Genomic DNA, 105,015 nt, shown 5'->3' with positions numbered 1-105,015 from the left:
CCGCTCACTCGCCCTCACCACACTGCAAGCCACAACACCACACCCGCTCACTCGCCCTCACCACACTTCAGGCCACAACACCACACCCGCTCACTCGCCCTCACCACACTGCAAGCCACAACACCACACCCGCTCACTCGCCCTCACCACACTTCAGGCCACAACACCACACCCGCTCACTCGCCCTCACCACACTTCAGGCCACAACACCACACCCGCTCACTCGCCCTCACCACACTGCAGGCCACAACACCACACCCGCTCACTCGCCCTCACCACACTTCAGGCCACAACACCACACCCGCTCACTCGCCCTCACCACACTGCAGGCCACAACACCACACCCGCTCACTCGCCCTCACCACACTGCAGGCCACAACACCACACCCGCTCACTCGCCCTCACCACACTTCAGGCCACAACACCACACCCGCTCACTCGCCCTCACCACACTGCAGGCCACAACACCACACCCGCTCACTCGCACCCACCACACTGCAAGCCACAACACCCGCTCACTCGCCCTCACCACACTGCAGGCCACAACACCACACTGCAGGTCACAACACCACATCCGCTCACTCGCACCCACCACACTTCAAGCCACAACACCACACCCGCTCATTCACCCTCACCACACTGGAGGTCACAACTTTTGTTTCTGCGTCCCTCGCACTGTTCCGCTTTGGGATCCCATCCCATTGTCTTTTTTCTCCAAGCTCATAACAAAAAACCTTGCTCAATTCAAGAAAGGTGTTGCACACGCGTATCTATTACAAGTGTTTATTTGGTGCTGTTTGTTGCTGGCTACTTGACACGTTGGGCCTGTGTTAACAAAGAGGGCAAGTCCAGTCGGGCGAGGTGGGGGTCCCAATGCGCTCTAGAATGGGGGTCCGATTGATCCCCGGCGGGCGTTGGAGCGGACACGTGCGAGGGCTGCTCAACACGGCGGCCGCGTAATGAGGCAGGAGACGCGTTTCCCTCGGGCAGCACAGCGGAGTCCCTTCACAGCCCCCCGCCCCCACGGGCACACGCAGCGAAGAGCTGTGGAGGTAGCGCCGTGCAGCTGGAGCCGGCCCCTGCAGGAGGATGTGGAATGTTCCTCGTAATTACGCCGCGGTCCTCGGAGCAGCAGCCGGCTTCCTGTGCTGGCAGGGGCCGCAGGCGGCGTCTGCGGGGCCCGCGGGCCTCTCCACGCCGTGGAGCCATCGCTGGCTTCGCATGGAGGGGGCCGCACTTTCCCCTCGGGCCGGTGGCCCAACCTGCCCGTTGCACAACTTTAGATATTTAGCACACCACCATTATAATTGCATTCACATCATTTTAGATTGTAATCAACGCAGCTAGCTCGTGACTAAATCTGCTGATTGCTGACATTGGTAACGGCATCATGCAATGCATACCAATTTACATTTATTAAATGTTATTGGTACATGCTGGTCCGCTGAGCTTGTAGGTTTTGCTCGTGGCCCACGGGTCCAGAAAGATTGTGAACGACAGCTCTGGGTGCGGGTGAAGCGCCCCGTGCCGGAGCTATTGCTGATGGACGCACCAGCCGAATATCCGCTTCGCCAGTCGTGGCCTGCTCCGCTCATTCAGCCGGTAGAACTGGCTCCGTGGGAGAGGGAGGGGGTCGTTGTCAGGGCACAGTGGCTGCCAGTGTGTGGAGAGGAGATGTTGGGTGGGGGGGGATCCACGCGGGGTGTTTGTTTTCCAAGGCCTGAGCGGCCTGCGCACGGGGCCGCGATGGGGGGAGGGGAGGCCGCCCCTTCACTCGTGTTTGTTTATCCACCATTCGCTGCAGCACTGTGCAAAGGCGAACGCAACTGCGCATTACGCATGAAAAGCCAAACATTGTATGGCTGACGGTGCGGTCATCTCTCTGCAGGGCAGGGCTGCCCAGAGGGGGGAGGCAGGGTAAAAAGGGGGGGGGGGGGTAGTTTCCGCTGGGCTTCAGAAAATAGGGCCCCACAGCGGCCTGTGCTTTTGTGAATGAGGGGGGCCCACGTGGCCTTTTTCCGAGTGCCTCCCGGAACCCCTGAGCGCCTCCGTCTCGAGTGGCGTTCGCAAGAAGGGGGGCGGTGGCGTCGCCTCAACCCCCGCGCCTCTGAATCCACGGGCTTGAGTTGGACCTCAAAGGCCGCGCCAACACCGCGTGCGAAAGCAGTTCCACATACATATGTAGAGAGCGACTTCCGACACACGTCTAGTAGAAGGCTTCTTGTTTTTTAATGCACACAGGGCGATAGACTTCGTCACGCGGCTCCCCATCTCCATCCTGCGTCGCTACGCTGGCTGGCTGACGAGCGTAGCGGTGGCGGCGACGGAGCTGGTCTCGGGCACGAGCAGGAGGAGGCGAAGAAATGCCGACGGCAGCGACACAACGAACAGCCCCGAAGCTCTGGCTCGGTGCTCCTTATATCTGCCGGGCGTGGCCAAGCTCCACCTCTAGCCACGCCCCCATTCTAGAACCTTCGAGACCCTTCGGGATTGTCCCCGGAGCTTCTCGACTGGCTCCGCCTTCGACCTTTACCTCCTTGTAATCAGCCATTATTCCATTATTCCATGCAGCTATAACCGTAATTACCGTGACCGGCCGGCAGGTGTCACCCTGTCATTACACATACAAGGAGGCCTCAGTTGTAATGACGGTGAGAGCACAACGAGGTTCCTTATCTCCTCCTGCAAGTGAAGCTGTTGTTTGGCTGTTGAGTTGAGGTCTGTCGGCTGTTTGGGATGCTTTATATGTTAAAATAGTTGCTAGGCACAGGCCCAAGACGTCAAGCGGCCAGCAATAAACAGAACTATCATCGTAATAGATAATGGTGTCACTCGTATGTTGAATGGAGAAATGTTTTACAAGCTTGGGAAAAGAGGTGGGAGGGAATTACAAAGTGCAGCAGTGTCACAGAAGGAGAAAGAGAAGTGTGGTGAGTGAGTGTGTTGTGAGCTGCAAGTGTGGTGGTTGAGTGAGTGTGTTGTGAGCTGTAAGTGTGGTGGGTGGGTGAGTGTGTTGTGAGCTGTAAGTGTGGTGGGTGGGTGAGTGTGTTGTGAGCTGTAAGTGTGGTGGGTGAGTGAGTGTGTTGTGAGCTGCAGTGTGGTGGGTGAGTGAGTGTGTTGTGAGCTGTAAGTGTGGTGGGTGAGTGAGTGTGTTGTGAGCTGCAAGTGTGGTGGGTGGGTGAGTGAGTGTGTTGTGAGCTGTAAGTGTGGTGGGTGGGTGAGGGAGTGTGTTGTGAGCTGCAAGTGTGGTGGGTGGGTGAGTGAGTGTGTTGTGAGCTGTAAGTGTGGTGGGTGGGTGAGGGAGTGTGTTGTGAGCTGCAAGTGTGGTGGGTGGGTGAGTGAGTGTGTTGTGAGCTGTAAGTGTGGTGGGTGGGTGAGGGAGTGTGTTGTGAGCTGCAAGTGTGGTGGGTGGGTGAGTGAGTGTGTTGTGAGCTGTAAGTGTGGTGGGTGGGTGAGTGAGTGTGTTGTGAGCTGCAAGTGTGGTGGGTGGGTGAGTGAGTGTGTTGTGAGCTGCAAGTGTGGTGGGTGGGTGAGTGAGTGTGTTGTGAGCTGTAAGTGTGGTGGGTGGGTGAGTGAGTGTGTTGTGAGCTGTAAGTGTGGTGGGTGGGTGAGTGAGTGTGTTGTGAGCTGTAAGTGTGGTGGGTGGGTGAGTGAGTGTGTTGTGAGCTGCAAGTGTGGTGGGTGGGTGAGTGAGTGTGTTGTGAGCTGCAAGTGTGGTGGGTGGGTGAGTGAGTGTGTTGTGAGCTGCAAGTGTGGTGGGTGGGTGAGTGAGTGTGTTGTGAGCTGTAAGTGTGGTGGGTGGGTGAGTGAGTGTGTTGTGAGCTGCAAGTGTGGTGGGTGGGTGAGTGAGTGTGTTGTGAGCTGCAAGTGTGGTGGGTGGGTGAGTGAGTGTGTTGTGAGCTGCAAGTGTGGTGGGTGGGTGAGTGAGTGTGTTGTGAGCTGTAAGTGTGGTGGGTGAGTGAGTGTGTTGTGAGCTGCAAGTGTGGTGGGTGGGTGAGTGAGTGTGTTGTGAGCTGTAAGTGTGGTGGGTGGGTGAGTGAGTGTGTTGTGAGCTGCAAGTGTGGTGGGTGGGTGAGTGAGTGTGTTGTGAGCTGTAAGTGTGGTGGGTGGGTGAGTGAGTGTGTTGTGAGCTGCAAGTGTGGTGGGTGGGTGAGTGAGTGTGTTGTGAGCTGTAAGTGTGGTGGGTGGGTGAGTGAGTGTGTTGTGAGCTGTAAGTGTGGTGGGTGGGTGAGTGTGTTGTGAGCTGTAAGTGTGGTGGGTGAGTGAGTGTGTTGTGAGCTGCAGTGTGGTGGGTGAGTGAGTGTGTTGTGAGCTGTAAGTGTGGTGGGTGAGTGAGTGTGTTGTGAGCTGCAAGTGTGGTGGGTGGGTGAGTGAGTGTGTTGTGAGCTGCAAGTGTGGTGGGTGGGTGAGTGAGTGTGTTGTGAGCTGCAAGTGTGGTGGGTGGGTGAGTGAGTGTGTTGTGAGCTGCAAGTGTGGTGGGTGGGTGAGTGAGTGTGTTGTGAGCTGTAAGTGTGGTGGGTGGGTGAGTGAGTGTGTTGTGAGCTGCAAGTGTGGTGGGTGGGTGAGTGAGTGTGTTGTGAGCTGCAAGTGTGGTGGGTGGGTGAGTGAGTGTGTTGTGAGCTGTAAGTGTGGTGGGTGGGTGAGTGAGTGTGTTGTGAGCTGTAAGTGTGGTGGGTGGGTGAGTGAGTGTGTTGTGAGCTGTAAGTGTGGTGGGTGGGTGAGTGAGTGTGTTGTGAGCTGCAAGTGTGGTGGGTGGGTGAGTGAGTGTGTTGTGAGCTGCAAGTGTGGTGGGTGGGTGAGTGAGTGTGTTGTGAGCTGCAAGTGTGGTGGGTGGGTGAGTGAGTGTGTTGTGAGCTGCAAGTGTGATGGGTGGGTGAGTGAGTGTGTTGTGAGCTGTAAGTGTGGTGGGTGAGTGAGTGTGTTGTGAGCTGCAAGTGTGGCGGGTGGATGAGTGAGTGTGTTGTGAGCTGTAAGTGTGGTGGGTGGGTGAGTGACTGTGTTGTGAGCTGCAAGTGTGGTGGGTGGGTGAGTGAGTGTGTTGTGAGCTGCAAGTGTGGTGGGTGGGTGAGTGAGTGTGTTGTGAGCTGCAGTGTGGTGGGTGAGTTGAGTGTGTTGTGAGCTCAGTGTGGTGGGTGGGTGAGTGAGTGTGTTGTGAGCTGTAAGTGTGGTGGGTGGGTGAGTGTGTTGTGAGCTGCAAGTGTGGTGGGTGGGTGAGTGAGTGTGTTGTGAGCTGCAGTGTGGTGGGTGAGTTGAGTGTGTTGTGAGCTCAGTGTGGTGGGTGGGTGAGTGAGTGTGTTGTGAGCTGTAAGTGTGGTGGGTGGGTGAGTGAGTGTGTTGTGAGCTGCAGTGTGGTGGGTGGGTGAGTGAGTAAGTGTGTTGTGAGCTCAGTGTGGTGGGTGAGGACAGTATGGATGAGACGAAACAGAGTCCGATCGACTGAGGCTCAACAAGGGTGGAGGAATCACTAAGGAAGCAAGCGACTGGAGTAAATTAGTGAGTTCTGGATCATCAATCAGTCTGACCACTTACGTTGAATTCTCTCCGAGTGAAGCGAGGTAACAGGATATGGTGCTGGGTGCGTGACGCTTATAATCGAGTGGAAGTCCACGGAGTCTGTGCAGGGCGCTGCGAGGTTCAGGTACCGTTCCCCTTGGTGTGGGGGGTAGGGCTGTGGCCAGACGAGGGGGGGAGCGCGGGGGGACACGGGGTCTGCTTCTATCATCATCCAGCCGGAGCGTCACACGCAGCCTGGCGCTGTGGGTAATTACAGCGGCTGCTTGGAGGATGGGGAGGGGTGGGTAGTGAGTATGAGGGTGTATCAGCGAGGGGGTGTGTGAGAGCGTGTGCGTGTGTCGATGTCGGCGCGGGTGCGAACGGGAGAGGTGTTTTAGTGGTCGGCGCACTGCGCTCGGAAGCCAGGAAACCGATTCCTAAAACCTCAGCGCTGGGGATACAAATACAGGCGGGCGCTTTGCCGGTCTTAATAGGTGTTCGTTAACAGCACTTGCCTCAACAACCTGTTACACGGGAGATCAGAGTTGTGTTTGTAAGGAAGCGTGAGTGTGGGTGCGTGTGTCTCCCCACCAGGAGTGGTTTCCTGTCCTCGTCGCGAGCCGCCGCAGTTCGCGCCCTGCCCGGGCTCGCCGCGACCCGCGCGCTCCGCCAAATGAAGTCCTGATTATCTCGAGCACGTGAGCATGGACGATTAAGGAGACGCGGGGGAGTGGGGAAGCGAGGGGTCGGTGGAACGCGGTCCGGGAGGTGCGGCGTTGTGTATGGAGCCGGGCAGCGCGCACGGGGCGCGGACTCGCTCGGGTCCGCAACTCCGAGTGGCCGAGCGGCGCGTCCCCTGCGCTGCGGGGCGGCGGGGACGCGTGGAGGCGCGGGGCTCCGGGTGCCGTGGGGCGACGCCGCGCGGAGCCTCGCGGAGACTCGCCGAGTCCGGCTCGGAGCAGCCTCGCGTCGCGCAGATGGGACCCGGACTCCTCCACGCGGCCGTCGCCGCGCTGCTTGCGTGCGCGGCGCTGCTGGGCGCACACACGGCCGCTTCCACCGCCACCACCACCGCCGCCACCGCCGCCACGGCGGGGGGCCTCAACCCCGCGCCCCCCTTTCCCGGGACGCCGTACCCCGGGGAGGTGTCGGCCTTCTCCGCCGCGCGCACTCGCAGCCAGATCGGTGGCCCGCGCCTCGCGGTGACCTTCGACCGCGTGTTCGTGAACCTGGGCCAGGACTTCAGCGCCGAGTCCGGCGCGTTCACGTGCCGCGTGCCGGGCGCCTACTTCTTCGCCTTCACCGTGGGCAAGTACCCGCGGAAGCTGCTCTCCGTGATGCTCGTCAAGAACCGCGACGAGGTGCAGGTCATGGTGTACGACGACCACCGGCGCGGCGAGCGCAAGACGCAGAGCCAGAGCGTGATGCTGCTGCTGCGGCGCGGCGAGCGCGTGTGGCTCCGCCTGCACGGGGAGCCGAGCTACGCGCTCTACAGCAGCGCGGGGCCCTACACCACCTTCACCGGCTACCTGGTCTACGCGGCTCCGTCGGGCGACTCGGAGCCCGTGGCCGGCACCACCGCTCTCCCTGCTCCCGCCGCCCCCCGCGCGCCTCGCGCCGCTCCGCTCGTGGTTCCCTCTTCTCCCGCGCCGTCTCCCCCTCCTGTCCCCCCTCTTCTCCGGGAGCCGCGCTCCCCCACCGTCAGGTCGGCCTTCTCCGCGGCTCGCACCTCGAGTCTCGCGGCAGCGGCGAGGGCGAGCGCGGCGGCCCGCGCCCTGAGCTTCGACGCGCAGCTCGTGGACATTGGCGGCGACTTCGACGCGGGGTCGGGCGTGTTCACGTGCCGCGTGCCGGGCCTCTACTTCTTCGCCTTCACCGTGGCCAAGGCGCCGGGGCTGGGCGTCTCCGTGGCGCTCATGCGCAACCGAGACGCCATGGAGGCGGTCATCGGAGACAGCAGCCGATCGGCGCGCCGCGAGATGCAGAGCCAGAGCGCGCTGCTGCGGCTGGACGCGCGCGACCGCGTGTGGCTCCACGCGCCCGCGCACCCGCGCCTCGGCCTCTACAGCAACGCGGGCCGCTGCGTCACCTTCTCTGGGATGCTGCTGCTGCCGCTCGCCGGCCACTGACCCCCCACCCTCGACCCACCAGCACCTCGAGCTGCCGGGAAAACTGGGACGGAGTGGGGGGGGGGGAACGTCGGTGGGGGGGGGAGAGGTGATTCTCCGGACTGAGAGATCGGGGTGAAGTGAGCAGAGCCCCCCTACCCACGTGGAGCTGCTCGCCCGGCGGTCTTCATTAGCAGCAGCACGGAGAGGACAGACAGTGAGCAGAGTGGACACAGCATAGAGAGTACAGCAGCAGTGGACACAGCATAGGGAGTACAGCAGCAGTGGGCACAGAGTACAGCAGCAGAGTGGGCAGAGCACAGAGAGTACAGCAGCAGTGGGCACAGCACAGGGAGTACAGCAGCAGAGTGGACACAGCACAGAGAGTACAGCAGCAGTGGGCACAGCACAGAGAGTACAGCAGCAGAGTGGGAACAGCACAGAGAGTACAGCAGCAGTGGGCACAGCACAGAGAGTACAGCACTGGACACGGTGCGCAGGGACGCGCGGCCACGTGGGCCCGGCACCTCGCCGCAGACGGCGCGGCCTCCTCCTGCTCGTGCCCGATCCCCTGCACTATCGGGCTGAGACACGCGCGCTCCTTTGCACCGTGTGTGCCTCATGCACGATAACTATCCAGGCACAACCCTGCTTTTTGATGTCTTAAATAGTCCAGTAGTTTTAAAACAAATGTTATTTTTCTTCATTGTATATGTTATTTATTTTTTATTACATTGTGCGATATTAAATACTGTATACGTGTAATTGATTGCTGTTGGAGCGATAAGTCGAGCAATATATCGAAGCCCGTGCTCTCCGGCTGTCTGTGTGACGAGTGGTGGGGCTGTGGCCGTGTCTAATCCTGCCGTAGCCCGGGTCACAAACTCGGCACACAAGAAGATCTTGCGAGCTCAGGCGCATTGCTGGTGATTTTGTCGTAAGCGACATTAATGATACAACGTAAATAAATACACGGAATCGACACAATGTGCAGTTCACTTTTCCACAAAGAGAAAACGTGCGAGTTCAGCATCCTTGCGCGGCCATTCCGGATTAATGACATCCAACAGCGTCTATTGAAGCAGAAAATAAAATGAGCCACTGTCGACCTTCTGCGTCTTATCAGCAGGGTCAGGCTTGTGAAAGCAATGCTGCTCTTTCTCGATGTTGTCGCCACGAGTAGCACTCCACGTGCATGATGCGGCCCTGTTCAGCACACATTGATTCACTGGTTCATGATTTCCAATCCGCGTGTAACTTGAACATCAAACAGAGCGCATGGTTGAGCAATTATTTACAGCACATCAAAACAAGCGAGTTCCTTTTTCCAAATTAAACGTTGCATCTACAGGGCGCGACCTCAAACATTCTTTCTTGTTAAGAGAATCAAACAGCTCTGCGACCACCGCCTCGCTGCCATCTACGAGTTTTAGAGAAACAGCCACTGAGCGAATGGCTATTTGTATTCTTGGTTCTTTCGGTAAAGTCACGTAGATAGAAAATAAAAATGAAGTAAAAAATTATAAAATAGATTTTTTTTATACATTGAAAATAATAAAAGCAAAAAACCCATGAAGTTTCGATCGCAACACAAGCGGTCTATCTACGTGACTTTACCGAAAGAAACACAAAAGTTTTAAGTAAAAATTTAGTGGCTATTTGGTGAAGGCAAAGAGTGGGGACTGCACGCCATTCGTTATCATCCGTCCATATAACGCGGCGAAGGGACACAAACTACGAGCGCGGGCATTGCATCGGTAGCATGACTGAATAATCATTATCATGGGTTTGCTCGTTAGAGGCCCCACGTGTGTGTGTGGAGCTGTGTGATCGGAGCGGCGGGCTGTTTCCTGGATGAATGGGAGCTCGCACGATGCCACCTGTTCTGCGGAATGTGAGAGCGAGGGAGGAAGGAAGGAAGGGGCCTCTGGTGTGGAAACGCAGCCCAGCAATCGATCAATTGCGACGCCTCCATCGCAGCTGATGGATGTGACCCCTACGAGCACTCGCTCCCCGTCTCCCCTCTGGTTACACACAGGCCGGCACCATCTCCCTCACGCCTCTCCCCGTTTCCCCCCTGTCTCTATCTCACTGTCACTCACTATCTCCCCCGTCTCCCCCTGTATCTCCATGTATCTCCCCTGTCCCCCTGTATCTCCATGTATCTCCCTGACCCCCTGTATCTCCATGTATCTCCCCTGACCCCCTGTAGCTTCATGTATCTCCCTGATCCCCTGTATCTCCATGTATATCCCCTGACCCCCTGTATCTCCATGTATTTCATGACCCCCTGTATCTCCATGTATCTCCCCTGACCCCCTGTTTCTCCATGTATCTCCCCTGACCCCCTGTATCTCCATGTATCTCCTGTCCCCCTGTATCTCCATGTATCTCCCCTGACCCCCCTGTATCTCCATGTATCTCCTGACCCCCTGTCTCTCCATGTATCTCCCCTTACCCCCCTGTATCTCCATGTATCTCCTGACCCCCTGTATCTCCATGTATCTCCCTGATCCCCTGTCTCTCCATGTATCTCCCCTGTCCCCCTGTATCTCCATGTATCTCCCCTTACCCCCCTGTATCTCCATGTATCTCCTGACCCCCTGTCTCTCCATGTATCTCCCCTGACCCCCCTGTATCTCCATGTATCTCCTGACCCCCTGTCTCTCCATGTATCTCCCCTGTCCCCCTGTTTCTCCATGTATCTCCCCTGACCCCCTGTATCTCCATGTATCTCCCCTATCCCCCTGTATCTCTATGTATCTCCCTGACCCCCTGTATCTCCATGTATCTCCCCTGTCCCCCTGTATCTCCATGTATCTCCCTGACCCCCTGTATCTCCATGTATCTCCCCTGTCCCCCTGTATCTCCATGTATCTCCCTGACCCCCTGTATATCCATGTATCTCCCCTGTCCCCCTGTATCTCCATGTATCTCCCTGACCCCCTGTATCTCCATGTATCTCCCCTGTCCCCCTGTATCTCCATGTATCTCCCCTGACCCCCTGTCTCTCCATGTATCTCCCCTGACCCCCTGTCTCTCCATGTATCTCCCCTGACCCCCTGTCTCTCCATGTATCTCCTGTCCCCCTGTCTCTCCATGTATCTCCCCTGACCCCCTGTCTCTCCATGTATCTCCCCTGACCCCCTGTCTCTCCATGTATCTCCCCTGACCCCCTGTCTCTCCATGTATCTCCTGTCCCCCTGTCTCTCCATGTATCTCCCCTGACCCCCTGTCTCTCCATGTATCTCCCCTGACCCCCTGTATCTCCATGTATCTCCCCTGACCCCCTGTATCTCCATGTATCTCCCCTGACCCCCTGTATATCCATGTATCTCCCCTGTCCCCCTGTATCTCCATGTATCTCCCCTGTCCCCCTGTATCTCCATGTATCTCCCTGACCCCCTGTATCTCCATGTATCTCCCCTGTCCCCCTGTATCTCCATGTATCTCCCCTGTCCCCCTCTATCTCCATGTATCTCCCTGTCCCCCTGTCTCTCAATGTATCTCCCCTGACCCCCTGTCTCTCCATGTATCTCCTGTCCCCCTGTCTCTCCGTGAATCTCCTGTCCCCCTGTCTCTCCATGTATCTCCCCTGACCTCCCTGTCTCTCCATGTATCTCCTTTGATCCCCTGTCTCTCCATGTATCTCCCCTGACCTCCCTGTATCTCCATGTATCTCTCCTGACCCCCTGTCTCTCCATGTATCTCCCCTGACCTCCCTGTCTCTCCATGTATCTCCTCTGTCCCCTGTCTCTCCATGTATCTCCTCTGACCCCCTGTCTCTCCATGTATCTCCCCTGACCCCCTGTCTCTCCATGTATCTCCCCTGACCCCCTGTCTCTCCATGTATCTCCCCTGACCCCCTGTATCTCCATGTATCTCCCCTGACCTCCCTGTCTCTCCATGTATCTCCTCTGACCCCCCGTATCTCCATGTATCTCCCCTGTCCCCCTGTCTCCCCATGTATCTCCCCTGACCCCCTGTCTCTCCATGTATCTCCCCTGACCCCCTGTCTCTCCATGTATCTCCCCTGACCCCCTGTCTTTCCATGTATCTCCCCTGTCCCCCTGTCTCTCCGTGTATCTCCCCTGACCCCCTGTCTCTCCATGTATCTCCTCTGACCCCCTGTATCTCCATGTATCTCCCCTGACCTCCATGTCTCTCCATGTATCTCCTCTGACCCCCTGTCTCTCCATGTATCTCCCCTGTCCCCTTGTCTCTCCGTGTATCTCCCCTGACCCCCTGTCTCTCCGTGTATCTCCCCTGACCTCCCTGTCTCTCCATGTATCTCCCCTGACCCCCTGTCTCTCCGTGTATCTCCTGACCCCCTGTTTCTCCATGTATCTCCCCTGACCCCCTGTCTCTCCATGTATCTCCCCTGACCCCCTGTATCTCCATGTATCTCCCCTGACCCCCTGTCTCTCCGTGTATCTCCTGTCCCCCTGTCTCTCCATGTATCTCCTCTGACCCCCTGTCTCTCCATGTATCTCCCCTGACCCCCTGTCTCTCCGTGTATCTCCTGTCCCCCTGTCTCTCCATGTATCTCCCCTGACCCCCTGTCTCTCCATGTATCTCCCCTGACCCCCTGTCTCTCCATCTATCTCCCCTGACCCCCTGTCTCTCCATGTATCTCCCCTGACCCCCTGTCTCTCCGTGTATCTCCTGTCCCCCTGTCTCTCCATGTATCTCCCCTGACCCCCTGTCTCTCCATGTATCTCCCCTGACCCCCTGTATCTCCATGTATCTCCCTGACCCCCTGTATCTCCATGTATCTCCCTTGACCCCCTGTATCTCCATGTATCTCCCCTGTCCCCCTGTCTCTCCATGTATCTCCCCTGACCCCCTGTCTCTCCATGTATCTCCTGTCCCCCTGTATCTCCATGTATCTCCCCTGACCCCCTGTATCTCCATGTATCTCCCCTGACCCCCTGTATCTCCATGTATCTCCCCTTACCCCCTGTCTCTCCATGTATCTCCCCTGACCCCCTGTATCTCCATGTATCTCCCCTGACCTCCTGTATCTCCATGTATCTCCCCTGACCCCCTGTCTCTCCATGTATCTCCCCTGACCCCCTGTATCTCCATGTATCTCCCCTGACCCCCTGTATCTCCATGTATCTCCCCTGACCCCCTGTCTCTCCATGTATCTCCCCTGACCCCCTGTCTCTCCATGTATCTCCCCTGTCCCCCTGTCTCTCAATGTTACTCCCCTGACCCCCTGTATCTCCATGTATCTCCCCTGACCCCCTGTATCTCCATGTATCTCCCCTGACCCCCTGTATCTCCATGTATCTCCCTGACCCCCTGTATCTCCATGTATCTCCCTGACCCCCTGTATCTCCATGTATCTCCCCTGTCCCCCTGTCTCTCCATGTATCTCCCCTGACCCCCTGTCTCTCCATGTATCTCCCCTGACCCCCTGTATCTCCATGTATCTCCCTGACCCCCTGTATCTCCATGTATCTCCCTGACCCCCTGTATCTCCATGTATCTCCCCTGTCCCCCTGTCTCTCCATGTATCTCCCCTGACCCCCTGTCTCTCCATGTATCTCCCTGACCCCCTGTATCTCCATGTATCTCCCCTGTCCCCCTGTCTCTCCATGTATCTCCCCTGTCCCCCTGTATCTCCATGTATCTCCCCTGTCCCCCCTGTCTCTCCATCCCTCCGCGTCTCCCTCCCCCCAGATGTTGTTTGTGCCGCGCCACGCGCTTTGAAACCGATCCCAATCCCAGCGCTCGTGCGCTCGGGGCCCGCCGCTTATCTCTTATCGCTGCGCGTTGTTGCCTCTGCTTATCGGAGCTGATGCCCCTTTCGCAACGGTCGCCTCCTCCGCGAGAGTCGCTAATGTTTAACGAGGCGCCGCGTCGAGACGAGGAGCAAGGGGAGGAGAGGACTCGGGGATAGCTCATTGCGAGCCCGGAGCGAGCGAGGAGCAGATGATGATGCTGCTGCCCGCTGCGAGGAGGATGATCGTGGCGGTGGTTATGGCGACGGTGGCCATGGCGATGATCCACGCGACTCAGGGGGCGCAAGGTGAGACTCATGGATTAGCCCCCCATGCACCCCCCCCCCCACCAGGTACCTCCCATTTAAATCCCTGACTCGCAAGATGATGCAGAGCTCTCGGTTCTTTATGGAACTTCACTGGCGGTTTTATTTGGCACGCACGTCATCCTTGTCTGCGCACACACTCCATAAATAATCACCATGATCCATTGTTATGTTTCTGTAATTGAATGATGGTGTCACGATGATCAGAATCATCAGAATGTATTTATACCGATGGGTGGTGAATTCGCGCTGACGGGCATCGGCGTCGCGGTGACGAGTGATGGTGTCGCGGTGATGTGTGCTGATGTGTGCAGTGTTCCTGGACCGGCCCGTGGCGTCGCGTGTGCTGCAGCCGCGTACTCGCAGGGCCAACTCGTTCCTGGAGGAGCGGCTCCAGGGGAACCTGGAGCGCGAGTGCCTCGAGGAGAGCTGCAGCCACGAGGAGGCGCGCGAGGTCTACGAGAACGACGCCGGCACGGTGCGCCCCCCCCCCACACTCACTCGCCGCGTGGCCCGGGCAGAGACTGTGAAGGCCGGCGCTGTGGCACACGAGAGAGTGGATGGCCAACACAACTCCCGGCCGCCATTGTCTCCCCAGTGGCGATGTTTACACACCGCACCAGATACTCATTTTTGGCTGAGTCGCCATAAGGGAGGCCCAGGACCAGTTCCGATAATCGTCACTAGTCTTGGCCGTGAGCGGGAATGAAACTCGGTTGGTGTTACAATGGGTGGCGATACAGGGAGCCGCGAGGCTGCTGCTTGGGAGTCGTTGGTGGCCAATAAGTTCTTCTCACTCACTTTTAGGAGTCGTTTTCACGAGGGCTGCGCTCCACTTGAGCGACCATTGCTCTACGGTGTAATGTTACAAAGGTGGCAGATCTAGAGCATGACGCCGGCACACAGTGGCCGACTCTTCCTCGGATGACGCCACGGGATCTCTGAGCCGACGGCGCGTCGTGTCTTTATGGCTAAATACTCACCGCGGTATTAACCGGGGGGGGGGGGGGGGCGGCGGGGTGGCACGATGGATTCGAACCGCGATCATTCGCAGCAAGCGGCGAGCCGCCTCCCGGCGGGCCACGTGACCGCCTGCGTGCGTGAGTCGCCAGACGCAGCAGTGCCGAGTTTACTCTCTGGGTGTCATGTTTGCCAGTGAGTGACACGAGGTCACGCGTGACGGGGGGCATCTGTTCACGCGCGTCCCCCGCGAACTAACGGCGATGTCCCCCAACAGGAGGCGTTCTGGAACCAGTACAAAGGTAGGCGGCTCTCTCGCCACGCACACATGTCGCAGCGGTGACACTCACGTCTCAAAGCGAGGGTTCGATTCCTGACAAGGGCACCTTTCTTTGTGGGGGTTGCCTGTTCTCCCCCTACTCAACATCGGTTTCCTTTGGCTTCTCCAATTTCCTCCCAGAGCTAAAACAAATCCTACAATGTAACCGATATTGGCCACACATCCCAATGCCGAGTATTGCGCAATGCAAATGACTTGACTGGGGATTACGCCCAGCCAGATTCCCCCACCTGTGTGAGCTTGGCAGAAGCCTGCTGGAAGAGAGTCTTGAGACTCCGCTCGGCGCTTTCCTGGGGAAACAAGGACAAGCATCATCATAACAACAACATGCAAAGCACACACGTGTACGCACGGTCCGAGCGTTCGCTGTGTGCGTGCAGGATGCAACGTGGACAATGTTCGGAGCCACATGGAGCTGTTCCGCCGCTGCCTGAAGGGTGAGAGACGCCGCCACGACATTCAGCTGTCGCGGCGACACGTGGCACACAGCGGCACGCACCTGCACACAGCTGCACACGCGGACAACGTGTCTGTGCAGAAACCACGATGTGCAGTCTTCTCTCTCTGTGCAGCCATCCCTCACCACGTAAAGCTACCTCTGTCTGCGTGGCGTGCGCGTGCAGGGCTGTGCATCACCGGCAATGGAGAGCAGTACATCGGCAACGTTTCCATCACCAAGTCGGGCCGACAGTGTCAGCTGTGGACCAGCAACTTCCCGCACCAAGTGCGGTAAGGGCCGCACCCCCCCAGGCCTCTGTCTGGTCGCACTGGGGTCGTTCAAGTTCATGCTCTTAGGTTTTTTCGGTAAAGTCACGTAGGTAAAACATTAAAATTATAATAATAATAATAGAAATAAAATAATAATAAATCAATTAAATCACGACGTTTCGGAGGCGACACAAGTCTCCGTCTTCAGGTGGGACCGTCACAGCCAGATTTACTGTATCAAGATACAGTAGACGGAGACTTGTGTTGCCTTCGAAACGTCGCGATTTAAATGATTTATTATTATTCTATTTCTATTATTAATTTTATTTTTTACCTACGTTACTTTACCGAAACAACCTAAGAGTATGAATCCTTGCAGTCACGAAAGCTTCAAATCTAGAGTCATTCAAGTTGATTACTGCTGCACTGTCAGTAGCCGCATGCACTTCGGTGACCTTTTCTGGAAGTGATCGCCGGTTCTCTTGAACGACACAACCGCCACCTGCAGCACGGCCACCGCCACCGTGTTCAGCGCCGTCTCCCGTGCGCCGTCTCCCGTGCGCCGCCTGCGTGGTTGGGAGCGGTGACGCAGCGTGCTGCTCTGAGAACCCGGCAACCCGGCTTCTATTCCCACTCGTGGTCAACAATCAGTGACGAATATTAGAATCGGTTCTGGGCCTCCCCTAGGTTAACTCGGCCTTAAATGAATACCTGCTGCGGTGTGTAAACGACAGATTTGGGGGACAAAGGTGGTCGAGCGTGGTGCTGGTCATCCACCCCCTCGCGTGCCGTGGCCGGCCTTCGTACGTGCTACTTGATAACGACACTTGCCCCTATGTGGGCTACACGAGGGACCTTTGCCTTTGTTGTGCCGCCACGGACAGATTCAAGCCCGTCGATCACCCTGAGAAGCAGCTGGTGGAGAATTTCTGCCGTAACCCGGACGCGTCCCAGGACGGGCCGTGGTGCTACACACGCGACCCGCTGGTGCCACGTGAGCCCTGCTCCGTGCCCAGCTGCGGTGAGTGCCCTTTGCTGCCCGCGTGGGATTGCATCGTGACCCCCATGTACTAGGAACCTGAACCAGGGGGTCAAAATACTCCACCTTGTGGTCAACCACCACACTGCAGCTCGCAACACCCACTCACTCATTCATCCACTGACCCCCACTCACTCATCCACCCACTCACTCGTCACACTGCAGCTCGCAACACCCACTCACTCATTCATCCACTGACCCCCACTCACTCATCCACCCACTCACTCGTCACACTGCAGCTCGCAACACCCACTCATTCATCCATCCACTCACCCACTCACTCATCCATCCACTCACCCACTCACCCATCCATCCACTCACCCACTCACTCATCCACCCACGCACCCACTCACTCGTCCCACTGCAGCTCACAACACCCACTCATCCATCCACTCACCCACTCACTCATCACACTGCAGGTCATAACACCCACTCACTCATCCATCCACTCACCCACTCACTCATCCACCCACTCACTCACTCATCACACTGCAGGTCATAACACCCACTCACTCATCCATCCACTCACCCACTCACTCATCACACTGCAGGTCATCACACCCATTCACTCATCCATCCACTCACCCACCCACTCACTCATCCACCCACTCACCCACTCATCACACTGCAGGTCATAACACCCACTCACTCATCCATCCACTCACCCACTCACTCGTCACACTGCAGGTCATCACACTTTTCTCTCCGCTTCTTCCCTTGCACCGCTCCACTGTGGAATTACGTCTCATCTTTCCCCCCAAGCCGTTATAACCTCGCTCGATTAAATAAACGTGTTAACTCTTATTTCGAACTTATTTTATAGTGCTGTTTGTGTCTGGCAGCTTGGCGCTTCAGGCCTTTTGGCCTGTGCTCAGAAAAACCCAAACAAGTATCTCTCACATATGTACCACTCGTGCCTCATGGCTAGAAGGGCCTGGGTTTGATTCCCGATTCGGGTGCCTTTCTGCATCAGCTTCCTCCGGGTTCTCTGATGTCCTCCCACAGCGATAGAACATACAATCGAACTGCTGTTGGCAAATGATCCAAATATTGAAACATAGCAGTGCCGGCCCGAGCCTCTTGGGGGCCCTAAGCAGAATTTGATTTGGGGGCCCCCCTCCCACCACGCAGACTCATCTGTGCTAGAAGGTGGCCAGGGGGCCCCAAGCAGCCGCTTAGTTCGCTTATGCCTCGGGCCGGCCCTGAAACATAGCCTGCATATTACCCAATTGAGATGACACCAGGCAACATCAGCCCCTACGTATACAACTCGTCAGGACGCTCCCGTGACGCGAGTCCGGAGAGTCGGCGAGGCTTTCGTGGGCGAGCGAGCGTCACGACGGTAACAATCTCCCCACCGCCGCTGCGCAGACGAGGACCCGAGCCGGCACGTGCCGGAGTCACCCCGCGTCCCGCCCGCCGTGCCCACCCCGCGGCCCCAGGGCCCCTGCGTCCCCGGAGCGGGCGAGGATTACCGCGGGCCCGTCAACGTCACGCGCTTGGGCCGGCACTGCCAGGCCTGGTCGGCCCGGACCCCCCACGTCTCGCGCTTCTCGCCGTCGACGCACAGCGCCGCGGGCCTGGAGGGCGCCGCGTGCCGCAACCCGGACGGCGACGAGGAGGGCGCCTGGTGCTACACCACGGACCCCGGCCTGGCCGTCGACTACTGCCCCCTGTACTACTGCGACGGCGAGTGTGGCCCCTGCCCGGGCGTGACAATGGATGCCGGATGATGGCTACCGCGTTTCCTCGATTGACCGGGGGGGGGGGGGGGGGAATTCAAAAGTGGAGCAGTGCGAGGGAAGAAGCAGAAAGGGAAGTGAGGTGACCTGCAGTGCGGGTGTGTTGGGTGAGTGTGGGGGTGAGTGGATGGGTGAGTGGGTGGGTGAGTGGGTGGGTGTTTAGAGGAATCAAGGAGTGCGGTTCACAGAAATCGTAACCATGGTAGTAGCGATAGAAGAGTGACAAGGAGGTGATCACCTGCCAGTGAGCGAGTGACTGGAGCGATTCGGTGGCAGAACATGATCAGTGGGCCCCCTGTCACGATTGCCCAGGGCCTGGGGGCCTCCTGGGCCCTGGGCAGTTACACCGCCCGCGCAGGGGATAGTGTCGTTGTCCGTGTCGCGCAGGTGAGGATGACATCTTCCTGGCGGCGCCCAAGGAGGAAGGGGAAGGGGGCCGAGGCCGCACCACGGCCACAGGCACCGACCCCAAGATGACGCTCATCAACCCACGCTCGTTTGGAAGCGGGCAGCTCGGTAATGAGGGCAACGAGGGTGCCGCGGCTCAGTGATGAGGGTGATATGGCTCAAGGACCGGGTAACACGGCTCTGGTGTTGAGATGACGCACGTGACCCGTCTTGGTCTTCGTGACGCGAGTGACGCGGCTGCCAGGGTTGCTCTACCGGCGCAGCAGGTTGCTGATAGGGCGGCTGTATTGTGAGCGTTGTCCATGGTCGTTTCCCCACGTGGGTGGTGCACGTGCACGTGTGTGTCTAAAGGAGCGGTTGGGCAGTGGTTCGCGCGCTGCGCTACGAACCCGGCGACCGGAGTTAAATTTCCGCTCACGGCCAACACCAGCAACGAATATCTGAACCGGTCCTGGGCCGAATCTACCTTAACTTGTATGCCTGGTGTGATGTGCTGAACACCAACAGTGGGGAAACAAAAGTGGCCCACCATGCCATGTGCCAGCCTTCATAGGTGCTCGCTAACAGCACTTGCCCCAATAATTTTTTTAAGGCTACACCAGGGATATTTGTCCGTGTGTACAGAGTGTGGGAAGCGACCCATGTTTGAGCTGATGGGGAAAGAGGACGTGGGAGAGGAGGAGCTGCAGGAGTCTCAGCGCCAGCGCGTGGTGCATGGGGACAACGCAGAGGAGGGGAGCGCACCCTGGTGCGACGCCTCGAACACGCGGCGCCACCGGCACCTCGCCACACCCCACAACACGCGGCGCCACCGGCACCTTGCCCCTCGCCAGCACCCCACAACACGCGGCGCCACCGGCACCTCGCCACACCCCACAACACGCGGCGCCACCGGCACCTTGCCCCTCGCCAGCACCCCACAACACGCGGCGCCACCGGCAGCGCCACCTCCATTTCCACCCGCGGAGCCACTCGCCGTGCCAGCTGCACCTGAGCGCGCATTTGTGTGTGCAGGCAGGTGATGCTCTACCGCAAGAGTCCCATGGACATGCTTTGCGGCGCCAGCCTCATCAGCGACCAGTGGGTGCTCACGGCGGCGCACTGCGTCTTCTACCCACCCTGGGACAAAGACTTCACGGCCAAGGAGCTGGCGGTGCGCATCGGCAAGCACAACAAGGCTGGGTGAGCGCCGATCGAACCAAATCCCAAAGTCGAACTGTAATACTGGCTCTCACCTTAACCCTGACAAAAGCCCAAGCTCTAACCATCGCCTTATTTCTAACCTGTAACATTTGAGTCCCATGACCTCCTGCCAGCGAGCCTTCGACACTTCACGTGACAGCCTCAAAGTGCTCCTAGCCTCGCACAGGAACTGTGGTTAATGGCAGCTGCTGCTGCTACCGTTTTTGATGTTGGTGTGGTCGGCAGGTACGAGAAGGACCGGGAAAAGATCTCCAACGTTGACAAGATCATCATCCACTCCAAGTACAACTGGAAGGAGAACATGGAACGCGACATCGCCCTCCTGCACCTGGAGAAACCCATCACCTTCACCAAGTACATCGTACCCATCTGTCTCCCCACGCGCGACGTCGCAGTCAGGTATGCGGGCGCCCACTCTGCGCATCTGCACGCACCGGCTCGCACGCGTAGCCAGGGACGCGTACACAGGGTTCGCACGCGTAGCCAGGGACGCGTACACAGGGCTCACACGCGCAGCCAGGGACGCGTACACAGGGCTCGCACGCGTAGCCAGGGACGCGTACACAGGGCTCACATGCGCAGCCAGGGACGCGTACACAGGGCTCGCACGCGTAGCCAGGGACGCGTACACAGGGCTCGCACGCGTAGCCACGGACGCGTACACAGGGCTCACACGCGCAGCCAGGGACGCGTACACAGGGCTCGCACGCGTAGCCAGGGATGCGTGCACAGGCCTCACACGCGTAGCCAGGGACGCGTACACAGGGCTCACACGCGCAGCCAGGGACGCGTACACAGGGCTCACACGCGCAGCCAGGGACGCGTACACAGGGCTCACACGCGTAGCCAGGGACGCGTACACAGGGCTCACACGCGCAGCCAGGGACGCGTACACAGGGCTCACACGCGCAGCCAGGGACGCGTACACAGGGCTCGCACGCGTAGCCAGGGATGCGTACACAGGGCTCGCACGCGTAGCCAGGGATGCGTACACAGGGCTCACACGCGTAGCCAGGGACGCGTACACAGGGCTCGCACGCGTAGCCAGGGACGCGTGCACAGGGCTCGCACGCGTAGCCAGGGACGCGTGCACAGGCCTCACACGCGTAGCCAGGGACGCGTACACAGGGCTCGCACGCGTAGCCAGGGACGCGTGCACAGGGCTCGCACGCGTAGCCAGGGACGCGTACACAGGGCTCGCACGCGTAGCCAGGGACGCGTACACAGGGCTCGCACGCGTAGCCAGGGACGCGTACACAAGGCTCACACGCGCAGCCAGGGACGCGTACACAGGGCTCGCACGCGTAGCCAGGGATGCGTACACAGGGCTCACACGCGTAGCCAGGGACGCGTACACAGGGCTCGCACGCGTAGCCAGGGACGCGTACACAGGGCTCGCACGCGTAGCCAGGGACGCGTACACAGGGCTCACACGCGCAGCCAGGGACGCGTACACAGGGCTCGCACGCGCAGCCAGGGACGCGTACACAGGCCTCACACGCGTAGCCAGGGACGCGTACACAGGGCTCGCACGCGTAGCCAGGGACGCGTACACAGGGCTCGCACGCGTAGCCAGGGACGCGTACACAGGGCTCACACGCGCAGCCAGGGACGCGTACACAGGGCTCGCACGCGTAGCCAGGGATGCGTACACAGGCCTCACACGCGTAGCCAGGGACGCGTACACAGGGCTCGCACGCGTAGCCAGGGACGCGTACACAGGGCTCACACGCGCAGCCAGGGACGCGTACACAGGGCTCACACGCGCAGCCAGGGACGCGTACACAGGGCTCACACGCGTAGCCAGGGATGCGTACACAGGGCTCACACGCGTAGCCAGGGACGCGTACACAGGGCTCGCACGCGTAGCCAGGGACGCGTACACAGGGCTCGCACGGGTAGCCAGGGACGCGTGCACAGGGCTCACACGCGTAGCCAGGGACGCGTACACAGGGCTCGCACGCGTAGCCAGGGACGCGTACACAGGGCTCACACGCGCAGCCAGGGACGCGTACACAGGGCTCGCACGCGTAGCCAGGGATGCGTACACAGGCCTCACACGCGTAGCCAGGGACGCGTACACAGGGCTCGCACGCGTAGCCAGGGACGCGTACACAGGGCTTGCACGCGTAGCCAGGGACGCGTACACAGGGCTCGCACGCGTAGCCAGGGACGCGTACACAGGGCTCACACGCGCAGCCAGGGACGCGTACACAGGGCTCGCACGCGTAGCCAGGGATGCGTACACAGGGCTCGCACGCGTAGCCAGGGACGCGTACACAGGGCTCGCACGCGTAGCCAGGGACGCGTACACAGGGCTCGCACGCGTAGCCAGGGACGCGTACACAGGGCTCGCACGCGTAGCCAGGGACGCGTACACAGGGCTCGCACGCGTAGCCAGGGACGCGTACACAGGGCTCACACGCGCAGCCAGGGACGCGTACACAGGGCTCGCACGCGTAGCCAGGGATGCGTACACAGGGCTCGCACGCGTAGCCAGGGACGCGTACACAGGGCTCGCACGCGTAGCCAGGGACGCGTACACAGGGCTCACACGCGTAGCCAGGGACGCGTACACAGGGCTCGCACGCGTAGCCAGGGACGCGTACACAGGGCTCGCACGCGTAGCCAGGGACGCGTACACAGGGCTCGCACGCGTAGCCAGGGATGCGTACACAGGGCTCGCACGCGTAGCCAGGGATGCGTACACAGGGCTCGCACGCGTAGCCAGGGATGCGTACACAGGGCTCGCACGCGTAGCCAGGGACGCGTACACAGGGCTCACACGCGCAGCCAGGGACGCGTACACAGGGCTCGCACGCGTAGCCAGGGATGCGTACACAGGGCTCGCACGCGTAGCCAGGGATGCGTACACAGGGCTCACACGCGTAGCCAGGGACGCGTACACAGGGCTCGCACGCGTAGCCAGGGACGCGTACACAGGGCTCACACGCGTAGCCAGGGACGCGTGCACAGGGCTCACACCAGAAACATGCCCACATTACACCCCCATGTCCCACTCGTGCCTATATCACACTCGTACCCACGTAACTCTCGTTTCTAACAGCCCTTGCCCCAACAGTCTGTTAAGGCTACGGGGGGATATTTGTCTCTGTTTCTACTCAGCCTGCTGAAGTCAGGCTTCAAGGGCCGAGTGACTGGGTGGGGAAACCTCTTCCAGACGTGGACCAACAACCCCCGAGCACAGCCCAAGGTCCTGCAGATGATCAACCTCCCCATCGTGGACCCCAGACGTTGCCAGGAATCCACCACCCACCGGATCACGGCCAACATGCTTTGTGCAGGTGGGCACCACATCTGCTGCTATTTCCCTTGTTTATCTGGGAAAGCCTCACTGAGTCTCAACATCCTGTTCGAAAAGGGCTCTGATAAGTTTTTGCAGTAAAAGTAGATGTTGATGCTGTGTAATAATCTCATTGAGTAACTTGCAGTATCATATTTCAACATTGGGATGTTTGGCCAATACCAATTACATTCTAGGGGTTTCTTTACCTTTGGGAGGTAACTGGAAAATCTGGAGGCTACCCATGCAGGACATCGAGGGAACATACACACTCCACATGGAAAGGCGCCTGTGTCTGAAATCGGACGCAGGCCTCTTCTTGCTGTGAGCCATGAGTGTTACCACCGCGCTGCCACCCTGTCGCCATTGTCCCGGTAGAGTCTGGGGCAATTATGCGGTCAAAGTGGTGGCGCATTTCCTGCTTGTTGCCGAGGTTTGCAGTTTGCGTCTGGTAGGCCGCCCTGGTTGAAACTCAAAGTTAAAAGTCAAAGTGATTTCCTACTCAGATGAGCATTAAGGTAGTGCTCGTCTTCTGTTGACAGCCCTGCAGAGCCAGTGGTGGAAATTCCACATTCCTATTAAGGGGATGAGACTAACTACTTATATTATTATGGGCTGAGTCAACCAGCAGGATTTGAACTTGCAACCTGATACCGAGCTCCCAGTGGCTACCAGTGACCTGGAAATATTCATGAAGATATTAAGCCCTGGCGACAGCCACACATGGCTGAGGAGAGCGTGGCGGAAACTGCAGCACATGTGCTTGGGAGAGAGGTGTGGCCCCTGCCACCTGCCCAGGTGCTGTGCCTGTGTGAGGGTGCCGAGTTGTCGGGTGCCACGTGTCTGTGTTGGTGCCCAGGATATGAACCGGAAGACGTGAAGCGTGGTGATGCGTGTGAAGGAGACAGTGGTGGGCCCTTCATTATGAAGGTATGGACACGAAGGACGCGAGTGTGTGCCCACACGTGAACATGCATGCACCCATGTACAGAGACAAAGATCCCCCGTGTAAGCTTGAACAGACTGTTGAGGCAAGTGCTGTTAGCGAGCAGCACCTATGAAGGCCGGCATGGCACACGAGGGGGTGGGTGGCCAGCACTACGCCCAGCTGCCTTTGTCTCCCGTGTGGTGATGTTTACACGTCGCACCAGGGACTCATTCGAGGCTCAGTCGATCTAGGGGAGGCCCAGGATCGGTTCATATATAATTTTTAGTGATGTTAGCTGTGAGTGGGTATGAAACTCGGCTCTCCGGGTTCATAGTGCTGTGCGCTAACCGCTGCGTTATCCACTCCCCACGCATGCGTATGCGTGCGCACACACACACACAGGACCATGCTACTCATACCCCAGGGTTTGTAATCGCCTATTGCAGCTGCAGGAGAGAGAATGGCTAGGGTGTCGTTCCACTGTATTTCACCCGTGCATGACTGTTTCATGAACAAATCCGAGAAATGTGTTCAAACAATTGTTGCCAATTCTTTAATGTCCACGGTTCCACCATCTGGTCCCGGAAGATGAAGATGGGGCCGTGACATGACCGAGCAGCAGCGTGTTGGCCGTTTGTTGCAGAGGTTTGCAGTTCGAATTCGGCAGGCCCTCCTGGATAACTACTGAGGGTGTATTAGCCTATAAACTCTACGCGCCATCTGCTTCACAGTGGACGTTGCATATCTTGTGATGGTATTCTAAAAGAGTAGGCCATTTAGAGTCGGGGTCATGGTGCAAATCTAACAAACTTCATAAATTACTTTCAAGTTACTTAATTGGGTAAAACTACATCACATTTGGTGCCCCTATCACAACAGTTAAGACTTAGGCTTTTTTGGGTGAGTGTTTAGGAGGTAACAACAAATCCGCAGACAAGTCACCTTCTTAACACTTCCCATTGGCCACCCAGTCTTCTGGGAGTGATTTGTTGAGCCGCATTGGTTAAATACAAGGAAACGCAGGACTGCTTTCGACATTTGAAGTCTCATCAGCAGAGTCGGATCTGTATTAAACCAATACCTGTAAGCTGCCAGATGTTTAAAGGCAAGGATGCTCTTTGTTAGATGTGGGTTCTAGTTGGACGCAACCCCCAAAGTGAAATGAGTAGCAGATTTGCTCCGCATCCAACGCCGACGCAGCACCCCCAGCAAACCTGCAGGCTGCGCCGTGTGCCCCGCTGCGTAGGACTTCGAGAACAAGCGCTGGTACCAGATGGGCATCGTGTCGTGGGGCGAGGGGTGTGACCGCGACGGCAAGTACGGCATCTACACGCATGTCTACCGGCTGCGCAAGTGGATTAACAAAGTGATCGGGGAGCCAGACACATGAGGGCTCGCCCACCCCGACACCTCCCACCTCCTGACCCCTTTGCCCACCCCGTGAACCCGTGACTGGACACATTATCCTTTAACACCTGGCCTGACAAATTAACCCTTGACCTGACACTTTAACCTCTAACCTGGCACCTTAACCTGACGATGTATCCCTTGTTAACAAAATCTGGAATTCAAGAGGCCCTCTCTGATCTTGATCTCACTCCCCAAGGCTTTCTCAACTGTGACTTGGCCTCCCTCCCTCTCCCCTCCCCTGCCCTCACCTCCTCCCTCCTGCCGCACGTGTGCCCAGAGAGGCTGGAGCGGTTGGAGCGAGCGCCCCACACACTCGCCCACACTCACCCTCACGCAGTCTCTATCTCAATAAAGCAAATACAGACCAATCCTCCTGTCTCCGTGTCCGATGCTGTGTTCATTCTTCCTCGTGTCCGTGGGGGTATTCGTTTTATACTGGTAGGAGCCTCCTGGTTACACCAGCCCACAGGGGATTATTGTGTCCGTCGTGCAGGGAGGGGCTAGGTGGGGAGGGGAGGGTGGGGAGGGGCTGGGTGGGGAGGGTGGGGCTGGGTGGGGAGGGGAGGGGAGGGCTGGGTGGGGAGGGTGGGGATACGTTGGTCACCCCGTGGTGCCCTTATAAAACTCAACGTTTAACCTACTCACGCCGGCTTGTGCCCGCCCTCACAGTCGGGCATATTTGCGGAATACACCACGCCGCCGTTGACCCTGGCCATTGACCGAGCAACCCAACGTTCCTGCCAGGAGGAATGTGTTTATTAAACAGCTGCTGAGCACAGGCCTGAATGCCCGAGACGTCAAGCAGCTCGAAATAGACAGCACGGTCATCAACGTTCTCAGAGATGTGAGATATAAGTTAAGACATTTCTTGACCTGAGTGAAGCTCACGGGAACAGCGACAATGGGTGGTTGTGATGGAAGAGTGACAAGGAGGCGACTGACCGCCAGTGAGCGAGAAACTGGAGCGCCGTGCGGTGGGCGCTGCATCGGCGGCCCCCGCGCGGCGCTGCGTGGACTCCTGCCTCGCAGCCGGCGCCTCTCAAACCTGCTCTGTGTTTGAGTTTGGCGACCTCGTGATTTAATGCCAAAATTCGTGTCGTTATCCCTCCACCACCCGACAGACTCTGGAACTCTCTCCCACAGGATACATCAGGGTCTCTCTGAGTCTGTGAACCGATATTTACACTTCCGCTTTTGCAACTGAACTCTTTCAGCGAATAGCTTTAAGCGTTTGTGTTACACTTTACATTTCGTGATTAGTTTGAAGAGCGATCGTCACGCTGAGTGCAGCTGCTGCGTCTTGTGCAACGTTTTCTACATCGAATGATTGTCAGCATTACGAAATTGTCACGCTGACACCGACGTGAATTACACGTGCCGATATATTGCTTACATTCTGATCAATACAGCTCCTCTGCATCGGCAACTTAAGCCTTTTCCAGACGAAATTTAACATCGTTAACAAAAGCCTAAAGCCATCTGCGAGCTTAATTGGAAATCGACTGATTGATTTGTTAGCACCGTATACATAATATCTGTGTGAACGTAACAGTTTTGTCGGGTGGTGGAGGGGTTCCTCACATGATTTGTTTGCGATAAACCTTCCACCACGTGACCTAACCCAAAAACAAATCGTTGCGTTGGCTCCGGAGAAGACCTGCGATTCAAGTCGCCTCCTCAACGCGACCACTTGCATGATGGCACAGTTACGCGGTGGCCCAGTGCTGGAACACTCTGCTTGATGCAGAGGTTCGCGGTTCGATTCCGCAGGCCACCCTGGTTACCACTGCGGGCGTATTACACGTCTCTTTACTTGAGCCAAGGTTATTAGAGGAGCTTGGGAAACGAGACCACGGGATGACGTTCCAACGCCGAGTCGCAAAAACACGGTGCGTCAAATTATGTTTTGCACTTATATGGGACTAATCTTGATTTGAAGCTTTCGTGACTGCAGGAATCCATACTCTTTGGTTCTTTCGGTAAAGTCACGTAGGTACAAAATCAAATAAATCACGACGTTTCGGTTGCAACACAAGAAATCATCATCAGGTTGGCAAACCACAGCAATACATTTTTTTTGCTGAAGTGGAAGAGAGATGCCGTGGTAAGAGGTTATATCGGTAAGAAAGGGAGGGAGGAGAGAGGGCGGCTGCGTGGACGCGAGGAGAGGGACGTGCAGCTGTATGGGACTACCACTTTTCATGGCAAAAGAACAGCTAAGACACTGTAACATGATAACAAATGGATGTTAATAGCTTCAAAATTGAGTCTCCACTTGTCCGCCATCATTGTCAACACGCGCCTGGAATCTCTCCAGGTGGTCTCCCGAGCCTGGAGCACATTCCTCGTGGTGTTGTTGCAAATTCTCGGAAGTGTTCACAATATTTTGAAGCACCCTGTATATTACTTGAATTTCGGCGGGCTGAGTCATTAGTAGCTACTGACTCTAATGTATGTAGGGTGTGTAGGTATGTATACAATAGTCAGTAGATACTACTGACTCTATTGTGTGTAGCGTGTGTAGGTATAAATACAATAGAGTCAGTAGATACTACTGAGTAGATACTCTCTACTACTGACTCTATTGTATGTAGGGTGTCTTTCGTCTGGGGGGGTCCAATTTCTATAACTTTTTGGTTCAAGCCTTCGGAAAGGTTCTGATCATTGAGTTGACGGTCAAACGGGACGTCAGGCTTTCTTAAGAGCTCCAAATTGACACAGGCCTCATGTTTATAGATAAAATGTCGAAAAAAATCAGAGATATTGATTCATAATGCTCAACCGACTGTGCCTGACGACCTCCCTGGGGGACAATTTCATCACGACGTGACCGGCAACCCCCGACGAGAGACACGAGGCAGCGATGGCGCGTGGCGCCTCTGGTGGCCGCGTGATAAATCCGCGTGTGCGCCCTAAGGTTAAGAATCGATTTCCGTAGGTGATCGATGGCCACCGATATAAATCAGTTATCTAAAGAGGGAAGCTTTTGTGACGTGGGTCAAACACATGGGCACTCGCGGAGAAGACGGAGGAAAAAAACAGTGGGAAGTGGCAAAGACTCGCGGAGAGATTCACGCTTGGCATGAGCGGAGCGCTGTTCTGGAGCGCGAGCAGGTTGAGCGGGGATGACGGCCGATAGACGAACTTCTAGTCAACGTGGAAGAGTAGGCCAAATATGGCCGAGAGCTCCTGTGTGGGAGTGGGGGGGCTTCCGCCAGCAGCAGCTGCGGGGCTGCGCTTTACCTCCCCGCACGTCACCACAAACGTCTCCGAGCGGTGCAGTAACCGAACGCGCCCCCACACCCCGAGCGCATTGCCGGAGTGGAGCAACCGAACGCGACCCCCGCATGCCGTGGTCGATGATGTCATCACCGGGCGAGCCAATGAGCGCGCGAAGCGGGGTGGTGAAGACGCGGACATGGCGGCCCCCGTGCGTGCCACAGGCTCCTCGCTATTTGTTCGCGGGTTGCCTCGCGACGCGAACGCCGCCGGGCTCGAGGAGGCGCTCGGGGAGTTCGGCCCCATCAGGCAGTGCTTCGTGGTCACGGAGAAGGGTACGACTCTGGCTTCCGAGCACTCACGGGCTCGCCTGAAGGCGAACCGTGTCTGTGCCACGTGTTGATACAGCCGGTACTTTGTGTGGTGGTACAGGGTAGTACCACAGTGGGCTGTGTGGTAGTGCAGAGAGGTACACAGTGGGCTGTGTGGTAGTGCAGGGTGGTACACAGTGGGCTGTGTGTGGTAGTGCAGGGTGGTACACAGTGGGCTGTGTGTGGTAGTGTAGAGTGGTACACAGTGGGCTGTGTGGTGGTGCAGGGTGGTACACAGTGGGCTGTGTGTGGTAGTGCAGAGTGGTACACAGTGGGCTGTGTGGTGGTGCAGGGTGGTACACAGTGGGCTGTGTGTGGTAGTGCAGGGTGGTACGCAGTGGGCTGTGTGGTAGTGCATGGTGGTACACAGTGGGCTGTGTGTGGTAGTGCAGAGTGGTACACAGTGGGCTGTGTGGTGGTGCAGGGTGGTACACAGTAGGCTGTGTGTGGTAGTGCAGGGTGGTACGCAGTGGGCTGTGTGGTAGTGCAGGGTGGTACACAGTGGGCTGTGTGTGGTAGTGCAGAGTGGTACACAGTGGGCTGTGTGGTAGTGCAGAGTGGTACACAGTGGGCTGTGTGGTAGTGCAGGGTGGTACACAGTGGGCTGTGTGGTAGTGCAGGGTGGTACACTGGGCTGTGTGTGGTAGTGCAGGGTGATACACTGGGCTGTGTGTGGTAGTGCAGGGTGGTACACAGTGGGCTGTGTGTGGTAGTGCAGGGTGGTACACAGTGGGATGTGTGGTAGTGCAGGGTGGTACACAGTGGGCTGTGTGGTAGTGCAGGGTAGTACAGAGTGGGCTGTGTGTGGTGGTGCAGGGTGGTACAGTGGGTTGTGTGGTAGTGTAGCCAGCTCTGACCCACGCTATAGTAGGGCAGGTGGTATGGAGTGCTGTGTATGGTAGTGCAGGGTGAAATACAGTACTGTGTGGTAGTGCAGGGTGATCGTGCTGTGTGGTAGTGCAGGGTGGTACAGAGCGGAGTTGTGTGTGATGTAACTGAAGGAGATGATTACTGCTGTAGGGTTTAAACTTAACATGTAGGCTTTCGCAGCGAATATCATAAATAATATTGCGTTAGGCCACAACCTTCCACCACCTCGAGACAGCCAAACAAATAGTTTATACTGTCAAAATATCCGAGTGCAGATTCACTCCACATCGTAGCACCGTGTTCACAGTCTCAGACCGCTGTAGTCTAACTTTTCCCTTCCAGCCTCGTCGAGTCTCAAGACCGAGGGGATTGACTGAGTCGTGTCTCTGCTGTGCGCGTACCCCTTGTCGACGCCAGGCTCCCCTCACTGCAAGGGCTTTGGCTACGTGACGTTTGCGCTGCCCGCTGACGCCGCGCAGGCGCTAAAGGGGAAGGTCGAGTACCATGGACACAAGCTCGTCACCACCGTCGCCAAGAAGAAGCCCCCGGTCAAGAAGACCAAGCCCTCTAAGACCGAAGCAGGTGCGCCCAGAAGAAACCTTGCTCGCCCGCCCATCCACAAAGTTTTCCGTTTAGAGCAGGGCGGGGAACCTCTCACTTGCTCGGGACTGAATAGGACTTCCAGATTCCATTATCATTCTGCTTGTTTACCCAGCAAAACCTCACTAAGTCTCAAGACTCATTTTCAGGAAGGTGCTACTGAGTTTTCATAGTAAGGCTGGGCTGGAGGGGTATTTCAATACGTTACTGTTTTGACTGATTAGCGAGTATTTTTTTAATTGTGTAATTTTGACCATGACTGGCACACGATGGCCGACTCTTCTTCAAATGACGTCATGGGATATTTAACATCCACTGTGAAGCAGGCTGTGCAGAGTGTGTTACGGTTAATACGCCCACGGTGTGTGAGGTGCGCTACTGCATGTGAAGCGTGTGACGCGTCATTGTGACGCATCATTGTGACACATCTGTGTGCGTTCACCAGAGGAGGCCCCGACGACGGAGGAGCCGGCGTGGGAGAAGCAGCCGAGGCAGCGGCCCACCCTGGAGCTCACCGGGCTGCCCCCAGCGCTGGAACCCGAGATGCTGGAGTCGCTGTGCAGGTGCCACCGAGACGCAGAAACGTGACATCGCATCGTGAAAAATACCATCGCGGCAATGCGAATAACCTCGCGTGGTGGTACGGCAGATGGTTTGCGTTTGGCGACGATGCGTCTGGCGGCGTCGGCATGTGACCTCGCGGTGTGGCCCCGTGCGTGAGCAGGCAGCGTGCCGGGGTGCTGGACGTGGCCCGTGTGCCCGACCACCCGACCAAGGCCCACGTCAGCTTCTCCACCGTGCGGGAGGCCACCACCGCGATGACTTTCTGGCAGCAGAACCTAATCCAAGGTCCCCACTGCGCACCAGAGGAGCCTACAACCTCCGACTCGCACCGGCTCACTCGCTCACCGGCTCACTCGCACATGTTCAATGGAGTTACGGTCATTCGTGTCTGAAATATTGCACGTGTTATAGATTTCATTATCATTATTAATACTAACTTAACCATGATAACAAGACTCATTTTCATGATAACAAACAAAATGTTTGGTGAAGCCCGTTTGGTAACGCCGTGGGTGCTTGTGTGTGTGCAGGCAAACGCGTCTCGGTAGGGTTGCTGTACCGGCCGGGCATCATGAAGAAGTCTCGCCTTCGTGCCCGTCTCATCGTGCGCAACCTCAGCTTCAAGGTTTGTGCTGAGCACAGGGCCCAATCGCCCAAAACGTCAAGCAGTCAGCCACAAACGGCACACTATAATAGACAAGAGTGTAACACGTTTCTGGAAGTGAGCAAGATTATTATTGTAAGAGCCGAGGGAAAAGAGATGATGGGAGTAGGGAATTCCAGAGTGGAGCAGTGCGAGGGGGAAGCGAGAAGTGCGGCGTCCTGCAGCGTGGCGAGCGAGGGAGGAGCTGATTTTGCGTGTTGTAACCTGCATGTGGTGGTTTAATACAGTGTGGATGAGACGAAACATTCATTTTCTGTAAGAGTCCTCAACATGGGTGGAGGAATCGACGAGTGAATTTTACAAGAACAGTCACCATCATAGGAGCGATAGAAGATTGATAACGAGGCGACTGACTGCCGGTGAGCGAGCGAGCGGTGTGAATCGGTAAGCGCTGGATCATTGGACAAAGTACGTGGTAGTGCGTGTCATGGAGAGCGACATTGTGATAAGTGGCGGTCGCATATCATTGGTGGGTAGCGCTCATTGCAACGGGGAATTTGAGATGATGGACGAACATCTTTCACTCTCGGCAATGCTCGTTTGTGTTTGCAGTGTTCACAGGGCGACCTGAAACGAGCGTTCTCTCCTTTTGGAATCGTGCTGGAGGCGAACATCCCAAAAAAACCAGGTAAGACGGCGGGGTGCACCCTGTGCCTCCTCGGGGTTTGTTGTTGTTATGACTATCATTCCACTTCTTTGTCAAGCAATGCCTCGTCGGGTCTCAACTCTTTTTCAGAAGGGTCCTGCCACGTTTTCGGAGCTGCTGTGTGTAATCCTAGCTGAATCAGTCGCATTTTTCAGCATTGGGATGTTGTAGCCAACAAGAGTTACATTGTGTGCTTACAGGAGGAAACTGGAAACCCTGTTCATAACAGGGGGAGAACATAGAAACTGCACGCAGAAATACACCCATGTCAGGTTATGGAACTAGGCCCTTTTTGCCGTGAGGCGCTTGGAGGACGTGGCCGTTACGTTGCAGGCTGTGCGTGCAAGGGAAACGGCGGCACGAGCAGGGAAAATACCGCACTAAGCTCCCGGATGCTGCGTGCCGTTTGCTGCTCCTAGTGGAATGAGCCATTGCCGTGTGCTTCATATTGTTATTATATTGGTATTGTAATTAATATTATTTTTTATTTCAGATGGGAAGATGAAGGGGTTTGGCTTCGTTCAGTTCACCAGCATGCCAGACGCCACCAAGGCTCTGAAGGAGATGAACAGCAAGGAGATTAAAGGTGTGGATGCTCAACTTCTGGTGATGTTACACACGTCTGCTCTGTGTGGTGTGTGTGCATGTGTTCACCTGGCGAGGCTGCATAGGATGGGTCATGTAGTTTGCATGCCCAGCCAGCGCATGCTCATGCAGCTTCTGCTTTGGCCAAATTGAGGGGACTAAACAGGCACTGTATAGGCTAGAGAAGGGATGGGTTGATGTAGTTCAGGAAGATGTGGAGCTAAGTGGACTTACTGGTACCGGTGGTGTCAAGAATTGTCTCTGAGTAGGAGGCTCGTAAAGAATGCCACTGGGTAGTTTGAGGCAGTCGCCCTCCAGCAACAGAGGAGCGACGTTCAGAGCAACGAGCGGGGTGGTGGGCGTCTAAAATGCAGCATAGTGGCACAGTATTGAGCGCAGATGTGGTGCCTCTCCCAGTCGTCTCAGTCAATCAACCCATGGCACCTGGGTCTGTCCTGTGAACTCATGCCAGCAGCGAGCCAAGTGATGGCCTCATAGTCCATCTAGCCTGGCATTGTCTCTGTGGGGACATCACCGCATGAGTCGTGGGTGCCGTTGTCGTTGATTGCTTGTTCTGGTCTGACACGGTCTTTGTCTGGCAGGACGGGCCGTGTCCGTGGACTGGGCCCTGGCCAAGGACAAGTACGAGTTGGCCAATGCATCCAAGGCACCTGGTACCAAGCACACACCTATACAAACATGCACCTGTACGCACCTTTACAACCACACACCTGTACAAAGACGCATGGCTATAGCCTCAAACCTGTACACACACCTGTATAGACCCAACTGTGCTGTGTGGCTGCAGGAAAGAAGGCAGAGGGCAAGCAAGGTGCAATAAATGAAGGGAGCAAGGGGCCCGCTGGAGATGAGGAGGATGATGAGGATGATGAGGATGACGAGGATGACGAGGATGAGAAGGAGGAGGGCGCAGAGCGTGTGGCCCAGGCGGCGCCTCCCGGGCGGGGGCTGCAGAGCGGAGACGGCGACTCGCAGAGTGAATCCGGCTTGGACGAGGGCAGCACTGCAGCCTCCGACGACGACGATGATGACGCGGAGGGGCACGACGGCTCGGATGATGAGTCGGACGATGAAGACGGCTCGGACGATGAGGACGACGACGAGGAGAGTGACGGTATGTCCGCGTCGCCGTGGCCGATCCCTTTGGCTCCACGCACGGCACACGCGCCGCGTCGTGTGCGCCGATTGTTATTTTCCGTGCGAATTTGTGCTGTCGGTGACTTCCACCCGTCGGGTCGGCAGCTGCAGAGACGAGGCGTGGAACGATGCGTTGGCCTGGCGGGTAAAATAACGTCCGTCACCTCGTTATAACAAACGGCGCTTAGAACGACGATCCTCGTCTGCAATGAGGGCATGGCGGCCGTGTAATGTCACGCACCCCGCGTGTAACAATCGCGTATGCACGGTCAAAATCTCCAATCCTCGTGTTTCTGCGGCCATGTCTTTGCCTTAACACGACGTGTCTGTTTGTCTCTGCTACCACTGCAGGTGAAAAGAAGCGTGCGGTGAATCGCAACCTCCCCAGTGACGTGGGCGAGGGCAAGACGGTCTTCATCAGGTTTGTTGTCGCTCATCTTCCCGCTTCTCCCATGTCTCCCCGTGTCTCCCCGCGCCTCACAACTCAATCCACGCCTTTCCTAATGTTATCCCCATTGCGTTATCCGACCGCGTGGCTCAGCGGCAGAGTGAGCTGTTCGCAGTTGCAAGTTTGATATCCTGGTTTGGGGTTGACTCAGCCCATCATAACTTCGCGGTCGATAAAATCAGCACCGCTTGGCATTGTATCAAGGGCTTATTGATATCAGTTTTATTACGCACAGGGTTTCGGGAATCTGGATTCAAACCCAGGGTCTCAACAGTGCCGGCTTGGCGCTTGTGACCTCCGAGCCACGCGGCCTCCTCGTTTCTGAATGCGGGTGAATCATCCTGGTCGTCGTCATCACCATCATCGTCGTTATTCTCTTTGTGTTTAGGAATCTCTCCTTTGACTCTGAGGAGGGCCCCCTGGGCGAGGTGCTCACCAAGTTTGGGAAGCTGCACTACGTTCGCGTGGTCCTGCACCCTGACACGGAGCACTCGAAGGGTGAGCTCACTGCACCCACCCAGCTCTGGATCCGGCCGCACTTCTTTCCCATGACTGTCCACGGCACACCGGTCGTTGTGCCCCGTCGTGCCGTGTTTTGCCACGTCGTGCCGTGTTGTGCCGCGTCGTGAAGTGACCATGCCGTGCGTGCGTGTCCGCCCCGCAGGTTGCGCGTTCGCTCAGTTCCACGCGGCGGAGGCGGCGCAGGCGTGCATCGCCGCGGCCCAGGGCCCCGAGGAGGTGAGTGCGACGGCGGCGGCCCCTGAGCCATTGGACCCCAAACGTTGATTCTTGGTACTGCCCAGGGTGGCAATTGCTAATGGTTTTTTTTAATGAGAAAAGGGTCATTAAAGAAGGATAAATCTTGACTTAAAGCTTTCGTGATTGCAGGAATTCATATTCTTTTGGTCTTTTTGTAATGACGACCGCTTGTGTTGCGATCGAAACGTCGTAGCTTTTTGTTATTTTCTTTGAACCTATCTACGTGACTTTACAGAAAGACCCAAAGAATGTGAAGAAGGATAGGTTGATAGAATTACATTTTTAAAATCAAAAGTAACTTGAAGCATCGACGGCGTACGACAACGGTAAGGGTGGCATCTCTACAACAGGCTGTATTCATGCGATGCTCGCTGCCCTTGGTGAGCACACCGTAGCGGTGCTCGTGGTGCTCGCTGCTCTGTATGGTTGTGTGGGCGAGTGTGAGCGTGCGTGTGTGAGCGTGGTTGCGTGGGTGAGCATGCTTGAGCATTCGCCGTTTCCACCCTCCAGGCTGGTGGCCTGGCTCTAGACGGGCGCCGTCTGGTCGTGTGTTTGGCCGTGAGCCGCGACGAGGCCCGCACGCTGGCCGACAAGAAGGACGCAAAGCCGACCGACCGGCGCAACCTTTACCTGGCGCGCGAGGGCCGTGAGTGATGCCCGCCCGCGTCAGTCACACCGTACACGGTCATTCGCACCCTTCATTTGGAAATTAAAGGCACGTCACAGGAGTGCGATTGTGGCCATGCAACTCAAACTATGGACCCCGTGTAGTAAACTACTGCGGTCTGCGCTCCTTCAACGGAAGAGTAACACAGCAAGACGACACTAACTATGGGCCAGTTTTGACATACAGTGTATCTTCTTGGTTCTTTCGGTAAAGTCACGTAGAAGGGAAGTAATAAAATAATAAAAATAAAACATAATAAAACAATTCTCACGACGTTTCGGCCACAACGCAAGCAGCCGTCCTCAGGTGAAAACCAGGTCTGAACGCTGTCGCCTCGACAGACCTGGTTTTCACCTGAGGACGGCTGCTTGCGTTGTGGCCGAAACGTCGTGAGAATTGTTTTATTATGTTTTATTTTTATTATTTTATTACTTCCCTTCTACGTGACTTTACCGAAAGAACCAAGAAGATGAATCCCTGCAGTCACGAAAGCTTTATATCGAAAAAATTAACCCGTAAAAACAAAGTTTTTCATTATAAATCCTCTATATGCGTGAGATGGCTGCCACCTATGGGTCAGATGATTGCCTGCCACCATTAAGCAATTGGTAATTAAATATAAAAAAAAAATTCCTAAAATGTTGAAAATTTTGGAAAAAAAATTTCACGAAAATAAGCACAACGAGTGTGTGCAAAATGTCAGCTCGATTGGATCACGGGAAGTGGGTTAAAAAACGACTGAAAGATTTGCACGGTCGTAAGCAAGCAAGCAAGTGAACTTAATATAAAGGATTTAAAAATGCAGTGTCTCGTCAGCAGAGTTGGGCCTTTCTGAATCGATGCTGGTGAACTTCCAGATGTTATAGGCAAGGTCCCTCTCTGTAAGATATGGGTCCAAGCTTAATACGGGTCCTAGTTTATTTTGTGTTCTGTATTGTATAATTTTGCGTCAAAAACTAGGACTCCTCTTAATGGGAGGAACTTGGTGAGGCCTTCCTGGGTAAACGACCAGAGTAACAATAACGAACTGAACATGTGAGAGCCCATCAAGTTAGAACGATGTGGCGCCTGTGTGTATACGTGTGTGAGTGACGCCATGTGTGTTGTGCTTTGTGCCGTTGGACAGTGATCCGAGCTGGAACGGCAGCAGCTGAAGGTCTCGGCTCCGCTGACCTGGCCAAGCGAGAGAGGGTAAGAGCACCAGCAGCCTCGGCAGCAGTGACATCCACACGGCGCTTTGTACCAGGCTAGGTGCTTTTTGCGGTCACGTTTTCTTTAAACACAGTTGCTGAGCATAGGCCCCTAGTGGCGAGCAACAGACAACACTGTCCAAGTTCTAACAGATATAAGAGTGCGACACATTTCTTGTATTGAGCAGGGTTATTATTGTTAGAGCTTGGGGAACAGACAATGGTGGAGTGGTGCGAAGGAAGGAGCAGAGAGAGGGAGAAGTGAGGTTGACCTGCAGTGTGGTGGTGGGTAGGTGGGTGAGTGTGTGTATGTGACAAAGACACAGAATCCCCCCTTATAGCCTTGACAGGCTGTTGGGACAAATGCTTTTAGAGAGCAGCACCTATTAAGGCTGACATGACACACAAGGCGATGGATGTCCGGCACCTCGCCTGGAGGCCTTCGTCTCCCCAATGCTGATGTCAACACAGCACCACGTGCTCCTTTAAGGCTGAGTCAACATAGGGGAGTCCCAGTACACAGATATTCGCCACCGATGTTACTACTACTATTTGCATTTTACCAGGTAAGGCCCACTGAGCTATGTAGCTCTTTTTCAGAAGTGACCTGGCCACAAATGATAGCCCAATGAAGTGGCTTATTTGGAAATTTATAGCAGGTAAATGTTAGCCATGAGTGGGAATTTAACTCGGGTCACCAGGTGCCTAGCGCAATATGCTCACCGCTATAATACGGCTCCCCATTCCACATCAAAAACTGCCAATCGCCAAGTGGCGGTAATGTCACCACGTCACCTTTGCCAGACCAGCTATATTTCGGAAATGCCAGAATAAGCTTGCGACACACACATACACATGTACAAACATATGTGCGAGGCGCCGGACGGCCATGTGAGCTCGGCGTGCCTCACTCGGCGGTGCCGGGGCCGCTCCCCTCTGCAGTTTGAGCAGCTAAAGCGGCAGAAGCTGCGGCGCGTCACCGTGTTCGTGTCGAGCACGCGCCTCTGCGTGCACAACATCCCCAAGTCAGCGGACGACAAAAAGCTGCGCTCCATCTTCTTGTGCGCTGGCGGACCAGGTGCCCGTATCACCGAGGTGAGAGCCGCACACTCCTCATCCCACACACCACCCCCCCTCCTCCTCCTACACGCTCCTCCTCGCGCACACTCCTCGGTGCCACTGAGCCACCCCTTCTCGCTTGTTATTTTTTGTGTGAACTTGAAATGTGTGCCACGTGGCCTATGACCCCAGCTCTCATGTGCGTGTGTTCCCTGGGCCTCCAGTGTCGTATCATGCGGGACATGCAAGTTGTGAACAGCCGCGGGCTGGGCCAGTCGAAAGGCTTTGGCTTTGTGGAGTTTGTGGAGCACGAGCACGCATTGACGGCGCTTCGCAGCACCAACAACAACCCGGCCATCTTCGGTCCAGCCAAGGTGCGTGCAGAAACCCCTCCGGCAGGGCGGCGGTGCGGCGGCAACGCCGGTGTCTCTCGGCAACCGGCCTCTGGATTTGATTGCCGACTCGGGTGCCTTTCTGTGTGGAGGTTGTGTATTTTCTCCCCCTGTTCTGCGTGGCTTTCCTCCAAAATCTCCGGTTTCTTTCCATAGTTCAAAAAAATGTACAATGTAACTGGTGTTGGCCAATTGTCCCAATGCTGAAATATTACCTGCAAAGTGCTCAGTTGGGATCACAAGTGGCAACAATGGACCCTCCTGTGAAAACTTGGCTGGACTTTCTTAAAAGAGATAATAAGAACTCGGTTTGCAGGGCTCGCTGTGTTTGGTCTAACTCGATGTGTGTGTGTAATTCAGCGCCTGATCGTAGAGTTCTCCCTTGAAGACCGGGTGAAGCTCAATGCAAAGGAGGCCCGATTGCTCAAGAGTCGGGTGAGTGGGTGACGACCGCTCAGCTACCTCCCTCGCGCTCCTCACGAGCCGCCTTCACCCACCCACACACGTCTAGGCTTCCCACGTGTCTCTGGGTTGCACCCCGCGTTGTTTGGCACGATGTCCTACTCCAGGTGCCGGGTTATTGAAGTTGTTTGTTTCATTTTTTTAGCAGAAGCAGGTGGCCGTGAAGGGGAAAGGGAATGTGGCGATGGATGTAGCAGGAGGGGGTGCAGGAGGACTATGGAAGGGCAAGGCTTCTGGGAATGCCAAGGGACAGAAAGGGATGAGCGCCGTGGCGCAGGAGAGCCGAGGATCGGAGCCGCGCAAGACAGGGGCGCAGGAGCCTGGGAGGGCGAAGGTCAGCGCCGGGGGAGCCGTGGGGAAGGGGAGGGGCGGCACTGGCCGGTGGGCCGGTTTCCAAACACGTGTGGAGGAGCAGCGCCAGGAGGAGGGAGACGGTCCGCGCCGGAAGCTGCTGCCACTGCCTTCACACTCTGGGCCCAAAATCCGGTGAGGCGCCATGTCCTGAACACTATCACTAAGCCTAACCTTTAACCTGTCCCTTCTCATTCCATGCTCGCTGTAGCCGGTGTAAGTGCTCATTTGCTTTGGGGGGTGCTCCTCGGTGCTGTGCTGCTCGTTCCGAACGACCCGACTCTGTGCCCTGGTGCAGGAAACGCGACAAGGGGAAGCCGTTGGCCATGAAGAGAGACCAGAAACCTAAGAACAAGAAGAGCAGAGCCGAGCGGAGAAGTGGCGGGGCAGGGGGGGAGGGGCTGCCACAGCAGGCGGTGTCACGAGTCCCAGCTCGAGTGGCACCGGCGCAGCGAACAACTCCGGCGCCGCAAACAACTCCGGCGCAGCGAACTCCGGCGCAGCGAACTCCGGTACAATGACACCCACCACATCCCCCATCACCGTCCTACATTAGGAGTAGCGCTTGGGAATGGGTGGTTTGATTAAGGGGCTTTACTTAGTGTTCAGCCAGGGCCATACGCCATCCTGTGGGGTCACGTGGGGACGCTGTGTTGTGCGAGTGAAAAAATGGAGGCCACTTTTGCTGTTAATGGAAATGCCTGTCTCCCCTTTCCTCCGAAGCGAGCGGAGAAGCGAGCGCACCAGGCGGACCACGCGGAACGCCGTTTTGGGGATCTTGTCAAGCGCTACAAGCAGCGAATATTTGGCTCGGAGCAAGCAGCCATGCGACCCATGGCCAGCAAGTGGTTCCAAGAGTGACCGCAGCAATCCCCAACACCGCACGCTTGCACCAGACACGGGCACACGCGTACCCAAACACACACATTTACCTAGGCACCTCCGATTAGTATGGTTGGCTACGTAGAGTGCGAAAGAAGTTCAACATACATACGTCAAAGACATGGGCTTCATATCAGGCCACTCTGCCTGAACATGGGCTTTCAAGATAATATTATTACCGAGATCCGTATTGAATAGAACGTTTATTGGTTTGCTGCTGCACATATGAAACTATCTCGCAATAAACGTCCACCTTTTTACCACATGCAATGACATATCTCGATATGGATGGGGCTACTCGTTTTAGTTCTGTGTCTAACTCCTGCTCCAGTCTACCAGCGACCTGGAAAACGTTCAGTGAGAAATTAATCCTTGCTTCCACTTGGGAACAGATGGATATTACTAATCTGAGCAAGAAATGTTTTGTTTTTAAAATACACGGCGCAATTAATTCAGGATTCAAGAGCATGGTCTTGCGTTCCGGCGTTACGAACACCACAAGCGAGAAGTCAACGTGCCAGTGGTGCAGCTGGGGGTGAGCCTTGTGTGGCTGGGTCGTGCAGTATCACTCTCGTGTCTTGCAGCAAGAAGGGCCTGGGTTCGATTCACAACTCTGGCGTGTTTCTGCGTGGAGTTGACATGTTCTCCCCCTATTCCGCATGGGATTGCGCTGGCTGCAATGTAACCGGTATTGGCCAATCATCCCAATGCAAATTACTTTATTGGGTATTACGCATAGCAACATTGCCCTCCCCCTACTGTCAAAACTTGGGAGGACCCTCCTGAACAAGCGTTGAGACTCCCTGAGATTTCCTCGATAAATGAGTGTCGTGATGGCGGTTGACTAACGTCGCCTTTCAGTATCGGTCACCCGGCATGCGTGTTGCCCCTTGCGTTGGGAGGGGGGGTCCGCTGCCCGAGCGTGGCGGAGCGGGGGGACCTTAGTGATCTGGTCCCGTGAGCTCCTATGCGCGTTCGTCTCCAGCAAATCACTTACCCACATTCTCTTTGCTTCGACATCCATCGGCTGTCTGTGAGTCTGGAAAACCTGCAGCTGCAGTCTTAGCTGATTTTTAGTCGGAGCATATATCCACACCCGGCATACCACATCCGGTATACCCTCTTGCTATGTCTACTCGTTGCTGAGAAATTAAGCCCCGCTGTGTGCTTACTGTGCCTAATGGAATCTTTGCAATATCAATGTGCGATGACGTCGCAGTGCAATGACCCAGAGTGCGGTGACGTATATTACAACATTACTGCTCAAAGGGCTTTTGGTCATTGTTCTGAAGCTGTGTTTTATACGCCCCGCGCTCTGCTCATTGTTGTGAGCGTCGCTCGTCTGCCCTCCGTTGTTGGGAGGGCGACTGCCTCCAACTGCTCAACAGCGTCCTTCACGAGCCTACTCCATCGAGATCGATCTTGACACCGCTGGTATAAGTTGTCGGCAAGTCCACTCGGCTCCACATCTTCCCGTACCGCATCGGTCCATCTCTTCAGCCCGTGTCGTGCCCGTTTAGCTCCCTCTATGCGGCCAAACAAGCTGCTTGGGCATGCGGTGGCCGGGCATGCGGTGGCCGGGCATGCGGTGGCCGGGCATGCGGTGGCCGGGCATGCGGTGGCCGGGCATGCGGTGGCCGGGCATGCGGTGGCCGGGCATGCGGTGGCCGGGCATGCGGTGGCCGGGCATGCGGTGGCCGGGCATGCGGTGGCCGGGCATGCGGTGGCCGGGCATGCGGTGGCCGGGCATGCGGTGGCCGGGCATGCGGTGGCCGGGCATGCGGTGGCCGGGCATGCGGTGGCCGGGCATGCGGTGGCCGGGCATGCGGTGGCCGGGCATGCGGTGGCCGGGCATGCGGTGGCCGGGCATGCGGTGGCCGGGCATGCGGTGGCCGGGCATGCGGTGGCCGGGCATGCGGTGGCCGGGCATGCGGTGGCCGGGCATGCGGTGGCCGGGCATGCGGTGGCCGGGCATGCGGTGGCCGGGCATGCGGTGGCCGGGCATGCGGTGGCCGGGCATGCGGTGGCCGGGCATGCGGTGGCCGGGCATGCGGTGGCCGGGCATGCGGTGGCCGGGCATGCGGTGGCCGGGCATGCGGTGGCCGGGCATGCGGTGGCCGGGCATGCGGTGGCCGGGCATGCGGTGGCCGGGCATGCGGTGGCCGGGCATGCGGTGGCCGGGCATGCGGTGGCCGGGCATGCGGTGGCCGGGCATGCGGTGGCCGGGCATGCGGTGGCCGGGCATGCGGTGGCCGGGCATGCGGTGGCCGGGCATGCGGGCTACATGACCCAGCCAACGCAGCCTTGCCTGCCGGAGGAGCTCACTGAGGGAATGTGTCCAGATCTTTCAAGGATTTGTGAGCTGCTCACGCAATCCAGCCCGGATAAACAGGATGGATCGTCGGCATGCCAGCCTGAATGTTTCTAACCAGCCGCAGATGTTCCATTAGAGGGATCCACGTTTCACAAGAATACAGAAGGGAAGGCATGACTGGCCGAGAAGATCCGACGTTTCGTGTGGAGCGACAGACTTCCACCCAGCATTACGCAGCCGAGTGAGACCTCTGCTGTCAAACCGGAGCTGGTCACAAGGGGCCGTCCATAAATGACGTCACGCACCTAGGGGGGGGGGTCAGACATTTGTGACGATGTGTGACGAAGGGGGGGGGGGGTTTGAGAAATGTGACGTCACATCAAAATGCGCAACTTTAAATAAACATAGACAACACGCTCTCCTTATTTTGGGGTGGGGGGGCAGAGCTTTGTGACGTAATATTTGAGGGGGGGTCTGACTTTTTGTGACGATGGGGGGGGGGGGGTCAAAATCGCGTGGCGTCATTTATGAACGGCCCCTTATTCACTGCCCAGGTATGGGAAACTCTCCACTCTCGACTACTGCTCCATACAGAGGCGTAGCTGGGGGGGGGGGGGGGTACATATGTCCCCGGGCGCCAAGGTAAAGGGGCGCCAAAATGAGGCTTACAACGCTACATTATAACTTATTGCGGCGGGCGCGGCAGCCTGAAACTACTGCACAAATCTACACCTCAACCTAAAAGTTTATATATCCCGCCACACACAGCCTACATGTCATGTAATTACATTTTGGTACGCGGAAAATTTGAATGCGGATGAGGATAAAAATGTTGGAAACTTTCTCGCGCTGATCAAACTCGTTGCTCAGTATGACCCATTGTTAGCAAAACACGCACAGCACGCAGGAGAAAATCCGGGATCAGTTTCTTATTTGTCACCGGAAATCCAGAATGAATGTATCCACATACTTGCGTCGACTGTAAAGAACCAATTGTTGAGTGATATCAGGAAAAACAAGTACTACGGTATCTTACTTGACTCAACTCCTGATCTAGGACATCGGGAACAGCTTTCTCAGGTCATAAGATTTGTGGATGTGGATTTTCAAACTAAAAAGTAACTATCAAAGAATCATTTTTAGGTTATATCGAGATACATGCAAAAGATACAGCAAGCCTGATTAAACGGGGGGGGGGGGGCGCCAATTTTATAGTTTGTCCCCGGGCGCAAAATATCCTAGCTACGCCTCTGGCTCGATAGCCAATAGGGAGCTGAGGGGTGGAGTGTTTGGTAGCACAAAACACCCAGGCAGGTGCTTAGTTTTGGTGGGGCTGATGGTAAAGCGTTAATACCGCAGATACGGCCACGGTCAACTCGCCATTGTGTGATGAGAACTTATGGAAAGGCGCCCTGTAAAGTGACGCCACCGCAACGTAACGGCGCAATGACGTCACGTCGCGCTGCCTCGGTGACGTCACCGCGAGAGAAGTGGCGCGCGATGGCGGACTCGGTGCTGACTGCGTGAGGGACCCGAGGAGGCGCTCGATCGGCTCCGCGCTCCGCGGCGGCGATGGGGAAGAGGGGCCGTGGCGCCGAGGCGGCGGGCGGCAAACGGAGGCCCGTGTTGCAGCTCGACAACAGCATCAAGAAGGACAGGGAGGCGGCGGCGGCAGCAGCAGCCGGTGCTGCAGGTGAGCGGCGCCACGGCTTGACACGCGGCCTAGTTTAGGCCTGCGGAGGGAGGCTCGAGCAGATCTGGGAGACGCGGGGAGACGGCGAAGCGAGAGGGCGAGAGGGGAGACGCGGGGAGAGGGAGACACGGGGAGAGGGTGAGGGAGACGCGAGAGGGCGAGAGGGGAGACGCGGGGAGAGGGAGACGCGGGGAGAGGGAGACGCGGGGAGACGGCGAAGCGAGAGGGCGTGAGGGGAGACACGGGGAGAGGGAGACGCGGGGAGACGGCGAAGCGAGAGGGCGAGAGGGGAGACACGGGGAGAGGGAGACGTGGGGAAGTCGGGAGGGGGAGGCAGGGGGGAGAAGAGGAAAACAGAGACACGAGACAGGCGGGGGAGGCAGGTTGAGTGGAGGGGAGGCACGGAAACGCGACCGGGGAAGCGCGCCGGCTCCGACCGCATCTCGGTAATTTCTGCTTGGAGGGGGGGAGGCTGAGGATGGAGTCGAGCCAGGAAACGTCGGGGGGAGACCCCGTGGCACTCTCGACTGAAACTCTGCCTCTCCCACGTTCCGCAGACTCGGCCACCGCTCTCTCTGTGGCGGAGCCCTCGGCGTCGCGTCTGGCGGGCGGCCTGGTGCTGCTGGGCGCGTACGCAGACAGCGACGACGACGATGATGAGGAGGAGGAGGACACGGGACCACAGTCTCCTCCACTCGAGCGGCCCCGGGACCTCGACAGCAAAGTGGCCGACTTCCTTGCTGTGAGAGCCGACGGCCCGGATAGCCGCCGCATGCAGAGAAAAGTGTTCATCTGTGTAACTGCGCTGTGTGAATGTACCTGAGTTTATTGGCCGTTCGTGCTGTTGATCTTGTGATGTCGGTGTGTGTCGGTGCTATGTGGCAGCACTGTGTTAATGTAGGGTGTGTGTTGGTTTGTGTGGTCTGAGGCTTGGTCGTGCGCATTGGCCGGTGGTGGTGGTTGTTTGGTGGTCGCTACTGGTTTTTGGGCACCAGAGGTCGCCAAAGGCCAAAGGCGTCCTCTGGTCTAACACCGTTTGAGACGAGGCTCAAAAGAAAGCTGTCTCTGGTGTGGACCAATCCGTTTCAAGGACAATGCATATATTATCATAGTGTTTTTTGTTTGCATTCTGACTGCAAGCATTGTGGTTAATGCAGACATGATTCCTTGTAAAAGGTTTCAGTTTGGTGTTTTAACATCTTAACACCTGTTTTGTTGACATAAAAAAGGAGAAAAACCTAATGCCACTGATAATCTTGACTTAAAGCTTTCGTGACTGCAGAAATTAATATTCTTTTGGGTCTTTCGGTAAAGTCATGTAGATTGAAAAATAATAAAAAAAAAATTTAAAAATATTTTTTTTCTTTTTCTATCTACGTGACTTTACCGAAAGAACCAAAGAATATATATGCGTTGTGTTGATCCTTGCTGTTTGTTCTGCAAGGAAATTGATGCCATTTCGGTGCCTGGCCCCACGGCTGAGGGCGATGGTGCAGCAGACGGTGAGAGCGGCCTGACCGGGGGCGCTGACGGAGACACAGTTGAGGCCTCCGCTACAGAGGGCATCTCTGGGCAGGTCGTGGGAGTTTCCGCTGAGACCGCTGGCGCCTTGGCGAGAGACAGGGCGCAGCCGGGCGGCTGGCATTACGACACGCACTACTCCACTGCTTCCAGTAAGCTCCAGCCTTCCACATCTACGATGATTGTTTCCATTGGTGGGACTGGGTAACATGAATGCAAGTTATATTTATGAAAATATTTTAATTTAGGGTTGGTAACATGGTTCAGCTAGAGCACGTTTGCCACTTTTTGCAGAGATTCGTGGTTTGAATCAGAATGGCCACCCTGGTTATTACTGGTGGCATATTAACTGTAAAATACTATGGAGGTTAAAAATCCAGTGACGTTATTCGAAAGAGAGTAGGGCATTGTGTGCCAGATTCATGGTCAAAATTTTCTTGGGAAACACATTGCAACTTTGCCCCCTATTATAACACTACTCTCTGTGAACATAGCAATCTCGTTATAGTCGTGTGCTATAATAATGACGCAAACTCTGAAGAAGGGCCGTTTACATAAGTGTTTTATATAATCTACTAGCTTTACTACCTGGCTTCGCCCAGGACTTGGATTCACCATGCCCGGCCGCCTTTGTCTCCCCAGTGGCGATGTTCACACACCATACCAGTTACTCGTTTGAGGCTGAGTCCACCTAGGGGAGGCCCAGGACCGGTTGAAATAATCTTCACCGGTGGTGGCCGTGAGTGGGAATTGTACTCAGGTCGCCATGTTCGTAGCGCAGCGCGCTAACCACTACGCCACAATGTGTTACGCTTCCACATGCGCGGGTCACGTGACAGATGTGACGTCACAGCTCACTTACCGTGCAAAAAATATATGCATTATTGAGCTCCCCCCCCCCCCCCAAAAAGTGTATTTTAAAAAAATTTGCATGGTGTACAGTCTTGAAAGTACCCACATGGCAAATTTCAAGTTTTGTTGCATGTCGGGAAGTACGCTAAACATTTTGAACAGGCACACATAATCACAACTTTGCCTTTTATATATATGGAGATTTACGTATATAATGTATTTATTTATATGCACAATTGCCGATGTATCACAATCATGTTGTTTATCACAACATGACTGTCCTGTATGTTAAGCACTGGTGAAATACTACTGTCCTCTCAGTCTCATGGAATAATCACTCACACTCTGTAAGCCTCTTAAATTTTACATGATTGGACATTCAAATATTTAACCTGTGAGTTTGGGAATGTGATCACGCTGGTGTGGCCTGTGTGCTACTGCACTCCCGCCCAGGAATACCCAGGACGGGGGATGTGGGAGATGTGGTGGAGCTGTGAAATTCCCTGCATTGGGTTCCGTCCAACCTTCTCGAGAATTATCTGGCTGTGTGGTGTTACAAAGAGAATCTGGAAATGGAGCTCAAGTGGGGGGTGGAGTGGAGTTTATTCATAAACTCATGAGGCCACAAAATGTAAAAAAAAATATCCAGCCTCCGCCATGACTGTCGGGTTGGTAGAGCAACAATCAGTGGAGACTGGATCTGCAGATTAACCTAAGTGAACTCTTCAATCAGGCACTGCAAGTTTGGTGTCAAATCATCCAAGTAATCCTACACACGTGTCTGATTGGGTACCGAGTGAGCGTTTGGCTGAGCTGAGTGTGTTTGTGCTGTTGCAGCGGGGATAGAGATGGGCGAGTGGCAGGAGGTGTGGGATGAGAACACGGGCTGCTACTACTACTGGCACCTGCAGACCAACCAGGTGACTTGGGAACTCCCGTCAGCACTGGCGCTGCAGATACAGCACCTGCAGCATCTCAACAATGGGTGGGTGGTTCCCACACACAACTGCGTATGCACATAAACCCGCAATTTACACGAGCATTCCTCTGTGCCTGTTCAGTAAATATGTTTATATATGAATTTGAAAGGGATGATGATAGCCGGTGGATGAGAATAACTACTGAGTGGCAGCCATAGAGGAGACAACCCGGCTAAGGGGACTTCCACCACAGAGAAGGAGCTGTGAGATTGGCTCTTGTGCAGGTGCCTGCTGGCGTGTTGCATCGCTCAACCATGAGGGATGGTGACGGCTTTGAAAGGCTTTTATTCAGCAGTGACTTAATCATGGCTGATGATGTAGCCACAATGCATGATGTAGTTTACTTATATAGTGTATATGCAAATGTGCAGCCCTCTGCTTAATCCACTGGTGAAGGCCTCCCCACTCCGTGCAGGCAATGGAGGTTATTTTACCACACTTCACTACATTGGTTGGAGGGATTGTGAAGGCAGGCAGTATCAACAATGGAGCTTAGTGCAGTACAACAACGGAGCTTGCTGCACTGCCCCCTACTCAGTCAGATATTATGGACTGCCCCCTACTGACAGCATCGCCCCGCACAAGTCTACAACACCTGCCTATTGCATGGCGTTGTCCGTCCAAGTGCTGTCTTGGCAAGCTCAGTGATGCTTGGCTTCCAAGATCTGATGATTGGCTGCAGTCCGGACAATTTGGTCACAGGAAAGCAGTATCTATGTGATGAAAAAAAAAATATATATTTGCATTGCATATTAATAAGGAGACAGTGTGAGCCTGCATTGAAATCTGAAGCCCACACACAGTGGCGTGCTTACATCCGTGAGTTTGTGCTTCGATTTACAGACATTTTCCTGGGGTGTCGGAGACGGGGACGACCGAGGGGACAGATGTGCCGGGCACTGTACACCCTGTGTCGTCCGTGGAGGAAAAGGCCCAAACCAAACCTATCACGAGCACCATCGTCAAACCCAGGGTGCGTCTGCCACGGACACAGCAGCGTGCGAGGGCTCTGCGCGTGTTTAGCAGTGGGACGTCCTCAGGGTGACAGATTGGTGCTTGTTGTTCACAGCCAGAAGGGCATGGGTTTAATACCTGACTTGGGCGCCTTTCTTCATATGTTCCTTCACATGTATACATGGGTTTTCTCTGGGATCTCCAGTTTCCTCCAATATCCCAAAGAAAATACAATGTAACTTGTAGTGGCCAACCATCCCAATGCTGATAATGTTAAATGATAATTAAATCTCTCATGCTCGAGTTTCAATAATAAATAAATGCAGCACAAATATTTTCTCGTGGCTGATGATGGTGATGGCTCTACTCCAGGTGTAATCACATCACAGAATTGCATGACAGTTTTAGTTATAATACACTTGTGCAACATGACCTTCTTCAAACTTGACATTCAACAAAATTACTGTACTGGAATACACAGTTAACGTAAAAAATCTTTGTGTTGTCTTGCGTTCATTTCCACTGTTGTGACAGCATTTTATCTAAAAAATGCATATCTAGTCTTAATATAAACTCGGCTTTAAATTCACACCTGGTATGATTAAAGTGCTTAAATTGTCACCGCACAGTGTGGTTGATTCATTGGCAGTTAGTGCTAAATTGTACGACACAAACCTTGGCAGGCTTTTTGTTGTTGTGCGTTTGAGAGAAATGCGTGGCTAAGTTATGCGCCGCTCCGCTGGGGAAAATGTTCAACTGAATCAACGCATAATAAAGAGATCGTGAGGTCACGGGGTCATGGCTGCGTGCGCTGCAGATTTACAAGAGCCACGGTAGTGACTCGGCAAGAATCTAGCGTCGTTAAAAAAAAGTGGAAAACGGTCAAACGGCTACACAAAAAACATCAATTTAATTGTGGTTGTGCACGTAATCGTGCTCAATTCCATCTTTGAGAATTAATATTATGGTTTGACTCATTCAACGGACGTTACTATCTGTGTTGTGCCGAGATAGTAACCGGTCATGTGGAGAGACACTGAGGTTCCTCTGAAGACAACTGGTGTGTCCGTTTGCAGGAGATCAACGAGCGCGTCTGCGCGCTAACGAGCGAGGACGAGGGGCGCTCGGTGGGTGTCGCCGAGTCACTGCTCGCGTCGCTCATCCCCGAGAGCGTGCGCCAGGCCGAGGCGCGCTGGCGCCAAACCCTTCACGGGCCTGGTTCTCCCAGCTCCCCGGCGTCCCTCTCCGCACCTCCATCCCCCGCCGTACCGTCGCACCAGCCGGGCGGCGCCGCGGAGACAGAACCGTCAGCTGGTGGCCGGAGACGAACGGCTAGCGACGCTAGCAGCGGTAGCCGCAAAAGCGCCGGCAGCAGCGGAGACGGCATGAGCGACAAGGAGGACGATGCTGACGACGGAAGGAACGATGGAGGGGACGATGAGGAGGATTCGGATCAGGAGTTGAAGCACATCCTGGAAACGAAGAGGGTGCGTGTGCGTGGCCACGCAGCAGCAGCGTGCGTTGCACTGCACTCCCGTTGTTTCCTGAGCTCTGATCTAGCTGCCCATGCAAAGATTGGGAGTATCTAAATTATGTGTAATTTAATTGTGTGATTCATTTCATTTGTATCTAAGTTACACACCTCAAATTGATTGGTAATCTTTGTCTATGCTACAGTACTCCACTACTTTCAATGTGTTTTGTCCATTGCTCATGGGTCATCATGCCCCCATGGCTCTCGTCATCGGGCCCAGGGGCTTGGCGGTAGAGTCAGCGCAAGGGGAAGGTCCCTAGTTCAATTCCTGGTTGGGGGATGACTCAGCCCCTCATCCCTCTGTCGTTCAATACAATGAGTAGCACTTTGTGGAGAAATGAACAGTAGTTGTCATTATGGTTCGACTCATCCCTGCCATAGCATTGTGGAATTTGCGCAACTAGCTAAGGCCTGTAAAATAGGAGCTTGTGTAGGAAACCATTTTGATGCGTGAGAGCCATTTACAAACACCCGGGTGCACAACCGTACATCTGGGTCAGCTGAGGTTGCCAGTAGCTCCCAACACTGTTTCTCATCCATCAACCATCAACCACATGGGGAAGGTCATGGAGTTAAACTTGAAATTCTCTAAACTAAATGGTGTCTAGATGCCACCACCACTGCTCCTCACTACCAGTGCGTATTCTCTGCCAGACTCGGCAAGTTCATTCAAATTCAGACTATTGACTTTTCATGCATTCATTCCTTCTTGCTCCAGCCCTGTGCTGGGATAGCGGTTGTCGCGAGTGACCCGGCGAGACGCTAACGAGTGTGTGGGCCGCACGCAAGCAGGCCGAGTTACGCGCTCTCGAGGACGGAGGAGGCAGCTCGCGGTCGTCCACCCCGAGACGTGACGACCCGGAGGACGTCGGCGCCAGCGCCGCCGCCACGGAGCCAAAACCCAAGTGGAAGACGTTTGTTCGGGCGGCGAGCCCTCCTCCTCCGCCGGCCCGCGCGGCCACATCGCCCGAGCGAGATGCCCACGACGCGGGGCCCGGCGAGGAGGAGGAGGAGGAAGCCGAAGCGGGGCACCTGGAGGAGGGGCCCAGCTCGGCCGCGGGGTCCGTAAAGGGGGAGAGAAGCCCTGAGGGAGTGCAGGGCGTGGACCCCGCTGGGGCCGTGGACACGGGCGACGAGGAGGAGGAGGAGGACGAGGCGGGTGATGTTGCACAAGAGGCTGAGGATGGCGTGATGGCAGGCAAGGTGGGCGCCAGGGAGGACGACGACGACGAGGAGGAGGAGAGGGAGAGCGAGACACCAGCGTCATCACACAGAGGTGTCGTGCTCGCTCCTGCTGTCGGATGCTGCCTGTGATGTCGATGACTGAGCCACGCGCTCCACTCGCGCGCTACTCGGGCTCCACTCTTGCGCCATATTCACGCCACCCTCACACTACTTTCACACCACTCTAGTTGCCAACTTGCAGGCTGGTGCTGAATTGGCTTATGCCTCACAGGAACAAGCTGTCAGTAAGGGTTCCCTCCTCTGCTAAAAACAACCGAAATGCTGTCTGACACGTTATTCCATTATGGCGGCAATATAATTACAAGTTTTGTTATTAGGCTCCCCTCACCGATATCCCCTTCTGTGCATGACCAGTGAGTGCGTGTTTTATACGTTTGAAGTGCAGTGGTTGAGTCTGACTGGCGGCATCTGTGTTGTGTGCGCTGTGTTGGTTCAGGCGTAGTGAGGAGTCACAGCAGGGCGCCTGGCCGCACGGAGGAAGCGAGGAGGAGGGGAGGGGCAGGAGGTGGAGGAGGAGGTGGAGGCAGGGTGGATCCAGAGGATGACGACGACCAGGTGAAGGTGAGACCAGCAGAGAGACGTGCAGCTTCATCACTACCTCATCACCTCGTCATCTTTAAGGATGGGTGGTTAAAGGAGTCTCATTGCACAACCAGTTATGAATGTTAATGATCACTGTTTTGTGTTTCTAAACCTCTTGTGTTTTTTAATCTGCTGATGCAAATAACAAACACAACGTTCGTTATATCTCCCAGCGGGGACATCTTGACTCTTTACAGTTTGTCATCGCTGAGCTGGCCAACGACTTGACAAGCAAGCTGGGCTTTCTGGGCATCAGCACGCGAGCTGTCTCCAACTTCCAACTATTGCTGCTCACCACACAGGTGACTCACCACATTAATTGCATCACCACAGATAAACTCACTTCACTGATAAACTCACCACCACAAGTGTCTCTCCTCTGCGTGTTCGGAAGGCACTTTGCTAGGCAGTTGCACGCAGGAGGGCTCGTGCGCTCTCGCATACCGCGTCGGTAGTCCGAGACGTATATGCGTGTGTCCGTCTGGGTGTCTGCACAGACCCGTCTGGCGGACTGGCGCGAGGGCTCCCTGGACAGCCGCTACCTGAAACGCCGCCTGCAGGAGGGGGCGGCGCAGCTCGCGCAATACGAGTGCAACGCCACCCCTAAGGGCTGGGCATGCACCTGGGACAGGTACGCACTCTCTCACGTGCGCACCGTTGACCCGTCACCGCTTCAAGAAACTATTTACCCGATCGGAACCTTGGGCCCAGAGAGCGAACGCAAAATCTCGAGATCAGACATGGAAATCCCCAAAGCCAGAGACACTCGACGGCCCGCCCTGCCGCGAGCCCGGACGGACTGAGTGTAGCGCCGCGACGAAACAAACGCGCGCCCTTTAAGCTTAAACGGCAATCCGGCGAAGATCTCGGAGCGAGTAGGACTCTGCGGGTGTCCCCCCCGACTGTGCGTGCGAGCCGAGCACGTGGTACGCACGTGGGCGTTTCCGGAGGGAGGGATTTGTGTTGTTGCACACGCTCAAGCACCCAGTTGACAGCCCAGCGACGCGGCCGGGAGGGGCCCACACGCGGGGAGCCAGGCCTGCCGCGGAGCCAGAGCCGGGACGGCGACGCCGCGTAGGCGCGAGCGCGTGTGATGTGGGATCGCTCAGGTCAGTGCCGCCGCACGAACACCTCACATTTTGTCGTGCTCAACGATTCCGACGCGCCTCTTCCGAAAGTGTTTGGATAAAACCCATGTTGTGTTCTGTGTTTTTCAGCGACAAGACCACCGCGTGCGCCTATTGATGCCTGAGTGTGTGTAATGGCGACGACTATTAATATTGCTGATATCCATGTGCAGTGAATGTACACACCCGCACCGGTGCGCGTGCGTGTGTGTACGCATACATGTGTGCTCAATACAAAATGTACACGACATTCAAGTAATGTTTTAAACTCGCAAGCACAGAGCGATAGGCTTGGTGGGGTGTAGAGGCGACTGTGTAAACCTGACCTCTGCGCCCCCGTTTGGTTGGAACGATTGCCCGGCCCGCTCCACGCAAGCGGCGCTGGCGGGGCCAGGTCCCGGCCGCCCCTTGCGCTTCTCGCGGTTGAGTTTTCAGAGTGTGCCGCCGGTGCCCCTGCTAACCGTGCCGGCACGCAGCGCAGGGACGAGGTGGCGCGCTCTGTCACCACGAGTGTTGTGTTGAACTGTGCTGCGTGCACATGGACGTGCGTGTCTGCGTGCGAGCGTGTGCGCGCCGTGCATGCTCGCGGAGGTTGTGTGCAGCGGATGGAGCTCGTGCGCGTGAGTGCGCGTGTGGCGGGTGGCGGTGCGTGTGCGCGCCTGCCCGTGCTTGTAGCGCGTGTGTGATTGCGCGCATGGTGTGTGTTCCCTCTCGCCCTCCCGCACGCAGGACCCACGCTCGCTACTACTACACCAACGAGCGGACGGGCGCGTCGCAGTGGGAGTTCCCCGATGTCACCGACGAGGGGGTGGGGGAGGAGAATGATGCGGGGCGAGGGGAGGGGCCGGTGGGAGGGGTCAGCGTGGAGACACCAGACTGGCTGACTCTGAACCGGCCCCTCATGACAGGTCAGCCTCACGCAAGGCGATGCTTCAATTTGGATTTAAAGCTTTCGTGACTGCAGGGATTCATCTTCTTGGTTCTTTCGGTAAAGTCACGTAGAAGGGAAATAATAAAATAATAAAGATAAAACATAATAAAATACAATTCTCACGACGTTTCGGCCACAACGCAAGCAGCCGTTTTGTGGCCGAAACGTCGTGAGAATTGTATTTTATTATGTTTAATTTTTATTATTTTATTATTTCCCTTCTTCGTGACTTTACCGAAAGAACCAAGAAGGCGTTGCTTGCCAATAATGCCATGGGGCAGCAGGGCGGTGCAGCAGCCTGTGCTCGATTCACAACTCGGGCACCTTTATGCTTGGAGTTTATGATATGTTTTCTCTCTGTTCTGTATGGCTTTTCTTTGGGTCCTCTCTGGTTTGGCCCCACACAATGTAGCTGGTATTGGCCAAACATCTCAATGCTGGCAATTTACCTGCAAGTATAAGATTACAAATATAGCAATATCAAGCTCTCTATAGCAAGAAATTATCAGGATCCAGGCTTTTCTGGCTATACAAGCGTCGCAATAATAATTACTGGTGTCGTAGGTGGTGTAATAGGAATGACTTCATGTGGCAATTCATCGGTTAAAATTAGTTATGTAATTCTCAAGGTGTACATCAAGTCATGCATATAAGACTCGTTTAATTACTGTTTAACCAAGTCATAAAAAATATTGGCATCGGGCTAATGGAATTTACAGGACAAATACAGATAATTGAAACGAGAAAAACGATACAAACTGTAAGTCGAATTTCGATTTAAAGCTTTTGTGACTGCAGGGATTCATCTTCTTGGTTCTTTCGGTAAAGTCACGTAGAATGGAAATATGTTTTATTTATATTATTTTATCATTTCCATTCTACATGACTTTACCGAAAGAACCAAGAAGATGTAAGTCAAATTATTGATTTTTGAATTCAATTCTGACCTCAAACTGAGATGGTGGATTGGTGGAGGATTAATTTCACACAAACACCTCCACACACAGTTCCACTAACACACACCTCCACTCACACCTCCACTCACACATACCTATAATCACAAACTCACATCCACACACCACCCCACTGCCCCAGGAGGGCCCTAACTCTCGTGGTGATGACGCCGCCTTTCTTGCTGCACAGATGTGTTCGCGGCGCACGTGGAACAACCCAGCATGTCGGCGTCTCTGCGCGACGTGCCTCTGCTGCCTCCGCCCGCCCTGGCCCCCTCCTCCTTGGCCTCGTACTCCAAACCGCTCGCTTCTCTGGCGGCGCTCCAGTACGCCCTGCCGGCGGCCATGGTGCCCCCCTACCCGCTCGCGCACGCTCCCCCCGCGGGCCCGTGCCACCCGAGCGCACCCCCCCCCGTGGCCGCGCCTCCCGCGGGCGCCCCCCCTCCCCCCCCCTCCGCCCCCTCCGCCCCCTCCTCCCCCGGCCGAGCCCTTGCCCCCGCCGCCCCCCGAGAGCCCCCCACCCCCCCCGCCACCCCCCGAGAGCCCCCCCCCACCCCCGCCTCCGCTGGAGGATGACGACATTGAGGAAGTGGACATGCAGCTGGAGACCGGAGCCGGGGAGCCGCCCCCACCGGGCGTGGAGGAGCCGGCGCCCCCACTTCCACCCCCACTCAAGGCTGGCAAGGCCCCCCTACACACCCACGTGCTGAGTGCAGCTGTGTCCGAGGCCGACCCGGCCACGGGAAAGGTGCGTGCGTTGTGCGTGGAGGAGTGTCCGAGAGGATGTGTGTTTGTGTGTGTGGATGTGGGCGAGTAAAGAGGTGTGGAGGTGTGCACGTGAATGGACTTCCTGTGTGTGTGTATCGGCTCAGTAGTTATCTGTGTGGTCGTGCGTGAGCTGAGCGGTGGTGTAGTGGATTGCACACTGTGCTATGATTCCCCGGCTCAACTTAACGGTACCTTTGTGTGGTGTCTAAACATCAGCACTGGGGAGACAAAGGTGGCCGGGCATGGCCCGGACCGCCCCAACCTCCTTTACGCCTTGTCGGCCTTCATATGTGGTCGCGAACAGCCCTTGTCCTATCAGCCTGTGTGGGCTACACGGCTGTCTGTCTTTGTGCGTGTGACCGTGCGTGTGCACACATAAAGACTTGTGTGTGTGTGTGCAGGACGAGGCTGTCCGGGCGATTCGCACTGTGAAGCGGAAAGTGCCAGCGGTGATCTCGGCTCCACCGCAGATTTGCAAACCCCCCACCACGATCGGCAGCAAGGCCATGTTGTACCCCCCCTCCGGTCAGTGGTATCAACGCACACCTTCGTCGCTCCTCCTTGCTCACTCCTAACTTAAATTTTGACTTAAAACTTTCGTGACTGCAGGAATTCATATTCTTTGATTCTTTCGATAAAATCACGTAGATAGAAAAATTATAATAATTAAATGTGAAAATATATACAAATAAATAAATAAAGCACTCATTAAGACTGTAGCCTGGTTTTTAATCGGAGTGAGTGTACTGGCAGTCTATAAGGTAGACTGTAGCCTGGTTCTTAACCTCGGTGAGCATACTGGCAGTCTATAATGTAGATTGTAGCCTGGTTATTAAGCTTGGTGAGTGTACTGGCAGTCTATAATGTAGACTGTGGCCTGGTTCTTAACCTGAGTGAGCGTACTGGCAGTATATAATGTAGACTTATTCTTGGTTCTTTCAGAAATAAAATTAAAAGAAAAAACCACGACGTTTCGATGGCAACACAAGCGGTCGTCATCAGGAAAAGGGGGGTTAGCCTCTAGAGGCAAACTGTTTATAAAGGTTTAGAGATGCGCGTAGCCTAAGTGAGTCAGCAGCATGGGCGGGGCAGCTGATGTTAACTTGCTCCTTCTCACTTGCTCCTCCTCATTTGCTCCTCACTCGCTCCTCCCACCGATCTTGTCTTATGTTTGTATGTTTGCACCAGCAGTAGTGGGCCCAAGTGACCCATTGGTTGCCATGGTACCAGGAGCATGGGGTCCAGGGGAGCCCCTGTCCAGCATCGTGACGACCATCCAGCCACCCTCTATCACAATGCCGACGCACTCCGCTCTGCCCAGCGGTCCCACCCTCGCCACCAATGCAGTGGCGGACAAAGCCAAGAAAACTAAGAAGGTGTGAGTGGGGGGCCTGTGTGTGTCGGTACCCCCACATGCCGGGCTGGATTTAGTCAATGATTGTCGGCTGGAGTGGGCACGTGACTACCAACCACAGCCATGCAAATGTGTCCTTTGATGTTTCATGTGGAGCGACAAATATGGGAGGAGGCAAATTGTCTGCTTATTTAGAGGTGATTTCCAGTCGCACTGAAGAAATATTGCACACGTTACACGCACACGCCACGGTCTCACATGTCGTCGAGTCCCCGGCCCTGCATGTGCTGCCTTATGCTGATGAAACCACAAGCGATGGTGAACGAGACCATCATTTCACTCCACTTGAGAACCAAAGTTCATCTATGTTAAATGTGCGTGCGTGTGCAGCTGAAGAAGGTGTCCGGGAAGGTGAAGGGGAAGATGCCACCGCTGGTGCAGAAGTGGAAGAGCATCCAGCGCGAGCTGGAGGAGGAAGAACGCGGCAGCTCCAGCGACGACGGGGAGCCGCAGGACCCCACCACGCGCATCATCAACTGGCGCCACGAGCAGATGCTCACGTACGTCCAGACATCACAAGCTCATCCTGCCCAGCTGCTCAATCATCCAACTCGCTCACCTCGCTCACCTCACTCACTCGCCCTGCCCACTCACCCTGCCCACCCGCCCTGCTCACTCACCCTGCCCCCTCACCCTGCCCATCCGCCCTGCCCCCTCACCCTGCCCCCTCATCCTGCCCACTCACCCTGCCCACTCACCCTGCCCACTCGCCCTGCCCCCTTACCCTGCCCACTCACCCTGCCCCCTCACCCTGCCCCCACACCCTGCCCCTGCGGCACCACCACGCTGCAGTTCACCTCGCTTCTCTTGCTGTTTCTGCCCTTGCACTGCTCCACTTTATAATTCCCCGCATCGTCTTTATTCCCCAAGCTCTTATAATAAATAACCTTGCTCAATTCAAGAAAGGGATTCACACTGATCTATAATATCTTTGATCGTGCTGTTGGTTGCTGGCTGCATAGCATTTTGCACCTTTGGGCCTGTGCTCGGCAACCGTGTATAAAAAACAAACACCCCCCCGCATCACGTCCCACACCTGCCCACACACCACGTCCATCTTTCACCACCGCTAACCAGAGTCGTCGATGTGTTACGCACACAGGGGCAAATCGGAGAGGAATGCCAACTTTGAGGCGCTGCCTGAGGACTGGCGCGAGCGGCTCAAGCGCCGGAAGATGAACCCGCGCTAGCCACCGGCTTGGGGGGGTGATTGGGCGCCGCGGGGACAGAGGAAATGGCACAACCCGGTGGGGGGGGGGGGGACAACCTTGCGAAACTTGAATCTGGTTTATTCATTTTTACGACCGTGTGCCGACACTGGTGGGTTTAGGTGGGGGGGGGGGGTTAACGAACCGTCGTGGGTCTGGGCAGCGAGCCGGACGCTATGCGATTGGAGTTGACCTATGGGGCAATAGGGCAATGAGGCTTCGTGTCACCCTGTGGCGATGGCATGTGGGTCATGGGACTCGTGCACATTTGTTTTACGAGACCAAGTTTTGCGCTGGGTAAATATTTCTCGTATTCCTTAGATGTCTGTCAGACCTCCGTGTAAGAGCCAAAACATGTTTTTGTTTGACCGTTGTATGTTTTTAAATAAAGACAATTGCATTGACTTGTAAGCGTGGTGCAGGCTCATAGTTGTATACAGTGCACTGGATTCATCACAACACATCAACTGGACAGTCACTTGGGATGCAGCAACTCGTGTGCAAGGGTCCCTGCATGTTAATGAACACGTATCAAACACGGAACATGCGCACATGCTTTTTAAATCTTTGACTTGTACAGTTTGAATTCATACAATGAACATCACACTCTGCCCTAACACACAAATATAAACATTTGAGGTATCCACATTCTTGATAACATTCACATTTCAGCTTCATTTAGATGTGGCTGCGTGGGTGATGTTATCTCTGTGGTGGCGGGATGTTAACTACCTCACCTGGTGTGCAGGGGGCCATAGGTTCAATCCCGACCCTGACGCCGCCTGCTGCTGCTGTATATTTGGGGTTTGCATGTTTTCCCCGTAGTCGCGTCGATTTTTCTCCTGGACCTCCAGTTTTCCCTCCAGTTTTCCCCTCCATTTAGAAACATTCGTTTAGTGTATTTGGCTGAAATACGTTCCCACATGATGATCCACTTCGTTTAGGTATAAGTTGTGGCCAGGTAACTTGTGAAAAAGAGCTATATAACTTAGTGTGCCTTACCTGGTAAAATATAAAGTTAAGTAAGATGCGTACCCCCATGTTACATTACCACTGGTTTGCCTTATGGACTTTGGAGGGGGAACTTGAGACAACTGGTGACAAAGTCATGCACGCAATCATCCAAATAAAGTTTAAATGTGAAAATTATGAATAGTAATAACTGGACTTGCAGACGTTGAGTTGAAATAATGACGTAAACGTGCCTGCGATATTTAATCTGTCAACACTTTGGCGTTTAAAACAATCTGCGCATCTTGCGGCCTGGCTTGTGATGATAGAAACACCATCCAGACCATCGGCTGTACAGCAGTGAGCAGCTGTAAACTGGGGGAGTTTGGGGGTCACGATGTGAAACCATATGGTCGTGAACCACCAAGTCTGTCTCTGAGACTGGATCTGTGCGAGTCTGCGGCTTAAGGTGTAAGGCCTATAGGATTTTGAGTTCATATATCGGTTGATGTGAGCCTGTGGGTGTCTGAGTTTATGGGTCTCTATGGCTCTGGATCTCTGTGAGCTTTCACAGCAATGATACGAAACTTGAGATATTTGTTCATAACAGTGGCCTTAAAATAAAAAAAAATAAGTGACATTTCGGACACTGGCCCTTAATAACATAAATACTCGCACACGACAGAACAGTGGATGGCTGTAAACTGACAATATAACGGAGTCACCGAAGCAAATCCACGGCACATCAACTGAAGCTCTTTCCTGACTAAGCTTATTCTGGACATTGACGTGTAAGCTGCTGCTGATCGAGGCGCGTGTCGCTGTGTTAGCCAGAGGCACCTCGCTGTGTTTATTATCGAGAGGGGTCTGGTTGAATGCATACCTGGCGTGCCATTACGAAACCCATCCGGCAGGTATGCGCTCAGGAATGCAGGCGAACACCTGCGGGTCTGGGCGTGCTTGCCTTGCAGTCATGCGTCCGACCCATGAGAGATGAAACACGCTAGGGATGTTTACGTCCTGGCCCACTACGCACCGAGTTGTTGACATCTCGGTGGTGAGTGTTCTGATGAATCCCGTCGTGATCATCTGTGCAATATGGAATCGATTTAGTGGAGGGTGGAGGAAGGCGTCTGACCGAATCTCCACGTGGCGGTCTCCGTGGTTCTGTTGAACGATGGGGAGCGGCTACCCGAGTTGGATTCCCTCTCATGGGTAACATCCGTGACTAATATCTGAACTGGTTATTGTCCTCCTCTAGGTCGACCCAGGGTTAAATGAGTACCTGGTGTGGGTTGGTTAACCATAAGCATTGGAAAGACCAAGGCGGCAGGGCGTGGTGCTGGACACCCAACCCCTTGTGTGCCATGCCGTCCTTAGTAGATGCTCGCTAACAGCACTTATTCCAACAATGTGTTCAAGGCTATATGGGGGGTGGTGTGCGTTAAAATGTGTGGTTGTGTTGTAGTTTGACTGACGCACTAGTTGGTTGTGGTGTGTGTGATGTATGCGTAGGAGTGTGTTCGTGTATGGTTGTGTTGATGTGTATCTATCGTGTATTTCGCCCCTGAAAAAACAACCGAGTGTTCATCGGCTGCGAAACAGATCAGTCTCTGGAGGCGGCTTGTGAAGGACTGTGCCGGGCAGTTGAAGAGAATGGCCCTCCGGTAACGCAGGGTGGAGGGGCGATACAACAAACAGTCTGGGACGGTGGTGAGGACTGGTGGTGCCCTCTTCCAGTCGGTCGTCAATCCAAAACCCAAAGTGCGCGTGGCTGTCACGTGGTGAAGCGCTTGGTTCACTTTGAACCCAAACTATGGACCGTCGTCTTTGCTCCTTCAACGTTAGAACCGAAAAACGACACGAAGCTTCTCCTGAAGCCCTTTCGTCGTGGCTATCAGACCTCGACATTGGCCTTTAGCTCCTGAACATCATGCAGCAAAACGCAAAAATATAATTGTGGTGAATGACGGCCGTTCTGTGTTTCTGTGTATGAGCGAGTGGCTCTTGTTAATCAGGGTTTGATTAGTCGGATGAGCCCAGGTCCTTGTATGGAATGCAGGTCGATGTTTATACATCTCTGCATCACCACCGCCCTCCCCGCGCAAGTTAAACGATTTCTTACATCCATCGCTTGAGTTCACAAAGAGAAACCCTAAACTTACAGGGGCCCTTCGCCCTCCCACTCAAGCACGCCCATTTAAATGCAGGTATGCAGCAGCAGCTACCACCGCCCTCCCCCCGTCTCCATAACATTCTCACCGTGCCCACAGGGATCCGATAAGACAATTGAAGCATTTAGTTTGTATTGGTGCCAGGAGCATCTGGTTTAACCAGTCTGGCAGATTTCCTGACGAACGGCCAGAAATGACTTAATCCGAGCCCTGTCGAAGAGAGGGGCTAAGGCGACAGTCTCGTCCGCAGCTTCACACGCGAGATCAACATCTGATGCCCCGTTTCGCCACGATATCTCTCCCTTTACGATTTGTTTTACATTTCATCACCACAGAACCCTCTTCCGGGAGTGCATAATTTCAGCAAGATTGGTTCAACACAAGCAAATGTTAGACCAGCTTCGATATTCGGTGTACCATCAGTAGAGTCAGGCTTGCTTGAACTAATATTGGTCAAGTGCCAGATGTTTATAAAGATCCTCGCTCTGTGTTGGGTATGGGTTCTACTTCTGTGCTGAATACATTTGTATTCATTTATGGCGACACAACGGATGTATCACGAACAAACAGATCAGACATCGCAAAGTTTAGAATGAGGGGGGTGACCATGATGATGACGGGCGAAGGAGTTGCCACGGTGAACGCGCTCGATCTTCGCGGAGTGAGTTTCCTGCGCCAGGAGGTGGAGGACTGCGTGGTGGTGGTGGAGTGGTGGTGGTGGAGTGGTGGTGGTGGTGGAGTGGTGGTGGTGGAGTGGTGGTGGTGGTGGAGTGGTGGTGGTGGAGTGGTGGTGGTGGTGGAGTGGTGGTGGTGGAGTGGTGGTGGTGGTGGAGTGGTGGTGGTGGAGTGGTGGTGGTGGTGGAGTGGTGGTGGTGGTGGAGTGGTGGTGGTGGAGTGGTGGTGGAGTGGTGGTGGTGGAGTGGTGGTGGTGGAGTGGTGGTGGTGGTGGAGTGGTGGTGGTGGTGGAGTGGTGGTGGTGGAGTGGTGGTGGTGGAGTGGTGGTGGTGGAGTGGTGGTGGTGGTGGAGTGGTGGTGGTGGTGGAGTGGTGGTGGTGGTGGAGTGGTGGTGGTGGAGTGGTGGTGGTGGTGGAGTGGTGGTGGTGGTGGAGTGGTGGTGGTGGAGTGGTGGTGGTGGTGGAGTGGTGGTGGTGGAGTGGTGGTGGTGGTGGAGTGGTGGTGGTGGTGGAGTGGTGGTGGTGGAGTGGTGGTGGTGGTGGAGTGGTGGTGGTGGTGGTGGTGGTGGAGTGGTGGTGGTGGAGTGGTGGTGGTGGAGTGGTGGTGGTGGTGGAGTGGTGGTGGTGGTGGAGTGGGGAGCGGTCGTGTTGTGGTGCCACGGCCGTGGAGCAACTCCGCAAGCGCCGCGACTCCCCCCTGCCCCCCACCCTGAACACACACGCAGCACACACGCAGCACACACAGCACACGCACACACGCAGCACACACACGCAGCACACACACGCAGCACACACACGCAGTACACACGCAGCACACACGCAGCACACACAGCACACGCACACACGCAGCACACACACACGCAGCACACGCACACAGCACACGCACACACGCAGCACACACACACGCAGCACACGCAGCACACACAGCACACGCACACACGCAGCACACACACACGCACACACGCAGCACACACACGCAGCACATACACACGCAGCACACAAACGCAGCACACACACGCAGCACATACACACGCAGCACACAAACGCAGCACACACACGCAGCACACACACGCAGCACACACACGCAGCACACACACGCAGCACATACACACGCAGCACACAAACGCAGCACACACACGCAGCACACGCAGCACACACACACGCAGCACATACACACGCAGCACACACACGCAGCACACACACGCAGCACATACACACGCAGCACACACACGCAGCACATACACACGCAGCACACGCAGCACACACACGCAGCACACGCACGCAGCACACACAAACGCAGCACACACACGCAGCACACATACGTAGTGTCCCGGCGGGGGATCGCCTGGCACCACGGGTTTTCATCCGAAGGGCCCCGAGGTGGGAAGTCCCGCGGTTTCCCGGTGCCAGGAGATTGGCCGATCCTGCCAGGCAAATCACATTGCGGTGCCCCTAACGATTGGCTTCAAATTGTATAGACACACAACGGTTCACAGGTAGGCCCACGTTTGGCTGCCCAGGATGATGTAACCCTGGATTTTCAAAGTCAAGTGGCATAAAAAGGGGAGCGAAAAAACGGTTCAACAGCTTGGCCACCAAGACCCCCCCCCCTACCGTCCTGCCTCCTCGAGCCGCTCGCAGCATCCGTGCCAGCGAGTGCTGCTACGAGGCAGTGATAGTCGAGGTTTTCCGTCATCCTCCCTCCGACTCTCACAGCGTCCGTGCGGCGCCATGAGTACAGTTGCGAGGTACGTGATAGGCGTGTGAGTGTTTGGGGACTTGGATAGCAGTAGACTCGACTCTGCTCGCATAATATTCCCTCCAGGCAGTGCAGGGTTTGTGCCGTGAATAAAAGTTAGCACAGAGCCTCGGTGCAGTGTTTGTGATTTGAGTGTGTGTTGAGCGACTGCCCGCAGGTGCGCGCGCGTTCGTGCCGCCGCTGAGCGTGAGTCTTCGTGGGGGCGCGGGGTAGAATAGAACAATCCCCGTCGGCGCGCCCGTGTTCCCGCCGCCGCTGTCGCGTTGACTGTGTGGCGTGCGCGTTTTAGAATATAACCGCCCGCAGGCGCGCGTGTTCCCGCAGCCGCCTTCGCGTCAGCTGCAGTGCGGGCGCGTGCTCGCCGCCGCGTGAGCATTAGCGGTGGTGGTGAGTGCACGTGAGTGAGGACTGACCCTGTACGGCGGTCAGCCAGCCATGTCTCTCCGAGAGCGCGCGGGAGGGCCGATCACTCGATCGGCGGGGGCCCGGCACGAGCTGAGCGAGGCGGTGGAGGGGGGAGTGGAGGGGGCGAACTTAGCGCCCCACCTGCCCAGCGAGGGCGGTGGGGCGCTCACAGTGTAACGGTTCGGGTTACGGCAGGTGTTGTTAGCGAGCACCTCTGAAGGCCAACACCAGGCCAGTCCGCCTTTTCTTCCGAGTGGCTATGTTAACACACCGCACCAAGTACTCATTTGAGGCTGAATCGACCTAGGGGAGGCCCAGATAATTGTCTTTGGTGTTGGCCGTAAGCGAGAATCGAACTCGGGTGGGCGGGTTCGTAGTGGAGCGCGCTAATCGCTACTCGAGCACTCCCCCACCCCCAACCCCCACCCCCTACCCCCCAACCCCGTCCGCATGCAAGCGATGAGGTGCGGGAATGCGCGAGTCGAGGATTTCCACGGTGCATTCCTGGGCGCGGCCTCCGCTCTCTTAAGCCGACTCCCCCCACCTCGCCTCCATCAGTGCCACCTTGAGGAGTCGAGGTGTCGCCACAGCCAGCTACCAACTACAACCAGCTACCACCGAGTGATTAGAACCAACTACCACCACCGCCGCCACGATGCTGAGGTTCGCGCTTCTACTCGCGCTGGCGCTGCGGTGCGGAGCCAACCACCTGCTGACAGGTGAGCGGTGGCGAGGGGGAGCCTGGACCTCGGGGGTTGTGGCGAGCGAGCTTCTGACTTGGACTCCCACTGGGGGTCTCACGCATATTTCTCCTGCACACAGAGTCGCCCATTGTGCGCCTGTCTGTCGCCGCTGTGAAGTTCGCACTGCGTCTTGGTGGAATCTATTCGCGTCTCTCTCTCTCCCAGTTGGAGCGCTGGTTTAATCGGCCCGATCGTCGCGTGGTCATCTTTCCATGAGAAATTCTCGCGTTCAACATCGAATTACCCGGTCGGTGTTAGAGAACGGTCCTCGGAAAGTGACATCACAAGAGGTCATCTTTTATCCGCACGCTATGGGGCAATGCACACGTGCTTCCGCAAGTTCGTGGCATGGCAGTTGACGCGATATATATTTTATTATTATCAGACCCACATCAACATAACCATGCTGAGACCATCAGCTCGCTCATTCCGAGACACCGGTCAAAATCACGCTTTAAACCGGGAATCAAACCCAGGTTGTCATCGCTGTCGACTCGGCATTATCATTGCCTTGAGTAACGCGGGCAGCTGGTGGCACGCTGACGAGGATGTTGATGACTTCAGTCGGTGGGTGCGATGATAAAGGGCAGATCTCGGAGGTTGTGAATCTGCTGCACAGCAGCCGCGGTGGTCGCTGCCCGGTGGCGGTGCCCGGGTGCTGCCCCCTGCCCAGCGGGGCGCGGGGCAGCGGGGCGCGGGGCCCGGACATCCCCGTAGGACGCTTCGGTAGCGAGCGAGGTCTCGGTCTTGATGATGGGTGGATGATCGTGTCCTGCAGATTATCAGGTGAAACTGCTGAACACCAGCGTCGTTCGTGCGGCGCAGACACCTCAGTCCGTGGCCTTCGCAGTGCCCTCGTGCGAGATCTCCACGATCGCGGGCACCATGCTCAACATCTTCGTGACGCCCAACACGACGGGAGGCGAGTCTCGCGCGACGCATCGGGCACCTGCCCCTCCCTCCACCTCCAGACCCCATCACGACCACCCTCATAATCACTCCTCACCTCCCTCCACCAACCTCTGCTCCGCTTTCCCTCACCTGTCTCCAGCCCACACCCTTCCTCCACCTCCCTCTACCCCCATCGCCTCCCTCCACTCACCTGCCCAGATGTCCTTATTACCCTCACCTCCCCTCTACCTTCTTACATCGGGTTACAATCTCAATGTGTGCTGTCATCACAGAGCAAGCAACCATTGCCACCGCCCCAATCCACGCCCCCAGGGGGCGGGGCAGTATCCCCAGGGCGGAGTGTGATGCCCGGTGCCCTCAGGGCGGAGTGTGATGCCCGGTGCCCCCGGGGCGGAGTGTGACGTGCCCACCGTGTGTTCTCCTGCAGTCGAGGTGATCGTTGGGCAGGTGGCGGTGCCGGGGTGTCGCGTGGCGCGGGCCGTGTCGGGGCAGGTGGTGTCTGGGAACGACGGGAAGGGCCCGGGCATCCCCGTGCCCAGCGGAGTGGCCTATCGGGTCACGGGGCTCACCCCCAGCACCAGTTACTCGTGAGTTGCGCACGTGGTCATGGGGCCATGGGGCCCGATTGGGAAACACGGCAAGCAGCCGGAATCTGTTTATTATCGTTCCGCTTGTTTACCCATGACTTTGTTTCAGGAGGGTCCTGCCAAGTTTTCGCAGGAGAGAGCGATGGCTGCTGCTGTATGTCATCCTAATTGAATAATTTGCAAGGACTCTTTCACGTCCACTGCGAAGCAGACTTTTTTCTACCGTTAATACGCCCGCAGAATTAATCAGGGCGGCCACTGGAATCGAGCCGTGAACCGAGTCAACCCCCTCAACCAGAATTGAACTCTCAATTTTTAGATTACGAGCCGATCGCTCTAATGTATAAAAAATAAAAGTTTTAAAACATAGACGTTGAAGAGACACTGAAGGCGACGGGGTGGTCCGTGCAGGACACCGCGCGGCGCGCGTCCCGTCCCCTCGGCTACAGCGCCTCCCTCCGCGCAGGAACTACGGAGGCGACGCCTCAGCCCTGTGCCCGGCCTCACTCCTCCACCCCCGCGCACCAATCATCCCACTTGTGCGCAGGCTGAGAGCGCAGTGAGCACACTCGCGCCTCGCAGCGAGCTCATGGGGTCGATTCCAACCGGGGCACCTTTCTGCGTCGAGTTTGCATGTTCTCCCCCTGTTCCGCATGGGCCGAAACAAATCCTACAATGTAACCGGTATTGGCCAAACATCCCAATTCAGAAATTACCCAATGCAAATTACTTGATTGGTATTTCGCATAGCAACATTGCCCCCCACTACTGTCAAGACTTGGTAGGACCATCCTGACAACAGTTGAGACTCCGCTAGGAGCTTTCCTGGGAAAACAAGGGTAATACTAATAACAATAACATGCAAGGTACACACGTGTACGCACGGTCCGAGTGTTCGCTGTGTGCGTGCAGGATGCAACGTGGGTTCGTTGGTTTTCTCCCATGGCTAAAACCCCCCACACAATGTAACCAGAATTGGACAAATACCGCATCGCAGTGCTAAACATGTCTACAAATCACTCACTTGGGATTTCCCACTGCCACAAAAAGGTGGCAGGACCCTCCTTGAAAGAAGTTTGAGACTCCGTGAGGCTATCCTGGATAGGGATGGAACTATTCTTAAACAATAACCCCACCCTCCTTTCCCCCACAGGGTGGTTCTCCGCCATCCAACGTCGGGGGTGCAGTCCGTGCCCGGGATCCTCAGCACGGCGAATGCGCGCACCCCCCGCAGCGCGGTGGACGCGGAGGCGTTCTCGCGCTCGGGAGGAATGGTGGTGATCACGGTCATCCTCTCCGTCCTGATCTTCCTGCTCATTGCCATCCTCGTCGCCGCCTTGCTGCTCGGAAACAAAAATTGAAAGGGAGGGCCCCCTCCCCGAGACCCCCTCCCTGAGACTCCCTCCCCGAGACCCCCTCCCCGAGACCCCCTCCCCGAGACCCCAATACTTTGAAACCCCAAACTCCTAAGATCCTGAGACTCACGCTCAGGTCATCAGACCCACTCACTCGGGTCCGTGGCATCTCGCTTGCCGGATGAGGGACCCCCCTTGTACTCGTCCCCTCGTCTAATGTGAAGGACCCCTGTATCTTCTTGGCGTTTGTCTTGTACGTTTCCTGCCTAGGGTCCGTGTAGTTGAGTTTAAGGCAGTGTGGTGTTTAAATGTTGACTGCGTGAATGCTGTATCGCGTTTTAAATGTCGCCTGGCTCTACTCCGCGTTCGTTTGAAGACATCGCTGCTCCGCTCCTGTGACCGCGCGGCAGCGATCACCGCGTCCGTGAATTAATAAATCTGAAACTGCCGACCCTGTCTCCGAGTCCCGACGTCGACCCCTCTACGACCCTCTCCTCCCAATTTCCTACCTTAACCATCTCTTCTACCCTCATCCCCTCGCTCTAGCTTACCCTCTTCTCTCTCTCTTAATCTTGTTCCACCTCTTAGCTTCTCCCTCTTGTCCCTTCCTTCTCGTCCGTTCTCGCGTATGCCGTCTCCTCCGCGCTCCTCCTCCTCCTCTCTTTGCGTCTCTCTCACCGCGTCCCCTCTCCTCCCGCCCTTCTCGTCTCTGGACACGGGTGAGTGGCGCCCTCTGCAGGCGATCCCCGTCCGTCTCGGAGCGCCGGGCTCGGGTAAATCGCCGCTCTGAGCAACAATAATCCCGGGCGCCACCGCTCAGCCTCCCGCGGCCACGCGAATTCTCTTGGCGATGCTGCCCAGACGTCGCGGCGCAGAGACTCTCACGGCGACGGCCCGGTCATACTAGCGCCCCCATCCTCCGGCACGCCGCCCCGCCCCCTCCACTCCCCCCCCCCCCTCCTGCTGCTGCTGCTACCGCTGCTGTTCCTTCTGCTGCTACCGCTGCTAACATGGCTGCTGCTGCCCGGGTGCTGCTGTGCGCGGGGCTCGCCCTGGCGTTGTGCGCGCTGGGGCTGCTCGCCGTGGCCGCGTGCTCCGACCACTGGTACGAGACGGACACGCGGCAGCACAAAGAGCGCTGCCGCATCTCGCTCAGTCGCCGTAACGACCCGGGGTACATTTACAACTACAACAGCAACCTTCCGCTCAGACAAAGGCCGCGCGGGCAGCGGGGCGGAAGATTCGCCCGGCATCGGCGAGAATTCTGGGGCTCCGCCACGCCCGACGCGGCCTGCTTTCGGCACTACAACTCCACGCACACGGGCCTCTGGACCAGGTGCTTTCGCCTGGGCTTCGACGACGAGATCGACGACCTCATCGCCAAAGGTACACGGCGGTGGCCGAGTGGTGGTCGGCTGGGCGGTGCTCGTCGGCACCGCGGGCAGCGGGCGCTGTCCGTGGTGCTGACGGCGGCCGCGGACTTCAACGCGACTGGGGCAGGCGGGTTCGTGTGTCTCACGCCGCCGCCGCCGGTGTTGTTGTTGTTGTTGGATCAGGACCGTGGTCTGGGCAGTCGACGAGGACAATGCAAAAGCACTCTTAGTGTAACCTGCGCCGTGTGAGTGTGCGAGTGGGGGGGGGGGGGGATTGTTTTCTTCCCCAAGCGCCGCCCGCTCCTGTTCGGGGGACAAGAGACCTCCGCGATTCGGGTTCGCGAGTTCTTCCTCAACGGCTTGGCCATGGCGGCGCCTGATAAACAACGGGGGGAACGCCGCCATTCTTTCACACGGGGCCGACTCTACCGAGGCGGAACGCGTGCTCGTTGGGTCCCTGGGCGCTCCTTGCCCCTGGTATCTACCCCCCCCCCCCGCATGCCGAAGCTGTCCCCCTCGCGCGGGTCACGGCGGTCTCCCGTCGCGTTCCCTAAACCCCGAACCCCCCTGTGTGCGGGTCGCTGCCCCCGCGTGTCGCGCTCACGGGGTGGGGTATGGTTTGGAGGGGGCGTGTTGTTTACACGCGGCGGTTTCTGCTGCTGCTGCTGCCCCTGCTGCTACTGCTGGGTGCTGCGTGCAGGCGCCGTGCCGCGCTGCGCTGCCGTGCGCTACCACTTCTCGTCCGCCGCGCTGCCGCGCAACCTCGCGCACAACGTGACGCTCGCCCTGCGCCAGGACGAGTGGCACTCTCTGCGTGAGTACGGCGCGGGCAGCACTCACGGGCGGCACCCAAGTGGTACTCACGACACTTGAGCAGCGTTCACGGGCAAGTACACTGCGGGACACCTGGTCAGTACGTGAATGCACCGTCCACGAGCAGGTGCCCCCACCCAGCGGAGCAGCACACCCAGCACGGCCCACCGAGCAGGTCACGAGTCGGAGTGAGCGAGGCGGATGGTAGCAGCACAGGACCGTGAGGGATGGCGGCTGTGTGGGGAGGCTTCATCCAGCAGTGGATATACAATGGCTGCTGATGATAAGAGCAGCACTTAGCAATACTCACGGAGTAACCCATGAACACACGCTCCCGCACTGCTGTCTGTGTTCGCTCAGACCTGCGGCGCATGACCGTGGGGTTTCTGGGGATGGCGGTGGCCGTTGTGGCCTTTGGCTGGGTCGTGGGGGCCCTGGGCGGGTGCCGAGGGCGCGGACTCATGCAGTACGTGGCGGGGCTGCTCTTCCTCATGGGCGGTGAGGCAGCACACCCTGCACAGCAGCACACCGAGCACGGCAGCACACCGTGCAGAGTAGCACAGCATCAAATCCAAGCACAACAATGTTGCAATTATAATTCATAGCCAATGCTATCCGGTAATCGAAAATATATTGGCAACAGCAGCATGGGGCCCCATCTAACGCACAATAAATATGCTCACTAAACAAATTTCACAACTGAGTGCCCCCCCCACTCCCTACCCTCCCAGGAACTTTCTGCATCATCTCGCTCTGCACCTTCGTGGCCGAGATCAACTTCGAGCTGTCTCGCTTCCCCAAGAGTGTCTTCAGCCTCCCCGGTGACATCGCCCACGGCTACGGCTGGTCCATGTTCTGCGCGTGGGGGGGTCTGGGGCTGGCGCTGCTCGCCGGCTTTCTCTGCACCCTCGCCCCCTCCTTAGCCGGGCCACGGACTGCCACACCCAAGCCCCTCTCCGAGAACGGGATGGTGTGATCCTCGCCCGCCCTGTCCTCGGCGGGGGAGGAAACCCACGGGGCCGCGTACGTGGTCATATGCCCCCCTCCCTCCCCGAAACCTTCCTTACCATTGCGGGGGGCGGAGAGATGCACCGAGGGGGGCCCTCCCTCATCCACCCACCTACCCCCCTCTTCCATCAACCACCCCCCCTACCCCCCTCGTTCCTCTCCACCTCCTCGCGGCATCTGGCCACCTGTGCACACCGCGATTGGATGAGGGGCCAGTCGTGAGCTTCTTCGGTGTGAATCCGCCAGGTGTGATGAGTCTGCCGGGTGAGTTTCAGAAGGTGTTAATCTGCCAGGTGTTAACCCACCAGGTGTTAATCTGCCAGGTGCATCTCACCGGGTGTATCTCTCCAGGTGTTAATCCGTCGGGTGCCGGGCGTGTTGTGAACTCTAGACGGGGCGGCGCCCCCTCACCACGTGACACCCACTGGCGCCGCGACGCGTCCGGGTTGGTGTCCTCAGTGTTCGAATCGCGTTTACTGAACACTATAGATGAGAAATGCAAATTGTGATGGGGATATTTGTCTGTGTGTGTTGGGGGTTTTTACGATCATCGCTGTTATGATTATTCTTTGTACATACGAATTCGTGTCGGGGTCACCGAGACGTGGGGTGACACTCGTGCTGTGTGCCCGGCGCAGCCTCGTATGGGATTTGGGGATCCCAGCTCAAGTGTTCCGAGTCTGCGGCTCAGGGCGTCTGGAATTTGGGATGTGGAGTCGAGGGTCCGATGAGCAGGGGCCTGGGACTTGGAAAGCGTCGCTCTGAGTTTAGAATCCCTGCTGCTTGTAGAGTACACGGATCGCGACTCTTCACCTTGAAGCAGCCGTCACCTCGTACCAGTGGCCGTGCCCCTATGGCATGGAGTGCCACATTTGCAAAAATCAATCGCCGCATTCGAAATTAGCAATGTCCTGAAGAAGGGCCATTTTCCGAAACGTTAGCGTATTAGATATGTCTATGCTGTAAGGGACAGTTATGGCCAACGTGGTGAGATATTTCTGCTTGTGGGTCCACTGCAAATACAATGGCTCATTGTTTCAATGTTTAATCGAAGCTTAATTTCTGAGTATAAAGAAATGGGCCCCGCGCAAAGCCGGGGTTCCCTGTGGTCTCGTCGTTGGTTCAGCTGCCAGCCCGTTGACCCCAGTGCCCGTCTCTGTGTCTCCCTCAGCTCCCTAGCCAGGGCAGAGAACCGCCTCCCTCTCCCCGAGGAGCCTCTGGCAGTGTAATGTCGCCACCAACACTACCAAGCGAACACACCGTGGTTAGGAGCTCTGGCTGAGCACCGATGGTGGGGGCAGTGACGTCGCGTGGTTAGATAGGGATATAGGTCGTGTCTGCTGGTTGACATGGGCCCTAGTGCAAGATGTTAAATTTGGCTCCCTTCCTAATGACCCTCTCTTCCTAGCACAGCGCCTGCGCTCCTCTGGTCTGTGGACCCCAGCGCAGCTGAATTCCCTGCACAGTCGATAGCTACGCTACTGAAGCAGTAGTTGTTAGGAGTAAGGTCGGGGTGAGTGAGAGGGATAATGCCAGAGCCCGGTTGGTTGGTTAGAGGTTAGCATTCGGGCTCGTGTTCGTGGCTGGTTGGCTAGCTGTGGTCAAGGGTAGGTCTAGCACGAGCAGCTAGGTAGAGATTGTGGTTGGGGCGAGCTCGAGACTGGTTCTGTCTGCCCGGGCCCGCGTGTCCACAGCCATCACTGCTGCACCCGCCACCAGGGGCGTCGCTTGGAGCCCCTCTTCGGCGGTTTTGCTCCTGCTCGACGGGGAGATTTTGTGATTGAAGTTGATGCTTTTCCACTGCACAGACCACGGTATCCGCTGCGCCGCGAAGCCTCCCGTCTTCACAACGCCACGCCAGAAGGCACGGGTTCGAAAAGTAGAATCCTGTACAGTATTTCCTTTCAAGGACAATATTTAATAGTTTTGTTAATTTATTCATTGTGTTGACCAATGTACAGTGCTCGGTTTGCTCGCTAAGATATGGTTCATATAGCCTGTGTGGTGTGAATGTGGAGAGCTGGGGTTGGTGGATCGTGTGAGGAAGGGCGCATTCAGAATGGATTTCCACTGCCATGATATTAATCACTAGCTTCACGACATCAGTATTGTGGATGCACTGTCAAGTTGCGTGCCCGGGCTGCTGATTTCGCTTGTGTGTGCGGTACGTGTGTGTGTGTGTCTTGTGCGTATCGAGTGCGCGTCTATGAGTGCAAGTCGGCATCGGTGGTGCAGTGGTTAGCACACTGCACTACGAACCCGACGACCCGAGTTCGATTCCCACTCAGCCAACATCAGTTACGAATATCTGAACCGGTCCTGGTTCTCCATTAGGTCGACTCAGCCTTAAATGAGTACCTGGTGCGGTATGTAAATATCAGTACTGGGGAGACAAAGGCGACCGGACGTGGTGTTGGGTGCTCACCACCATGTTTGCCATGCCGGCCTTAATAGGTGCCCGTTAACGGAACTTGCCCCAGCAGTCTGTTCGGGATTTCGGGGGAATCTTAGGTCTTTATCGTGTGTGCAACGTGTGTGTCTTTGTGTGTGGAGCGTGTGCCTTTTTTAGTGAGCGTCCTGTGTATGTGTATGGCGTGTGTGTGGATTGTGTGTGTGCGTGCCTGTGTATGTCGATGTTGTCTATAGAGCGTGTCTGTGTATGTATGCGGACTATCCGGTGTGCGGAGTGTGTGCTGTGTGTGTTTCTGGAGCAAGTACTGCCTATGTGTGTGGCGCATGTTCCCGTGTACTTATGCACTACGAGCTGGCTACTAACGCGGTGTCGCTCTCTGTGACCACGACTGGAGTAGGAGGCGCGGCGGCGAGGCGTGTGTCTGCGTCCCTGCACGCTCTGCCTGCTTCGCGTCGCTTGCCAAATGAGTCAGGTGAAGGGAGGACATCGGGACCCATTCATTCGCCCTGTCCCCGACACAAACCCATACGCGCGGTCTGCTTGGTGCTGCCACGAGACACACTTTGGGTCACAACCCCGTGTTTTCATCCCCGTCACGAGGGTTCGCTTCACATCCTCCGCATCCCCCATCAAACAGTTCATTGCCCTGCGGCATTCTAACAGGGGACCTGCAGTGGCAGCCACCCCTACGCGGCTGGTGTACCCAGCACCGACCTGCGAATGGGTAGGCTGTCAGTCGGTTCGGCGATGTTGCTTTGCGGTTTTCCCAAGTAATTTGCGATGTTTTTAGTTTGTCAATTTGACAACTCTGTACTGTGACGTCGGCACACGTGACCATACATTGTGTGGCGAGTATCATTCCCGTCGCGGTGTCACGACTACCGCTGTCATGCACGTCACGATTACCGTGCTCACGTCGTCTATAATACCACCATTATCATGGAAGCGTCATCATCATGAGAGCTTGATTCATAATGTCAGCATGGTGTCATCATCAGGACCACCCTGAGTTGGGGGGGGGTCAGCAAGAGGGGACATTTATCCCGCCGACATGCAGCAGAGGGCCCCACCGCCGCCTGTGTCGATGTCGACAACGATGGAGCTCCACGTCGCATTCAGCCTCGGGTCTCCAGAAACCTCAGAGTGGCCCTGATCATGATTGCCATCATCATCATCGCGACGTTATGATCACCATCATCGTGACACCATCACCGTCGTGGTTTAGATCACCGCTCCTCGTCGCCAGCCCCTGGCCGAGCCATCATCGTGCCCGCGTCTCGCCATCTCGTTTGTACATTGCAATAAATGCGATCTCGACTTGTATGAAGCGGTGTGCGGTCGTGTGGTTTCATCACGGGAACGCGACTCGGAGGAGAAGCGGACAGCAGGCGCAAGCCAACAAGGGCTGGTGGTTGAGATCAGGGTGGTAGCGATGGTGGTGAAGATGGTGGTGATAATGACCGGCACCAGTGGTGTCGATATCTGCCTCTGAGGAGGAGGCTCCTGAAGGACGGTGCTACTGGGTAGTTGGAGGCAGTCGCCTTCCAACAACTACGGAGGGCGGAGGAGCGACGCTCACAACAACGAGCGGAGCGCTGTGTGGGTAAAATACATAAAATTGGCTCAGTGGGGAGCACAGGTGGTGAATTTGCCAGTCGTGTCAGTTAACCCATAACACCTGGATTCTGTTCTGACTTCTTGACAACAGCGGGCCTTCCACACTTCACGTAGCCTCAAGTGCACCTAGCCTGGCACAAGTACTGTGGTGACGTCACCGTCACGTAGTGGAGAACGGCGGTTATTGTTGACGAGCTTTTTTGCCTGTCCAAGGACGGGGGTATATTGCAGTAAATCTGAAATATTCAATAGAAACATTTTTCAGCTCATGATTATTAATGAGGGGAAGGGGTTGCCCCATGTGGAGTGACGTCACCCGCTAATGGTTATTGGGGAGGGGTGCGGCATGTGGATTGACGTCACCCCCTCGTGGTTATTGTGGAGGGGTGCGCGACCTTCTTGTGCGTTAGTGTAAATTTCCACTCGGGCATGAATATTAATGAAGGGGGGCGGGGCTAGCAGTGACGTCACGCACGGATGTAGCACTGTGCTGCGTAGATAGATTTTTTTAGCGTCACTTTCTGTAAAGAAACGTCATATTTGAAGCGACTTTGCGTAATAAATTATTTAATTTAGCTCGACCTTCCTCTGCGTTTGTCTAAAAATCCACCGACTCATGAATATTAATGAGGGGGGTGGGTCTCATGTGGAGTGACGTCACGCGCGGGACGGACAGACATTTCTTGGTGAGCATAGGAGGGAATGATGGTAATGGTGGTGGTCTTGAAGGTGATCGTGTGGATGATAGTGAAGGTGGTTATGATGGTCGTGGTATTTTTGAAGGCGGTAAAGATGATGGTGTTGATACCACTGGGCCACATGAAATCTAAAATACTGCACAACCATACGCAAATGTTCCTTCATTTAAAGCTCTACAACAAAAGTCGGCTCGGACAATGTCTTTGGTGTTAATGATGTGGGTGAAGGTGGGAGTGGCCCAGTTTGATGTTGGTAACACTCGGGGGTAAAGACCTCGGTTCTTGTGGGATATTTTTATTTTTCAGATTTAGCCACTGGGTGGCACCAGATGCGCGTGTCCGTGGACCCCCCCCCCCCTAATGGAACATCTTCGCCAGTTAGAAACATTTAGGCTGGCCTGCCTACGATCCATCCTGGGTTTAACCAGGCTGGATTGTGTGAGGAGCTCACAGATCCTTGAAAGATCTGGGAAAAATCCCATCGGTGAGCTCCTCCGGCAGGCAAGGCTGCGTTGGCTGGGTCATGTAGCCCGTATTCCCAGCCACCGCATGCCTAAACAGCTTTTGTTCGGCCGGATCGAGGGGGCTAAACGGGCGCGGCACGAGTTAGAGAAGAGATGGAGTGATGTGGTACAGGAGGATGTGGAGCTGAGTGGACTTGCCAATGACTGGTACCAGCGGTGTCAAGATCGGCCTCTGTGGAGGAGGCTCGTGAAGGACGCTGCTGGGCAGTTGGAGTCAGTCGCCCTCCAACAACAACGGAGGGCGGAGGAGCGACGCTCACAACAACGAGCGGAGCGCCGGGTGGCTAAAGCTCAGAGAGTTGGCACAGTAGGGGGCACAGGTGGTGTATCGGCCAGTCGTCTCAGTCAGTCGACCCGTGGCACCTGGGTGTGTGACCTCCTGCCGGCGGGCGTTTGACACTTCACGTGGCCTCAACGTGCACATAGCCTGGCACAAGCGACGTGGTGATAGTCACCATGGTGGTGATCTGCATGATGGTGGTGATGATTCATTGGCATGTTATTAAATTGAAGATTATAGTGGTCATGGGGTTGATGGTGATGTTTACAAACATTACCATTGGGTGTAGGACAGTGGTGGTTATGATAGAGGCCATGGTATTGATAGTGGTAATAGTCACCATAGCAACGATGGTAATGGTGGTAAAGATGATGGTCATTGGAGGAGGTTTGCCCAGGATCCTTTTTGGAAGTTTTAGAAGTTCGCCTTCCAGAGGCGATGGCATTGACCTCAGCACCGTGTCCAACTGTTACAATGACATCGATAGGTGAAGTATCCCTTGAGTAGTTAAACACAAGCACACATAGTAAAACGCGACTTATCATCATGAGCCATGATCAATCCACTGCTGGATGAAAGACTCAATCTGTCCAATTTTTTTTCTTATGCAGCAGGTGCACCTATCCGTTGTATGGGATTGAATAACCTCGGTCCCTTTGATTTGCGTGGGAAGACGCCGCGTGATTTCCATGCATACTATGAAATACAATAGCTGTTGAATCTGCTGCGCAGGAATGTTCTGACGTTTGGTTGCTAGAAACATGTTAAAATAAAATAATAGCAGCGCGCGTAGCATTACACATGTCCTCTCTTTGGTAAAGTCGTGCTTGTTACGAGATAGAAATGCCTGTAATTTACGAGCTTTAATTTTTATTCTTGGAACGTCCATTGAATGTGCAGTCTGTGAAGCGGGCACTAGCGTCCACGTTCCGGCGTAGAGTGAAGATGTCGGCGCCGGAGAGTGGAGCTGTGTGGGACGAGGCGGAGGTGAGCGGCGACGTCTCCCCTCGCCCCGCTGCCCCCCTGCCCCTCGCCCCCCTGCCCCTCGCCCCTGGCCCAGCTCCCCCTTCCCTGCCCCTCTCCTGCCGCCCTCCCGGCCCCGCAGGTCAAGGGGGCTCGCGGGAGGCGAGCGACGCGACTGCTGCGGCCTGGCGTGACGAGGCATCGTCTAGAAGAGAGTCGCGGATTGCCGTAAATGGTTGATCACTAATTAACGAATCACTCGCTAGTTAGTAAGTAGTTATCCAAGCTACGCGTTGCGAGCGTGAGGCGTTCAACGGAGCCCGAGTCCCAGATTCTCCGCTGTTGCGGAGTCTGGGCGACCCAGGCTCGTCCGAGTCATGCACCCGGGAAAGCCTCGCCGAGTCTCGTGGCAGCCTCCCAGGAGCGTGCTGCTGCTGCTACATGGCTGGCCATGAATTTGATGAATGAGTGGCGTGTGTGAGGAAGCCAGATAACCCAGAGAGTCATTCCGAGTGTTGGAAGGGGGTAATACACGCAAAGCGCCGTACAGGTTGATTCAATAATCCAGTACTGTCGTGTTATCTCCTGGGCAAGTCACGCCGAGTGGTTTCGGGCAGTTTCCCATCCAAGTCCTGTAACAACGGAGGTTTAACTATGTTTGGCTTCATATTCTTGGTTCTTTCGGTAAAGTCACGTAGAAGGGAAAAAAATAGGGCTGTCTTTCCGACACGTTGAATGTGCAGTCCATACTGTAGCCTGGTTATTACGTTTGGTGAGTGTACTGGCAGTCTATAATGAAGACTGTAGCAATGGTTATTAACCTCGGTGAACTGGCAGTCTATAATGCAGACTAGACCGGGTTCTGAACCTTGATGAGTGTACTGGCAGTCTATAATGTAGACTGCAACCTGGTTTTAAGCTGGTGAGCGTACTGGTAGTCTATAATGCAGACTGTAGCCTGGTTCTTAACCTGAGTGAGTGCACTGGCAGCCTATAATGTAGACTTATTCTGGTTCTTTCAGTAATAAAATAAAAAGAATAAGGCATATTTGAAACACGGTAGGACCAATACTTCTGCCGTGGCTGATCATTATTTTAATGCACGTGGCTCACACGAAATTGATGTCTCTAAGACGATGGTACTTTGCAAGCCTACTGGCTATCAACAAAGATTCGTTCATGAAGCCATCCATATATGCAGACACAGCCACAATTTCAACCGAGAGGATGGTGATAAGCTCCGCAATCATTGGAAAGATGTCATCAACCACTTTGGGTCATGACTTGATATGTGTTTTCTTGTCAACCTCCACCGTCAGTAGTGTGGGTGTGTGGAGCGAGGTGCAATGCTTTAATTGGTGTGGATCTACTGCCAGTGTCGGGGTTTTATCCGACATTAACATTAGCTGCCCCGTCCATGCTGTTGACACACTTAGGCTACGTCCATCTCTAAACCTTTATAAACAGTTTGCCTTTAGAGGCTAACTCCCCTTTCCCTGATGATGACTGCTTGTGTTGCAATCGAAACGCCGTGTTTTTAGTTTTATATGTAGTTTTATTTTAATTCATATTTTGAATACTGAAAGAACCAGAATAAGTCTACATTATAGACTGCCAGTGTGCTCTCTCAGGTTAAGAACCAGGCGACAGTCTACATTATAGAACTGCCAGTACACTCACTCAGTTTAATAACCATTGCTCATTCTACATTATAGACTGGAAATACGCTCACCAGCTTAAAACAAGGCTACAGTCTACATTATAGACTGCCAGTACACTCACTCAGATTAAGAACCAGGCTACAGTCTACATTAGTCGCTTTTTATTTATTTTTTATTCACTTGCTTTTATATTATTTTTCTATCTACGTGACTTTACTGAAAGAACCAAGAATGAGTGATCGTCTTCGAGGGTTAGCCAAATGCTGCTTCGAGTATGACCGGAGTTTTTCTGATGGTTTAATGCTCCTGGTTTTGATATGTTAATTGCGATCATAGTCATTCGGTGGTAGTTGAGTGATATAGTAATGGTAAAGGTATGTGGTTATGGTTTGTATGTATGTATATTGAACTTCTTTCACACCATATGTATCCAACCGTGTTAATCAGAGGTTTGTGTTGCAGGATGGCATTGCTGAGGAGATTCTCAAGATGGGCACGGAGGAAATCATACAGCGCACACGTCTCCTGGACAATGAGATAAAGGTTTTCATCGCACACAGAAAACCCCAAATAATATTAACCCTCCAGTCTAACCCTTCTCTGGGTCAGACTTCATTTAATGACGTTGAATTGACAGACGTGCTTCAGAAAACAAACTCCTACCTTCCACAAAGTAAACATTCGGCAAATTATCTTAGAATTTTATTGTAAATACAAAGATTCACATTCCATGGGTATGATCAGTGGCATAGCATGGTTGTCGTGGGCCCTTTTGCAAGGAATACAATGTGGCCCACTTTCCAATTTAATTGACTCTTTGTAGCGGTGTCTGGGCCACTCCAGCCCATTGGCCCCAGTGCAGTTTCAATGACTACACACTCAATAGCAGAGCTGCTGGGTGGGATGATGTGGCTTGATTATATAAACTGCACTCTCTGATTTCTGATATCTTCACAACTGACCACTTATCCTGAAATTGGTCCTGTAATTGTGGTTGTGAAATATCTTTTTAATTCATCCCCAACTCTGGCCATGTGACAGATAATGAAGAGTGAGACGATGAGAATTAACCACGAGCTCACAGCCATGAAGGAGAAGATCAAGGAGAATACAGAGAAGATCAAGGTGAACAAGACGCTGCCGTACCTGGTCTCCAATGTTATTGAGGTAAGTCACTGCTCATCTTTGCTGCTACGCAAACCTTGCCACTGATATGACCCCAACACAAGCAGCATCTGATAGCGATGTGGGTGTACAGTCGCATGTGTGTGTTTTTATGATTGTCGTTGTGTATTGGTTAAGAACACTGTAAAAAACCCAGCGACCTGAGTTTGATTCCCAACCACGGCTAAAATCAGTGGTGAGTGATATCTCAACTGATCTTGGCACTGCTATAAATGAGTACCTGGTGCGATGTGTACAACATCAGCACTGCGGAAACAAATTGTGGCCAGGTGTGGGGCCAGCCCACACCCCACGCTTGTGTGCTGTGCCGGTCTTCATAGGTGTTTGCTCCAGCACTTGCCTCAACAGTCTGATGAGGGTGTACAGGTGTTTTTGGTAAAAAAAATGTGGATTGTGCTTATAAAATGCTGTAAGTCGGGTCTTCCGTAACCCGGGGACTGCCTGTACTTAAAAGGTGTAAAAGCAAGTCGTAATATATCGGTGTGTGAATGCGATATCACAAGATATGTTTTAAGCTTACAATAAAAACGTCAACAGACTATGGCAGGTCATACCAGCGCCTAGAGAATTATCTGGGCGAATGCTTTGCCGCCTGCAATATTTCGACAGTGCCATCACAGTCACTTTATGTTTACGTTACATTTATGATGTTTGTGTGTGTGTGGTGAGCAGCTGCTGGATGTAGACCCCACAGAGCAGGAGGAGGATGGTGCCAATGTGGACTTGGACTCTCAACGAAAGGGCAAGTGCGCCGTCATCAAGACTTCCACTCGCCAGGTACCAGACGCACAGGGATACAAAGGTGGTCGTGGGGTGGCCCTTTCCCCAGTGACCTCTTCTAATTGCTTAATGCCCCCCCATTGTTGACATTCTCAGGGTCAAGTATGCAGCCAATATGTTTTGGTGATGATAATCATTATAATAATGTACAGCCTCTTCCACCTCGTGTTCCATCAGCCCTCATGTCATGTTGATGATGGTGCTAATGTGTGTTGATTGTGTGTGACCACAGACGTACTTTCTGCCTGTCATCGGACTGGTTGATGCCGAGAAGTTGAAGCCTGGAGACCTTGTGGTAAGTTAGCGGTGATGCGCTCATGCTCCTTGGGTCATGTTGGGTGGCCTCGCGTTCAGAGCACCCTGCTAGTGGGGCAGCGTAAGACCTTTGAGTCATGAGCCCGCACGCTCACAGCCACCTTTACTATGTCCCCCTCACAGGGAGTGAACAAGGACTCCTACCTGATCTTGGAGACCCTCCCCACAGAGTACGACTCTCGCGTCAAGGCCATGGAGGTGGACGAGCGACCGACGGAGCAGTACAGCGATGTCGGCGGTCTGGACAAGCAGATTCAAGAGGTGTGGGGTGAATGGTGGATTGCACAGTGCTCCTGCTTTTACACTGATTTCCCCCCCACCACCACCAGTGTTGCCAAATTAGCAATTTCTTTACTAGATCTAGCATCTGTTTAGATTTTTTTCGTGATAATATTTTGTAAAAAGGACTAGCAAGGTATCTTCTTACTCTGGGGTAAAGAAAGATTTTGGAGAAATGCTAGGCATGATTTAAAGAGCTTTTAACAGTTTACTGTGTGGAACACTTGGTAAGTTGTCTGGTGATGTATAAATGACTTTAGGAGGTCTATCTAGCGACGTCTTGTGATGAGTTAGCAATACTGCCCACCACCCTGATAACAGAACTACTACAACTGTTTTTGCCCACGACCAGCCCAGTTTTGTACATTTATTTATAATTTTCTTAGGTATAATTATCAGGCCATGTTGCTCAATGGGAGAGTGAGTGGTTTGTAGTTGAAAGGTTGTGAGTTCTAATCCCTCCGTTTCAATAAAATAAGTACCACTTTGTGGGGAACTTAAAAGGTGGCTGTCACAACGATAGACTCATCCCTACCATAAGAACATGGAATGTTCACCAATAGTTTGGGACTAAACTGAAGGTGTGCACCGCATCAATTTGAGCATAAAATCACTTGAATTGTTATAAATGTGTTGTTTGCTTCCGGGTATAGTGCATTGATCCCTTACAGTGAAACCCTGGAAAGCACCAGGTGAAGGGGGGAAGTGCGATTGGTCAGTCACGATACTGAAGAGTGAAGTTCTTGCTGTGATGTTTCTGTCAGTTGGTGGAGGCCATTGTGCTGCCCATGACGCACAAGGAGCGGTTTGAGAACCTGGGCATCCAACCCCCCAAGGGAGTGCTCATGTACGGGCCCCCCGGCACTGGCAAGACTCTTTTGGCCCGCGCCTGTGCGGCTCAGACTAAGGTACAAGCACCCAACACGTGCTGATACGCACACACGGCGCGCATACGCGTGGTCCTCACGGGCCATGCTGGCCGCAGTGGGAGCCCACACTTGCGAGTGTGAGTTTCCTAAACTCCGTACATGTGCATGTCTCAGGCCACATTCCTGAAGCTGGCCGGCCCACAGCTGGTGCAGATGTTCATTGGCGATGGTGCCAAGCTGGTGCGGGACGCCTTTGCGCTGGCCAAGGAGAAGGCTCCAACCATCATCTTCATCGACGAGCTTGATGCCATTGGAACAAAGAGGTGCCCTGCCCCATTCCTCCCATCCCAGCAGCGGTGGAGCTTCGAGCTGTTTTCTTAAACTGCTGCGTTGGCGACTGCTCATGAGTGACAGTGGAAGGCCGGGTTGCCATTGTGCTGCTGCGGTGTGCGTGCATCGCAGGTTTGACAGCGAGAAGGCTGGGGACCGTGAGGTCCAGCGCACGATGCTGGAACTGCTCAATCAGCTGGATGGCTTCCAGCCAAACACGCAAGTCAAGGTGCGCAGTCTTACAGGCAACACGGGATCCTCGTACAGAGACACTCGCTACCTGTACAGCTATAGGAGGATCCTTGTATATTTTTGCACGTGATGTCTCGGTGCTTGTGCCTTCAAGGTGATTGCGGCGACGAACCGCGTGGACATTCTGGACCCTGCTCTGCTCCGATCAGGGCGGCTCGACCGCAAGATCGAGTTCCCGATGCCCAACGAGGAGGCGCGGGCCCGCATCATGCAGATCCACTCCCGCAAGATGAATGTCAGGTAGAGGAGGCACGGCTCTCTGGGACGGTGATGCTGCCCAGCGGGGAGCGCATTCACCACTTGTTGCATAGGTTCGGAATTCGAATCCAGCAGGCCCCCCCTTGTTAATACTGTGAATACTGTGGGTGTCATCTTCATCGCCCACAGCAGCATTATATTCAGCATCATCCTACACACTGGCCACCATGGGTAATACTCCAGCTGTGTTAACCATAACATATTGCACGCCTTCTGCTTTAGTGTGGATATCAAAGATCCCGTGACATCATTTAAATAGTCGGCCATTTTGTCGGAATCGCAGTCCAGACTTTTTAAATTTGGTAATGTACCCGTAAAGTTCTCAATTGGGATTACATATCGTAATATTGTTCCTCCTGCGAAGCTACTGCTAAGTGCGTCAAACATAGCACCTGTCTTTGTGATAGCGTTGCACTATAAGAATGGCAAATACCAAATGTACAAGTGATTATATTGATCATGATTTAGTGGTCGGGTATCATGACACACCCCAGCATTGCCCTGCTGGAAGGTCAAGTCCGTGGTTCCTAATGATTGTGTTCCTGTTCTGTAGCCCCGATGTGAACTTTGAGGAGCTGGCACGGTGCACAGACGACTTCAACGGAGCACAGTGCAAGGCCGTGTGTGTGGAGGCAGTGAGTTCCTCACCCACACTACAGAGGCTCTGTTATGCCATACATCAGTGGTTTGAAACCGTTCTGGACTTGAGGACTGCTGTCAACCCTCAAACATCTTGGCAGACTAACATGTACTAAAACATATGGTGTTTTGTGAAAACCTTTACATCTGCAAGGTCCGCAGATTACTTCCCATGACTTTGTGAACCACCAATGTTATGCATTGTGTGTATTTGGCATGTGTATTGTGTGCTTTGTGGGATTCTCACATCGGCCGTATCGTGTGGCAGGGCATGATTGCGCTCCGCCGTGGAGCCACGGAGCTCACACATGAGGACTACATGGACGGAATCTTGGAGGTGCAGGCCAAGAAGAAGGCTAACCTGCAGTACTACGCCTAGACCCGCGGCCCCTCTGTGGCACACGCAGGCTGGCCGGTGGCACGTGTGTTTATCCGTGGTATGAATCGGTGTTTATTGATGTTCCTTTCTCAGCCTTAAGACTTAATTCAGTGGCTCTTAATATTTTCAGTATGGACGCCCCACCCTCCAATCGAGACCACTAGCTCATGTGTGCAACCCCCACCCAAATTACGTATGCCACAATAAACATATATTGCATGTCCCCGCCTGTAGTTGACTGGTGATATTAAGGCATTTATTAAGGCATTTTTTTATGTTGTGTACAAGTTTGTTTTGTTGCCGCATGCGGATTACGTTCCTTGCACACATTAAACATTTCTCTGGGTAGTGGGGTAGTGGGGGGAGAACTGGCCTCCGTTGAGTAGATCAGCCACGTGGGCTGTGTTGGGTGTGCTGACACTGTGCCATTAGGTGAGTGAGGAGGGTGGGGGTAGGTGTGTATTCACAACAGTGGCAAAGCTGGAAATATGGATGGGTAGAGTTCTGGGTTCAGGTAGCAAACCACCCCCGCCCTTTGTGTGAATCGCACAGCCCAAGCAAAACTGGCTGACACTGGCTGAGTGAGTGAGCGGGGCATCCATGTGGCAGTCGGGTCAAGAGTTATGGGTAGACTTAGTCAAAGTGCTCTTTCGTTGGGAGAGATGTAATAGTGACTGATTTGAGCAATTGTGGTGACGTTTCATTTTTGTAATAAAATGAAAGATGTTCTCTGCTGAAATGCTTCTGAATTTGCTTTTGGAAAGAAATGTTTGTCCAACAACAAAGTAGTCCACTTCGAATCTGGGTGTCATGTTTTTTTTCTTGCACTGTAATTCAGATGTTTATTTCTATTGACCATGTTTCACAGGTGCAAGTTTGTAGGGAAACCATTGTTTGTGTTTACACCACGTGACTTTTTAAAACTTGTTACATTGGCTTTATCTACAGCTGCATAGCGGTTTCATTCTTGACAGGAATCAGTACACAATAGCCATCATTGCCTACTGCTGCCTTATACATTGGGGGAATTTGTGGACAATCCCTCCCTGATTACTGAGGGACAGTTTGGCACTGCCCAAAGGTGACAATAAAACAGCTATAACACTTCTGTACTTATGATAAACTAATCATATGGAAAGGGTTAATTGCACAAAAAAGTGCTTTCTAGAAGTAATAAATTGTGACCTGGACATATGTGCTTTTATTTCCACGTTAATAGTGCCGAAGTTCCCCCCCCCCGCAAAATGTTTTTAACTATCCATAACAACGCATGTCGCTACAGCATGCTCAATGCAGTTCTGCTTATTAAACCCAAATTGTGATGTGTACAGCAGTGCCATGCAGTGGACACCAATAGACATCGACAGCTTGTAGAATAACGGTTTGGTAACCATGGCATCGGTAGAGGAGCATGGTTGGCATGGACACTGGCGCATGGAATGAAACGTTGAGCCCAGGTGTGGTTCCATCGCCTTGCACACTCGCTCGCCATGGAGCTGCATACCGTCACCTTTAGCGGGGCACGCACGATCATTTTGTTCATAATATAGGTTTTTGACTATCATTCTGTGTTCTGTGGGGGCCGGCCTTCACCCCACCGCCCTCGTTGGGCAGGTGTGGCGCGACGTCCGCCCCCTCCACTCCACCGTGTCGATCGGCCCCCGCCAGGCCCCCGCCAGGCCCCCGCCAGGCCCCCGCCAGGCTCCTGCCAGGCCCCCGCCGACCGGGTCATCGGGCCCCCCGCACTAACGCCCTCTCGCTCTCTCTGAGGGACATAGCTAAATTGTTGGCTCACCGCCGCCCGGGGTTATTCCACACGCCCGCGTACACACCACTAATGCTAGCGCGGCGGCGCGAACGCGCGCGCCCCTGCAGGCGATTATATCAACGAGCGCTCGTGCTGCGGCTCTGCCCTCTCGCCGCGCGTCCGCCCACACAGCCGCACCACACAAATCACAGACACCGCACTGATGCTCTGTGCTAACGTTTATTCACGGCGCAAACCCTGCACTGCCCGAAGGGAATATTCTGCGAGCAGAGCCTAGCCGACTGCTATCCAAGTCCCCAAACACGCCTATCACGTACCTCACAGCTGTACTCATGGCGCCGCACGGACGCTGTGAGTGTCGGAGGGAGGATGACGAAAAACCTCGACTATCACTGCCTCGTAGCAGCACTTGCTGGGATCACACGGACGCTGCGAGCGGCTCCAGGAGGCAGGACGGCAGGGGGGGTCTTGGCGGCCAAGCTGTTGAAGATGAGATCTACCTGAATGGTTTTTATCTTGACTTGAAGCTTTCGTGACTGCAGGAATTCATACTCTGGGTCTTTCGGTAAAGTAACGTAGATAGAAAAAAAAGTATGAACGGTTATTGGCTCCCATTTTTATGCCCTTGACTTCAAACAAAATCCAGGATTACGTGATCCCGCGTGGCCAATTACAATTGTGTGCCTACCTGTGCTTCGTTTTTCTTGCCGTACATGGAGCGTTGTGCCGGTTACTTCTCGAGCTATTGTCTAACGCAGCTGTACTCATTAATGTCTGACTCAATCTGTTTAATCTGGACGGGCGTCCGGCTGGCGAATGCACACTCTGCTCGTGTGTGCTTGGTCGACGGGGTCGTGGCGCCGCGATCCCACAACCTCATTGTCTGCTCTGCTCGCTTAATATTTCACCCCAGCCCCTCCCGATGTCATGCATGAATCATTGCGGCTGGCACCGGGAAACTGTGGGACTTTCCCTCTAGGGACCCTTCGGATTAAAACCCGATGTGCCAGGCAATCTCCCGCCAGGACACTCCGTGTGTGCGCTGCGTGTGGGTGTGTGCTCAGCCTCTGGCTGCACATGTCGCTGAGAGAACACGTGCATTCACCAGCACTCTGAAGTCAATGCTCATTTGGGCCCTGCTGCAGAGCAGAGCTAGCCTCATCAGGCAGGCCAGTTTGTCTCACTGAAGACGTGATTAATACAGTCTGTGTCCAACACGGGACTGAAGCTTTATTTATAACAGGAATACTTTAACATCGCTGCGAGATATTGTATGTCTTCGTAACATCACAGCATTGATATATAGACATGGAATGGCGCAGTGATTTCACTAGACTACTGCCGCACATGGTCAGAACTTAGTGTTTTTTTTCTGATGAACAAAGGCAAACATATCAAATACAATTGCACATGGCTGCTTTTTGTCCGAGGGTATTTGGTGTAACCCAGGTTGCCCTTGCCAATTCGACAATGTTTCTTTTGTCTCAATGGGCCTGTATCGCACACAGTTAAATAAATACAAATGATCACAGCCATGTATAAGGATGTAACAGCAAGCACTGAGATTGTTGAAATTAACACAACGCAGTTAAGGAGTTGAACAATTGGAAACAATTTCACCAACGTTATTCACATCAGGGTTATACTGTAATACCTACGCATTCATATTCATGAGCATGTGACGTCATCCAAATGGACACACCCCACCCCTCATTAATAATCATGAGCAGGCAACGTCACTCCACATCGAAAAGCCCCCCCCCCCCCATTGATAATCATAAGGTGACGTCCTCCAAATGGACCCCCCCCCCCCATTCATAATAATTAGCGGCTGACGTCACTCCACATGGGGGACCGAGGCGCCTCCTCCCCCTCCTCGGCGTCAACTTACAACCCTCACTACAAGGGCAGAACCCTCACGTCATCACGCGATCTCCGTAACGCTGTTGAGACATCAAAGTAAAAAGGACGTCGTGATGAACAAGGGATTATAACCTTAAAATGAAATAAGTCTGTGTCACCGCGCCCTTACAAATTGCACACGCATTTATGCAATGAATATCACGTCGTGGTCTGCTTTTCGCTTTTAAGTTTCAGATTTACTGCAATACACCCGTCCTTGGATGGGCAAAGGGCTAGTCCACTATAATTACCAATGTAAACAAACTGCCGTAAATTATTGTAAAGTTTGGGTAAAGATACCATTACGTTCACTGAACAAAATCATGTCTGGGAGGGACAACAAAGTATATACTGTCTATTTATGGGAAATGATTGAAGGCAGAACAGAATATAATGGTGAAATATATGTGACTTAGAGCAGCTTGGAGTAATTGTTGGACAATTCCGAATTCAAATGTCGACTGAGGAATGATTTCAATTGGTGCGATCAGGAAACACATTTTCCTGCGCATCATATTGACCGAGGAAAATGTAGTACGCGGGCTTGGGTAGGACATTGCTAGATGATAGCTGATGGACGACATTGGTGACAATAGCAGACAAAGGAGTGAACATGCCCAAGAGACAAGGCCAAGGAAGGTATGTAGCGATAATGTGTCATGCATGTATGTTGCACTTATTTCGCACCGTACATAGCCAACCATGCTAATCTGAGGTGCGGAGGAAGAACAACAAACCAAACGCGAAGAGCAGTTCTAAAGAATCGAGTTTCCAGTTTAGATTAAACAAAACGATTTAGTCGTGTGCAGGAGGGAGGTGGAGTAAGGGCATTACAATGCCCTGAGGGATGGAGGCGATGTGGAGAGGCCTTCATCATCCAGCACTATTTCTGCGGCCATAAAAAGTCTGCATCGCAGGGCATTTTCATCGTCACCATCATCTCGCCGTAACCTCACCATCACCACCAGGGCCAGCAGGGTAGCGCAAGTACATCACAGAAAGAGCAGCTGGGTTCGTTTCCGGACTCGGGAGCCTTTTTGTGTGGAGTTTGTATGTTCTCCCCCCGTTCTGCATACATATCCTCCGGATTCTCCGATATATGACAGCCAAAATATCCCAGGACTGAACAATTACCCGCAATGTACTTAATGTGATCACACGGTGACCTAACCACCATCTTACTAATTGCACATAGCAACATCACCCCCAACTGTTGACACTTGGCAGGGCCCTCGTCTTGAGACTCAGCAACGCTTTGCTGGATAAGTAAGCGTTATAACAACAATCACGATGACGATGATTACCATCATCATCTCATTGCGGTGACCTTTCCATCATCATCTCATTGCGGTGACCTTTCCATCAGCTGTGCGCACGTGTCCGAGGGGGGCGGGGTGTGCGTGACGTCACCGCGTGGCCCCCGGAAGTGCCGCACGTGACGCGCCCATAAGACATGGCGACCGAGCAGTGAGAGGTCCCGAGCGGAGCGCGCAAAGTTCAGCATCGCCCTCGCGTGGCCCAGTGTTGGCTCTCAGTGACAGCGAGCGACACCTCACGGCACCGACGACATTTTCCCGCCGTCACTTCGAGCGTCAATAGCAAGAAGCGGACGCGATTTGTTGGTGAGTTTTCAGCTCTGGCCTCGCAGCCAAGGCCTAGCCATTGCCCTGATTCTCCGCAGGAAGCCTGCGCGTAGGCCTCCCGCGGGGGCCGCGCTCCGCAGCCGCGGCAGGGGAATGCGAGGACGAGATTCCTCCGTCCCCTCTGCCCCCGTCGCCGTGTTTATCTGCGGGTGTCGCGCTACCGCCGCCGCCGTGAACGCATGTGGACGTGTGGCGATGAACGCACGCCCGAGACATCGCAACGGCCGGGCGGCATTGTAAACACGGTGGGGGTGTGGGGGGGGGTGTCGGGTCGTGATGCCATTACTGCGGAATCCAGACGCGGGGCCTTCCCGCCCGGAACAACCCGCTGCTGCTCCCGAGGCAACGAGTCTTCTCCTTGGTCTCATTTCCCCTCGTCTCACTTCCGGACCCCTATTGCCTCTCGATCACCTCGCTGTCCTCTCTCTCTGCCGGCTGTGGCATGCGGGTGGCACGGCCCGGTCACCCGGGTTCGTGCGCGGGGTTGCGCCTGTCGTGCCGTCCTTCATCGTGGGTTGTGCTGTTGTTGATATTTTATTGTGTATAACCGCGTTGTTCGAATGATTCCTCTGCCCATGAAACCCGATATGTCTAGCTTGCATTGTCTCGACTTCGCTCCGGCCCTGTCTCAACATATGTGCGAGTCGCCTCCAAGTCTACTTTCGTAAATCAAATTGCAGTCCCGGGCATTGCACTGATCAGCTTCTTGCTGTGAACCTCGATTGTGGGCAGTACTGTACTCAATATGGTACGGAGCTGTGCGTTGGCACGAGCTCTTTGTAACGACGACCAACCGATTGCGTCAGGTGTTGTCTTTTGTTCAGACCGCTCACGTCTGTCGGAAGGAGTGGTTCATCTCCACTTCTCGTGTAGAAACCGCAAGTGACCTTTCTCACCCTCTCAATGGGTTCCTGTTGTGACTCTCATCCGTTTAGCTTCGCACAAGCAGCCATCACCACCACCGCCGTCTCTGTTGGAGAAGCCTGAAAATCAGAATGTCTGCGAGTCCCGTGAGCGGCGAGGAGCCCAGCGAGTGCCCCCTGTGCATGGAGCCGCTCGAAATTGACGATGTGCACTTCTTCCCCTGCACATGCGGATACCAGATCTGCCGCTTCTGCTGGCACCGCATCCGCACTGACGAGAACGGCCTATGCCCAGCCTGTCGCAAGGCACGGAACCCCCCTTTCTATACACACACATCACAGGCACGCTTCTAAGACATCCACGCTGTAGTCTCACAACCCACAATTAAGCATCTACCCACACTCTACACTAAACAGTATCTACTCACACACCAGCCTCTAACCAAACTCTACAGCCCACACACTGAGGTTTGAGTAAAACCCCAGCCTATATCTGTATCTTAACTACATACCTACACCTCCACCCTCTTCCCAGCCTCACCTGAAAGACTGAATCTCACTCCACACATGTACCTCCATCTACTGCATACACTTCACCCAACAGCGCAGAATCTATCAGCAACCTCGAGACTTCATCCAAAATCTGCACCCACCCTCCACCATGAAAAAACACACTGCACCTCAAAGCCATCATAGGCACACTCACATAGATAGACAGGCACATATTTTAATATGTACGTGTTTATGCGTTTATACCCATGAACAAATCACCCAGAATGTTCCGGATATCTTTTGATCTCTGAAGCTAAGCTGGATCAATCCTGGAAAGTGCTTTGATGGGCTGCCATCATGCACAAGCAGGTCTTAGAGGCATCTGTGGGGCTGTGCTATGTCGTGGGAAATAGAGGGTAGTGCACCAAACTCCATTGCTGTGCTGTGCTTTTATGCTCCCAAACCTTTGCTCCCCTCCATAACCAATCCACACTAATCGGCACGGTCAAATAATCCCCAAAACCCTGCAGTAGTTTGACTGAAGGCCTCTATATGTACATGTGTGTGTGTGTGTACGTTAATGTGCACTCGTGTATGTCCGCAGCCCTATTCAGAGAATCCGGCTGTGTACAAACCGCTGTCGACGGAGGAGCTGCAGAGAATAAAGAGCGAGAAGAAGCAGAAGCAAAATGAGCGCAAACACAAGCTGTCCGAGAACCGTAAACACCTGGGCAGCGTGCGTGTGGTGCAGAGGAACCTCGTCTTTGTTGTCGGACTGTCGCAGAGGCTGGCTGACCATGAGGTCACACACACATGCACGTGCCACACAGGCACACAGACAAATTCCCCCTGTATAGCTACACACAGTGTTGGGCCAGGTGCTGTTAGTGAGGACATTTGAAGGCCAGGACAGAACTGACTGGCCACATTCTGTTTTCTCCCTGCCAATGTGTACACACCGCACCTAGGGGAAGCCCAGGAAAGGTTCAGATATGAATCGATGATGTTGGCCGTTAGTGGGAATTCAACTCGTGGTGGCGGGTTTGTTGCGCAGTTTAAATAACCACTGCACTACCGCTCGACCACTATGTGTGCACATCCACACTGGCTTGCACACACATGTACACAAATGTGCCCATACATGCACGCCCATGCAAACATGGGCGTGCATATGCACACCAGAAAATACCCTGGTGTTGCCACTCACCAGGCAACCAGTTCTTGTATAAAAAGTAACACTTGTCACCAAGTTACAATATGAAGATTAAGTGCTGTTTCATTTCACAGGAGTCAACTCTTTATTAACTACTAGGGAAACGGATAGGAGGGGTAACCGCAGATAATAAAAATCCAAGGATATTGCACAACATATTTGAATGAGGTTATAGAGAACACATTTATTGTCTACCCATGTAGACTGGTGGAGGAGATATAGACTTAGTCATTCGGTTTTATTGCTTCTTAAAGTGCTTTGTTGACTTGCGTGGTTGCGGTCATGTGAGCAGTAAGTGACTGGCCCTAGATTGGAGAGTAACGGCTAATATTACAAACTCCGTCATCAACAACACTGGCCTTCAAAGGAAATAGCTGATGTTTCGGGCAATGGCTCTTCACTGCACATACATAGAGGAGCCAGAGAGATGGAGACTGCACTATACAACATGTGAGCTGTTACATATTAATATATCGAATAATTGAGCCCAAGAATGAGTCGTGATGTGGATAACGGTGTTGATAATTTTTTCGGTGGCTACTAAGAGACCACACTAACATGGTTACCCATAATGCATTGTGCCAGCAACATTAATTAATTTAGATACAAATGAGTATGGAGCAATACTTTTTTGATTGAGGGGTTTGTCTGCTACTTGATATTTATAAAAAGTTAGCAAATAATTAAACCATTTCGTACATATGCCAATTAAAGATTTAATCAGACATTTAAAACATATTTCTCATGCCCTATTGAGTACAGTGCACTCTCCAGCTCTTAAGCACTCCCAATGGCCTCTCTTTGCGATCAAGAAGGGCCGTTGCCCATCTTGTTTTCTTTGAAGGCAGTGCTATTAATGGAGTTATTGTAATTTGTGCTTGTGCAATACTGCCAACAGTAGCAGTATCGCCATGTAATTTAGCTGATAGTTAAAGCAGTGCACACATGTAAACATGTTTATTTTTCTGCAAGCTACAACCCAGCTATGCAACCTAGATTATACCAACTATGGACCAATTGAGCGTTAACTGTAAGTTTTGGACACATTTTCCAGGATATGGATTTCAACATGTGCTTTTATTATTTAGTGGCCCCATGTCTGATTGGTTTTATTTTAAGTTTTGGCTATGTTTTTAAGAAACCCATTTTATGATTTCTTTGAGACATTATTCATTCCATAGTCTGGGCAGTGACAGCTCCCATTTTGCCAGCAGAAGTGGATGCGGTGACATGAGCAGATGTTGCAGTGGTGGACCATTGCTGGGTTGTTGGGCATGCTTCACTGTTGTTACGTTGGGTTGTCGTCTCTGATTGCTGGATGTCATTGTGCATGGCGGCGTTGTGTCGTGTCATGCTCAGGTGTTGAAGCGGCCCGAATACTTTGGGAAGTTTGGAAAAATCCACAAGGTGGTCGTCAACAACAGCACGTCCTACGCCGGCTCCCAGGTATCAGCCTTTTGTGGGTGTCCCAAGAAGGTGGAGCTATGGTGCACTGCTGATGACACAGCAGGGAGTGTTTGTTGGATTCTGGATGTGGCAGTGGTGGGAAGAATGCGCCTCTGATTATATGTAAGCGGTGGCTTTAATCATGGCTCATGGGAGGAGTGAACAGGATTGTGTTTCTGCTGATCACACCCAGTGTTTCTCTAAATACTCAATGTCAAGTGCCTAACATTGTTGGCGCCGCCAGTTCCAACTTTCTTGTTCTGGTCACAGCAGCCACGTCTAAGCATGATAGAGTATATGAGCGTTTGAGTGTTGCCATGTGTGTGATTGTGCTGGATGCATTCACATGGTTAGTCACTTGCAGAGCAACAGTGGTAGGCTGCTGCCTCGGTGTGAGTGGCCTAGTGGCTCAGCTGTCAGAGCGCTGAGCCAGCCCTGATCAAATCTTGGTTTCGAGTCGCATTTTTCAGCTCTCTGGGATTCAATTGGATTCTCAAGTGTAGGGTGATTATGGTATCGGCTAAGTCACAAATGACTGTTCCACAAAAAACCCTAACATCAAATTTACTTCTGCTTTGGCCAAATTCCACTTCTGTGAATGAAAATATTGGTTTGATTTTCAGGTGACGAACATTACTCTCATTGGCAGCAAGTGGAAAAGTGCTACCCCCATTTGTGTTGAACAGGCCATTCGAAGGGATTTCAGAGGTTGCTCTGGTATCTGTTTCTGGGGGCCATTCTATAACAAAGGGTTGCACAGCTCAGAGTTCAGAGTGGATACTTGATCTCATGATATAACACTGATAGCACAATCGGGATAACATTGGCGAAATATACTGAAAAAGTGTTGGTGCTCGCATGGGTACTCACCGAGTGTTTTTGTGCTTGCAGGGCCCGAGCGCGAGTGCGTACATCACGTACGTTCGATGGGAGGACGCCCTGCGTGCCATCCAGGCCGTCAACAACGTGCAGGCCGATGGGCGCACGCTCAAGGTGAACACCTGGGCCCCCCTGCAGATCAATACCCCATCTCTTACCACCACAATACACATCGGCCACGGTCAATCCACTGCTGGATGAAGGCCTCTTCCCAAAGCTGCCACCATCTCTCATGATCCTGCGTTGCAACGATCCACCAAGCACCTGCACGCATACTGGTTGAATTGCTCCATTTCTGAGGTGGGCAACCTCTGGGGTGCCTCCCCATTCCTTGGCTGCGACGCTGTCATTAATCTGGACCATTGTCTATCCCTTCAAGCCATAACGTTGCCTGCCCAAGCCCACTTTTCTAAATAGTTTGTACGATGTGATTAACTGATGTATGTTCTCTAATCCATGTGTTCCTCTTTATGTCTCTGTGTTATTCCAAGCAAGGATATCTCCATGCTTTATTTGCGCACTTTGTAGTTCAAACTGTTTCGTTCATGAACATGTCATGTCGGGTAGCACAACCTGAATACGCCTTTACTTGTTTACATTGGCACATCATATACACTCAGTCACTTACACATGCACCATTTAGGTGTAGTCTTGTGTAGTCCTAACCTGCAGCTTGTGCAGTGTGACGTGGTGTTCGCTTATTACCTGAAAAGGTATGCCACGGTTGTTGTTCTACCATGTGTGAAATATAAGAGCCACGTGCGCTTGTCGAAGTTTAAGTACAAGCATGTATAAACGCTCACAAAAAACAAACTTCTCCGTCATCATGAACTCTTCCTTAAATATATAAATATTTGTAATCGGCTTGTGTTTCGGAGAGACACCCAAGCTGTTCTGAAGAAGAGCCACTCCCCAAAACGCCGTGCTACGACAATCATTCGCGAAGAACGTGAATTTTGGGGTTCATAAAATAATTTTCATAATTCCACCAGTCAAAATTTGATTTTTGTTAAATGTACATGCGAATACACGTGCACACACATGTGCTCACATGCGCACACAATCATGCAGGCATCGCTGGGAACCACCAAGTACTGCAGCTACTTCCTGAAGAGCGCTCAGTGCCCCAAGCCGGACTGCATGTACCTACACGAACTGGGTGACGAGGCTGCCAGCTTCACCAAGGAGGACATGCAGGTGCCTTGGGACCCAACCACAGGCATTGTGGAAGGGGGGGGCGGTCTCTCCGTAAACTTGAACCTGAGCAGAATCTGCCCATGGACCTGGCTGTTTTTTTTACAATCTTCTTAAAAGGATGTGGCCCAGCGGTAGTGCCACTCGTTGCAGAGGTTCGATGTTCAAATTGGGCAGATCTCCCACGGTTACTGCAGGTGTTGCCATCACGGTCATCATCACCCACTGCATCATCACAGCGGCTGCCCTGGTTTATACTGCGGTGTATGTTGACCATCAAGTACTCCACGCCACCTGCTTCACAGTGGATGTTAAATATCTCGATGACTTAATTCGGAGAAGAATAGCCCATTGTGTCTCGTATCATGATCCAAGTTTTCTAAATTTGAAAGAGTATACCACAAATGACATTGCAACTTAGCACGACCTTTGTGAAAAAAAGTCTTGAGACTCTGTGAGGCTTTCATGAGAAACAAGTATAATAATGTATATGTGATGTATCCTTTTATCGCCACCTCTGATTTATATTGACCTTGGTCTTGTGCAGTACATGATTGGTTACAGAGGTTTATCTTTACTTAAAGTGGTGAACAACGTCAAGTTCTGGCTCTCCGCTGTGGGTGCTTTCAGGCTGGCAAACACCAGGACTATGAACAGAAGCTCTTGTCAGACCTCGCAAAATCCGGTCCAGCTGCACCCCCGGCCACCACCAACTCGAGCCTTCTGCCTCCCAACGCCGCCCCCCCTCCCAGTTGTGACAAGAATGGGCGGGGCCGACAAACGGGCACCTTCAGGTGACCACTGGCGTGTGCCACACTGGCCTGTTTCACACCGCTCCCCTTGTTAGGCAGTACCACATGTTCACAATGAGCACTCCAACCGGTGGCATGCACCACAATAAGCATACTGCCCCTCGCTCTACCACACCGTACCAGTGGCACACCGTACATTACAACAGTGCTACAATATGTCCTGCCACACCATGAACCATGGCTTTACCACACCACACTACAACCACATGGCTGTACCACACCACGCTGTGCCACCGTAACACACCATGGTGGTAGTACACCACGCATTGCACATGTCAATACCACACTTGAAAGCCTCGTGTGTCTTAACACCTTGTGCCAGTGTTAATAACGCGTCTTCTTTTCAATGCGGTCTCCCCTCGTGTGTGTGTGTGTGCACGAAGGCCGGGCAGCAGCAACAAGGAGAACTGGCCGTCGTTAGCAAACCCGGGAAGTTTGGCGTCGGAGAATGGAATAGGGGGTGAAGGCAGCCCGAGCTCAACACCCAGTCCAGACCTCAGCCCCGAGATGCACACAACTACAGAACACAGGTGGGTTTTGCGCACACGTAGACGTGTATACGGAGACACACATGGCCATGTTGCGTGTGTTGGCCAACCCTGATCTCCTGCCTAAGTCTGTTGTGTTTTGTTTCAGACCTCCAGACAATCACACTACAGATGCACAGAGTAATCACCAGTCCAGTAGCAGCCCCACACAGGTGAGAGATGCCTTTGCTTGGCTTGTTCACAATTGTGTTCCTATATTATTATGATTATTTACCCGAGAAAGCCTCGCTGAGGAAGGTCCTCTTCCGTTTATGCAGTAGTGTTTGATGTTTTGTAATCCCAATTGAGTCGTTTGCAGGTCGCACAGGAGAGGGCAGCACTTTCCCACCCACTATATTTAATTGAGGTTTGTTGCATGAGCTTCAAATGTTTTAATTCTGAGCTGAAATCTTGCCAAACGTAATGTTATTTTTAGATTAAACTTTCTATGTAATAAGCCACTTCGTTTGACCTATCATTTGTGGCCAGGTCACTTTTGAAAAAGAGCTATATAGCTGAGTGGGCCTTATCTGGTAATAAACTCCTTAAAACAAGAAAAAACGGTTTTGTTAACAACTTTGTTTAACTCACAGTCGAGAAGTCCGTCAATGGCGCCTGAGACACGCGGCGCCTGCTTTGTGTGCGAGCCGATTCCACAGTTTAGGGACGGTGGCATTTTTGACCTCCACACAAATATATAATTAATCAGCCGTCCATAAAAACATTGTAATTGGTTGAAAGGAGGCAATTAATTGATGAATTGATGCCGATTTTCAAACAGCCATGCATTGTCACCGGATCTGAGTACGTGTGCAAAGTTTGGAATTGATTGGACAACAGGAAGTAGACTAACTTTTGATTACAAGATTTGACCACGACAGACACACGTGAAGTTAAATAAAACCGTTGATGACATGAGACCATGAACTTGCCACACTTGAGAACCCGGTTCAATCATAGAGCCGGCTGACTCTGATTGGGTTTCAGGATCTCAGTGGTGCTGGTTTAGCGCTGTAACCCCCGAGCCAACCCGTCTGCGGGCAGGTTCTTAAGAGTCCGTTCGTCACCCGTCTGTATGTGTGGTGTCCCAGTGATCAGCGGTAGTGTAGTGTTTAGTGCACTGCACTATTAACCTGGTGACTTGACTTGGAATCCCGCTCACAGCCAACATTGGTGAAGAATATCTGAGCCAGTCCTAGGCCTACCCAAGGTTTACGCTGCTTTTAACGAGTACCTTGTGCAATATGTAAATTGGGGGGGTAAAGGCGGCCAGGCATGACAACACCACTCCCTTGTGCTGCTCTTAATAGGTGCTCTCTAATAGCACTTGCCCCAACAGCGTGTTTAAAGGAGGACCATATAGGAAATCTTTGTCTTTGTGGTGTCACAGAGCGGCAGTGGGAACAGTGCTGACCTGGACGGGGGAATCAGCCTGACCCCATCACCACCTCCCGGCCTCCCGAGCCCTCGGCCTGCATTTGACCCCGTGCCGGGCGGGGTAAGCGCTGGCATCGGCCTGGGGCTGGGTGGCCCCGAGAGCTCGCAGTCCCTCTTCTCATCCAGCTCCAACCCATTCCGGCACCGGCTCGTGGGCATGGGGCTACCCTTGCCAGACCTGGTGCCGCACACGCCAGACTGGCTCGGAGCGCCCAGCCTGTCCGAGCCAATGCCGGAGGCGCCTTTCACATCCGGTGAGAAGCGGCGATGTGGCGATGTCGGGGAGCCAAGCGGATTTTGAGGAATGGCTGTTGGTTGTATGTAGATTTGTAATAAGATGCTACTGGGCTGCAGTCGCCCTCCAGCGATGGTGGGTGGAGTAGCGACGCTTGCAACAATGAGCAACGTGCCGGGCAGCTAAACACAGCAGGTTGATAGAGTGGTGAGTGCAGGTGGTGCAACTGTCAGTCATTTCAGTTGACCCATAATACAGTACCTGGGTTTGTCCCATGATCTGCCAGTGAGAACTCATTGCATCACGTTGCCTCAATGTGCACATGGCCTCAAAATGCACCGAGCCTAGAACAAGCACCATGATGATGTGATCTTCACTTAGTGGAGAATGGCAGTTGTCGATGTTTACATGCATGTATTTGCGTATGTTTGGGGAGTTTATTACCCAGTGTGTGTGTGTGGTGCAGTGGGTCACACACTGCCCTATGTTCCCAGCGACCTGTGCTTGGGTCCAGGCCTTGAGCATCATCATTGGCAGGAGTTTTATCTAAATCTCTGCTGGACCTCCTCTCGGTTGCCGGTCGTAAACGTCGGGACTGAATTTGAGACATAGTGCCTGAGTGTGGTGCAATCCGTGCCCCCTATTCATCGTGCCGCCCTTAAAGTTCCTCACGAGCAGCCTTTGCCAGTGCACCCTCCCAGTGAGGCTAACCATGCGATGCTTGGCTATTCCGTTCCTGTGTAGAAACCATCCCTGTGTCCTCTGCGACGGACTGGCAAGCTGCTTTTGGGTTTGGCTCCTCGAAGACGCAGGACGATGATCTGGGCTTCGACCCGTTTGACGTCACCAGCAAGGCGCTCGCCGACCTCATGGAGAAGGAGCTCTCTTTGTCCTGCCCTCCGCTCACGGTGTCGAGTGTAACCGCGCACGGGCCCCCGGGGTTCCACAACCACCACCTCCACAACCGCCACGCCTACGCTCACGCCAACGGCCTGCTGGGCGGTCATGCCAACGGCCTCCTCCCGGCGGCTAACGGCGTGGCGTTCGTGCCGGCGCGGGGCTACGCGGCGCGGCCCAGCGCAGCGCTGCCCCTCGGCTTCCCGCTATGGAACCCGGCGCGGTTAGCTCATCACCCGCACGGCGCGCCCGGAAGGCAGCCACCGTCGCCAACCGCGTCGCAACCGCCGACCTCGTCCGCAGCCTCTGCGCCCGCATACGGCGTGGAACCCTCGCTCGCCGCACGGCACGGCCCTGGCACAGGTGGGGGCCGAAACGACGTCGGAGCGACTTTGAGGCGGGGTATGGCTGTGGCATTGGGGGTGTGTGGAGATTTAGAAATGTGGCCTTGCACGAGCACCGTGGTGACGTCTCCGCCACTTCGTGGCCAATGGCGGTTGTGTGTTAATGAGCGATAGCATAGTGGTTGGTGCCCTGCGCTACTGAGCCAACAACCTGAGTTGGATTCGCAGCTTTGGCGAATGCAAGGGGCGAACTGCCCGTGTGCGAGCGTCGTGTGTGTGGCCGCGTTTGCACGGATCCCGCTCGGTGAGCTCCGCCTCTGCACTGACCGCCGTCCGTGCGCGCGTGCAGACACTGACGGTGCCTCGAGCGACTCTCACAAGGAGTGGCAGGACAGCCTCCGTGCACTGCTCCCCAACGTCAACATCAGTTTTGGGGGGCTGCCCCCCGGTTTACCCCATGGCTCCAACCTACCCCAGCCCCCCGGCCCCCACACTGCCGGCACAGCGAGCGGACCCGGTGAGACGCTGCTCACAAGTGTTTTGTGATTCTGCGTTGATAGTGGAGGTGCATGAGCACAAATAATACAACTCCACGCATGCGTCGCTAACATTGCCCCTGAGAGGATAGCATAATAGGTGACCTTTTTGGCAATGGTCCTTTTCAACAGCGTATTTGCTATGATAGCCCAAGCATGTATTAGGTAGGAGATGTTGTTTTGTTTGGGCCGCCTTTTCCTTTAATGCACCGCTGCCGGTGTGGGCGAGCTCGGCTGACCGAAAGGCTCTTCCCACGGTGTGTTGGGGCAGGTGCAGCCAAGGTGGAGCCCATGTGGCCAGGGGACAACGGCTGGATGGACCCTGCCATCATCACAGGTACCGCACTGGCATGATGACCACAGCCTCCCCTCGGCACTATGGTGTGGCGGGGGGGGGAAAGAGGGTTGTGATGGAGCCTGCATCTCTCAGGGCCTCTTGTCGGGAAGTCTACGTGGGACTGTAGCAAGTGAGAATGCATCACAGCAGGGCTGCAGCTCCTATGGCTGCCTGGCCTGTGACTTAAATTCACATGGCCCACATAATTTCTGCCCCTTCATGTGATAATGGTGGTCGTCGCTATGATAACGGTGGTTGTGGTGGCTATGGGAGTGGTAGTTGTTGGTGGTGGCTTTACTAGTGATGGTAATGGTCATGGTAATGTTGGTTATTGTGGTGATGGTGGTTATGGCCATGTTGGCAATGGTAGCAATGCAGTTTGTTGGGCGCGTGTGCCATGCAGGCATCCCTGCGTGTGGGGGGCTGGTGCCGGAGTGCCTGGACGAGAGCCCCCCACACTGGCTCAAGTCCCTGCAGGCGCTCACCGAGCAGGACTGTCCCCTGTCCCCACCGCCGGCTCCGCGCACCACCGGCGCCCCTCCGCCCCACTATCTGACGCACACAAACCCTGCGGCGCACGCTGGAATGCTGCGGCCCGGCTGGGGGGCCGTGCATCCCCATGCCAACATGGCCCCCTTCGCAGGGCTGGGCCCTCTCAGCAGACGCACACCACCGCCCGGCTTCCAGCCGGCACTCGGCCCCACAAACAAACCTCCTGCAGACTTCCTACAGAGCCTGGCAACCAACCAGCATTAGCACCGCCCCTCTCCACCGCCCATCCCGGTGTGCGTCTCTGGCCTCCCGTCCCCTCCCCTATTCTCGCCAACCTCTTCACTCGTTCTGTCACTCTCGAGCCCTTTGTCTCCATCCTTGAAGTTGTTGGATCGATATCTGTCTCTCATTCACCCCCCGCCCCTCCCCTGTCTCTCGGATCATTGCAACAAGATGTATAATGGAGGAGGGGAAACGCAGCAGGAGATGCTTAACATGAAGAATTTCCCAAAGGAAAAACCCCTAAGATCAAAGTCCAAAAGTGGGGGCGGCGGCGTCGCATGCGGCGAGGAGGCTTGCGCGGTGCCTGCAACCGGCACTGGATGGGTGCGACCAACTCACCTGGTTTGTGGTTTCAGCACGGGGCCCACCTTCCCTCCCTCCCTCCTTTCCCCAGTCTCGCTCACCCCGCTTCTCGCCGTCCCGCTTGGCTCCGTTTTAATGCAATCCCAGGGAGTGCTCAGAGAACCTGGCCACGCACAATCATTGTCTGTAGTAGATGTATTGTGTGCCAACGGCAGAGCAATGCCAGGGTGCAAAAGTCTATGATGAGCTTGGACAACTTTTGCTGGCAGCTGTCACAGGTGACACGTTTACGATGAGCAACTGCAGTAATTTCTGCTCTGGCCTGTGGACTACTTGTACCAAAATGAATTAGAAGATGATTCGCCTTCCCAAAGTGATTTACACATCCCATCAGGCACACGGGTTCTAGGAGTGATATTTATCAACAGCATTTAATATATGCAGGTTCTGGACTGGTTTCAACATTCACTGTCGCATCGGCAGAGTAAGGCTTGCTTAACAATGCTTGTGAACTGCCAGGTTACTTTAGTCAAGGGCTCTTAACTTGGTATCTGACTCGAGGTGGCAGCGATGAGATGTCCAGATTTTATTTGTGCCACCTACATTTTTGCATTTGAAAATTATGACAACCATTGGATTAGTATCTCGGGTAGGAGCGAGAGGGAGCAGCGTTGGGAAGCGGCAAGGGAAAAGGGCAGTCGTTGGCGAGGTGTGCACATGATTGTGCTTAAACAGCTGGTGCCTTTTATGGAAAAAAGTGTTCTTGGGTATGTCGAGGTGGTGTTTCTTAAGTGGAAGTTTATTTAGTTAACGTAGGGTGGTTGTTTCTGTGAGGTGTGGAGGCTTGTGGCAAGAGGAGCAGTTGGAACCTGAGCTGAATGCCAGAGTAGGATTCCTTTTTAAAGTGGGAATAAATGAGTGACGCTGGGTAAGGGGGAACACGTGCAGGTTCGCATCGTGCGCAGCCCATTTTTGTGATATAATTTCGTGCATAATGAGTTTTTGGAAGACAGGTTTCCGAGGTGGCCTTTGGCATTGCATTAAGACATTTCCCTCCTCACCATTCTGGCTCCCTTGTCCACGAGCTTCCCTTGCTGCCCGCCCCCTCCCGCTCCCTGGAGTCGCGTGCGAGCGGTCGGAGCTGCGTCGAAGGCGCCGAGGACGTCGGTGGGCTCTGGCTGCTGGAGTCGCCCTTTGCACGATCATGGATGAGACTTCCCACCGCGTCCTCGTGTGGTCTCTTTGCTTCTGCTCCTAGAACCCCCTTGCTACGCCTCGCCTTCCTAGAGCCTCGCTTGTGCCCCCGCAGCTGGCCGCTCGTGCCAAGCTCCACGCTGGCCTCGTTGCTACAAAATCGTTAGAGCAGTGGCTGGGGGAGTGCTGTGTGACCAGGGACCCCCCTCGGTCTGTTACCACGCGCTGCTCGGTACACTTGGTCTGCCTCCTCAACGCCAACGTGACGCCCCCCCCCCCCCCTTACATCTCATTCTTATAATTTATGTTCATGCAATAAAACACTGCATTGACTTGAGAGGGTGTGCGATCTCTTTTTATTCGAATCCAGCACGTTCTGGAAATGAGAATCAATTGCAGCAGCGACATCAATACCTTTTTTTTGAGCGCATTCTCTAGATTATGTTGTGCTTACAACCCAATCGTCGTCCTTTAGTGGCAAAGCGGTTGCTCGACTGAGATGCCCGAATGTTGGAAAGATACGTCAGGAATTGGCACATTCCAATGGAGCCAAGACGATGCTCTGCATTCCATCTCGGCAATTGACGCCATAATCTCTACGAGATTCTGCATTGTTCCTCGTCTACGTAACTTCATACCAAATTGTCTTTGAAGTCAGATCAGCTGCTCTGCGACCACCAACATGTTGAAACCACCAGCAATAAGACAGTCCCAGGTGAAACATCGTAGAGACGCTCCCAGGGACTGTCCAATACAAGCGCTGGGCCTTGACAGAATGCTCCTCACCTGGTTCGCGCAAATCTCGTTGATGGACAAATCGACACTGCAGTGAGAACGAACTGGGTTCTCTCCACGTCCTTCCATCGGACGTGACGTGAGATGACAATAAACTTCCAGAATACAAGGTCCTGGCCAACCCACAACTCCCAATGCACCCAGACATTGCACGAGCCGCCTGAAGTCCCACACGGCCGCCTTAGCCTCCCAAATGCTATTTACACACAGAACCAGGTACTGATTTAAAGTGGAGTCGACCTAATAGGAGGCCCAGGACTGGTTCATGTACACGCCACTTTGTGGTCATGTGGGGTTTGTTGCACAGCACGCTAATCACTGTGCCACCTCTCGCCATACACAATAACTGTCATCCACTACCAAGTGGCAGTGATATGGTGCTTGTGCCATGTTAGGTGCACCTTGAGGCCACGAAGTGTCGGAGGCTCCGACAGGAGATGGATTGACTGAGATGCCTGGCATGCATCACTTGTGCGCCCCACTGTGCCAACTTGCTGTGTTTCATCTGCCCAGCGCTCCACTCATTATGAGCGTCACTCCTCTGCCCTCCGCTTTGGAGGGCGATTG

The 105,015-nt window shown here is 54.4% G+C and overlaps 8 protein-coding genes across 10 annotated transcripts; all 8 read left to right on the top strand.

Moving 5' to 3' along the window:
* The first annotated feature begins 6,461 nt into the window (after positions 1-6,461).
* Positions 6,462-8,746, top strand: C1QTNF4 (C1q and TNF related 4). The gene has a single exon (XM_078601713.1). The coding sequence runs from the start codon at positions 6,471-6,473 to the stop codon at positions 7,620-7,622; it is 1,152 nt and encodes a 383-aa protein (XP_078457839.1). The 5' UTR covers positions 6,462-6,470; the 3' UTR covers positions 7,623-8,746.
* Positions 8,747-13,488: 4,742 nt separating this feature from the next.
* F2 (coagulation factor II, thrombin) lies at positions 13,489-26,066 on the top strand. Its single transcript, XM_078601695.1, has 14 exons — positions 13,489-13,638; positions 13,971-14,134; positions 14,894-14,918; positions 15,337-15,393; positions 15,580-15,685; positions 16,549-16,685; positions 18,075-18,392; positions 18,833-18,961; positions 19,478-19,601; positions 19,868-20,035; positions 20,282-20,455; positions 23,183-23,361; positions 24,220-24,290; positions 25,535-26,066. The coding sequence occupies exons 1-14, from the start codon at positions 13,542-13,544 to the stop codon at positions 25,676-25,678; spliced, it is 1,893 nt and encodes a 630-aa protein (XP_078457821.1). The 5' UTR covers positions 13,489-13,541; the 3' UTR covers positions 25,679-26,066.
* A 3,004-nt stretch (positions 26,067-29,070) lies between these two features.
* On the top strand, positions 29,071-40,850 carry RBM28 (RNA binding motif protein 28). The gene is made up of 20 exons (XM_078601694.1): positions 29,071-29,252; positions 30,576-30,740; positions 31,204-31,321; positions 31,483-31,607; positions 31,853-31,947; positions 32,539-32,614; positions 33,126-33,218; positions 33,820-33,891; positions 34,026-34,352; positions 34,727-34,796; positions 35,212-35,321; positions 35,488-35,561; positions 36,093-36,228; positions 37,376-37,440; positions 38,382-38,534; positions 38,723-38,872; positions 39,251-39,325; positions 39,498-39,838; positions 40,002-40,215; positions 40,427-40,850. Exons 1-20 carry the CDS (start codon positions 29,117-29,119, stop codon positions 40,562-40,564), a joined length of 2,733 nt encoding a protein of 910 aa, XP_078457820.1. The 5' UTR covers positions 29,071-29,116; the 3' UTR covers positions 40,565-40,850.
* A 3,512-nt stretch (positions 40,851-44,362) lies between these two features.
* Positions 44,363-59,065, top strand: FNBP4 (formin binding protein 4). The gene is given in 17 exon segments (XM_078601693.1): positions 44,363-44,592; positions 45,150-45,334; positions 46,037-46,265; positions 47,803-47,950; positions 48,789-48,918; positions 49,976-50,386; positions 51,226-51,709; positions 52,115-52,239; positions 52,434-52,562; positions 52,758-52,891; positions 54,117-54,295; positions 55,462-55,727; positions 55,729-56,019; positions 56,441-56,564; positions 57,231-57,415; positions 57,784-57,953; positions 58,556-59,065. Coding segments are annotated over 17 exon segments (3,399 nt in total). The 5' UTR covers positions 44,363-44,471; the 3' UTR covers positions 58,644-59,065.
* A 6,022-nt stretch (positions 59,066-65,087) lies between these two features.
* On the top strand, positions 65,088-68,670 carry UPK2 (uroplakin 2). Its single transcript, XM_078601690.1, has 4 exons — positions 65,088-65,343; positions 66,146-66,289; positions 66,707-66,866; positions 68,020-68,670. Exons 1-4 carry the CDS (start codon positions 65,280-65,282, stop codon positions 68,225-68,227), a joined length of 576 nt encoding a protein of 191 aa, XP_078457816.1. The 5' UTR covers positions 65,088-65,279; the 3' UTR covers positions 68,228-68,670.
* A 496-nt stretch (positions 68,671-69,166) lies between these two features.
* LOC144723098 (transmembrane protein 178B-like) lies at positions 69,167-75,151 on the top strand. The gene is made up of 4 exons (XM_078601689.1): positions 69,167-69,607; positions 70,295-70,408; positions 70,768-70,905; positions 71,139-75,151. The coding sequence occupies exons 1-4, from the start codon at positions 69,232-69,234 to the stop codon at positions 71,381-71,383; spliced, it is 873 nt and encodes a 290-aa protein (XP_078457815.1). The 5' UTR covers positions 69,167-69,231; the 3' UTR covers positions 71,384-75,151.
* A 2,630-nt stretch (positions 75,152-77,781) lies between these two features.
* Positions 77,782-85,596, top strand: PSMC3 (proteasome 26S subunit, ATPase 3). Its single transcript, XM_078601691.1, has 12 exons — positions 77,782-77,934; positions 80,034-80,114; positions 80,613-80,738; positions 81,429-81,533; positions 81,769-81,831; positions 81,975-82,112; positions 82,895-83,038; positions 83,174-83,322; positions 83,462-83,558; positions 83,676-83,821; positions 84,393-84,474; positions 84,747-85,596. Exons 1-12 carry the CDS (start codon positions 77,893-77,895, stop codon positions 84,855-84,857), a joined length of 1,284 nt encoding a protein of 427 aa, XP_078457817.1. The 5' UTR covers positions 77,782-77,892; the 3' UTR covers positions 84,858-85,596.
* Positions 85,597-89,945: 4,349 nt separating this feature from the next.
* CNOT4 (CCR4-NOT transcription complex subunit 4) lies at positions 89,946-103,990 on the top strand. 3 transcript variants are annotated; one of them, XM_078601686.1, is made up of 14 exons: positions 89,946-90,149; positions 91,106-91,339; positions 92,130-92,327; positions 94,098-94,184; positions 95,076-95,177; positions 96,135-96,260; positions 96,888-97,051; positions 97,453-97,599; positions 97,706-97,769; positions 98,987-99,287; positions 100,013-100,528; positions 100,859-101,026; positions 101,317-101,382; positions 101,786-103,990. In XM_078601686.1, exons 2-14 carry the CDS (start codon positions 91,166-91,168, stop codon positions 102,136-102,138), a joined length of 2,466 nt encoding a protein of 821 aa, XP_078457812.1. In that variant the 5' UTR covers positions 89,946-90,149; positions 91,106-91,165; the 3' UTR covers positions 102,139-103,990. The 3 variants fall into 3 exon arrangements, with proteins under 3 accessions (XP_078457812.1, XP_078457813.1, XP_078457814.1); XM_078601687.1 differs by lacking the exon at positions 94,098-94,184; XM_078601688.1 differs by lacking the exon at positions 100,859-101,026.
* Positions 103,991-105,015: the final 1,025 nt, after the last annotated feature.

This window comes from Lampetra planeri, chromosome 16 (assembly GCF_965212315.1).
Source record: "Lampetra planeri chromosome 16, kcLamPlan1.2.h2, whole genome shotgun sequence".
NCBI classification, from domain to species: Eukaryota; Metazoa; Chordata; class Hyperoartia; order Petromyzontiformes; family Petromyzontidae; genus Lampetra; species Lampetra planeri.
The sequence above is the reverse complement of the archived record's forward strand: the minus strand, read 5'-3'. Positions and strand labels throughout refer to the sequence as shown.

Bases quoted from the DNA above. Each gene is read 5' to 3' on its own strand.
- C1QTNF4 (XM_078601713.1), top strand. From the start codon at position 6,471: ATGGGACCCGGACTCCTCCACGCGGCCGTCGCCGCGCTGCTTGCGTGC.
- F2 (XM_078601695.1), top strand. From the start codon at position 13,542: ATGATGATGCTGCTGCCCGCTGCGAGGAGGATGATCGTGGCGGTGGTT. The intron at 18,962-19,477 runs GTAATGAGGGCA...CCGTGTGTACAG, and splicing joins GTTTGGAAGCGGGCAGCTCG to AGTGTGGGAAGCGACCCATG. The intron at 19,602-19,867 runs GTGCGACGCCTC...TTGTGTGTGCAG, and splicing joins GAGGAGGGGAGCGCACCCTG to GCAGGTGATGCTCTACCGCA.
- RBM28 (XM_078601694.1), top strand. From the start codon at position 29,117: ATGGCGGCCCCCGTGCGTGCCACAGGCTCCTCGCTATTTGTTCGCGGG. The intron at 32,615-33,125 runs GTAAGACGGCGG...TTTTTATTTCAG, and splicing joins GAACATCCCAAAAAAACCAG to ATGGGAAGATGAAGGGGTTT. The intron at 36,229-37,375 runs GTGAGTGATGCC...GCCGTTGGACAG, and splicing joins TTACCTGGCGCGCGAGGGCC to TGATCCGAGCTGGAACGGCA.
- UPK2 (XM_078601690.1), top strand. From the start codon at position 65,280: ATGCTGAGGTTCGCGCTTCTACTCGCGCTGGCGCTGCGGTGCGGAGCC. The intron at 65,344-66,145 runs GTGAGCGGTGGC...CGTGTCCTGCAG, and splicing joins AGCCAACCACCTGCTGACAG to ATTATCAGGTGAAACTGCTG. The intron at 66,290-66,706 runs GCGAGTCTCGCG...GTTCTCCTGCAG, and splicing joins GACGCCCAACACGACGGGAG to TCGAGGTGATCGTTGGGCAG.
- LOC144723098 (XM_078601689.1), top strand. From the start codon at position 69,232: ATGGCTGCTGCTGCCCGGGTGCTGCTGTGCGCGGGGCTCGCCCTGGCG. The intron at 69,608-70,294 runs GTACACGGCGGT...TGCTGCGTGCAG, and splicing joins CGACGACCTCATCGCCAAAG to GCGCCGTGCCGCGCTGCGCT. The intron at 70,409-70,767 runs GTGAGTACGGCG...GTGTTCGCTCAG, and splicing joins GGACGAGTGGCACTCTCTGC to ACCTGCGGCGCATGACCGTG.
- PSMC3 (XM_078601691.1), top strand. From the start codon at position 77,893: ATGTCGGCGCCGGAGAGTGGAGCTGTGTGGGACGAGGCGGAG. The intron at 81,832-81,974 runs GTAAGTTAGCGG...TCCCCCTCACAG, and splicing joins TGAAGCCTGGAGACCTTGTG to GGAGTGAACAAGGACTCCTA. The intron at 82,113-82,894 runs GTGTGGGGTGAA...TGTTTCTGTCAG, and splicing joins TGGACAAGCAGATTCAAGAG to TTGGTGGAGGCCATTGTGCT.
- CNOT4 (XM_078601686.1), top strand. From the start codon at position 91,166: ATGTCTGCGAGTCCCGTGAGCGGCGAGGAGCCCAGCGAGTGCCCCCTG. The intron at 91,340-92,129 runs GCACGGAACCCC...GTATGTCCGCAG, and splicing joins TATGCCCAGCCTGTCGCAAG to CCCTATTCAGAGAATCCGGC. The intron at 94,185-95,075 runs GTATCAGCCTTT...TTGTGCTTGCAG, and splicing joins CGTCCTACGCCGGCTCCCAG to GGCCCGAGCGCGAGTGCGTA.